This window comes from Giraffa tippelskirchi, chromosome X, assembly GCF_054371585.1.
Source record: "Giraffa tippelskirchi isolate mGirTip1 chromosome X, T2T-mGirTip1v1.2.pri, whole genome shotgun sequence".
Taxonomy (NCBI): Eukaryota; Metazoa; Chordata; class Mammalia; order Artiodactyla; family Giraffidae; genus Giraffa; species Giraffa tippelskirchi.
The window spans coordinates 31,190,577-31,334,755 of NC_137289.1; the positions used below are offsets into that span (position 1 = coordinate 31,190,577).

A 144,179-nucleotide genomic window follows, 5' to 3' on the forward strand; every position below is an offset into this window, starting at 1 on the left:
AGTTCTTTTTCACTTTCTGCCATAAGGGTGGTGTCATCTGGATGTCTGAGGTTATTGATATTTCTCCTGGCAATCTTGATTCCAGCTTGTGCTTCTTCCATCCCAGCGTTTCTCATGATGTACTCTGCATATAAGTTAAATAAGCACAGTGACAATATACAGCCTTGACGTACTCTTTTTCCTATTTGGAACCAGTCTGTTGTTCCATGACCAGTTCTAAATGTTGCTTCCTGACCTGCATACAGGTTTCTCAAGAGGCAGGTCAGGTGTTCTGGTATTCCCATCTCTGGAAGAATTTTCCACAGTTTATTGTGATCCACACAGTCATGGAATGAGATACAACTTATTTAATGGTTTATCATTTGATTTGAACATTTCAAATATTTTTAGACATGTGGATCCCTAGCTGAACTCTTTTTCTGAACCTTGCAAATAGGACAAATGTTTCAGGCAGGCCAGATTAAATATCTGCTCTATCACCCCTTTCCCTTTTCACTCCATGTTGCACATATTCCTGAGCATAGTGGGCCTCATGCTTCTGAAAATGTTTTTTTTTAAATTTACTTATTTTTTAAATGCAGTATAATTGCTTTACAGAATTTTGTTGTTTTCTGTCAAACATCAACATGAACCAGCCATAGGTATACATTTGTCCCCCCCTCTTGAACCTCCCTCCCATCTCTGTCCCCATCCCACCCCTCCAGGTTGATACAGAGCACTTGTTTGAGTTCTCCAAGTTATATAGCAAATTGCCATTGGCTATCTATTTTACATATGGTAATGTAAGTTTCCATGTTAATCTCCCCATACGTCTCACCCTCTCCTCCCACCCTCCCGTGTCCATAAGTCTGTTCTCTATGTCTGTCTCTCCATTGCTTCCCTGAAAATAAATTCATTGGTACCATCTTTCTAGATTCCATATATATGTGTTAATATATGATATTTATCTTTCTCTTTCTGACTTACTACACTCTGTGTAATAGGATCTAGGTTCGTCCACCTCATTAGAACTGACTTAAATGCATTCCTTTTTATGGCTGAGTAATATTCCATTGTATATATGTACCACAGCTTCTTTATTTATTCATCTTTTGATGGACATCTAGGTTGCTTCCATGTTCTAGCTATTGTAAAGAGTGCTGCAATGAACATTGGGGTACATGTGTCTTTTTCAATTTTGATTTCCTCAGGGTATATGCCTAGGAGTGGGATTGTTGGGTCATATGGTGGTTTTATTGCTAGTTTTTAAAGGAATCTCCATACCGTCTTCCATAGTGGCTCTATCAATTTACATTCCCACCAACAGTGCAAGAGGGTTCCCTTTTCTCCATACCCTCTCCAGCATTTATTGTTTGTAGACTTTTTAATGATGGGCATTCTAACTGGTGTGAGGCAAGATCTCATTATAGTTTTGATTTTCATTTCTCTAATAAAGAGCCTCTTGATGAAAATGAAACAGGAGAGTAAAAAATCTGGCTTAAAACTCAACATTGAAAAACCTAAGATCATGGCATCAAGTCCCATCGCTTCATGGCAAATAGATGGGGAAACAATGGAAACAGTGAGAGACTTTATTTTCTTGGGCTCCAAAATCACTGCAGATGGTGACTGCAGCCATCAAATTAAAAGACGCTTGCTCCTTGGAAGAAAAGCTATGACAAACCTAGACAGCATATTAAAAAGCAGAAACATTACTTTGCCGACAAAGGTCCGAATAGTCAAAGCTATGGTTTTTCTGGTAGTCATGTATGGATGTGAGAGTTGGACCATAAGGAAGCTGAGTGCAGAAGAATTGATGCTTTTGAACTGTGGTGTTGGGGAACTCTCATTGAGAGCCCTTGGACTGCAAGGAGATCCAATCAGTCAATCCTAAAGTAAGTAAGTCCTGAATATTCATTGGAAGGACTGAAGCTGAAGCTGAAGCTTCAATACTTTGGCCACCTTATGCAAAGAACTGACTCCTTAGAAAAGACCCTGAGGAGAAGAGGACAACAGAGGATAAGATGGTTGGATGGCATCACCAACTCGATGGGCATGAGTTTGAGCAAGTTCTGGGAGTTGGTGCTGGACAGGGAAGCCTGGCATGCTGCAGTCCATGGGGTCGCAAAGAGTCAGACACGACTGAGTGACTGAGCTGAATAATGAGTGATGTTGAGCATCTGTTCATGTGTTTGTTAGCCATCTATATGTCTTCTTTGGAGAAATGCCTGTTTAGGTCTTTTTCTCACTTTTTGATTGGATTATTTGTTTTTCTGGTATTGAATTGTATGAGCTGTTTGTATATTTGGAAATTAATCCTTTGTCAGTTGTTTCATTTGCTATTATTTTCTCCCATTCTGAGGGTTGTCTTTTCACCTTGTTTATAGTTTCCTTTGCTATGCAAAAACTTATAAGTTTAATTAGGTCCCACTTGTTTACCTTTGTTTTTATTTCCATTACTGTAGGATCTTGCTTTGATTTCTGTCATCGAGTGTTCTGCCTATGTTTTCCTCAAAGAGTTTTATAGTTGCTGGTCTTACATTTAGGTCTTTAATCCATTTTGAGTTTATCTTTGTGTATGGTGTTAGGAAATGCTCTAATTTCATTCTTTTACATGTAACTATCCAGTTTTCCCAGCACCACTTATTGAAGAGGCTATCTTTGTTCCATTGTATATTCTTGCCTCCTTTGTCAAAAATAAGGTACCCATAAGTGTGTGGGTTTATTTCTGGGCTCTATATTTTGTTCCATTTGTCTGTATCTATGTTTTTGTGCCAGTACCATACTGTTTTGATGACTGTAGCTTTGTTGTATAATCTGAAGTCAGGAAGACGTATTCTTCCAGCTCCATGCTTCTTTTTCAAGGCTTCGGCTATTTGGGGTCTTTTGTGTCTCCATATGAATTGTGAAATATGTTCTAGTTCTGTGAAAAAAGCCATTGGTATTTTGATAGGGATTGCATTGAATCTGTAGATTGCATTTGGTAGCATAGTCATTTTCACAATATTGATTTTTCCAACTCAGGAACATGGAATATCTCTTCATCTGTTCATGTCATCTTTGATTTCTATCATCAGTGTCGTATAATTTTCTGTATACAGTTCTTTTGTCTCCTTATGTAGGTTTACTCCTAGATATTTTATTCTTTTTGTTGCAATGGTGAATGGGATAGATTCCTTAATTTCTCTTTCTTATATTTCATTGTTAGTATATAGGAATGTAAGTGATTTCTGTGTATTGATTTTGTATCCTGTGACTTTGCTAAATTCACTGATTAGCTCTAGTTAATTCTGTGATACTATCTTCAGGGTTTTCTATGTATAGTATCATGTCACCTGCAATCAGTGAGGCTTTACTTCTTCTTTTCCCATCTGGATTCCTTTTATTTCTTTTTCTTCTCTGATTGGCATAACTAGGACTTCAAAACTATGTTGAATAATAGTAGTAAGAGTGGGCACCCTTGTCTTGTTCCTGATCTTAGAGGGAATGCTTTCAGTTTTTCCCCATTGAGAACATTTGCTGTGGGCTTATCATATATGGACTTTACTATGTTGAGGCAGGTTCCTTTTATGCCCATTTTTTGGAGTTTTAACCACAAATGGGTGCTGAATTTTGTCAAATGATTTTTCTGCATCTATTATACGGTTTTTATCTTTCAATTTGTTAATATGGTGTATCACATCGGTTTGCATATATTGAAGAATTCTTGCATCCCTGGAATAAATCCAACTTGATCATGGTGTATGACCTTTTTAATGTGTTATTGAATTCTGTTTGGTAGAATTTTGTTGAGAATTTTTGCATCTATGTTCATCAGTGATACTGGCCTGTAATTCTGAAAATGCCTCATTCTAATAGCCCATCTTGCTATAATACTTGGATCTAGTCCCTAGTCCAGACTGGAGTAGAAATACGAACCATCTTGCCCCCTCTACTGCACTACCCTCCCACTGGTCACTTTCTTTGCTTCCTAGGTATTTACATACAAAACTTCAATACCACCTCTTCCCCATACAAATACCCACCTGGAAGCCATCAGCTTGGTGAGGCACACCTAAGTGGAGGCCCTTTACGCCCTGCACAACTTCTTAAGAACATTTCATTTCTCTGACAACCTTCAGGTCTGAATTGTCAATATCCTATTTGATTGCTCTCCCCATGACAGACTACAGAACAGGTTCTGCTGTATTTGTTTTCATATGCAAAGATCAAAGAAGTTACAAAGAAGCTGAATGCTTTTAAGAGTGTGTCTCTGGGCATGAAAAACTAAACTGTGTTTTAAAACAGAGTTGCTAACTGTGGGAAAAAATTAATAATGGTGAGTTGTCAGAATAAGAATGACCTAATAGAAGTTCACACTGAGAAGAGAGAAGGTATAACAGCTAATCTACCAGAATTACCTGAGTAAAGGGCATCCACCTAAATGAAATTTCATGAAGAAAATACAAAGGAAATAAAATCCAATTAATCAAGAGCCTAGCATTATCAAAAAGGTAAAGATACAAATGTTTTATAGAGAAAGTACAAAAATCCAGCATGTGATTGTGTGGTATCACATTATACTATCATCACGAAAACTAAGCACCCATTGGTTTTTCTCAACCATTACACTCAGAACTGAAAAAGCACAGTTACGTCTAGTCCTGCATTTCTGTTTAAGCAAAGTAGCCCCAAGGTATCAGAGGCAGACACAGTGAAAGGTATACTATGACACTTCTGGGTTTCCCAAGAAAAGGAGGTAGGCACTGAGCAGGAATCAAAAGGGAGCTCACAGTGTTTGATGTGTTCGGGGGATGGAATTAAAGGGCAAGGACTTGGAGAGGAAATTTTAACCAACTTCCAGTGAACCTAGGTGAAAATCTAGGGTGGTTGGTACCTTGGAGAGCCAGCCTATTGACCAACTAACTCTTACAACAAATGGTTCTACATCTTTATTCCTCTCCCTGGAAGTTCTTTATGGAGGCAATGCTACAAAAGACTGTGGGACAAGATAGGAAGGAAGGAGTCAAAACTTGCTGGGCTACTTGTCCCCATCCCTCATAGCTAACCATCCCTCTCATCCTGACTCCTCTCCTTTCCCAGTCCCCATTTGAACTTCCCTCTTCTCTGTGGTTGTGGGTAACTGGTTCACTGGGGATGTGGAGGCTGTCCAGCCTAGTAACTTTTGAGGTATGTGTGTCTCTAGGAATGGGGGCAGGAAAGTGTGTGTGTGCTCAGTCATGTCAGACTCTTTGCAACCCCATGGACTGTATCCCGCCAGCCTCCTCTGTCCATGGGAGTTCCCAGGCAAGAATACTGGAGTGGGTTGCCATTTCCTTCTCCAGAGGACCTTCTGGACCCAGGAATTGAACCTGCGTCTCTTGCAAATCCTGAACTGGCAGACAGAGTCTTTACCACTGTGCCACAGGGTGGGGGTGAGAGCATATAGCCTTGCTTTGGGCTAAAACCTTTGAAGCAGAAACTCCTGAGTGGAAGGCACTAAAAGTTTGGTTACATGGAATTCTCCACTTCAATGCTGGAGTGAGGGGGTAAGACAGCTCTCCACTGGCCCAAGACTTTCTTCACTGTGGTAAGCTTGTTGTCTGCCTGATTGGAAGTATGGCTTTTGGCATGTGCAGAATTTTGAATTTCAGCAAGGTCTTAAGAGCTTCAACAATAGGATATGTAGGACGTGCAATACATTTCTGGGCAATCGAAGACAGGGTCACAGTGAAATTGGGGCAAGATGCCAAACACTAGTGGACTAACCAGAGGAGTACAATAATCCCCAAGAAATGTTCTGTCTCATAGGGAGGTGCTTACTGTTGCCAGACCTGGAACAGATTGACATGGGGCATGTGTAAAGAGTGTTCTATATAAGTGTTCTATAACTTATAATTAGTACAATAAGTGTACTATTACCCAATTCACAGACATTGGGGTCCCCCAGGGACACAGGGAAGGTGATTTAAGGGGTAGTGGACTGATTGGGAAACTAGTCTTTACAAAGCATGGAGTAGCAACGAAAAAGTGAGCACATAGTCCACAATCTTTGGACTAAATCACCAGGACTTTTACATTAGAGACACATTTTTTCCCTTTGTCAAGGAAAATGACCTTTTAATAATCCAAGAAAACATTTTTGCATCATCCTCTCTTCTAAAGCACATTGTCCCAAGATAACCGCTTATAAGTAAATCTGCAACAATGTATCCAGCATCACAGCCCTTTCCTGAAAGCAGAAATCTCATAGGCAATGGTGAGGATTCAAAACAGGATGTGAAAGCCATATGTAGACAGTCAAGACCTAGGCAAGTTAAAACAACAACTGTTAATTGTAATAATTATCCCAAATAGACAAAACAAGTCTCATCAAATTTAAGAAAACTGAAATTTTATCAAGTATCTTTTTGGATTGAAATGTTATAAAACTAGGAATCAAAAACAGGAAGAAGATTAGAAAATTTACAAATACATGGAAACTAAACAATGCACTCCTGAACACCTAATGGGTCAAAGAAATCAAAGGGAAATAAAAATAATGTATTGAAACAAATAAAAATAGAAACGACATATCATAACTTATGCAGTAAAAGCAGTTTTAAGAAGAAAGTTAAATAAGTGCCTACATTAATTTTTAAAAAAAGATCTCAAACATCCACACATTATACCTCAAGAAACTAGAAAAAAAAAAGCCCAAAGTTAGCAGAAAGATGGAAATAAATATTTGCAAATAAATGAAATAGAGAACATGAAAACAGAAAAAAGATCAATGAAACTAAAAGTTGGTTTTTTGAAAAGATATCCAAAATTGAAAAACATAGCTAAAACTAGTCATGAAAAGTAGGAGAAGATACAAAATTATAAATGAAAAGGAACCATTATAAATGATACCACACAAATACAAAGGATTTTAAGGGATAACTATGAACAATTACACACCAACAAATTGGATAACCTAGAAAAAATGGATAAATTACTGGAATCATACAACCTACCAAGACTGAATCATGAAGATATTGAAAATCTGAATAGAACAGTGACAAATAAGGAGACTGAATCAGTAATCAAAAAACTCCCAACACATAAAATTCTAAGACCAGATGGCTTCCTTGGTGAATTTTACCAAACATTTAAAGAATTAATGCCAATCCTTCTCAATTACCAAAAATTCAAAGAGGTGGGAACACTCCCAAACTTATTTTATGAGACCAGCATTACTCTGATACCAAAACCAGATAAGGACATTATAAGAAATTACAAACCAATATTCCTAATGAAGGTAGATGCAAAATTTCTCAACAAAACACTATCAAATTGAATTCCATAGCACATGATCAAGAGGGATTTACCCCTGGGATGCAAGGAAGGTTCAAAATATACAAATCAGTAAATGTCATTCACCACATTAACAGAATGAAAGATAAAATCATATGATCATCTCAACAGATGGGGAAAAAAAGAATTTGACAAAATTCAATATCCTTTCATGATAAACAAAATCTCAGCAAATTAGGTTGGAAGGCACATACTTCAACATAATAAAGGCCTCCTGCAATAAGCCCACCGCTAACATCATACTTGATGGAGAAAAATTGAAAGCTTTTCCTGTAAGAACAGAAACAAGATAAGGGTGCCCACTTTCACCACTCCTATTCAGGATTGTACTCAAGTCTCAGAGAAAGTAGGCAAGAAAAATAAAAGACATCAAAATCAGAAAGGAAGAAGTTAAATTGTTTGTTTGCAGATGACATGATCTTATATACAGAAAACCCTAAAGATCTCATTAAAAAATTTTAGAACTAATCGGTGAATTTGGTAAATTTGCAAGATATATGATCAACATACAAAAATCAGTTGCATTTCTGTACACTAAGGACAAAGTATCTGAAAAAGAAATAATGAAAATAATCTCACTTACAATGCATCAAACACAATAAAATACTTAGAAATACATTTAACCAAGGAGGTAAAAGATCTATACACCAAAACTATAAGACACTGAGGACAGAAATTGAAGAAGACATAAAGGGAAAGATATCCCCATTTCCTGTACAGAAAGAGTATTGTTCAAACGTCCATACTACCCAAAGCCAACTACACATTCAATGCAATTCCTATCAAAATTCCAATGACATCTTTTCACAGAATAGAAAAAGCAATCTAAAATTTGTGTGGAACCACAAAAGACTCCAAATACCCAAACAATCCCGAGAATGAACAACAAAACTGGAGAGATCACACTTCCTGATCTCAAACTATATTACAAAGTATAGTATTTGAAACAGCATGGAACAATGGAACAGAATCAAGAGCTCAGAAATAAGCCCATGCATAATCAGTCAACTAATATTTTACAAGGGAGCCAAGAACATTTAGTGGGAAAAGACTCTTCAATAAATGGTATTGGGTACAACTAGTTATCCACATGAGAAGAATAAAACTGGACTCCCATCTTATAGCACTCACAAAAATTCACTTGAAATGGATTAAAGACTTAAATTTAAGACCTGAAACCATAAAACTCCTGGAAGAAAACACAGGTTTCCTGTGACAAGCACCTTGACCTAGGTTTTGGCAAAAATTTTTGGGTATGACACTAAAAGTCCAGGCAGCAAATGCAAAAATAGACAAGTGAGACTACATCAAATAAAAAAGCTCATGCACAGCCAAGGAAACAACAAAATGAAAAGGCAATCTATGGAATGGGAGAAAATATTTTCAAATCATCTATCTGATAAACGGTTAATATAAGAACTCATACAATACTGTTCAAATGACTATTATCAAAAAGACAAAACAAGTGTTGGCAAAGATATTAAAGAAAAAAGAACCTTGTACACTGTTGGTGGGAATGTAACTTGGTACAGGCACTATGTAAAATTGCATAAGGTTTCCTCCAAAAAATTAAAAATAAAACTACCATATGATCCAGAAATCCCACTTCTGGATATATAGCCAAAGAAAATTAAATAACTACCTCAAATAAATATCTGTAGCTCCTTGTTCATTGCAACATTATTCACAATAGCCAAGACAGGGAAACAATCAAAGTGCCTGTGCATGAATGAATAAAGAAAATGTGTGTAAATGTATACATATATACACAATGAAACATTATAGAGTCATAAAAAAGAGGAAATCCTGAATGTTACGACAACATGGATAAACCATGAAGGCATTATGCTAAGTGAAATAAGTCAGACAGAGAAAGACAGATACTGTATGATCTCACTTACATGTGGGATCTGAAAAACAGCCAAACTCACAGAAACAGAGAGTAGAATGGTGGTTGCCAGGGGCTGCAGGGAGGAGAAACTGGGGAGATATTGTTCAAAGGATACAAACTTTCAATTATACCATGAACAAGTTCAGGGGATCTAATATTCAGTATGGTGACTATAGTTAACAATACTATATTGTATCCTTCAAAGTTGCTAAGAGAGTGGATCTTAAATATTCTCACAACCACCACCAACACAGAAAAGGTAACTTATGTAAGGTAATGGATGTGTTAACTAACTTTAACGTGGTAATCACTTTACAATATATATGACCATCAAAATGTCACACTGTGCACCTTAAATTTATACAATTTTATATACCAAACATATCTCAATAAAGATGGGGGGGACGTGGGAAGCTGACATATCAAGCCATGAAAAGACATGCAAGAACCTTAAGTCGTATTACTAAGTGAAAGAAGTCAATTTCAAAAGACTATTTATTGTATGATTCCAACTATATGACATTCTTAAAAAGGCAAAAGTATGGAGACTAAACAGATCAGTGGTTGGAAGGGGTTGGGGGAAGGAATGGATCTATATGCAGAGCACAGGGTATTTTGGGGCAGTGAAACTTCTCTATATGATAATGTAATGGCAGATACAGGTCATTATATATTTCTCAAAACCTAAACAGTGTATATCACGAGTAAACCCTAATGTAAACTATGGACTTTGAGTGATAATGAGTTTTCAATGTAGGTTAATTAATTGTAACAAATATACCACTCTAGTGTAGAATGTTGATAGTCAGGGAGGCTGTGTATGTGTGGGAGCAGGAGGTATATGAGAAATCTGTGTACCTTCTACTTAACTCTGATGTGAAGCTAAAACTGCTCTAAAAAAAAAAATCTATTAAAAAAAAATTCTTGGACTCTCATATGCCTATGTAATAATCCATGAGCTTATTCTATTTTCACTACCCTCTCTTCCTCTTCCGTATTTTTAGTTTTGCTATTTATACCTTATCAATATGTATTTCAGTTATGAATTATTTATCACCTTTATCCCAAACTTTCAGTCTTCAGACTATAATTAGATTAAATGCAAAAAAAATTAGCAATGACATGAAGCAGGTAAAGAAATAAGAAGTTCACTTTCGTATTAGAAAAAAAATTCTATCTAGTAGTATTTGTTTCTGCTAAGGAAAAGTAGAGAGTAGAGACAGCCTTGTCATAGCATGTAGTAGGAAAGGAGGGGTTCCTACTAGAAACCTTCCTCACCACAGGACCTCCATCACATCACTCAGGTCTGTCCTCTGGCCAGAGACAATATGCCATTCCTTCCCCCACTCCTTGGGTCAGTCTTATAGCTTAGGACAGGCCTTGTGTGAATTTTAACACAGGCCCTGAAGAGACAATTGTTGCCTTTACTGTACTACCCAGGTAGGGAATACTGCCATCTTTTGAGTTCAAGTCCTCTCTTCTCTGTGAAACCTTTCCTGAGATAAGTCCATACACTGTGGGACTTCCTGACACTCTGTTGCAGAGTTGAGTGAGTCAATACATAAGAGTGTAAAGATGGAAATATTTCACAGGCAATCTTTCTCTCAACTAGACTTGAGCCCTTGTCACCAGAGATAGTGACACCTGCTTCTCTGTCCCCAGCAGTATCTCATACAAGTCACTGAATGCATGTGTGCCCAGTGGTGTCCAACTCTTCGTGACTTCATGGACTGTATCCCACCAGGCCCCTCTGTCCATGGGATTCTCCAGGCAAGAAGGCTGGAGTGGGTTGCCATTTTCACTTCCAGGGGATTTTCCCAACCCAGGAATTGAACCTGAATCTCCCACACATCTCCCGCATCTCCTGCACTGCAGGCAGATTGTTTACAATTGAACCACCAGGGGAGTTTGAACATAGGTATGCAGTAAATATTTACTGGTTTCTCTGGGATGTCTGAGGAAGGCTGGTCTCTACCTTTCAGAGACCCTAGGTCATGCTCATTTACTTTGTGGCCGGTTAGTTACCTTTCTCCTATCAAATGTCCCTGGAGCTCAATAGAAAAGCAGACCTATATATCTCAAACTCAGATTAGAAGTCACAGACATCTGGACTTTCCTGGTGGCTCAGCGGTTCAGAATCCTCCTGCCAGTGCAGGGTCCACGGGTTCCACTCCTACTCCGAGAGGATTCCACATGTCAAGGAGCAATGAAGCCCACGAGCAACAACTACTGAACCTGCACTCTAGAGCCCATGCTCTGCAACAAGAAAAGCCACTGCTCACCCCAACTAGAGAAAGCCCGAGCACAGCAAAGAAGACTCAGCATGGCCAAAAAAAAAATTAAAAAAAAAGAAGATTCATGGATCATTTTCAATGGATCATTTTAAACAGCAAATAAATAAATAAATAAACAAACAAACAAAAGAAGTCAGAGCTTCTCCATTAACTAATATGACCTTAGGAAAACCAGTTAGCTACTCTGGGCCTCAACTTCCTCATCTGAAAAAAAAAAAAATGGGCTTGGACAAAAATCTCACTCCCACCTATTCTACATTCCTAGAGTGCTAAGAATGCACAACCAGACATCAAAAGAGAGGAAAGGGATTACTCAACAAATGATGCCAGAGTTTAGCCATTTACAAAAAAAGGAAAGTCAAGCAAGATCCAAACTTTATAACACATGTCAAAATAACTCCAGAGGGATAAGGGTATACAAGGTAAAATACCACAAGGAAAATAAGAAAATATATCCTTGAATAGCCTTATGATCAGATGGTAAAAGAATTTTTAAATTCAAAGAATATAAAAGTAACAGAAAAGGAAAACATTGGGAAACTTTCTACATGAAAAAAGAAAACCAATATTCTTAGAAATGTAAGCAAACAAAAGAGGCAAACGCAAAATGAGAAAACTACAACTAAAAGAACAAAGTTTTATGTCCTACCGCCAACCTGATGGCATCTTCCTCTCTCTGTCCTCCACACAGGAAAGGCAGGGCTTAAACCTGACCCAGGAACCAGAGGGAAGCTATCTAAGCTCCTGGAACTTATAACCATGTGACAGCGCCACACCAAACCAGAGGGTTGTTGCTAAAAGCCTAAGTTTAACTACCCAATAGCTGCTGCTGCTGCTGCTAAGTCGCTTCAGTCGTGTCCGACTCTGTGCGAGCCCATAGACGGAAGCCCACCAGGCTCCCCGGTCCCTGGGATTCTCCAGGCAAGAATACTGGAGTGGGTTGCCATTTCCTTCTCCAGTGCATGAAAGTGAAGTCGCTCAGTCGTGTCCGACTCCTAGTGACCCAATGGACTGCAGCCTACCAGGCCCCTCCATCCATGGGATTTTCCAGGCAAGAGTACTGGAGTGGGGTGCCATTGCCTTCTCCAATAGCAGCCACCAGTAAATTGAACAGGAGGTAGGCATGACCGAGGTTCTTACCTAATTTTGTAGATGAGAAAACGCAGGCACAGAACAGCTAAATGAGACTGCAAAGTCATAACACCTGGTAAGCGTTAAGCTAATTCTGGAATCCAGCTGGGGTTCTGCCTCAGCTGATCCATTTATGAAATGAAGACGTTGGATTAGACCCTTGGTTCTCCAAGTGCAGTGCCCAGACCAGCAGCATGAACCTCCCACGAGAAGTCCTTGGCAATGCAAATTCTCAGGTCTCCCCAGATCCAGAATCCTGATCTCTGGGGTGGGGCCCAGCAGTCTGTGGTCCCACAAGCCCTCTAGGTGCTTCCTATGTGCACCGAAGTTTGGAAAAACGCTGGATTCCAGGATGTCTAAGGTCCCTTCTAGACATTTTCCTGAATGTCTGAGCATTGACCTCCAGGCCATTTGGCACAAAATCACATTATTCTTAACCTACGACCAAAGAGTGGTATACAAAGGAAAAGTCTGATTGCAGTTTGTAATAGTGGGAATAAATGCCCCTCCCCCTTGGTGGAACTTACACCTATTGTATGTTAAAAGCTACCTATGTATGTATACCTATTGTATGTTAAAAGCTACCTGATTCAGTTGCCTGTGGCATGCTGGCACTCCTAATCCAGGCCTTCGTCCTGGGGTCTGCTTAGAGAGGGGACCAATGAGCCCCTCCTCAAAACAAGCCGAGTGGAGGAGGGGCAGGGGGCGGGGCAAGGAAGAGATGGCCTGTCAATCACCTTTTTGCAGCAAATTCTCTTAGGCTTAGAGGCCCCCAGGACCAGTAGGAGAAACGTGCTGGAGGGAACAGCAGGGGTCAACCTTCCCTGAGCCTGGCTGCTCCCCTTTGACTTGCCCTGACCTTGGTCAGATTTCAATGCCAGCTCAAGGCCAGCTGACACGGAGGGAATCTCCTAGCCTGACAGTGAGGTCCTGCCCTGTGTTGGACTTTCCATCAGACTTCCCCTGCATAGACTTTCCATCCCAGGAAGGGGCTCTGCTCCTCGGCCATCCTTGCCTAATCCTGGTCACCCAGCAGGGGTGGCTGTCGCCTAGGCCAAAGCCCAGCAGCCTCCCTGGCAGCCCCCTGGCCCCACAGCCCCCTCACCCCAGCATCCCCCTGGCGCCACACCCGCCTGGCCCCAGCAGCAGCACTGAGGTCACCTTCGCTGTTTGCTCTCACCTCTGCCCCGACTTCCCAGCCAGAGCTATTCAGTTCAGTTCAGTTCAGTCGCTCAGTCATGTCTGACTCTTTGCGACCCCATGAATCACAGCACGCCAGGCCTCCCTGTCCATCACCAACTCCCGGAGTTTACCCAAACCCATGTCCATCGAGTCGGTGATGCCATCCAACCATCTCATCCTCTGTCGTCCCCATCTCCTCCTGCCCCCAATCCTACCCAGCATTAGGGTCTTTTCCAATGAGTCAACTCTTCTCATGAGGTGGCCAAAGTATTGGAGTTTCAGCTTCAACATCAGTCCTTCCAATGAACACCCAGGATTGATCTCCTTTAGGATGGACTGGTTGGATCTCCTTGCAGTACAAGGGACTCTCAAGAGTCTTCTCCAACACCACAGTTCAAAAGCATCAATTCTGCGGCGCTCAGCTTTCTTCACTGTCCAACTCTCACATCCATACATGACCACTGGAAAAACCATAGCCTTAACTAGATGGACTTTTGTTGGCAAGGTAACGTCTCTGCTTTTAAATATGCTATCTAGGTTGGCCACAACCTTCGTTCCAAGGAGTAAGCGTCTTTTAATTTCATGGCTGCAATCACCATCAGCAGTGATTTTGGAGCCCAAAAAAATAAAGTCTGACACTGTTTCCACTGTTTCCCCATCTATTTCCAGTGAGGAGGTTTTATGTTTGATGAAAGTAACATAAAACCAGCTCCACTGGCCCAACCAGAGCTTGTGCTGTGAAGGATGGAAGGGGAGGAGGGGAAGGTGGCAGTCGTGTCCAAGGGAGGGTGGAAGACTTTAAACATTTACCTTGATTTGGGGGAGGCAGCTCTTGAAGGCCAGAGGAGGGATCCCACCTTAAGGGGCCAGAAAGAAAGACTACGGTGCTGCGGGGCTGCCCACCATCTTTCCCCACCCACACCCTCCTGGGCTCCTGTCTTAATGAGGCGATGGGGGACTCTTGAGAAACTTGGACTCACAGCTTACCAGGAGGAATATAAAGGCCCTGAGGTAGGAAAAGACCCTCAAGCTGTGCTCGGGAGGCTCTGTTTTCTCTCACAGAGGCTGTGGCATGGAGACTGGAATGTGCCACGACTGAGGGGGCCACTATGCTGTTGAGAACAGGAAGAAAGAAAGGACTGTTGAGAGGAGGTAAATTTCTCAAGTTTTCCAAGAAAGATGTGGTGAAAGAATACCCATAGAGCACCCAGAATACAGCCAGGATGCCCAACAGTTATCTGTTGTTGTTTAGTAGCTCAGTCTTGTTTGACTCTTTGTGACCCCATGGACTGTAGTCCACCGGGCTCCTCTGTCCATGGAATTCTCCAGGCAAGAATACTGGACTGGTATTCTTTTCCAGGGTATCTTCCTGACCCAGGGATCAAACAAAGCGTCCTGTATTGGCGGTGGATTCTTTAACACTGAGCCACCAGGGAAGCCCTGACATAGCCTGAGGACATGACATAAACTGATTAGAACTAACAAGGTCCAAGATGGCGGGAGATTCAACTTCCAGTGAATTTTAAGCCTCATCATGCGCTCATATTTATATCCATGTTGTTGTTATTTAGTCGATAAGTCGTGTCCAACTCTTTTGCAACACTATGGACTGTAGCTGCCAGGCTCCTCTGTCCATGGGATTTTGTAGGCAAGAGCACTGGAGTAGATTGCCATGTTCTTCTCCAGGTGATCTTCCCAACCCAGGGATAGAACCCCAGTCTCCTGCATTGGCAGGCAGGATTTTTTACTACTGAACCACCAGGGAAGCCTGGCAATTATCTAGGGCCCTCAAAAACTTTCAGTTTACAATTGCTCAAACAAAAGCTAACTTTCATAGAGAAGTTCATAATATTTTTTAAATGCTTCTATCAACCTCTATTTGATAAAAGATTCAAAATCATCAATACAATTTACGAGCTTAGAGAAAATAAGTGCAAATGCAAACAGATGTTAAGAAGGCACTTATCAAAGAAATGGAGAAGAGACAGCTCCAGGAGGTGACAAAGTCTGAAGTAAAAGCTACCCTAAAGGAATTCCTCATTTTTGGTGAATGTTTAAGAATATACAGCTGTTCAGAGACATAGTTCAGAAATGCAATTAGCCATTCTAGAGCATCTGAAACACATTAGACTCAAGTTTTCAGAGACTGATGAGACTGAGTTTCACGGAATATTTGTTTGAACTCAATCAGTATTTCTATTCATTGGATCCTGATATTGCATTCAATGAGTTCTTTCTTTGGGTCAAGCCATTGTGTGTTGATGTAACAAGTGATTCAAAACAGCATCTCCAGAAGTTAAAAACTATGCAAATATTAGTGATTGTTTATTGGTGGTCTTTAGTGGGGTTGGAAACTAATGAATGGAGAAAGGAAAAAAAGCTGATGCTACACAATTACAATTGCAGATTTTGCTGAGAACCTTATCTTCCTCAAGATTTTGTTGAAAAACACCTTAGCAAAAGAAAGTATAAATTCCTCTTCACCTCCATGGTAGTAATAATTGATGGCTTTATCATCCCACACAATCTCCATCAGCCATCCTAAACAAACCTAAAGATATTGGTGTTTCTTACAAACAGTCACAACAAGTTAAAACCAAATCATGCTCCCCAAGCTCCTTCTATTAAAAAAAAATTTGGAGCCATTTCTTTTCCTTCTCCTCTACAACTTCCATCTCTTCTTAAATATTTGAGGCTAACTCTAATGAGGAGACTTCCCTGGTGGTCCAGTAGTTAAGAATCTGCCTGCCAATGGAGGGAACATGAGTTCAATCCCTGGCACAGTAACTAAGATCTCATACGCTGTGGAGAAACAAAGCCCCTCCCTGTGCCACAACTACTGAACCCGTGTGCCCTAGAGCCCATGCTCTGCAACAAGAGAAGCCATTGCAATAAGAAGCCCACACACTGCAATGAAGAGTAGCCCCTCACTTGCAGCAACCAGAGGAAGCCTGTGAGAAGCGATGAAGACCCAGCACAGCCGAAATAAATAAATAGGTGGATAAATTTTAAAAATAATTAAATATATCTAATGAAGAGATGCCTTCCAAGAACAACGTCCATGATCTCAAGAAATATCCACCCTTTTCTAATACTTTGAAATCCTACCTTGGAGATTAATTTACTAAATAATGTCAGATCATCAAAGGCCTTCAAAAGATGATAACTTCTGTATGGATAAGCTAAAACACTGGTTCCAAAATTTTGTTGCACAGTCCACTTACCTAGGGATCTTTAAAAAAATAAATAAGCCTGGCTCCCACCCTGCCCCCCCAGACATTCTAATTGGTTTGGGGTGCAACCTCAGTATCAGCAGTTTTTAAATCTCCCCAAGTGAGAATTCCCAAAGTTTGGGAATCACTGGGATAAATCCTCAAGATTATCAGAGTTTTTTCTGTGTATTTTCTAGAATTGTCTTGCTGTGGTTTTAGTAGTCATATATAGTTAGGTTGTGCATATGTGTGTGATTTCACATTTTTTGGTAGGAATGTGGTTTTTTCATTCTTTGCAATATGATAAGCCTTATTCTTTAGCATTTATTTTTATTATCCATGTCAATAATATCATACACAGACCCCAAGATACTCGATATGCCTGAGAACAAATTATCTGTCCAAAACCAGACATCTGCAAGCCACAATAACTCTCACATAACCTGGGAAGACCAACCTGAATTTAATTTTCAGTGTCCCTGCTCCTTTTTAAAGATATAAACATCAGGGAAGACCTCTGGGATAGCATGGACTGCAATGAAGCCCTCTTTTAAGCCAGTAATCCTAAAGATCCACTCTGCTCAGAGCCTTTGGCTGCCAGGAATATTCAATTATTCTCAGATAAAAGAAAGTCAGGCAGTTACTTATGCTTTTATCTGTTCATTAGCGTTAGCCCTAATACTGGTTTGGAGAAAGACCGCTATGGGGAGTGGGGTGGTTTTAGTGTTAGCCCTAATACATAGAAGGACCGCTGTGGGAAGTGGGGTAGTGAATGAATATATCTATTATGTAATACAATGACCCTGTACTAATTCAATGTATAGAATTCTAGAATCGAGAAGGGAAAAGGATTTTAGAGCTCAGCTCTAAAACCCCAGCTCCTCCCTCTCAGCTCTGCTACTTCCAGCTGTGTGATATTGGACAAATTAATTACCTAACCTCTCTGTACCTCCGTTTCTTCATTTATAAAATAGAGATTATAGTACCTCCTTCACAGGATGGTTTGTGAGCATGTTTACATGAGGTAATATTTATATAGCACTCGGAACCGTTCCTAATGCACAAACTGGTTAGCTATCCTTATTACATCACACCCTGTAGTAAAAGCTTTATAAGCATTTATTATAAGGACCCTGCAAGGAAGTTGTTGTACCATTTCATGGATGAGGAAACAACTGAAGCTCAAAGTTAACAACATACAAGGTCATCCAGCCAGTAATGTGTGGAGTTGTGAGAGGAAGCCAAGTCTGTATGTCTGATTCCACAGCTCACATAATGTTTGAGAGCAGCAGTCTCGGTCTCTAGTATACATGTGTGTGTGTGCTGTACTAAGTCGCTCAGTCGTGTCCGACTCTTTGCGACCCATGGACTGCAGCCTGCCAGGCTCCTCTGTCCATGGGATTCTCCAGGCAAGAATACTGGAGTGGGTTGTCATTCCCTTCTCCAGGGAATCTTCCCAACCCAGGGATCAAACCCATATCTCTTATGTCTCCTGCATTGGCAGGTGAGTTCTTTACCACTAGCACCACCTGGGACGCCCCATGCATGTGCATATGTCCCAAGAAAGAGGAAAGAGTTTTCACTGAACTGAAACATCAGTGGCCCCAGAGACACTCTTTAGGGTTCCTCTACAGAGGACAACATAATACAGAAAGATCCCCCCACCACATACACACATCCTTAACTTTATCATAGGCAACTCTGGTAATGTAAGAGGACCTATCAGAGCAATGGCATCCATCAACAGGGTACTTCTCTACTCAGTAGAGCAGCAGCAAGACCCACTATGCCCATCAATGCACAAAAGAGGCTACAGAGCCTGATGGAATAAGTCTCTGCTACAAGCTGAAACTACCACACAAGCAGAGCAGTAACGATATCCAGTAAGCTGATAGATCTGTGAAAACTATAGTACTCAGAGAGAACGGCTCTACCTAATTAATCAATAGAGGGCATCAGGTACAGAATAAAAGGTATATGACACATTACGTGGGTATCTCAAACACATAGCATGTAACAGATTCTTTTCAAGCCCCCATACCCACCTCAATATAAGATACATAAGTTAGACCTTAGGGAAATGTATTTTATTCATTCATTCATTCATTCAATAAATGCTGATTTTGTGTTTTCTGTGAAGATACAAAGTACTATGGCTGCCAAGGATATAATAGTGACAAAGCTTCCAATTTTGCATAGCAAAATTATGTTATTCAAATAATTATACAAATACAGAATTGCACTTATGACAAATGCTATGCAGAGAAGGCGATGGCATGCCACTCCAGTACTCTTGCCTGGAGAATCCCATGGATGGAGGAGCCTGGTAGGCTGCAGTCCATGGGGTCACGAAGAGTCGGACACGACTGAGTGACTTCACTTTCACTTTTCACTTTTATGCATTGGAGAAGGAAATGGCAACCCACTCCAGTGTTCTTGCCTGGACAATCCCAGGGATGGCAGAGCCTGGTGGGCTGCCGTCTATGGGGTCGCACAGAGTCGGACACAACTGAAGCGACTTAGCAGCAGCAAATGCTATGACTGAGATGAAGATAGTGCTATAAACATCCATAATGGGAGAATGTTTACCCAGGCAGTGAAAATGAACAATAAAATGAGATCCAAGGGATGAATAGGCATTAATGAAACAAAAAGGGCGGGGGTACTTCCAGGTATGGGAGATAGCATACTTAAAGCCCCTGTGCCAAGATAAAGATTAATAAATACAAAGACTTGAAGACATAATACAGTATGAGGCTGAAGACTCAGATGGAGCACAACCGTACAGGCCTTGTAGGTAATTAATTATCTGTAGTAAATAATTTGATCTTTATCCCAAAATCCATGGGAAGCTTTTGCAAGCTTTTAAAAGTAGGAGAATGTCATATCATTAATATTATGAAAAAAAAATCACTCAGTCATGCCACTCCTCTGTTTTAAATCTTCCTAAGGCTTTCTATTGCTTACCAGGTGGCACTAATGGTACAGAACCTGACTGTCAATGCTGGTTAGATGTAAGAGATGCAGGTTTGGTCCCTGGGTCAGGAAGATCCCCTGGAGGAGGACATGGAAACCCATTTCAGTATTCTTGTCTGGAGAATCCCATGTACAGAGGAGCCTGTTGGGCAACAGTCCATAGGGTTGCAAAGAGTCAGACATGACTGAAGCGACAACACACACCCATGCACCTGCACGCACACATGCATGCACACACACACACACACACACACACACGTGGCTTTCAATTACACTAAGAAGAAAAACCCATGTCCTTGTACCATGATCTTCAGAGTTCTGCCCCTGGCTTCTTCCCCTACTCTCCCTTCGTTAGCTCTAGTCCAGTCACACTGGCTTACTTGCTATTCCTAGAAAATGTCAACCTTATTCCCACCTGCAAGGCATTGAACTTGCTGTTAATTCTACCTAGAATGTTCTTTCCCTAGACATTTGCATGGATCACCCTCTCTCTTAGTTCAGGTCTCTGCTTCAATGCCAACTACTTAGACAAGTCTTCTCTGCCAAGTCCATCTAAAATTTCACCCCTGACACTACTTCCTTATCTCTTTAATTTTTCTTCATGGCATTATCATGACCTAACATTTTATTAAATATTTGCTTATTGCTCACCTCTCCCAATAATATGTAACTGTATGAGTTCATGGGCTTTGTTTTGTTCACTGCTATATTACCAACACATAGAATGGTGCCTAGCACATGGTGAGTACCTGATAAATATATTTTGATTAAATGAATGAATAAATTAGTGACTGCAATAAAAAAAATGCATTGAAAGGGGGCCAGAGTAGAAGTAAGAAGTCTAGTTAGGAGACAATTATAGTATTCCAGATGGCAGTTGAAGAGAGCTTGGACTGGGATGGTAATGGAGAAAGCAATGAGAATGTATAAACTCTTAGATATTGGGGGAGGGGTAAAATTGATAAGACAATGACTGATTAGATATAGCAGGTGATAAAGGGGGGAGAATGATAAGGATGACTCCCAGGTTACATGTTAGAATCTTCTTGTATATTACTTCCCAACAAATTTCTAGCAAGCGTACTATTGAGTTGGCCAAAAAGTTCATTTGGGTTTTTCCATAAGATGTTATGGGAAAACCCAAACAAAAGTTTTGGCCCACCCAATATTTCACGTAAGCTTTGTTAAGGACCCTAAAATGGCATTTCCATTTAATAGAATCATGCCTACAGAGGCTACTACAGAGCCACCATTGAAAAACTAGATTTGATCCTGTTCTAACGGGGAAGACTGATCTAAAATGACTGTGTCACCTGGCAGGGGGCCCACATTTCCCTCCACCTTCCAACACCATCCATCATAGCTAACCATACACATTCGAAGTAAAGTACAATTGGCCCCTGGAACAAAAGCAGATCAACTAGGCCCCAGGAGAATGTCATGTTCACCCCACATTCAAACAACACAGAATCATCTCCAAAAACCACATTAGCCATTAAAAAGAAAAACGGCAAATTGAAGGAGAATTTTAAAAATTTGGGGCTTCACTCCTTAAAACTATCAAGTTGAAAGGGAGCAGAATTTGCCACTTCAAAATGCTTCTTTGGCATAAGGATTACTTGAGCTATTTTTAAGAAACAGCAGATATAGAAGAAGCTCTGAAAACCTGAGTAGGAGGTACCCTTTGGTAAGAGACCTCTGTTTGCAAGAGTGTCTCCCTCTCTGTACCAGGGAGAGGAGGATGAGGAGGATGACCAAGTCTCTAGAAACTCTCACCTATGGAGAAGTTAGAGACTTAAATCTGCATAACAACCATGCCCTTGCTTACTGTACTTTGCATGAAAACCTCCCATAACCAGCCTTGTCCACCTCCTCCCACCAAATCTTTTGTCTTTATCTAGAGGCATTTAAGGTGGTGGTTTGGGCGATTTCAGGGAATTACTCAGTTTTCCTGGGTCTTTCCCATGTATAAAGGAATAATTGTTGTTTAGTCACTAAGTCATGTCCAACTCTTTGTGACCCCATGGACTGTAGCCCACTAGGCTCCTCTGTCCATGGGATTTCCCAGGCAAGAATACTGGAGTGGGTTGTCATGCCCTCCTCCAGGGGATCTTCCCCACCCAGGGATTGAATCTGCATCTCCTGCATTGGCAGGTGGATTCTTTACCACTGAGCCACCTGAGAAGACCATACAAGAGGAATACATGTTATTAAATTTCTTTGTTTTTCTCCTGTTAATCTGTCTTTTATCATGAGGGGGGATCTCAGCCAAGAACCTTAGAAGGGTAAAGGGAAAATTATTTTTCCTCCCCAACAACACCATCAAAAAAAAATAAGCCTGAGAAACTCCCAAACCATAAGGAACCTAAAGAGATATGGTGACTAAGTATAATTGCTGTCCTGGAAGGGATCCTGGAATGGAGAAAGGATATTAGGTAAAAAATAAGAATATCTGTATTGGTGTTTTTCTTTCTGGCTTACTTCACTCTGTATAATGGGCTCCAGTTTCACCCATCTCAATATAACTGATTCAAATGTATTCTTTTTAATGGCTAAGTAATATTCCATTGTGTATATGTACCAGAGCTTCCTTATCCATTCGTCTGTTGATGGACATCTAGGTTGCTTCCAATACAGTATACTAATGCATATATATGGAATTTGAAAGATGGTAATGATAACCCTATATGCGAGACAGAATAAGAGACACAGATGCACAGAACAGTCTTATGGACTCTGAGGGAGAAGGTGAGGGTGGGACATTCTGAGAGAATAGCATTGCAACATGTATATTATCATATATGAAACAGAACACCATTCCAGGTTCGATGCATGAGACAAATGCTCAGAGCTGGGGCAATGGGATGACCCAGAGGGATGGGATGGGGAGGGAGGTTGGAGGGGGGTTCAGGATGGGGAACACATGTAAACCCATGGCTGATTCACGTCAATGTATGGCAAAAACCACTACAATATTGTAAAGTAATTAGCCCCCAACTAAAATAAATAAATTTATTTTAAAAAATAAGAATATCTGAATACAATACATTTAGGTGATACTGATGTATCAGAATCCCTTAGAAGAAATGCAGTAGCCATCATAGTCAACAAAAGAGTCTGAAATGCAGTACTTGGACGCAATCTCAAAACAACAGAATGGCCTCTATTCATTTCCAAGGCAAACCATTCAATAGCACAGTAATCCAAGTCTATGCCTCGACCAGTAATGCTGAAGAAGCAGAATTTGAATGGTTCTATGAAGACCTACAGGACATTCTAGAACTCACACCCAAAAAAGATGTTCTTCTCATCGTAGGGGACTAGAATGCAAAAGTAGGAAGTCAAGAAGTACCTGGAGTAAAAGGCAAATTTGGCCTTGGAGTACAGAATGAAGCAGGGCAAAGACTAACAGAGTTTTCCCAAGAGAACACACTGGTCATAGCAAACACACTCTTTCAACAACACAAGAGAAGGCTCTACACATGGACATCACCAGATGGTCAATATTGAAATCAGATTGATTATATTTTTTGCAGCCAGAGATGGAAAAGCTCTATCATTTCAGTCGCTCAGTCATGTCCGACTCTTTGTGACCCCATGAACGGCAGCACGCCAGGCCTCCCTGTCCATCACCAACTCCCGGAGTCCACCCAAACCCATGTCCATTGAGTCGGTGATGCCATCTAACCATCTCATCCTCTGTCATCCCCTACTCCTCCTGCCCTCAATCTTTCCCAGCATCAGGGTCTTTTCAAATGAGTCAGCTCTTTGCATCAGGTGGTCAAAGTATTGGAGTTTCAGCTTCAACATCCGTCCTTCCAATGAACACCCAGGACTGATCTCCTTTAGGATGGACTGGTTGGATATCCTTGCTGCCCAAGGGACTCTCAAGAGTCTTCTCCGACACCACAGTTCAAAAGCATTAATTCTTTGGCACTCAGCTTTCTTCATACTCCAACTCTCAAATCCATATATGACTACTGGAAAAACCATAGCCTTGACTAAATGGACCTTTGTTGGCAAAGTAATGTCTCTGCTTTTCAATATGCTGACTAGATTGGTCATAACTTTCCTTCCAAGGAGTAACTTCATGGCTGCAATCACAATCTGCAGTGATTTTGGAGCCCAAAAAAATAAAGTCAGCCACTGTTTCCACTTTTTCCCCACCTATTTGCCATGAAGTGATAGGACTGGATGCCATGATCTTAGTTTTCTGAATGTTGAGCCTTAAGCCAACTTTTTCACTCTCCTATTTCACTTTCATCAAGAGGCTCTTTAGTTCTTCTTCATTTTCTGCCACAAGGGTGGTGTCATCTGCATATCTGAGGTTATTGATATTTCTCCCAGCAATCTTGATTCCAGTTTGTGCTTCCTCCAGCCCAGCGTTTCTCATGATCTACTGTGCATATAAGTTAAATAAGCAGGATGACAATATACAGCCTTGATGTACTCCTTTCCCCATTTGAAACTAGTCTGTTGTTCCATGTCCAGTTCTAACTGTTGCTTTCTGACCTGCATACAGGTGTCTCAAGCTCTATACAGTCAGCAAAAACAAGACTGGTAGCTAACTGTGGCTCAGATCATGAACTCCTATTGCAAAATTCAGGCTTAAATTGAAGAAAGCAGGGAAAACTACTAGACCATTCAGGTATGACCTAAATCAAATCTCTTACGACTATACAGTGGAAGTGACAAATAGATTCAAGGGATTAGATCTGACAGACAGAGCGCCTGAACATCTATGGACAGAGGTTCATGACATTGTACAGGAGGCAGTGATCAAGACCATCCCCAAGAAAAAGAAATGATAAAAGGCAAAATGGTTGTCTGAGGAGGCCTTACAAGCAGCTGTGAAAAGAAGAGAAGCGAAAGGCAAAGGAGAAAAGGAAAGATATACCCATTTGAATGCAGAGTTCCAAAGAATAGCAAGGAGAGAAGAAAGCCTTCCTCAGTGATCAATGCAAAGAAATAGAGGAAAACAATAAAGTGGGAAAGACTAGAGATCTCTTTAAGAAAATTAGAGATACCAAGGGAATATTTCATGTAAAGATGGGCACAATAAGGACAGAAATGGTATGGACCTAACAAAAGCAGAAGATATTAAGAAGAGGTGGCAAGAATACACAGAACTATACAAAAAAGACCTTCATGACCCAGATAATCATGATGGTGTGATCACTCACGTAGAGCCAGACATCCTGGAATATGAAGTCAAGTAGGCCTTAGGAAGCATCACTATGAACAAAGCTAGTGAAAGTGATGGAATTCCAGTTGAGCTATTTCATATCACAAAAGATGATGCTACGAAAGTGCTACATTCAGTATGCCAGCAAATTTGGAAAACTCAGCAGTGGTCACAGGACTGAAAAAGGTCAGTTTTCATTCCGATTCCAAAGAAAGGCAATGCCAAAGAAGGCTAAAACTACTGCACAATTGCACTCATCTCACATGCTAGCAAAGTAATGCTCAAAATTCTCCAAGCCAGGCTTCAACAGTACGTGAACCATGAACTTCCAGATGTTCAAGCTGGATTTAGAAAAGGCAGAGGAACCAGAGATCAAATTGCCAACATCCACTGGATCACTGAAAAAGCAAGAGAGTTCCAGGAAAACAGCTACTTCTGCTTCATTGACTATAACAAAAACCTTTGACTGTGTGGATCACAACAAACTGTGGAAAATACTTAAAGAGATGGGAATACCAGACCACCTGACCTGCCTCCTGAGAAATCTGTATACAGGTCAAGAAGCAACAGTTAGAACTGGACATGGAACAACAGACTAGTTTAAAATGGGGAAAGGAGTGCATCAAGACTGTATATTGTCATCCTGATTATTTAACTTATATGCAGAGTACATCATGGGAAATACTGGACTGAATGAAGCACACGCTGCAATCAAGATTGCCAGGAGAAATATCAATAACCTCAGATATGCAGAGGACAGCACCCTTATGGCAGAAAACGAAGAAGAACTAAAGGGCCTCTTGATGAAAGTGAAAGAGGAGAGTGAAAATGTTGGCTTAAAGCTCAACATTCAGAAAACTAAGATCATGGCATCTGGTCCCATCACTTCATGGCAAATAGATGGGGAAACAGTGGAAACAGTGACAGAGTTTATTTTTGGGGGGCTCCAAAATCACTGCAGATAGTGACTGCAGCCATGAAATTAAAAGAAGCATGCTCCTTGGAAGAAAAGCTATGACCATCCTAGACAACATATTAAAAAGCTGAGACATTACTTTGCCAACAAAGGTCTGTCTAGTCAAAGCTATGGTTTTTCCAGTAGTCATATATGGATGTGAGAGTTGGACTTTAAAGAAAGCTAAGTGCTGAAGAGTTGATGCTTTTGAACTGTGGTGTTGGAGAAGCCTCTTGAGAGTCCCTTGGACAGCAAGGAGATCCAACCAGTCCATCCTAAAGGAAATTGGTCCTGAATATTCATTGAAAGGACTGATGCTGAAGCTGATACTTCAATTCTTTGGCCACCTGATGCAAAGAACTGACTCATTGGAAAAGACCCTGATGCTGAGAAAGATTGAAGGCGGGAGGAGAAACAGATGACAGAGGATGAGATGGTTGGATGGCATCACCAACTCAATGGAGATGAGTTTGAGTAAACTCCGGGAGTTGGTGATGGACAGGGAGGCCTGGCGTGTTGCAGTCCATGGGGTCACAAAGAATCAGACATGACTGAGCGACTGAACTGAACTGAATGTACCAGGATTGGTTAATAAGCTGTGCCCTATGTGACATACGAATGAAAGATGTTTGTAACAGGGGAAACTAGGTGTGGAGCATTTAGGAACTCTTCATACTATCTTTGCATTTTTTTCTATAAATTTAAAGCTTCTAAAATAAAAAGATGTCTAAACTACACAAATACACACACACTTACAATGCATGACCTCACTCTATTACCTTGCTCCCCATGTGTAAAAAGATCAGAATTAACTGCTTGAAGTGATTTCCTACAGGTGCTTGTTTCTAATAAACACTTGATCTTTTCAGACACAGTACTTTCAAATCCTGAAAGTGTTAAGGAGAAAGATGACCTCTCTATATTTGTAGGATTAGAAAATTACAAGTAAAAAAGAATACAAAACAATTCCTACTTATCCATCCAGAATTACTAGAATACTGAACAACAACAGGGTTAAATAAAGCTTTGTTTTGGGGAGACAGTTTGTAAGTTTGTAGTTGTTTTTCAGTCACTAAGTCATGTCCAACTCCTTGCAACCCCATGGACTGGAGCATGCTAGGTTCCTCTGTCCTTCACTATCCCCTGGAGTTTGCTCAAATTCATATCCATTGAGTCAGTGATGATATCTAACCATCTTACCCTCTGCGCCCCCTTCTCCTCCTGCCCTCAATTTTTCCCAGCATCAGGGTCTCTTCCAATGAGTCAATATTTGTTCACAATTATCACATCTGTTCTCCAGGAAATAGCCTTATCAATAAAAGAGTCATTCAGAATTCTTAGAAGTCTTTCTGTTATATTGTGACATACTTAGGTAAGCAACACAGAACAATAATTTTATTAAATTATTCCCTCATTCCCTAGACACCCTATACACACACACACACACGTGCACACACAAAATTTAATGGAAGGGGAAGATTATGCAGTAAGGGAGAAGAATTTAAAAGTTTTGAAGAAAATATCAAGGCAGCACAAATTACATAAGCACAAAATTTCAAAGCTAGACTAAATCATAAAAAATCTGGTCCCAAATGCTCAGGATGCAGACAGGAACCTAAGATCCAGAAAGATTACTGACTCACCTAGAATCACAAACCATAAATGCTTTTTCAACAACATCAGGCAGGTCACTCCCTTCAGACTCTTTAGTTTTGCTACGCACAGAGCCAATAAATTATTTACAAGGTCAACAAAAAATCTCATAGAGGTAATTTGACTTGTGTTTATGAAACAAAATAGAAACAATACTGTATATATTTAGAGTTCCAAAGAATAGCAAGGAGAGATAAGAAAGCCTTCCTCAGTGATCAATGCAAAGAAACAGAGGAAAACAATAGAGTGGGAAAGACTAGAGATCTCTTCAAGAAAATTAGAGATACCAAGGGAACATTTCATGCAAAGATGGGCTCAATATAGGACAGAAATGATAGGGACCTAACAGAAGCAGAAGATATTAAGAAGAGGTGGCAAGAATACACAGAAGAACTATACAAAAAAGATCTTCATGACCCAGATAAGCACGATAGTGTGATCACTCACCTAGAGCCAGGCATCCTGGAATTCGAATTCAAGAGGGCCTTAGGAAGCATCACTATGAACAAAGCTAGTGGAGGTGATGGAATTCCAGTTGAGCTATTTCAAGTTCTGAAAGATGATGCTGTGAAAGTGCTGCACTCAATATGCCAGGACATTTGGAAAATTCAGCAGTGGCCGTAGGACTGGAAAAGGTCTGTTTTCATTCCAATTCCAAAGAAAGGCAATGCCAAAGAATGTTCGAATTACTGCACAGTTGCACTCATCTCACATGCTAGCAAAGTAATGCTCAAAATTCTCCAAGCAAGGCTTCAACAGTACATGAACTGAGAACTTCCAGCTGTTCAAGCTGGATTTAGCAAGAGAGTTCCAGAAAAACATCTACTTCTGCTTTATTGACTATGCCAAAGCCTTTGACTGTGTGGATCACAACAAATTGTGGAAAATTCTTCAAGAGATGGGAATACCAGACCACCTGACCTGCCTCCACAGTAATCTATATGCAGGTCAAGAAGCAACAGCTAGAACCAGACATGGAACAACAGAGTGGTTCCAAATTGGGAAAGGAGTACATCAAGGCTGTATATTGTCTCCCTGCTTATTTAACTTATATGCAGTGTACATCATTGAAAATGCTGGGCTGGAGGAAGCACAAGCTGGAATCAAGATTGCTGGGAGAAATATCAATAACCTCAGATATGCAGATGACACCACCCTTATGGCAGAAAACAAAGAGGAACTGAAGATTCTCTTGATGAAAGTGAAAGAGGAGAGTGCAAAAGCTAGCTTAAAATTCAATATTCAAAAAACTAAGATCATGGCATCCAGCCCCATTGCTTCATGGCAAATACATGGTAAACAATGGAAACAGTGACAGACTTTATTTTCTTGGGCTCCAAAATCACTGAAGATGGTAACTGTAGCCATGAAATGAAAAGAAGCATGCTCCTTGGAAGAAAAGCTATGACAAACCTAGACAGCATATTAAAAAGCAGAGACATTGCTTTGCCGACAAAGGTCCATCTAGTCAAAGCTATGGTTTTCCCAGTAGTCATATATGGATGTGAGAGTTGGACCACAAAGAAAACTGAGCACCGATAGATTGATGTTTTTGAACTGTGGTGTTGGAGAAGCCTCTTGAGAGTCCCTTGGACTGCAAGGAGATCAAACCATTTAATTCTAAAGGAAATCAGTCCTGAATATTCACTGGAAGGACTGATGTTGAAGCTCCGATACTTTGGCCACCTGATGTGAAGAACTGCCTCATTGGAAAAGACTCTGATGCTGGGAAAGATTGAAGGGAGGAGGAGAAGGGGATGACAGAGGATGAGATGGCTGGATGGCATCACTGATTCGATGGACATGAATTTGAGTAAGCTCTGGGAGTTGGTGATGGACAGGGAGACCTGGCATGATGCAGTCCATTGGGCCACAAAGATTCAGACATGACTGAGTGACTGAACTGACTATGAAACAAATTAGAAATAACACTGTATATAGTAGAATGGTCCATAAAAATACCTTTTTACCCTGGTTATGACCAGCTGTGGTATTGGATTCTTTTAATAAAACCTGACTTCACCATAAGAATCAGAAACAGATGTATGAGGAAATACCAGAGTCAAGTGTTAACTCAAACTTTGCATTTTATTCTCTGGCTTGTATCTCAATACAACTGAGACAACTGAGCTTCAATTTCCTCTTTAAACAGGAACAACAATTTCGTATCTTACCCAGGGACCATGAGAATTATTAGCACTTGACACCCTCTGTCATCTTTCCCATCTGAAGAGTGATGGGATTTTCCTTAGTGTTACAAAGTCCTAAGTGTGCTAATCTGACCATCCCAGGCCACTATCTGCTCTTGTAACCGACTGACCACCCATCATTCCAGGAGTCACACATTCTTATGTCACTTGGTTGCACCTTAACATCTTTAGAAAATGTAGCAGAAAAACCTGCCAGGTGGCGGTAGTGGTAAAGAAGCCACCTGCCAATGCAGGAGATGTAAGAGACGCGGGGTTCAATCCCTGGGTCTGGAAGATCCTTTGGAGAAGGGCATGGCAACCCACTCCAGTATTCTTGCCTGGAAAATCCCATGAACAGAGGAGCCTGGCAGGCTACAGTCCATAGGGTCGCAAAGAGTTGGATACAACTGAAGTGACTTAGCATGCATGCCTAGCAGAAAGAGCAAAGGACAGACAGAAGTCAGGAAAAAGAGTTTTTCGCTCAGAGCCGCCACTGCCTTTCGTATGACGTTCAACTAGTCACTTCCTCCTTTTGTATAATGAAGGGATGGGACCTCAATCTATGTTCTCTGTGGCTCTGAGGATCCCTATGAGCCCTTCAGCTTGGACAAATGACTCTAGAACTCTATATGCAGGCAACATCAGGCAGGCTGAAAATGAAGATGACATCCGGCCTTTTGCGTCCATATCAAGTTTTCAAATCAGCTACGAAGTTCATCTCAGCATGTGGGCTTCTAGGGCCTTTTGCCACTCCCTGACCCAGACAGGGGTTGCTGAGATGACTCAAGGGGAGGAAGGTGGCAGGTCCCCTGTCAGAGACAATTAATTAACCTTGAAGTCATTATTTCTACTCCATAGTCTGTATTCCCCTGACTAGAAGAGTAGGAAAACCAATCATGACAGTGTTTCTGAAATGGAGGTTGATAATTACAAAGTAGAATTTCTCAGGAAGGTGAGAAGGGACATTGACCCTATTCATATTTATAAGCTTGATATGTCTGAATCTCATTATGTCTATTTTACAGGTAAGGAGGAAATGTACTTTCCCATTTTTCTTACCTCATCTCCTTATCCTACCCAATACACACTCTGGAGAGAATATGGAATCCCTTTCATTCTAACCTCAATACAGGTTTAGAAAGCTGCTTTCAACAAATATCCCAACTAGAGGCTCTCAGCTCACTTTCCGGAGCAAAAATGGTCAGGTCATGTGACCCTGAAGAGTAGAAGCATTTCAAAATCACCTTTAAGGGGACCAGAAAAGAATGTCAGGCTTCCCAGGTGGTGCTAGTGGTAAAGAACCCACCTGCCAATGCAGGAGATGTAAGAGACACAGGTTCAATCCCTGGGTTGGGAAGATCCCCTGGAGGAGGGCATGGCAACCCACTCCAGTATTCTTGTCTGGAGAATCTCATGGACAGAGGAGCCTGGTGGGCTACAGTTCATGGGGTCGCAGAGAGTCAAACACGACTGAAGCAACTTAGCAAAGCACAAAGAACGTGGAAACCAGATTATTAAGAGTCTCAAAGGCAGTGAACAGGTTCTAGGTCTGGGTAAGATGAAGTACACACACTCCAGGCTGCCTTTTCCACTAAATGAAGCTATCAAACCTGAACAGAAAGCATGGGACAACTATTTTGAGAAAAAGTAAAAATTAGCAGAAAGTTGGAGAAGACGACCAGTATCAAAAGTACCACTGACCCAGTGCTGAGTTTCCCATTCTTCCTTTAGTTGCCTTCTGGCCTAAAACCCAAAATCCAGAATTGAACACCAGGTCAGGACAAAGAGATCTCTGAGAAGCCCTCTAATTAGGGTTCAAAGAATGGAAAACAAGTCTCCTGACACCTGAATACAATGGAAGATATCCCCTTTTTCTACTGTTTTCTTTTTTCTTTTCTCTCTCCCCTTCTCTCTTCTGTATTCTCTCATGACCAAGCTCCCCAGGAAATTCCCTAAAGAAAGCATCAGTGGCACAAACAGTGGGGCCACAAGAACAGCTAAACATAAAGTGAAGGTCAGAGAAGCAGTAATCCCCAGAGAGTGGGGGAAAGTGAAAGCAAAAGTCGCTCAGTTGTGTCCGACTCTTTGCGACCCCACAGACGATACAGTCCATGGAATTCTCCAGGCCAGAATACCAGAGTAGGGAAAACTCCACTTTTGTTTCTCCCTGTCTTCCCATCACTTGGCCCCAGATGTGAGCAAAATTGTGAAAGTACACAGCAGAATGAGATAAGGAAGGCCAATTTTCTGGCCAGAGGACCAAAAGGAAAGTCTCAAACAACCAGAAAGTTCAGGGGATATGGCTGAAGAGGAGCTTGGCAGAATGACCTGGCCCTGGAAACCTGTTGTTTATAAACTTCTGAGCTCACTGCTAAGCTGTGCATATGTCAATCTGACGCAAAAGTGCAAAGATTTTGAGAACTGAACTCCAGGAGAGACCACTGTCCAAGGCCCATACTGGCAACTGAAAATAGATGTAATGCTGAAGCAAAGTCCACAAAAATCTGGTCAGAACTTGCAGCCCAAACCCAAATGGTTGCCTGCCAAAACAAAAGCATCAATTTCTTCATGGATTTAAACAACACAGAAAGGCTTATAATGTCCAAAGTGTGCAAGATAGAATTCAAAAGTACTTAGCTTGTGAAGAATTAGGAAAATTCTCAACTTGCATGAGAAATCTTGAAATGAATGGAATTATAGAGTATCTTGGAGGAAATGGAAAGAGAAAATAGAAATTTTAGAGCTGAAAAATACAAAAGTAAAAAAGTTCTTAAAACTCACTAGATGGACTCAATAGTACAGTGTGGTGCATAACATACATCTAAAGAAACAATGACTGAAAACCTCCAAAATTTAGCAAAGGAGATAAACCTACATATTCAAGAAGCTCAGCAAGTCATATATAAGACAAATCCAAAGATATCTATGCTTAGGTACATCAACATCAAACTGCTGAGAACTGTTCATGGTAAATCTTAAAACTGAGGAGTGTGATTTATCCAACGTTCTTTATTTTGAAAATCGTTTGGTTATTCTGTTTTCTTTGCTTTCTATATAATTTTAGAAACAGCTTGTGTGTTCCCTGGTGGTTCAAACTGTAAAGAATCTGCCTGTGATGCAGGAGACCTGGGTTCAATCCCTGGCTCAGGAAGATCCCCTGGAGAAGGGAATGGCAACTCACTCCAGTATTCTTGCCTGGGAAATTCTATAGACTGAGGAGCCTGGTGGGCTACAGTCCATGGGGTCTCAAAGACTCAGACACGACTGATTGACTAACACTTCAACCTCCACAGTATATCTGGTGTATGTATGTATGTACACACACACACACACACACACACACACACACACACACACACACACACACACACACACACACACACACACACACCCCACACACATATACTGCTAGATTTGGGTAGAACTGACAACTTAACTATGTTTAATCTTCCAATACAGGAGAATGGTTTATCTCTGCATTTATTTAGGTCTTCTTTGATTTCTTTCATCAGCAGTTTGTAGATTGCAGCACATAGACCCTATACATGTTTTATTAGATTTATATAAAAGTATTGCATTTTGGACTTATTGTAAATGGTATTATTTTTTCAATTTTGGTTTCTAATTATTCAATGCTGATATACACAAATACAATTAATTTTTGTGTATCAACATTGTATCCTGTGACCTTGCTAAATTCTGTTATTAGTCAAGAAACTTTGTTGTTGATTTGTTAAGATTTTTCTACGTAGAAAATCATGTTTGCAAATAGGGAAAATTTTATTCCCTCCTTTTTAATCTGAATGCCTTCTATATCTTTTTCTTTCTTTATTCTACTGGCTAGAACTTCCAGTACATATAGTGATGAATAGGAGTTGTGAGTGGAGAAATCCATGCTTTGTCCCCACTCTTATGAGGAAAGCATTTGATCCTTTACCATTAACTATGATGTTAGCTGTAGGGGTTTTGTAGATACCTTTTACCAACCTGAGGAAGTCCTTGTATTTCTAAGCCACTGAGAGCTTTTATCATAATGGATGATGGATTAGTTTTTTAAAGGATCAGTTGATAAGCCTACATAGATTCTCTTCTTTATACTGTAGATTCTCTAGATATGGTGGATTATATTGATCATTTTTTAAAATATTGAACCAGTCTTGCATTTCTTGAATAACTCCATTTAGTCATGCTCAATTATTCTTTTTATATTGCTAAATCCAACCTGCTAATGTTTTGTTGAGGATTTTTACATCTATGTTCATGGGGAATACTAGTTAGTAGTTTTCTTTTCTTATAACATCTATATCTAGTTTAGATATCTATTTTTGCATATTTCTTAGTTTAGGTCCCCTAAAAGCAGGGCCTGAGACAAAGACATGGGTACTAGTAATTTATTTGGGGAGTCACTTCCAGGGATCAGGATGAAGGCAATTGGAAGACTAACATAGAGAAGACCATATAGCTAATAAGTCTTAGGATATGTTTAACCTGTCTAAGAAAATGAATTGTAGTTTTAGAAATTTGGAAAATTCAGTTTTCAAATATAATTATCAATTAAATATAATTCCTATCTACTCATTTTAAAAAATTGGGGAGTGCTCTAGATAAAATATTAACAGTAGTCTGAGTTATCATAAGGTAGAAAAATGAATTTCTATATTAATCAATTTAGATTTTTCACCCCCCCACAATCCCCACATTTTGAGTGAATTAGTGATACTTTATTATAGTTCTGGCATTTTGGAGGGATGAGAAACTTCGAAATTATAATTTGAAAAAGCATATTCTTACTGTAATTGCTTTGATTTGCTTTAAGTCATGATATTAATATATTTTGAAATTTCAAACTACATGGAAAAGGTGTGAGGTTTCATACATATCAAAAGGCAGTCAAAAGTTATCATTGCTATAGTTGATTCTCCTCTCCAAAGCATACACACATACACACATGCTCTCGCTTTCATTTCTGGTCTTCCCACCAGGGCTTGCAGGAAAGTGTGCAAACACAGACAGACACACAAACAGTAACTCATAGGAAACTAAGCCCCTACTCTGTATCCACCAGCTCAGAACATTAGAACATGTAATATTCCTCCTGGAGCAAACAATCTGACTGGAGGAACAAAACTCACACAAGAAGAACTGAGGGAATACTTAAAGCAACAAGTGCCACCCAGTGGTCAATTCTTTTGGCTTGGGAACTTGTTCTAATGCAGGTGCCCTAGCCACATCTTCAAACTGCCTGACTTCAGGTTATATGACAAACCTACAGTCATCAAGACAGTATGTTACCAGCACAAAGACAGAAATATAGATCAATGGAACAAAATAGAAAGACCAGAGATAAATCCATGCACCCATGGACACCTTATGTGTGACAAAGAAGGCAAGAATATACAATGGAGAAAAGACAATCTCTTTAGCAAATGGTGCTGGGAAAACTGGTCAACCACTTGTAAAAGAATGAAACTAGAACACTTTCTAACACCATACACAAAAAAAAAACCTCAAAATGGATTAAAGATCTAAATGTAAGACCAGAAACTATAAAACTCCTAGAGGAAAACACAGGCAAAACACTCTCTGACATAAATCACAGCAGGATCCTCTATGACCCACCTCCCAGAGTAATGGAAATAAAAGCAAAAATAAATGAATGGGACCTAATTAAACTTTAAAGCTTTTGCACAACGAAGGAAACTATAAGCAAGGTGAAAAGATAGCCTTCAGAATGGGAGAAAATAATAACAAATGAAGCAACTGACAAACAATTAATCTCAAAAATACATAAGCAGCTCATGCAGCTCAATTCCAGAAAAATAAGCGACACAATCAAAAAATGGGTCAAAGAACTAAACAGACATTTCTCCAAAGAAGACATACAGATGGTTAACAAACACATGAAAGGATGCTCAACATCACTCATTGTCAGAGAAATGCAAATCAAAATGACAATGAGGTACCATCTCACGCCGGTCAGAATGGCTGCTATCCAAAAGTCTACAAACAATAAATGCTGGAGAGGCTGCAGAGAAAAGGGAACCCTCTTACACTGTTGGTGGCAATGCAAACTGGACAGCCACTATAAATTAAAAGACACTTACTCCTTGGAAGAAAAGTTATGACCAACATAGACAGCATATTAAAAAGCAGAGACATTACTTTGCCAACAAAGGTCCGTCTAGTCAAGGCTATGGTTTTTCCAGTGGTCATGTATGGATGTGAGAGTTGGACTATAAAGAAAGCTGAGCGCCAAAGAATTGATGCTTCTGAACTGTGGTGTTGGAGAAGACCCTTGAGAGTCCCTTGGACTGCAAGGAGATCCAACCAGTCCGTCCTAAAGGAAATCAGTCCTGAATAGTCACTGGAAGGACTGATGCTGAAGCTGAAACTCCAATACTTTGGCCACCTGTTGGGAAGAACTGACTCATTTGAAAAGACCCTGATGCTGGGAAAGATTGAAGGTGAGAGGAGAAGGGGAAGACAGAGGATGAGATGGTTGGATGGCATCACTGATGCAATGGACATGAGTTTGAGTAAACTCCAGGAGTTGGTGATGGACAGGGAGGCCTGGTGTGCTGCAGTCCATGGGGTCCAAAGAGTCAGACATGACTGAGCAACTGAAATGAACTGAACTGAACAACCACTATGGAGCACAGTGTGGAGATTCCTTAAAAAACTGGAAATAGAACTGCCATACAACCCAGCAATCCCACTGCTGGGCATACACACCAAAGAAAACAGAATTGAAAGAGGTATGTGTACCCCAATGTTCATCGCAGCACTGTTTACAATAGCCAGGACATGGAAGCAATCTAGATGTCCATCAACAGAAGAATGGATAAGAAAGCTGTGATACATATACACAATGGAATATTACTCAGCTATTAAAAAGGACACATTTGAATCAGTTCTAATGAGGTGGATGAAACTGGAGCCCATTATACAGAGCAAAGTATGTCAGAAAGAAATACACCAATACAGGATATTAACGCATATATATGGAATTTAGAAAGACGGTAACGATGACCCTATATGCGAGACAGCAAAAGAGACACAGATGTATAGAACAGTCTTTTGCACTCTGTGGGAGAAGGTGAGGGTGGGATGATTTGAGAGAATAGCATTGAAACATGTATATTATCATACGTGAAATAGATTGCCAGTCCAGGTACGATGCATGAGACAGGGTGCTCAGGGCTGGTGCACTGGGATGACCCTGAGGGATGGGATGGGGCAGGAGGTGGAGGGAAGGTCAGGATGGGGAACACATGTACACTCATGGCTGATTCATGTCAATGTACGGCAAAACCCACCAAAATATTATAAAGTAATTAGCCTCCAATTAAAATAAATAAATTAATTCAAAAAAATAAATAAGCCTGACAGAGAAATACAAATACCAAATGATTTCATTTAAATGTGGAATCCATAATCAGTTTTGAGTTTATTTTTGGGTATGGTGTTAGAAAGTGTTCTAGTTTCATTCTTTTACAAGTGGTTGACCAGTTTTCCCAGCACCACTTGTTAAAGAGATTGTCTTTTCTCTGTTGTATATTCTTGCCTCCTTTGTCAAAGATAAGGTGTCCATAGGTGTGTGGATTTACCTCTGGACTTTCTATTTTGTTCCATTGATCTATATTTCTGTCTTTGTGCCAGTACCATACTGTCTTGATGACTGTGGCTTTGTAGTAGAGCCTGAAGTCAGGCAGGTTGATTCCTCCAGTTCCATTCTTCTTTCTCAAGATTGCTTTGGCTATTCGAGGTTTTTTGTTTTTCCATACAAATTATGAAATTATTTGTTCTAGTTCTGTGAAAAATACCATTGGTTGCTTGATAGGGATTGCATTGAATCTATAGATTGCTTTGGGTAGTATACTCATTTTCACTATATTGATTCTTCCAATCCATGAACATGGACTATTTCTCCATCTACTTGTGTCCTCTTTGATTTCTTTCATCAGTGTTTTATAGTTTTCTATATATAGGTCTTTTGTTTCTTTAGGTAGATAACTATAAAACTCCTAGAGGAAAACATAGGCAAAACACTCTCTGACATAAATCATAGCAGGATCCTTTATGACCCACCTCCCAGAATATTGGAAATAAAAGCAAAAATTAACAAATGGGACCTAATTAAACTTAAAAGCTTTTGCACAACAAAGGAAACTATAAGCAAGGTGAAAAGACAGCCTTCAGAATGGGAGAAATTAATAGCAAATGAAGCAACTGACAAACAATTAATCTCAAAAATATACAAGCAACTCCTGCAGCTCAATTCCAGAAAAATAAACAACCCAATCAAAAAATGGGCCAAAGAACTAATAAGACATTTCTCTAAAGAAGACATACAGATGGCTAACAAACACATGAAAAGATGCTCAACATCACTCATTATTAGAGAAATGCAAATCAAAACCACAATGAGGTACCATTTCACACCAGTCAGAATGGCTGCTCTCCAAAAGTCTACAAGTAATAAACGCTGGAGAGGGTGTGGAGAAAAGGGAACCCTCTTACACTGTTGGTGGGAATGCAAACTAGTACAGCCACTATGGAGAACAGTGTGGAGATTCCTCAAAAAACTGGGAATAGAACTACCATATGACCCAGCAATCCCACTACTGGGCATACACACTGAGGAAACCAGAATTGAAAGAGACACATGTACCCCAATGTTCATCGCAGCACTGTTTACAATAGCCATGACATGGAAGCAACCTAGATGTCCATCAGCAGACAAATGGATGAGGAAGCTGTGGTACATATACACAATGGAATATTACTCAGCTATTAAAAAGAATACATTTGAATCAGTTCTAATGAGGTGGATGAAACTGGAGCCCATTATACAGAGTGAAGTAAGTCAGAAAGAAAAACACCAATACAGTATACTAATGCATATATATGGAATTTAGAAAGATGGTAACGATAACCCTATATGCAAGACAGCAAAAGAGACACAGATGCATAGAACAGTCTTTTGGACTCTGTGGGAAAAGGTGAGGGTGGGATGATCTGAGAGAATAGCATTGAAACATGTATATTATCATATGTGAAACAGATCGCCAGTCCAGGTTCGATGCATGAGACAAGTGCTCGGGGCTGGTGCACTGGGATGACCCAGAGGGATGGGATAGGGAGGGAGGTGGGAGGGGGGTTCAGGATAGGGAACACATGTACACCCATGGCTGATTCATATCAATGTATGGCCAAAACCATTACAATATTGTAAAGTAATTAGCCTCCAACTAAAATGAATAAATGAAAAAAATAAATGTGAAATCTAAAAAACCAACAAACAGAAAATAAGAACAGTCTCATAGATACAGAAAGTAAACTGGTAGTCACAAGAGTGGAGGAGGTAGGAGGATGCCAAGTGAAATAGATGCAGGGGATCAAGAGATACAAAGTTCCAGTTATTAAATAACTAAGTTATAATGATGTAATGTACAGCATAGGAAATATAGTCAATACTATTGCAATAACTTTGTATGGTGACAGATGGTTACTAGAATTATTGTGGTGATCACTTTGTAATGTACATAAATGTCAAATCACTATGTTGTACACTTGAAAACTAATATAACATTGTATATCAACTATATTTCAATTAAAAAATTAAAAGTAAATAAATAAACATAAAGGTCCTGGAACAGTGCCTAGTATATTATAGTGAAGTGAAAGTCGCTCAGTTGTGTCCAACTCTTTGCAACCCCATGGACTATACATTCTGTGGAATTCTCCAGGCCAGAACACTGGATTGGGTAGCCTTTCCCTTCTCCAGGGGATCTTTCCATCCCAGGGATCGAACCCAAGTCTCCCATATCGCAGGCAGATTCTTTACCAGCTGAGCCACCAAGGAAGCCCATAATAACTGCTCAATAAATGTTGGTGATAATGCTATTCATGCTCTTATCCATATCACACAAGACCTGAAGCTGTAACAAGCGTACTCAGGCTTTGGCATGTGGATTAATACACATCTGAAACATGCCTCCAGGGTTCAAGGTGCGGCTGGAAATAGAAGTAAAAGATGAAGGTCAGGATCCAAAAGAATAGAAACCTGAGAGATTGCTGAGGTGTCTACAGCTCATAGTGCATGGGAAGTTCGGAGCCATTTCAAAGTTTAATGTCAAGGCATACAAGACTCACACATACATCACTGTCTAGGAGGATGAAAGCAAAGGCCTCATTAATTCTCTTTTTATAAGAAAACTTGTAGTTGGACATGAGGGAGAACATCTTGACTGTGGAGACAAAACATGTCTAAACTATCAAAACAGTCTTGAAGAAGAGATGAAATAACTACTTATTTGAGTAGATTAAATGTTTACCTGCCTGGATGTAGGGACTGTGTCAGAGGATGTCTTTTAGGTTCTATCAGCCCCATGACTTCATAATTTTTATTGAGGTTCAATTGTCATAGATCATTATATTAGTTTCAGGTATACAACATAATGATTTAATATTTTACATACTGAAAAATGATGACCACCTTAAGTTTAGTTAACATCATCCATCACCATACATAGTTGCAAAAAATTTGTTTTCCTGTGATGAAGACTCTTAATATCTACTCTCTTAGCAACTTCCAGAACACAATACAGTACTCTTAAATCTGGTCACCACACTGTATGTAACATGCCCAGGATTTATTTATTTTATAACAAGAAGTTTACAATGGCTCCATTTTAATGCCCCTACTAATATTTCTACAACCAAGAAAATCTTTAAAAGAAAGAAAAAGGAAAGTAAAGAAGTTGACTCTAAAGGGGAGGATAAACAGACAGAGAAACACATGAAATTGGATGTTTTACCTCAAGTCATATGGATGCTACACAAACAGAGCTTATGAACACATTTTGGTCTGAAAGGCACACAGAAATTACAAGAAAACTGGAAAGTGTGAAGCAATGTAATCTCGGTAGCAGGAGGAAGATATTATTTTGACAAAAGAACTATTAAAAGGATCATGGGGGGAAAACACTGTTTAGTCAGAATTTTCAATGCTGAGGACAAAAGTGAAAGAACACATAAAAAAAAAAAAACCTCATCGGTGTTACACAATATTTTACTCTTAACCCACATTCTAGATCAAAGTATTTGAGCCAACCTTTTCCTTTCCTCAAAACTGTACTATATTAACATAATCTTGAATGTGACCCTAGAAGGGCAGAGGGGTTGAATGATACTATGTAAAATAGGCCATTCTCCATCAACTTCTCAAATTGCTATCACTTCAAAATAAAGAGGGAAGGATACAGGAACATTATGGGAATCAAGAGACCAGGCTGCTGTGATTCAACAGGACTTTCATTTCCTACTTCCAAAGGCTCCATTAATCTCCTAACCATCCATCTAAGTCTAAGGGATAAGGAAATGGAGAGCTTTGAATATGAATTCTCTGCCCTCACCTATTGTTCTTGGTCACAGAGGAGACAGAAATAAACACTCTCTCAGAAGACCCAAAAGAAACTCTCAGTGCCCAGAGAATAGAAGTGGGTAAAGAGGAGAGTTCATACCAGGGGAGTAATATGAATGTGGGATCTCTCTGAATCAAGGCTCTAGTGCTTGAGTGTCTGCTTTTTGTGTTGTAGGAATAGTAACATTAGACTGTGTCCTCTGCATTCCATTTGTAAAATATCTTGCCCACAGATCCCCTTGGTCTCCAAGTAATCATTTGTATGCCTGATATATTTGCTTATAAAATTCAAAATTGATGACTTACCTACAATTTATCCCTCTTACTCATGGTCAGGCTGAGCTTAATGACCACATGCTGACCTCTCAGCATTGTTTACACTAAGCATACACCAAGTGCCCAGGGCTGAACAGTTAGAGCTTTGTCCCAGGTGGCTATGCTTAAAATGGATATAAGTGGTCCAACATTCTCAAGGAAGAAAGGCAATAGTGTGGGGATTGTTCAAAGTGTGATCCCAGACAATCTGTAGGATCAGAATCTATAGGTTGGAGCCCAGGAACCTCTTTGTTATTAAGCTCCCCGGGGTGATTTTGATGCTCAGCAACATTTGGGAATCACTAGCTTTTTTCCAAACTCAACCCCACAACTAGATCTCAAGTAATCAATAAAAAAAAGTATTTCACTGCCCAGACCAGATCCTTTAAGTAAGCCTCTGTTTTCTTTCTTTAAAATAGAGGTACTAATAGTACCTACCTCTTACAGGATATGAAGGAAATTAAAAGGTGTATATGTACAAAGCTTCGCACAATGCCTACCACATGGCAAACCGTTCAGTAAATGTTAGTAATTATAATAAGAAAAAGTCCAAGCTTGTTATTGAAGCCCTCCCAATCCTTCTGTCTCTGTATTTCCTCATCTCCAACCGCTCCCCCTGCCCCACCTGACAATGTATACTCAAAACAAACAAAACCAGCTGGAGTTCCTCATACACTATTCAGGCTTCCTAGGTGGCACTAGTGGTAAAGAACCCGCCTGCCAACGCAGGAGACTTAAGAGACGCATTTTCAATCCCTGGGTTGGAAAGATTCCCTGGAGGAGGGCACAGCAAACCACTCCAGTATTCTTGCCTGGAGAATACCATGGACAGAGGAGCCTTCTGGGCTACAGTCCATGGGTTCGCAAAGAGTTGGACACTACTGAAGTGACTCAGCAGGCATGCATGCATGCATGCATACATTATGCTGCCTTGTATCTCCATTCCATTGCTTATACTCTTTCCTTGGCCTGGAAAGCCACAGAACACAGCTCCTTGACTTAGAAAGCTGATGCCTGATTCTTCAAGGCCTAAACCATTGGCTTCTTGGGGAATCTTTTCTTGAACTCCTAGGTCTCAGTTAGGAGTCTCTCCTCTTTGTTCTCTCAGTACCCTCTACCTGTTTATATGTTTGTTTACCTGTCTGTCTTCCCCACTGGAGAGCAACTTCTTTGAAGTCATGGACAGTGGAATTTTGTGGTTGTTTCTCTAGTTGTTGGTGATCATTTTAAAACATCAAAAAAAAGGACAAAAAATAATCCAATGATCATCTATCTTTTATAACATCCACAAGTAACCATTATTGACATTTTGGCTCTTTTGCTTCTAATATTTTTCTATTTATTTCCTTTAAAAATATTAGGTAGGCCAAAATGATCATTCAGGTTTTTCCATAACATGTTATAGAAAACCACAAAGAAAATTTTGACCAATACAATAATTTATGAAAACATAGTCTACTTTTCAGAAAAAAATATTATAGGTCAAGCCAAATGTTCTCTTGACCTCCACTCCCAGTGCTATTCATTCCCTGCCTTTCCAAAGGTAACCAAATATTAACATGAGTTTGATATGCATTCCCCCAGTCTTTTTATACACTTACAGATGTATCTGTATCCATATAAAATATATAGTATTGACTTGCACATCATATTTCAAATGTCATGTGACTGTGTGCATCATTCTATCATTTCCTCCTTTCATTCCAAAATGGTTTTGAAATATATTCATGTTGATGCATATATCTGGTTAATTCCTTTTAATTTCTATATAATAACCCACTATATAGATGTTCCTCATTTTATTTAACCATTCCCCTGTTGATGAACATTTAGATTGTTTCCAAGATTTTACTAGTACAAAAAGTCACAACAAATATGCTTTATTACATATCCCTTGGTGCGTATATTTGTTACTTTAAAAAGAGACCTAGGGGATTTCCTTGGTGGTCCAGTGGGTAAGACTCCACGCTCTCAGTGCAAGGGACCTGGATTCAATCCCTCATCCAGGACTAGATCCCGCATGCATGCCACAACAAAGATCCTGTGAGCCACAAGTAAGACCCAGCACAGCCAAAATGAATAAACATTAAAAAAACAGAGAGAAATACCTAGGAATTTCCCTGTTGTCTAGTAGTTAAGACTTTGCCTTCTAATGCAGGGGGTGCAGGTTTGATTCCTGGCCAGCAAGCAAAGATCCCACGTGCCTCGTGGCCAAATAAATAAATAAGCCAGAAACAACACTGTAACAAATTCAATAAAGACTTTAGAAACAGTCCACATAAAAAATTCTAAAAAGAGAGAGAGAGAGACCTAGTAGAACTGCTGGATTGTAGGGTGTGGGAATTTTTAGCTGTACCAATGTTTATGTCCAAAAGTTCTGTTCAAGAGTTGTCACTTCCCTGTATCCTTACCAACACTTGCTGTGGTCAACCTTTTTTTTACATTTTGCCAGTATTATCAAAGAAAAAGGATGTCTCATTGCTGTTTTTGACCATCTTATTTATCTCTATATCCCTGGCTACCGGCAAGTCCTTGGCACATGTTAATGGCTTGGTAAATATTTTTGATAATGTCACTTATAGGTCCTGGCTGTGGTTGCTAATACTTCAGAACACAACTAGGTGACTCCTTTTAGCAGGAACCTGAGAGAGATTCCAGTTTCCTTACCTCTAGGCAAACCACTGAGGAAAAGATAAAGGGAAAACTGGAGGTGGCATAATTTCCTTTAGAGATTTATCACTCCCTAAGATGGCATGCGGTGAATGATTCTTGACTTCTGGGTCAATAATCTTTTATAATCAGTCAGGTTGGGGTCTAGTTCCTTCCACCTGAGAGCTAAGGGCACATCTCAGAAGATAACAGAAGTGGGAAACAACATATCTGCTCCTCAGTGGCTCTGTTCCACCAGTGAGGAAGGCAAGTATGGAAGGAATGGTTTAGCTTTCCAGTGGCGTCCCTGGAGGTACATGTTGTAAATATTATGCATTCGTGAAAATACATTTCATTTTATTCCTGGGCATACATCTAGACTATGTTTACCATAAGGGCTATACAGTCCATGGAATTCTCCAGGCCAGAATACTGGAGTAGGTAGCCTTTCTCTTCTCCAGGGGATCCTCCCAACCCAGGGATTGAACCCAGGTCTCCCTCATTGCAGGTGGATTCTTTACCAGCTGAGCCACAAAGGAAGCCCATATCTTCTATAGGTAGTTGTATTCTTATGATTGACTTTTGCCCAATGGAATGTGAATCAAAGTGATATATAATATATCCATTCCTGACCCATTAAGAAACCTCTTATCCATGAGAAACCTCATGGATAAGAAACCACATATCCTCCATGTTGTTTTCTCTTTACGGCTCTCTGGAATGAAGATAAGCCCTAGGGTACCCTTGGGAATGCCATACTGAAGATAGCAGTTCCATCTTATGAAAGGAGTCTGGGTCCCTGGATTCATTACTCAGAAAAGTGATACGACGAGTAAGAATGAAAATTTATGTTTTTAAGTCACTGAGATTTCAGAGTTTATCTGTTACAGCAGCTAACATTCACTCCAACCAATATAATACTACACCTAAACTATTTGGCAAACCTTTTCAAAGACAACAATAATCCAGCATTTACCATGTCTAAGTAGGGATAGTTCAATTCTTTGAAATAAGAAGTAGAACTGGCAATGTTATCTGTTAGGATAATTGTCAGCTAGTCTTCCCTGATAGCTCAGCTGGTAAAGAATCCATGTGCAATGCAGGAGACCATGGTTTGATTCCTGGGTTGGGAAGATCTGCTAGAGAAGGGATAGGCTACCCACTCCAGTATTCTTAGGCTTCCCTTGTGGCTCAGCTGGTAAAGAATCTACCTGCAATGTGGGAGACATGGGTTCGATCCCTAGGTTGGGAAGATCCCCTGGAAAAGGGAAAGGCTACCCACTCCAGTATTCTCGCCCGGAGGATTCCATGGACTGTATAGTCCATGGAGTCGCAAAGAGTCAGACACGACTGAGCAACTTTCATTTCACTTCACAGTCTCACAAAATGGAAAAAATAAGAGCAAAGCATAAATGACATATCTACCAAAGCAAACACTGTGTAACGACCATTGAAAGCAATTTCCCAAAAGATCCCAGGGCTGAAGTAAACACTGTTGTTGTAAGAAAAAAAAATTACTAATCAGCTCTAGTGCCTAATCAAGTTATAAAATGAAAGAGGAAGACATTACTAGTAAGTCTCCATGACAACTGTTAGGCAAGAATTTAGTTTGATGATGTCCGAAATGAACAGTGCTCAAAGAGCGCTGACACTGCAGTTCTCAGCAGAAGGGCTAAAGTACCTAGAGGCTGCAACACTGCAGCTTCCAGTCTGAAGGTTGAAAACACATAGGACATGGGCAGATGCAGAAAAAACAGCCAGGAATGGGAGGCAGGGAGGAAAGAATGAAGACGTGGGAAATCTTGTGTGTACAGTTCTATATTGCCTGATTTAGGATTAAAACTCCCATATTTGCATTAAGATTTTGCTCAGTTTCTAGTGATGTGGTTTTAATTCTGGTGGTTCCTCACCTATAAAAGCTTTCTTGACAAGGCAGGATCTGTCTGATTCATCTCTGCATAGGGATGCTCTGAGTGCAGTATAGAGACAGAATAGGATCTCAAATAATGGGGATTAAATGAATGACAAGGACGAAATATTAAGCAAAATTTTGAAAAAGGTATTTTTCTAGGAGCCCCACAAGGTAGAAGGGAGGGGTTTCTCTTTTTTTAAGACTATGTTCTATCTGTAATAACTCAGTAGAACCTACATTTTCTTTTCTTTCTTCCTCCCTTTCTTCCTTTCTTTATTTGTGCCATGCAGCATGTGGGCTCTTAGTTCCCTGACCAAGGATCAAACCCTCCACCCCTGGCATTGTAAGTGAGAATTCTAAACCACTGGACTGCCAGGGAAGGCCCAAGGGAGGGGTGTTACATACCATTTGAGTCTTTGTAACAATCAAGTCTTTGATACAACAAGTAAACATTTATTTCGTAGCCCCTCTGTGCCAGTCACTGCCATAGCAAAGGAATACACAGTCCTAGCCTCAAGGCAGTGAAGCAGCAATGCAAGTCAGTTGGCTCCTAGAATACCGTGCAATCAGTACTCCCACAGCTGCAAGGCAGGGCAGGAAGCTGTGGGTACTGTGGAATGCCAGCTTGCCAAATCAGTTCAGTTCAGTTCAGTCGCTCAGTCGTGTCCGACTCTTTGCGACACGATGAGCTGCAGCATGCCAGGCCTCCCTGTCCAACACCAACTCCCGAAGCCCACCCAAACTCATGTCCATTAAGTCGGTGATGCCATCCAACCATCTCATCCTCTGTCATCCCCTTTTCCTCCTGCCCTCAATCGTTCCCAGCATCAGGGTCTTTTCAAATGAGTCAGCTCTTCGCATCAGGTGGCCAAAGTATTGGAGTTTCAGCTTCAACATCAGTCCTTTCAATGAATACACAGGACTGATCTCCTTTAGGATGGACTGGTTGGATCTCCTTGCAGTCCAAGGGACTCTCAAGAGTCTTCTCCAACACCACAGTTCAAAAGCATCAATTCTTTGGTGCTCAGCTTTCTTTATAGTCCAACTCTCACATCCATACATGACCACTGGAAAAACCATAGCCTTGACTAGATGGACCTTTGTCAGCAAATATGCTGTCTAGGTTGGTCATAACCTTCCTTCCAAGGAATAAGCGTCATTTAATTTCATGGCTGCAGTCACCATCTGCAGTGATTTTGGAGCCCCCCAAAATAAAGTCAGCCACTGTTTCCACTGTTTCCCCATCTATTTCCCATGAAGTGATGGGACCAGATGCCATGACCTTAGTTTTCTGAATGTTGAGCTTTAAGCCAACTTTTTCACTCTCCTCTTTCACTTTCATCAAGAGGCTCTTTAGTTCTTCTTCACTTTCTGCCATAAGGGTGGTGTCATCTGCATATCTGAGGTTATTGATATTTCTCCCGGCAATCTGGATTCCAGCTTATGCTTCATCCAGCCCAGCATTTCTCACGATGTGCTCTGCATATAAGATAAATAAGCAGGGTGACAATATACAGCCTTGACGTACTCCTTTTCCTATCTGGAACCAGTTTGTTGTTCCATGTCCAGTTCTAACTGTTGCTTCTTGACCTGCATACAGGTTTTTCAAGAGGCAGGTCAGGTGGTCTGGTATTCCCATCTCTTTCAGAATTTTCCAGTTTATTGTGATCCACACAGTCAAAGGCTTTGGCATAGTCAATAAAGCAGAAATAGATGTTTTTCTGGAACTCTCTTGCTTTTTCAATGATCCAGCGGATGTTGGCAATTTGATCTCTGGTTCCTCTGCCTTTTCTAAAACCAGCTTGAACATCTGGAAGTTCACGGTTCAGGTATTGCTGAAGCCTGGCTTGGAGAATTTTGAGCATTACTTTACTAGCGTGTGAGATGAGTGCAATTGTGCAGTAGTTTGAGACTCACTGAACACCCATCATGTGCCAGGTCCTATGCTGTATGCTGGAGATGGTGAAGGACAGGGAAGCCTGGTGTGCTGCAGTCCATGGGGTCACAAAGAATCGGATATGACTAAGTGATTGAACAACAACAAATTATATCTTACAGGGCTTCCCAGGTGGCACTAGTGGTAAAGGAGTCGCTTGCCAGTGCAGGAAACATAAGAAACATGGATTCGATCCCTGGGTCAGGAAGATCCCCTGGAGGAGGGCATGGCAACCCACTCTAGCTTTCTTGCCTGGAGAAATCCCATGGTCAGAGGAGCCTGGCAGCCTATGGTCCATAGGGTCACACAGAGTCAGACACGACTGAAGTGAATTAGCACACACGCACATTATATCTTACAGCCCCCAAACAGAGAAAACAAGCTCAAAAGGCCTTACTGTTTGAGTGAATGATATAGAATACCTGTTGGACCAGTCTCTGGGGACTCAATGATGCCCTCCATGGGACATAATCAGAAGACTCAGGAATTTAGAACCAGAAAGTTACAGACCCAGAATGCTTGGAGGAAACTTAGAGATCTGTAATCTATGTCAACCCCTTAATTTTACAGATTGCTCATCTGAGGAAAAGGAGACTACCCAAAGCCTAATGGGTAGTTAATGAGAGTGCTGAAACCACAATCCAGGCTCCTCAACCACTTTTGAGAACCCAAGATGCAGGTCAATGTAGGAGCAAGAGAGATCCTAAGAGAGTAAGAAATCTCCTAAGAGAAAGAAAATTGAGGACACTAAGACCCAGCTGGCCCACCCACATGTAAATCCTCCCTCCAAAACTAACCCTGGAAAATAAGTGGGTGGGATTTCATTAAAGGAACTTCCAGATTTCCTTACATTCTCCCCTCATTCCACCCCCCCGAAACAAATAACAATACTTACCTCCAGCCAGGAAGAAAACTAAGACAACTGTGTTGGATTGCTCTCTTTGAGGGCAACCTTATTTACTTTTACAAAAGCATGATGTGTAAGCAATGAGAGAGACCCTGATGGTGAAAGAAACATCCCTTCCTTTACGGGTACTCCTCCACCACCACCAATAGTTTAGACGTCAGCTAATGTACACTGATGCACCGAGGCCCCTCTAGAACATGAATTTACAAGTGCAACTCCCAAGAGTCTCTCTCACTTCAAAGGGGCTGTATCACACAATGGGATGTAAGGGGAAATGCTGATTCATCCTGTAAAACACTAGGGGAGAAGTAGAAGGCACCCTGTGGGCCACAGGAAGAACTTGACTTGGGCAAACAAAGAAGTAGAGGAATGAGGCTTGACCCGATCTTCCTCCTGTGGGTCCCGGCCACCCTTAGGAGATTGTCAGAAATGGAGAGAAAGAACTAGAAGAGAATCTCAGCCCTGAAAAATAAAAGCACAGGACCATCACATTCCCAATATGATTTTCCTCTCCCTTTCAGTCCCTGAAATAAGAAGTGACTGGGCCTGGGTACCTAAAAATATCTTTTGAAGATGGGGAACAATTACCACATCAAAATGATAAAACCCACTAAGAAACATGAACATACAGCAGTTCCACATCAAGATGATAGCTATGAAGGATTTCAGTCCATACTAACTCAAACAAGGAGCTTTCCTGCCCTTGGAGTCCTCAGATCAGGCATCTAGAGATTCTTACTCACTGACAGGCAGGGTTGATGCCCCTACTCAGCCTTGAAGCAATTGCAGAAGACAGACCACTGCCACCCTGTTTCCAATAAGAATATGGGAGTAAAATCTCTAAGGAGGGAATTAAACAGGAGGGAAGGGGGCAGGGCACAACCTTTAAAAGAGTGACATGGCCATAGGACATGACAGAGACTGGTTAGAAACAACTGGGTCCAAGGATGGCGGAAGATTCGACTTCCAGTGGACCTCGAGCCTCATTATACACTCATTGTACTACATCAGCATGCTAAATGATATACTCACCAGTGTCTAAGGCCAACCATAAAAGGTCAAAAAGTGGGCTGTGGCCCAATCCCTAGAAAGCCTCACCCCTTCCCTGAAATAATTGGAATAATCCTCCCACTCATTAGCCTATGAAATTACCCAACCTATAAAAACTAACCAGGCCACATTTCGGGGCCTCTTGCCTTCTGAGATGGCCTACACTCTGACAGTGGCATGTGTTTCTTTCTAAATAAATCTGCTGCTGCTGCTTAGTTGCTTCAATCATATCTGACTCTGTGCAACCCCATGGACTGTAGCCCGCCAGGCTCCTCTGTCCATGGGATTCTCCAGGCAAGAATACTGGAGTGGGCTGCCATGCCCTCCTCCAGGGGATCTTCTTGATCCAGAGATCGAACCCAGGTCTCCCATACTGCAGGCAGATTCTTTACCATCTGAGTCACCAGGGAAGCCCAAACAAATCTACTTCTTACCAGTCAAAAAATAAATCTGAACAGAGAGATGCTATAAAACATTACTTTGAGTCCAACAGTCTTTACTAGTCAAACTTGTTCAAAAAAGGAAAGAAACCTGCAAGCATTCCAGTTGAGCATAGCTCTTATCTCAAGACTTACACACTCAAACAGAAAGGAATAACATGCTTCTTATTGATACCCTTGTCCTATTTCCACATTCGGCCAGTATAAAACAAGGGAAAAGATGAGAGGGTAGGGAGCAATGAGAGAATAATTTGTCTCCACAAAATAATGGTCATAGAGGACCCTCCAAGACGCAATTTGCACAGATGCTTTTTTTTTTCCCTTCAAACTCACATCACACTTGGGATTCTTTTTCACCTACATGAGAAAAAATGGTTTTGAAAGTGTTGAGCTTAACTGATTTGCAGCCACACTAATTCAGACCCCAGAGACACCAATTATATATCCCATCATAGCCAGGGCCCCTGGGAAGAAGACTTTCCCCCCGAGATTTGTAGATGGGTTTCACAGTCAAGTATTATGATTAACCCAAAGTTCCTCCTTCCAGAAGGATGGAGGAACACCACAGTTCTCTCATCCTTTATGCAGGCAACTGATACTATTACACATGAGATACAGCAGCCTGGGATAGTCAGGGAGAGAGGAGCTCTGGACTCGTCAAATGAATTGATCAAATACTTTGTTTGCCTAGTTTATTTCTGCTGCTCTGCTAATAAAGCAAAAGATGAGAGGTGACATTTTCTCTTCTGCAGGCAAAGAGTTAATGGCTCTGAAGCACCCAGAGATAGGCCTCAGATAGACCAAGCGCTTATATCAGGTTGTGTATACATTTTTAGCAGCTTGGCAAGCTTAACGCACTTTCAAGTGCTTTCAAGCATATTAGCCTTGCTTCACACAAAGCATAATAAGCCTGGTTGATGGCAGAGAAATAATAATGTTGTTAATCTATGCAGCTTGGAAGTGAATCATCCACTCCAACAACCCAGATTGATTTTATGCCCTTTGGACAGTCTGACTCAGTCCTTTCCTGGAGGCTAATGGACAATCACTATCTCATTTAGGCCCCATTCACACTCCTCTTTGTTTATTCATGGACAAACAAGCCAACGGCCTCCTGTGATCCAGCCTGAAATGCTGGCCTTAAGTGATTTTGTGCCTCCACAAGAAGAGCTCAGCTATTATACAAACTCAGGGCTGCAAATACCTTCTTCCTTAAATCAGCCCTCTTTGGTAATGGCTATTATCCAGGGAAGATGGTAAGAATAAGGTCAGTGTGAACCAGGGCAAAATCCAAATGGAAAAAAAGAAACAGTTTTATTACTCTCAAAAAAACAAAAAAAAAACTCGACCTGGGCTCAAAGTGCTTTAAGGAAGCATACCAGAATTACTCTGAGAGACCTATCTGAAGAACAATTAGGAATTACTTGTAATTGATAGATCAGGTACTGCTATGTAAAGGAGGACCTTCTGAACTAAAGTATTTACTGTTTCTTAAGATAGTTTCAGGGCTTCCCAGGTGGCTCAGTGGTAAAGAATCTGCCTGCCAGTGCAGAAGATATGAGTTCAGTCCCTGGGTGGGTTGGATATTGTGGAGGAAGAAATGGCAACTCACTCCAGTCTTCTTGCCTGGAAAATCCCTATGGACAGAGAAGCCTGGCGGGCTACGGTCCGTGGGGTTGCAAAGAGTCAGACACGACTTACCAGCTGAGCATGAGCACAAAGATAGTTTAAAGTCTTAAGAGCATTAAACAGTCCTATATGAAATCAAGATGAAACTCTGCATGAAGAACTGTTTCATTAATACTGGAAAAATGGTAATCAATGTTGAAGTTGGGTGATGGGTACATGGAGGTTCATTATACTATTCTCAGGATTTTTGCACATGTTTAACAGTCTCTATAACAAAGTTCTGTTTGAATAGATTGCTGAACAAAGGTAACTTTCAGGCCAGCCCTCTGAGTTATTACAAATTTGAAATTACTGGCATTAATATTAGAGCTTTGACTCTGCTTAAAAAAATTTTTATCAAAGCTCCCAGACCCTTGAACTTCACTTTCCCAAACTCAGCCAGCCTATATTCAAGTTCAAGGGAAGGGTAATTGGGATCTGACAGAGCCATACTTGTTCTGCTTCTAGTGGAAATATCAAGGGAAGCCCAGGAGAAGGCAAAGAGAAGGTATTGGGCCAGGAGATGAAGGGCTGGTTTTGAAAGCCAAAGTCTGTTTTGATGGCATCACCTGCTGTCAGCTTCCCACTTTCAGAGGGATTTGTCATAGAGGGAAATTGTCCTATATTCTCTCTCTTGCTTTGCTTGTGCCAAGCACCATCATAAGTAGGCCACTTTCTCGTGGCCAGAATAAGCTCAGCTCGATGGAGAACCCATGGGGGACTGTGGCTTCAGTCCATTGCTTTACTCTAATGAGGGAAAGGTTTTCCAGGCTCCACAGTAGCTTGCATGCTGGGGCAATTCTTAGTCAAGCACATTTCTCATTTGCCTTTGTTCTACTGAACATCTTCATGGAGGAGCTTGGAGGGGCAGTGAGGCTTGGAAATCCTCCTATATGCAAACAGTTTCATTTTACCAAAAGAGTATTTCCAGGCAAGAAGCAATAATTCCTATAAACAAATCACACTCTCCCTAAGGCAAAATAAACTAAATTCAGGAAGGAAGATATTTTACAAAGTGAATTCCATACAAGCCATGCAGTACAGCAGGCTTTTTCAAGACTTCTGAACTGCAAAAAAAGAGAGAGAGAGAGAGAGAAAAGTTTGGCTAAACTTTCTGCTGTGGCTAGTCACTTGGAATAACTAGCACACTCACAAATCTACCTTTGTCTCCATGGAGACAGAAGGGCCTAACAACTATCTAAATATTATACTGCAAGGTATTACAGATAAGCATCAGGGGCCACAGGGAAATACTATAAAGCAAAAAGAAAAACATGACCTGCCTTCTAAAACTATAGTCCCACCATAGCACCATGGGATTCTACGATCTGGTCTTACTGAGTTTTTATTATTATTCCCACTGAATAAATCTCCTTTCCTTTAAGCAAGGAGGAATCTAAAACTGAAAGATCCAAAGTGATTGAATTGACCTTAATGTTCTTGAAGAAACTGCCTTAACAACAGCCTTAGGTATACACTGAGTTGAATTACCTTTAATAAGGTTGGCAAACTTTTGTGAGACTTATCATATGCTACTCATTCAAAAACCTACTATGTGGCAGGTACTGTGCTAGGTATTGGGAAAATGACACTTGCAACTTTTCAAAGGTCCTCTCGCAAATTTAACTACATTTGACCCCTTCGATAACATATGAATTGTCATTAGCAGTATTTTACAGATAAGGAAATTAAGAGTCTGAGAAAAGACTTGCCCAAGGTCACAAAGCAACACTGCAGTGGATCCAGAACCTGTACCCTGGTTTTCGGGCACCAAATCCCACTTTAATTTCAACTGTATAATGCTCCAACACTCAAAGGCCAGCCATAGCATTCCACAATGAGGAGTGTGTGTGTGTGTGTGTGTATTTGTGTGTGTGTGTGTGTGCATGCACATGCTCAGTCTTACCCAATTCTTTGCAACTCCATGGACCGTAAACCCCCAGGCTCCCCTGTTCATGGGATTCTCCAGGCAACAATACTGGAGTGTGTTGTCATGCTGTTCTTGAGGGGATCATCCCAACCCAGGACTGAACCAAAGGCCTCCTGCATTACAGGCAGATTCTTTACCACCATACCACCTGGGAAGCCCCCACAATGAGGAATCCTAGGATGAATTTAGTCACTTGACTCAGTATGGCCCACAAAAAGCATTCTACGAATACAAAACAGTAACTCTTACTGCTTGTTTTCAGTTCGTGAAATTTTATCAGGTTATGTACCTATGACAAATACACTCCTCTGCTCCTCTGTATGTATATTATACTTCAATAAAAGTTTTTTAAAAAACACCCTTCTCTCCTCACTGTCCTGAAAGTGTGCTTTCCTGTGTAGACTGGTCCTCAGGCTTCACAGGCCTCATGCATTCAGCCTTTATGCTCTAGGTCAAACAGGTATGGCTTTTCACTTGCAAACTCTTTTGGAGTTGTCCTTCCTAAACCACCGTCTACCACCTTAAATTTGTCTCTCTCTCTCTCATGGGGATACTGTAGGGACAGCAAATCCCTAACGCCATTGCTGCCCTTACTCTGAGCCAAAGGGGAAGAGATGCTCTGACTGGTTCCCTGTAGACTGGACCCCATGCCCATCACCCCCCCCAAAAAACTGTAGTTCCTTTTTCTAACAACCCTGTTGAGAGTCTCTCCGATTGACCAGAGGAAGCTATGCAGTCAAAACTAGCTTCTTCACACAGCACCCAACTCTGAGGGCAAAACGCTACGTGGTAATTGAATTGAACTGCAATTTATGAGGGAGAGGATAAAGGGGACCAAGCTAAGCACCCTTTGTCTTTGGGCTCCCAGACCCACTGAAGCTTGCTCACTTCCAGTAACTTACCTATACTACTACTGGCACAGGAGCTGTGCTCAGTCACTTCCCACCCTACCCGCTCTGCGATTACTCTTTCCAACTGAGCCCAGACAACCAGGGCACACAGGATTGAAACCCATTTACCATTCCTGTTTTCAGCTCTCATTTCTTCATATGATCTCATTCAACATCATAACCTTGTCAGTGTAACAAAGAGCAGACGTATCACTATCTTTCTTATATGGATAGAGAAACCAAGACTCAAAGAAGGAAGCAACAACCTCAAAAGTGCCTCGGTGATTAGGGTTTGGCACCATTTTTGTCCCTGGTACAACAGCAATAAAGTTGTCTAGAACCAGGGAAATGGCACCAAGTTTTTGTCTACAAGTAGCCAGTGGGTAGCTCATACTATTTTAGCTTTCTCTACCCTTCTGCTGGCTGGAGCAGCTGACTGGAGGGAGCACAGGGATCTAGGCCAATCCACACATTTCTTCTTAACAACCTCCCAGTGTTCCATCATTTCAGATCAGTTCAGTCGCTCAGTCGTGTCCGACTCTTTGTGACCCCATGAACCGCAGCATGCCAGGCCTCCCTGTCCATCACCAACTCCTGGAGTCCACCCAAACCCATGTCCGTTGAGTTAGTGAGGCCATCCAACCATCTTACCCTCTGTTGTCCCCTTCTCCTCCTGCCTTCAATCTTTCCCAGCATGAGGGTCTTTTCAAATGAGTCAGCTCTTCGCATGAGGTGGCCAAAGTATTGGAGTTTCAGCTTCAGCATCAGTCCTTCCAATGAAAACCCAGGACTGATTTCCTTTAGGATGGACTGGTTGGATCTCCTTGCAGTCCAAGGGACTCTCAAGAGCCTTCTCCAAAACCACAGTTCAAAAGCATCAATTCTTTGGCGCTCAGCTTTCTTTATAGTCCAACTCTCACATCCATACATGACCACTGGAAAAACCATAGCCTTGACTAGATGGACCTTTGTTGACAAAATAATATCTCTGCTTTTTAACATGTTCAATCATTAGTCAATAACAAAAAAGCAGCATGTTGAATCTGGAGATAGAAATTGGGATTAAAAATTGAAAACTGGGTGAATTCCCTGGTGGTCCACTTAAGAATCCGCCTTCCAATGTAGGGAATGTGGGTTCAATCCCTGACAGAGGACTAAGATCTCACATGCCACGGGGCAACTAAGACCATGTGCTACAACTACTGAGCCCACACACCTCAACTAAAGAAGCCCGCATGCCACAGTGAAAGATCCAGAGTGCAAAACTAAGACCTGATGCAGCCAAATAAATAAATAATTTTTAGTCCCCAACTAAAATAAATAAATTTATAAAAAAAAAAAAAAAAAAGAATTGAAAACTGGGAAAGGGCTTCTACATCACAGTAATGTAATACCTCAACTCTGAATTGCCATCAACCAAATCACTGGATGTTTGGGTCATTTCAGTAAAACAACAGGGCTGTTTTCTTGGATAGATGATTTGGTGGGTGAATATTTTTCTAGCAAGTTATTTAGCGTTACATCACAAAGATCACAGAATGAATCATAGAGACAAAAATAAACCAAATATTAAGGCTTGATTATTACATTAGAGATGAGACTACTGAGGCCCAGATGAGTTAAGTGACCTCCTAAACTGAAGCACCTACTTAGTGAAAGAACTAGGATTAAACTGTACAGTCCCTGACTCCCAACTACTGCTCTTTCCACTTCACTGGCTGAATCCACCTTGATCAAATTTATGTGTGGTCATCATGCAGATGTGGCTAAAACAGAAACCGTGAAAAAATGGCCCTATTCCTGAAAGAAAAGAATAACAGAAAAGACCAAATAACAGAAGCATTTCCCACTTCACACCTATAAATTTAGATTTAGGTCTATAACCTTAAGAAAAAGAAGTTTCCCTCATAAGCCTAGAAAGGCAGCTTAAGGAAAGAAGTCGGCCTATTAAAGGACCTAATATCCTGACAGTTATTAATCCTGACTTGACTTTGATAAATTATACAATCCCTATGCATCAGTTTCTCCATTTGCACATTCATAACTATATACCATAGTACCATAGCTCTCAAGCATCTCTGAAAGTAAGGGAACCACCATAAGGACATCTTGACTCTTAATTCCCACTACCCTCACCCCCTGCATTTACTTAGTCACTAGTTCTGTTAACTGATATCAAATATCCCTTAAATTCAAACCACTTTTCCCTCTTTAATGTTTCTGTTTTAGTTCAGACCCTCCTTATCACTTGCTTGGGTTACTCCATCAAGCTCCTGACCTCTCTCTTTGCCCTCAATCTCTCCCTACTCCAGTCCATCCTCCACATGGCCACCAAGGTAATGTCTAAAACACCCAATTCGGCTATGTCATGCTTCCATTAACTATTTCCTGAAAAAGCCCAAAACCTCTTAGTATGAGAAATAAGACTCCAGTTTATCTGGCCCTCATCTACTTCTTTAACTTTTTATTTAATTTTTATTTTATATTAGAGTATAGTTGATTTACACTGTTGTGCTGCTGCTGCTGCTAAGTCACTTCAGTCGTGTCCGACTCTGTGAGACCCCATAGACAGCAGCCCACCAGGCTCCTCTGTCCCTGGGATTCCCCAGGCAAGAACACTGGAGTGGGTTGCCATTGCCTTCTCCTGTGCTAGTTTCAGGTATACAGCAAAGTGGTTCAGTTACACACACACACACACACACACACACACACACACACACATATTCTTTTTCTGATTCTTTTCCCATATAGGTTATTACAGAGTATTGAGTAGAGTTCCCTGTGCTATACAGTAAGTCCTTGGTGATTACTTTATGTATGTGTGTATATGTTCTCAGTTGCTTCAGTTGTGTCTGACTTTTTGTGACCCTATGAACTATAGCCCACCAGGCTCCTCTATCCATGGGATTTCCCAGGCAAGAATACTGGAGTGGGTTGCCATTTCCTTCTTCAGGGAGGGGATCCCTCCAGATCCCTCCAACTCAGGGATTGAACCCACATCTCCTGAATTGGCAGATGGATTCTTTACCACTGAAGCCACCAGGGAAGCCCTGACCTACGATAAGAACGTTATTTATGGTCAACATGCAGCCTATATGGCCAATAAATAAGGCATGATTGGGCTTCCTTGATGCCCCCACTCTTTATTTGAAGCTTTTATCTAAAGATTTAGGGAATTTAGAATTGCCAGCTAGAAGAAAGAGAAGTTTGTTCTAACTATATCTTCCTTTGAGAACTGTCAATCATTTTGTGGCTATGAGGGAACGGGACTGACCATCAGTCTGTATTTCAGTCTTTCAGCAGCAACAAACCTCTCATTGTACCACTCCACCTCTAACTTTGATTTCAACTCCCTGCCATCATATCACATCTCCTAAAAGTTAGAATTTACTTTCCTTTTTCCTCTAATACCCCCCAACTTTATCCTCCACCTCTACACACACACCAAGAGCTGATTTTCATTGCATGTATTTAAGTAAACTGTCAACCCATTATGCAATTTACATGAGAAGGCTGGTAATAAAGTAGGACCTTCTCCAAGGTCATTTGTATACTCTCTGATATCTGGGAAAGTGCCGAGAGAAAAACAGGTAGATAACTCAATCTGTCATGTGGATCTAAGGAGACTGTACAAATACCTCATTTCCATAACAACATTGTACTTGGTGTCCCAACATAATGAATGAATATGCTGTGACTGAAGACTAAACAGAGGCTAACAGTAAATGCATTAATTAACGACCTGTTTACACTTCTCCTGGGAAGGATGGCCATTTGTTACAGCTGCTGTCATGCAAGAATACTGACTGGGTTTGGGTCTCCACTCTGGGAATGCAGATAAATTTGTGAGATTCTCCCACATTGTCATTTGCTGACAGGCATTAATGACACTAATGAAGGCAGAAGACCTTGATTCAAACACACAAATGATTAGAGTTGATAATATATTTGTGAACAGGGCCCTCATTAATGAATTTATTAATGATGCAGAGATGGAAGTTAAAAAGGGGTGTCTAGACATGTATTTATAGCACCTCGACCTCCTTCAATCAAAAGTAATTCTTCTATCTCTTTGATTTATCTCTTTTTTAGCTATATACCTAAGAAAGCAGAATAATCATATTCTGGTGAGAGAAATCAGAGAAAAGAGGATAGATCCAGCTCTATTCAGTTAATGACAATTATGAATGAGAAAATTTCATGAAATCAAAAGATCACTAGCTCTCATCTTAGGAACTATGTGGTGATGGATGCAAATTGGAAAGTTTATTCAGAGCAAAAGGAGCATTTAGTAATCATGCCCAAACCTAGTTGAAGTCTTGTTGCTCGATAAAAGATGAGTATATTATTACCAATTTGTCTCCCACATCATTGATTTCTTAGGTAACTACACCCTTGACCAACAGTCACATTTGAGTGCGGGAGATGGAATGTGTTGACAACATTTCTGTTAACAATTTACACTTTCATTAACTTTTATCATGATTGAATGGCCAGATCCTTCTATTTCTGAGCAAGAGAGAACAACAGAATGTCAGTGTTTGCATAGGGTCATGCCAGTTGTCATTCAGCAGTTTGCACTGGTTTGCACTGGTTCGTAGACAGATTTTATTAAAAACATTATTCAATACAGAATGCCAGAACAATTGGTTGAGGCAAACGATTCGAAAAAAACAGCTGGTTTGTCCAGTGTAGGAAGAAATTAACAAAGCCGATTGCATTACTGAATTAGCCTTTTACTAATTACTTCACTGAAGAGACCTATCACTTCAAGTGAAGTGTTCAGACCAGGGGTCCTGAGTAGGTATCATCATATTAAAACACTGAATAGCACTTCAGTTCTAGCAAGTTGCATTATCAACCTAAGAATTCCAATGATTAGACTGTAGCCGTGGCTCAGTATTCTGAGGCATGAGACAGACAAAGCAGTCTCTGCCATCTTTTAAGTGAAAACTCATTCTCTTAAAACTTTAAAAATTGTTTAATGCCACATAAGGGCCCCAGAATGAAGGCAGAGAGATTGTGTTTTTCAGAGAGTGATTACCCACCTAGGCTATTAGGCTTTTTTAGGAGTCTGTTTTAATAGGAATCTTGCTGGAATTAAGAGTAAAATGGAGCTGTAATGCACAAGAGGCCTAATACTAGCCCTGAGTTTGGTCTCATAACTGAGAGACAGATGGCTTCTTATTGCTTCTCAGACACTTTTATGTTATAAGCATGTTGATTATTTCATTCTGCTAAGAATCCATATGTTCTGTGATCACATGATCAGGCAGTTCCCCAGAGAACATGCAGGCTATGGAGAGTTTCCAGCTGCTTCTTGTTGTCTTTGTGTTACAGATCCATATCTGTGTGGATAATCACACGGATTTTTAAAATCATAATTGGGATTCTCTCCACCCAAGCTCCTGCTACCTCTGGGCTCCAAACAGTCACATAGGTTAGCAGGTAGCATCTAGGGTTCAACTACCATTTGGAGCTGGGACTCAGAACCATTTTAACAGATCACCAAAGTCACAGGGCAAAGCTAGTATTGTGAGTGAGGATATTAAGGCGCAACTCTAATTGCCAAGATGCCTGGCATCACTTCAAACAAACTGGCCCTATGTATAACAAATTTCACCATTACTAGGTAGACAGTTCGTAATGGGACAATTTGGTCCATACAGCCACACTGGATATTCACTGCAAACCAATGTTTCTTCACTTATGTATTCCTTTATTAATGCAATGAATATTTATTGAGTGTATATTATGTGCCAGTCATTATACTGGGTGCTAGGGATTCAGCAGTGAACAAGAGAAACATAGTTCCTGACTTATATTTAGTTTATTTTGTTGAGCTACACTATGTATAGCTTTAGGAATCTGCAGCCAGACAGTGTAGTGTGTAAATCCCAGCTCATCCACTTACTAGTTTTGTGACCTTGGCAAATCACTTCCCCTGTGAGTCTTAGTTTCTTCATCCCCAAAACTGTGATAAAACTAGTACCTGATTTATTGAGCTGGTATGAGAAATATAAGGGTTAATATATGCTAAAAACTTAAAATAGCATCTGTCACATGATAAGCACTATGTAACTGTCAGACATTCTAGATATCTAGAAAGTAGATAATTTTTTGTTCATTCTACTTAAGATTCATGCCTCCTGAATCTAAAGACTCATGTCATTCAACAAATCTGGAAAACTCTCAATCATTCTCTTTAAAAATTGCCTCTCCTTCCATTCTCTCTAGTTTTTCCTTTCGGAATTGATTTTAGATATCATTCGGACCTTTAATTTTTATTTATTTAAATTAGTTAATTAAAAAATTTATTGAAGTATAGTTGATTTACAATATTGTGTTCGTTTCAGATGTACAGCAAAGTAATTCAGCATATATATATATATATATATATATATGCTGAATTACTGAATATATATATAATATATATATATATCTCCAGTATATATATATAATACTATACTCAGTATTGTGTAATAACATATATATATATATATATATATTCAGATTCTTCTCCCTTATAGGTTATTACAAAATACTGAGTATAGTTTCCTGTATTATATAGTAGGTACCTGTTGGTTATCTGTTTTATATATAGCAGTGTGTAAATGTTAATCCACTGGAGAAGGAAATGGCAACACACTCCAGTATTCTTGCCTGGGAAATCCCATGGACAAGAGGAGCCTGGCGGGCTATAGTCCGTGGGATCACAAAGAGTCGGACACAACTGAGCAAGTAACACACAACATATGTTAATCCCACCCTCCTAATTTATCCCTCCTGCCTCATTTCCTAACAGAAGCAGAAGAGATTAAGAAGAGGTGACAAGAATACACAGAAGAACTATACAAGAAAGGTCTTAATGACCTGGATAACCACGATGGTGTGGTCACTCACCTAGAACCAGACATCCTAGAGTGTGAAGTTAAGTGGCCTCAGGAAGCATTGCATGCATGTGCGCTCAGTCACCTAGTCGTGTCCAGCTCTCTGTGACTCCACGGACTGTAGCCCACCAGGCTCCTCTGTCCATGGGGTTTTCCCAGCAAGAATACTGGAGTGGATTGCCATTTCCTCCTCCAAGGGATCTTTCCAACCCAGGGATTGGACCCACATCTCTTGCATTGGCAGGCAGACTCTTTGCCACTGAGCCACCATGGAAGCCCAGAAAGCATTACTATGAACAAAGGTAGTGGAAGTGATGGAATTCCAGCTGAGCTATTTAAAAATCCTAAAAGATGATGCTGTTAAAGTGCTGCACTCAATATATCAGCAAATTTGAAAAACTCAGCAGTGGCCACAGGACTGGAAAAGGTCAGTTTTCATTCCAATCCCAAAGAAGGGCAATTCAAAAGAATGTTCAAACTACCATACAATTGCACTCATTTCACATGCAAGCAAGGTTATGCTCAAAACCCTTCACTAGGCTTCAGCAATCCAGATGTACAAGCTGGGTTTCAAAGAGGCAGAGGAACCAGAGATCAAATTGACAACATTTGTTGGATCATGCAGAAAGCAAGGGAGTTCCAGAAAAAAACATCTACTCCTGCTTCATTGACTATGCTAAAGCCTTTGTGTGGATCACAAGAAACTGGAAAATTCTAAAAGAGACGAGAATACCAGACCATCTTACCTGTCTCTTGAGAAACCTGCATATGGGTCAAGAAGCAACAGTTAGAACCAAACATGGAACAACAGACTGGTTTAAAATTGGGAAAGGAATATGTCAAGGCTGTATATTGTCACCCTACTTATTTATTTAACATCTATGCAGAGTACATCATGCAAAATGCTGGACTGGATGAATCACAAGCTAGAATTAAGATTGTTGGGAGAAATATCAACAGCCTCAGATATACAGATGATACCACTTTAATGGCAGAAAATGAAGAGGAACTAAAGAGCCTCTTGAGAGTGAAAAAGCTAGCTTGGAACTCAACATCATAAAAACTAAGATCATGGCATCTGGTCCCATCACTTCATGGCAAATAAAAGAGGAAAAAATGGAAGCAGTGACAGATTTTATTTTCTTGGGCTCCAAAGTAACTTTGGACCATGACTGCAGCCATGAAATTTAAAAGACTCTTGCTCTTGGCAGGAAAGCTATGACAAACTTAAACAGCGAATTAAAAATCAGAGAAATCACTTTGCCAACAAAGGTCTGGATAGTCAAAGCTATGGTTTTTCCAGTAGTCGTGTGAGGATGTGAGAGTTGGACAATAAACAAGGCTGAGCACCAAAGAACTGATGCTTCAAATTGCAGTGCTAGAGAAGACTCTTGAGAGTCCCCTGGTCAGCAAGATCAAACCAGTCAATCCTAAAGGTAATCAACCCTGAATTGGAAGGACTGATGCTGAAGCTGAAACTCCAATACTTTGGTCATCTGATGCAAAGAGCAGACTCATTGGAAATGACTCTGATGCTGGGAAAGATTGAAGGCAAAAGGAGAAAGGAGCAGCAGAGGGTGAGATGGTTAAATAGCATCACTGAATAATGAGTTTGAGCAAACTCCAGAAGATAGGAGAGGACAGAGGAGCCTGGTATGCTACAGTCCATGGAGTCACAAAGAGTCAGACAAACCTTAGCAACTGAACAATGAACAACTACTCCCCTTTCCCCTTTGGTAACCATAAGTTTGTTCTCTAAGTCTGTGAGTCTGTTTCTGTTTTGTAAATATGTTCATTTGTACCATTTTTTTTTTAGATTACACATATTAATGATATCATATATTCATCTTTCTCTGACTTATTTAGTATGATCATCTCTAGGGCCATCCATGTTGCTGTAAATGGCATTATTTCATTTTTTTATGGCTGAGTAATAATCCATTGCATATATGTACACATCTTTGTCCATTCACCTGTCAATGGACATTCAGGTTGCTTCCATGTCTTAGATAGTATAAGTAGTGTTGCAATGAACACTGGGGTTCATGTATCATTACAAATTAAGTTTTTCTCCTGGTACATGCCCAGGAGTGGGATTGCAAGATGATATCATAGCTCTATTTTTAGTTTTTTAAGGAACCTCCATACTATTCTCCATAGTGTTTGTACGAATTTACATTCCCATCAGTATAGAAGGGTTCCCTTTTCTCCACACCCTTTCCAGAATTGGTTATTTGTAGACATTCTGATGATGGCCATTCTGACCAGTGTGAGGTTGTACCTCAGTATGGTTTTGATTTGCATTTCTCTAATAAATACCAGACCATGTTACCTGCCTCCTGAGAAACCTGTATGCAGGTCAAGAAGAAACAGTTAGAACCAGACATGGAACAACAGACTGGTTCAAAATTGGGAAAGGACTATGTCAAGGCTGTATATTGTCACCCTGCTTATTTAACATCTATGCAGAGTACATGATACGAAATGCCAGGCTGGATGAAGCACAAGCTGGAATCAAGATTGCTATGAGAAATATCAATAACCTTAGATATGCAAATGACACCACCCTTATGGCAGAAAGCAAAGAGGAACTAAAGAGTCTCTTAATGAAGATCAAAGAGGAGAGTGAAAAAACTGTCTTAAATTCAACATTCAAAAAACTAAGATCATGGCATCCAGCCCCATCACTTCACGGCAAATGGGGAAATAAGGGAAACAATGACAGGCTTTATTTTCTTGGGCTCCAAATCACTGCAGATGGTGATTGCAGCCATAAAATGAAAAGACACTTGCTCCTTGAAAGAAACGCTATAACCAACCTAGGCAGCATATTAAAAAGCAGAGACATTACTTTTCTAACAAAGTTCCATATAGTCAAAGCTATGGTTTTTCCAGTAGTCATGTATGGATGTGAGAGTTGGACGGTGAAGAACGCTGAGTGCCAAAGAATTGACGCTTTTGAACTGTGGTGTTGGAGAAGACTCTTGAGAGTCCCTTGGACTGCAAGGAAATCAAACCAGTCAATCCTAAAAGAAATCAATCCTGAATATTCATTGGAAGAACTGATGCTGAAGCTGAAGCTCCAGTACTTTGGCCACCTGATGTGAAGAGCTGACTGATTAGAAAAGGCCCTGATGCTGGGAAAGATTGAAGGCAGGAGGAGAAAAGGATGAGATTGTTGGATGGCATCACCGACTCAATGGACATGAGTTTGAGCAAGCTCCAGGAGTTGGTGATGGACAGGGAAGCCTGGCGTGCGGCAGTCATTGGGGTCACAAAGAGTCAGACATGAGTAAGCAACTAAACAACAATGAACAATAATTAGCCATGTTGAGCATCTTTTTATGTGCCTTTTAGCCATTTGTATGTCTTCTTTGGAGAGATGTCTATTTAGGTCTTCTGCTCATTTTTTTGATTGAGTTATTTGTTTGTTTGTTTGTTTGTTTTACTTTGAGCTGTATGAGCTATTTGTATATTTTAGAGATTAATCCCTTGGTCACATCACTTTCAAATGTTTTCTCCCATTTTGTAGACTGTCTCTTCATATTGTTTCTGGTTTCCTTAAATCTATCCTCCATGTCTCTTATTCTCTCTTTAAAGGTCTCATATTACTGGTTTAAACACAAGATGCTAAAATATCAAGATGTGGGGACTTTCCTGTTGGCCCAGTGGCTAAGAGTCCACACTCCTAATGCAGGGGGCCCAGATTTGATCCCTAGTCAGGGAACTAGATCCCACATGCCACAACTAAGACCTGGTATAGCCAAATAAATGAATAAAAATAAATATTAAAAAATAAAATAAAGACATACCCCCTCAGTAATTTTGATTAAAAACTCTGTCAATGTGTATTGTCATATGTGAAACAGAGCACCATTCCATGTTCGATGCATGTGACAAGGGCTCGGGGCCGGGGCAGGGGGATGATCCAGAGGGATGGGAGGGGGAGGGAGGTGGGTGGGGGGTTCGGGAAGGGGAACACATGTAAACCCATGGCTGATTCTTGTCAATGTATGGCAAAAACTATTACAATATTGTAAAGTAATTAGCCCCCAAGTAAAATAAATAAATTTATAAAAAAAAAAAAAAAAAAAAAAAAAAAAACTCTGTCAAATAAGTGAAAAAGACAATTCACTCAAATAGATTGGCTAATTTTTTTAAGTTGACGAATCATCTGAGTGAACTAATTTTTTAATGCCCTAAAGATGTCCATAAATAAAATGGACATCCAAGGATTTCCAAAGTTATTCTCAAATAAAAAATTAATTCTCATTTTGGAAGAGGACATGAAAATTGTAAGCTAAACTGAGATGCTTTTGACAATGATTACCCATCTCCCATGTTATAAGTTAGAAAAAAATTGCTAAAGCATTTATAAACAAGCTTATACTATTTTCATACACTACAAAGGGGATCAAAACAGCAATTTCCAGTTAATTATTTGCTTCAAAAATGGAGAAAAACCCCTTAAAATAGTTTATAGGTATCAAATTTTAATACAAGAGACTTCTTTTTAAAACATATTATAAGACAAGGATGCCCACTCTCACCAACTTTATTCAATATATTATTAGAAGTCCTAGTCACAGCAACTAGTCAAGAAAAACAAATGTAAGACATCCAAATTGGAAACAAAGAAGTAATATGTCACTATTTGCAGATGAAATGATAAAGTATATAGAAAACCCTAAAGACTCCACCAAAAAAAAATTGGAACTAATAAATGAATTCAGTAAAGTGGCAGGATACAAGATTAATATACAGAAATTAGTTGCATTTCAATACAGTAATAACTATCAGAAAGGTAAAAGAAAAAAACAATGAAATCTTGCCATTATGGTAATATGGATGGCCTGGATGGTATTATATGAAGTGAAATAAGTCAGACAGAGGGAAAACGAATACTATGTGATTTCATGTATATGTAAAAACTAAAAAACAAAACAAATGAATGAACAAAACAAAATAGAAACAGACTCAAATATAGAGAACAAACTGGTGTTTGCCAGAGGGGAGAAGAAAACAAAATAGACGAAGAGGATTAAGAGGACGAACTTCCAGCTATAAAATAAATAAGTCACAGGGATGTAATGTACACACAGGGAATGTAGTCAATAATACTGTAACAGCTTTGTATGCTGACAGATGGTAACTGTTCTTATTGTGGTGATCATTTCACAACATGTAAAAATAGAGAATCACTATGTCGTATACCTGAAACTAACACAATATTGTATGTAAATTATAACTCAATTTTAAAGATATTATATAAATATAAAAAGTGCTAATACAAAAAGTATTAATTGACTTCCTATAGTGTGCCCAGCACTGTATATGATAGTGAGTTTACAAGACACAAAAGACATGGCCCCTGTCATGAAGGTATATATAGGATCATTGTCAAAACACAAGGTAACCACGTGAAAGAGGAAATAACAGATGGAGAAAACTTTCATCTAGTATCTGCTATGTGCTGGGCATATTTAGATCTTATCCTCACCACACTGCTGAAAGATATGTTGTTTATTCATTCATTCATTCACCCATTCACTTAAATGATACAGGTGTGCACAAGGTCAAAGCACTAGCAGGAGAACAAGTTCAGATTCAAATTCAGGTCTGATGCCAGAGCCATTATTTCCATTATATCATACTTCCAAACAATTCATTAAATCATACAGATTAAGTAAGGAGTACTGACAAAAGGAGTACTTCCCAGGTGGCTCAGTGGTAAAGAATCTGCCTACCACTGCAGGAGATGCAGGAGATGTGGGTTCAATCCCTGGGTCGGGAAGATCCCCTGGAGAAGGGAATAGGTACCCACTCCAGTATTCTTGTCTGGAGAATCCCATGGACAGAGGAGACTGGTGGGCTACAGTCCATGGGGTCACGAAGAGTCAGACATAGCTGAGCCACTGAACACACACACGCTGACTGACAAGAGAAGCAGTACAGCATACGGTTGAAACCATGGAATTTGGAGTCAGACTGCCCTGAATTCAAATACTAGCTGTGTGACTCTGGACAAGCTACTTAACCTTCCTGAGCTTCCCTCCTCATCAGCAAAGTAGGTACATTAATAATATCTACCCGTGGTGTTGAGATGATGAAACAAATTAATATACATAAAGGATTTCACATATTGTTTCCCATAGTAACCAATGAATAGCAAGTGTTCTTAGTATAACACTGATTTTAGTTATCTTTTTAAACCTAAAATTAATCTTTCTCTTTCTGCATTCTAAAGGAGGAGGCATATTTCATACTAGTAACAGTATGTTCCCTTCTACTCACAGAGGCTGGTGGGAATGAAGAAGAAAAATATATTTCATAGCCTCTGCCAGTTCTTTTGAGCTGCTAAAGTAAGGGACTCCGGGAAAGATGGACTACTAAACACAAAAGATATTTTGGATCTGTGAAAGGACACTCTAGGCAATAAGAAGTGGAAAGCCAAATTGTTCTCAGTTAACATGGCAATATAATACTTCATTAACCCAAATCTAGAGTTGACATCTGGATAATATACATATGAAGTGTAGGGATTCAAATAAATTGGAATAAAAGGGGTAGGTAAAATGGAAGGACGTCTGTGCTACATTGCTCCATTTATCAGCATGTTTCATTCAGTTCATTTGACTGCATTAAGAGAGACCCCCTTCTTTCTTCATTGCTTCATGGACATTGCTTCCAAACCTTTCCAGGTAATGAAGACTCATGTTTCCTTCCACCAGGGAGCAGCAAGAATGGGGGTCTTCCTGCTAGAACCACATAATAACCTATTTTAAAAGAGCTAGAATAATCAGAGGGGGTTATCTGAAGGACATGGATTTGGGGGCTGGACCTGACAGGGTCAATTGGAGTCACTGTGTAGCAGTAAATTAGAAAGAAAGATTCCAGAAAGAAAGAGGGAAAGAGAAATGATGCCTTGATACATCTAGAAAATAACTATCTTGAAAAATAAAGGGCGCTAACCACCTCTTAAATACAGTTATCAATGTGGTTCCAGTCTTCTTGTTGACTCTGCACAGAAGGAAAAGGCAGCTAACGACCCAGCAGCTCTGCTTGGGACAGAGGAAAAAGGTGAGGACAGGACTGGGATAAACAGGGATATCTCTCCCCAAAGGCAATCCTAGCAAATTTCCCTCAAACCAGGTCACAAACTGGACTATATAAGGGTTATTTAACCACTGCTTTCCCCTCAGTCCAACATTCGGACTCTTACTGGTGAATTTTACTGGGTTACAGCTGAGATATAATCTCTCAACAGTAAAAAGAGGTTAGTACCTCCTGTCGCACTTACAGAATCAGTGTTAAGTTTTGCTGCTTATAACAACAAAAAATAACAACAACATTATCTTAAACAAGTAGAAGCTTTGCTGTCACGAAGAGAAGTATGGAGCAAGGCAGTACAGGACTGTTGCAGTACCTCCACAGCCATTAGGGCCCCAGGCTTGATCTAGCTAGTCCATGATACTTAGCTTCATGCTTCCTGTTCTATGATGGCTGTTCAAGCTCCAACCACAGTCCAACTTCAAGGAAGCAGGAAGGAGCACCACTTCCTAGATACCTCACACAACACTTCCACTTACATCTTGTTGGCCAAAATAACAAAATAAATAATAGCTAGCATTTCTAGAGTGTTTACTATTGTGCTAGGCACTGCTCTAAAAGCTTTACAAATATAAAATCATTTATTCATCATAGAAACCCAATACAGTAGGTACTATGATCATATCATTTTACAGATGCAGAAACTGAAGCACAGAGGAGTAAATTAGCAGTTAGTAAGAGATGAGGCATGTAGTCATGTATGGATATGAGAGCTGGACCATAAAGAAAGCTGAGGGCTGAAAAATTGATGCGTTTGAACTGTGGTATTGGAGAAGACTCGTGAGAGTCCCTTGGACTGCAAGGAGATCAAACCAGTCAATCCTAAAGGAAATCAGTTCTGACTATTGGAAGGATTGATGCTGAAGCTGAAACTCTAATACTTTGGCCACCTGATGCGAAGAACTGACTCACTGGAAAAGACCCTCATGCTGGGAAAGATTGAAGGCAGCAGGAGAAGGGGATGACAGAGGATGAGATGATTGGACAGCATCACTGACTCGATGGACATGAGTTTGAGCAAGCTCCGGGAGTTGGTGATGGACAGGGAAGCCTCATGTGCTACAGTCCTTGGGGTCACAAAGAGTCAGACACGACTGAGTGACTGAACTGACTGGCTGAAGAGATGACGTGGAGATCTAAAACCTACATAGCCTGATACCAGAATCTGTGCCTAACCACAGTGCTCCATACACTTCTAAAACAAGCTAGGCCTCACCTATGTCAAAGGAGGACTAGTAGTCTTTTAATAGGGTAGCCTCCTTTTGCAGGGGGTCATCATTATCTGCATTACCTCCACCATAGTTTGGACTCAGGTCAAATAACAGAGAGGGAAGACAGCTTCGTCCATCAACAGAAAATTGGATTAAAGATTTACTGAGCATGGCCCCACCCATCAGAACAAGACCCAGTTTCCCCCTCAGTCAGTCTCTCCCATCAGGAAGCCTCCATAAGCCTCTTATCCTTCTGCATCAGAGGGCAGAAAAAATGAAAACCACAATCACAGAAAACTAACCAATCTGATCACATGGACCACAGCCTTGTCTACCTCAATGAAACTATCAGCCATGCCATGTAGGGCCACCCAAGACAGATGGGTCATGGTGGAGAGTTCTGACAAAATGTGGCCCATTGGAGAAAAGAATGGCAAACCACTTCAGTATTCTTGCCTTGAGAACCCCATGAACAGTATGAAAAGGCAAAAAGATAGGATACTGAAAGATAAACTCCTCAGGTCAGTAGGTGCCTAATGTGCTACTGGAGATCAGCGGAGAAATAACTCCAGAAAGAATGAAGAGACGGAGCCAAAGCAAAACAAACACCCAGTTGTGGATGTGACTGGTAACGGAAGTAAAGTCCAATGCTCTAAGGAGCAATATTGCATAGGAACCTGCAATGGTAGGTCCATGAATTGGAAGTGGTCAAACAGGAGATGGCAAGAGTGAACATTGACATTTTAGAATTCAGCGAACTAAAATGGACTGGAATGGGTGCATTTAACTCAGATGATCATTACATCTACTACTGTGGGCAAGAATCCCTTAGAAGAAATGGAGTAGCCCTCATAGTCAACAAAAGAGTCCTAAATGCAGTACTTGGATACAATCTCAAAAGCGACAGAATGATGATCTCAGCTCATCTCCAAGGCAAACCATTCAATATCACAGTAATCCAAGCCTATGCCCCGACCAATAATGCTGAAGAAGCTGAAGTTGAACGATTCTATGAAGATCTACAAGACCTTTTAGAACGCACACCCAAAAAAAGATGTCCTTTTCATTATAGGGGACTGGAATGCAAAAGTAGGAAGTCAAGAAGTACCTGGAGTAACAGGCAAATTTGGCCTTGGAGTACAGAATGAAGCAGGGCAAAGGCTAACAGAGTTTTCCCAAGAGAACACAGTGGTCATAGAAAACACACTCTTTCAACAACACAAGAGAAGGCTCTACACACGGACATCACCAGATGGTCAATACCAAAATCAGATTGATTATATTCTTTGCAGCCAAAGATGGAGAAGCTCTATACAGTCAGTAAATACAAGACCAGGAGATGACTGTGGCTCAGGTCATGGACTATTTATTGACAAATTCAGGCTTAAAATGAAGAAAGTGGGGAAAAACCACTAGATCATTCAGGTATGACCTAAATCAAATCCCTTACAATTATACAGTAGAAGTGACAAATAGATTCAAGGGATTAGATCTGATAGACAGAGTGCCTGAAGAACTATGAATGGAGGTCTGTGACGCACAGGAGGCAGGGATCAAGACCATCCCCAAGAAAAAGAAATGCAAAAAGGCAAAATGGTTGTCTGAGGAGGCCTTACAAGTAGCTGTGAAAAGAAGAGAAGCGAAAGACAGAGGAGAAAAGGAAAGATATACCCATTTGAATGCAGAGTTCCAAAGAATAGCAAGGAGAGATAATAAAGCCTTCCTCAGTGATCAATGCAAAGAAATAGAACTAAACAGTAGAATGGGAAAGACTAGAGATCTCTTCAAGGAAATTAGAGGTACCAAGGGAAATTTTCATGCAAAGATGGGTACAATAAAGGACAGAAATGGTATGGACCTAACAGAAGCAGAAAATATTAAGAAGAGGTAGCAACAATACACAGAAGAACTAATCAAAAAACATCTTCACGACCCAGATAATCACGATGGTGTCACCTAGTCACCTAGAACCTGACACCCTGGAATGTGACATCAAGTGGGCTTTAGGAAGCATCACTGCAAACAAAGCTAGTGGAGGTGATGGAATTCCAGTTGAGCTATTTCAAATCTTAAAAGATGATGTTGTGAAAGTGCTGCATTCAGTATGCCAGCAAATTTGGAAAACTCAGCAGTGGCCTCAGGACCAGAAAAGGTCAGTTTTCATTCCAATCCCAAAGAAAGGTAAAGCCAAAGAATGCTCAAACTACTGCACAATTGCACTCATCTCACACACTAGCAAAGTAATGCTCAAAATTCTCCAAGCCAGGCTTCAACAGTACGTGAACCATGAACTTCCAGATGTTTAAGCTGGTTTTAGAAAAGGCAAAGGAACCAGAGATCAAATTGCCAACATCTGCTGGATTATCGCAAAAGCAAGAGAGTTCCAGAAAAACATCTATTTCTGCTTTATTGACTATGCCAAAGCCTTTGACTGTGTGGATCGCACTGTGAAAAATTCTGAAAGAGATGGGAATACCAGGCCACCTGACCTGCCTCCTGAGAAATCTGTATGCAGGTCAGGAAGCAACAGTTAGAACTGGACATGGAACAGCAGACTGGTTCCAAATCGGGATAGGAGTACGTCAAGGCTGTATATTGTGACCCTGCTCAACATTCAGAGAACTAAGATCATGGCATCTGGTCCCATCACTTCATGGCAAATAGATGGGGAAACAATGGAAACAGTGAGAGACTTTATTTTGGGGGGCTCCACAATCACTGCAGATGGTGACTTCAGCCATGAAATTAAAAGACACTTGCTCCTTGGAAGAAAAGCTATGACCAACCTAGACAGCATATTAAAAAAGCAGAGACATGACTCTGTCGACAAAGGTCCATCTAGTCAAAGCTATGGTTTTTCTAGTAGTCTTGTATGTATGTAATAGATGGACTATAAAGAAAGCTGAGCTCCGAAGAATTGGTGCTTTTGAACTGTGGTATTGGAGAAGACTCCTGAGAGTCTCTTGGACTGCAAGGAGATCCAACCAGTCCATTCTAAAGGAAATTAGTCCTGAATATTCATTGGAAGCACTGATGCTGAAGCTGAAACTCTAATACTTTGGCCACCTTATTCAAAGAACTGACTCATTTGAAAAGACCTAGAGGCTGGGAAAGATTGAAGGTAGGGGGAGAAGGGGACCACAGAGAATGAGATGGTTGGATGGCATCACTGACTCTATGGACATGAGTTTGAGTAAGCTCTGGGAGTTGGTGATGAACAGGGAAGCCTGGCGTGCCGCAGTCCATGGGGTCACTTAGAGTTGGACATGACTGAGCGACTGAACTGAACTGAACAGGGCAGCAACTGACTCAACAAAATATTGAGGAGTTTTATTAGGGAAGAAAGGGGAAAGTGGTATTTTAACACAAATAGCAGCCTCTGCCACACCTATGTCAAAGATTCAAGGTAATGTCTGTGAAAGCAGTATGAAATACAGTAAAAAGCAGTGTACATATAATGCAGGTAAAGCAAGTTGCCTTGTCAGTCTCCACAGAAATATTAGATAACCCTCTGGGAATTCTGGGACATTGTCTCCTGATTTGGGGTAGGAAAACTCTATCTGATAAACCATTGTTTTTTCTTTCCCAGTTAAGAATGTGTAAGTGAAGTGTTCTTTAATATGGGTCCCTGGGAAAATCCCATTTAAGGGGAATGTAGGCCTTTCCAAACAAAACTTCTGTCATAAGGAAACTTTCATCACCAGACTCTTCCTTAGAGTAGTGAAAGCCTATAGGCCTCAGACATAAAGCTGCTGATACAAATTGACTTCATGACAGCAGCTCAAATTTAGATACTGTATCAGTAAGGGTTCTCCAAAGAAACAGAACCAACGGGAGATATATATTTATATACACATATATGTATATATGTATACATATATTAAAAGATTTATTTTAAGGAATTGGCTCATGTGTGGAGGCTGGCAAGTCCAAAATTGATAGGGTGAAAAAACTCAGGCAGAATTTCTATCTTATAGTCTCAAGACAGAATTTTCTCCTCTCTAAGAAACCTCAGTTTTTGCTCTTAAATTTTCAACTGGTTGTTTGAGGCTCACCCACGTTATGGAGGGAAATCCCATCCCTTATATGTATCATCCTTGGGCAGATACTTAAGCTCTTTAGGGCTCTAAAATGGAATGATAATATCTTCCTCAAATAAATGTTGATAGGATTTTTTAAATATTTATTTATTTGGCTATACCAGGTCTTAGTTGCAGCATGCAGGATCTTTAGTTGTGGCATGTGAACTCCCAGTTATGGCATGCAGGATCTAGTTCCCCAACCAGGGATCGAACTTGGGCCCCCTACACTGGGAGCACAGAGTCTTAGCCAGTGGACCACCAGGGAAGTGACATTATTACATAATATGACAATATGTAATAACAATGTTTTTTTAGGTTCTACCAAAGTTAGGTATTATTTAGTACATGGTTGCTTTTGCAATCAAGGCTGTAGCTAAGTGTAATGTGATATTATTCAAGCTGGTCCCAGTGGCTAAGGAAGAATCTGTAGTTATAGTGACCAGGCTCATAAACCTTATACGAGGGGGAGCTGCCCAGGTCAGCCACTGCCTCCTGATCTGTATGGCTGGTGTGAAACATTGAGCTCAATAAACCTGTCTGGGTTGGTTGATCCTCTGACACATTTTGTTTCTATTTGAAGAAGCTGGTCAACTGAAGCAGACTGAATAAATTTCAGGAAAAAGACTACACAAAGTTAAACAGATGACTTTATGGCAGGACTTAATCAGAGTTTTACATGAATCATGAATCTCTAAAAAGGCTTTCTAGTATGCAGCATCGGGAACTTCTCCAACAGTCTTGGTAGCAGAACCACTGTTTCCATTTTGTTGAGCACCTTACATCGGGGGTCCTCAACCCTAAATCAGGAGTCCCCAGCTTAGGAACCGGGGCGCACAGCAGGAGGTGAGCAGCAGGCAAGTTAGCGAAGCTTTATGGGTATTTACAGTCACTCCCCATCACCTGAATTACCGCTTGAGCTCCACCTCCCGTCAGATCAGCGGAGGCATTAGATTCTCATCGGAGTGAGAATCCTAACCCTAAAGTCAAGGCAGAATATCCTGAGATTGCCACAAAATATAAATAAAGTGCACAGTAAATGTAATGCAGATGAATCATCCCCAAACCATCTCCATTCCATCCCACACATACCCCCACCACTGCCCCAGTCTGTAGAAAAACTGTCTTCCACGAAACTGGTCCCTGGTGCCAAAAAGGGTGTGGGCCACTGCCTTACATATCATCGTTTGAGAAACTGCTTCACAGAGATCCACAGTACCAGGCTACTTTTAAAATCACTATTTATTAGAATGTCCAACTATTTCTACTGAATGCTTGTCCTTAAACCTGAGAGATGGTAGGAAATACCCAGAATGCCTCATTAGAGAGCTTCACAAAGTGCTACATGATCTTTCTCTAACTCAATTTAAAATGCCAGCTACAACTGTACTAGACTCGACATTAAAGCTGAAATGTTTCAGTTAAAAATTTAACACACAAATGGAAATTCAAGAATCAGGAAGGAACTAAAAGGCTTCTTGGCAAAAGGCACCTTCTAGAATGAATGACCTAATGTTTCCCCTCAGCGTGGAATGGGCCGAGTCATGGAGCTTTTCTGGAAACAAGCCCTGAATACACACGTTGTGTAACTTTCTACAGTCTGCTTAATGGCAGCCAAATAATCAGAGGAGGAGAGTGTTCCCCTGGCCATTTTAGAGGAGGTGCAGAATTAACCTTTTCTTTTCAAATTCTTTTGCACATTTACACACTACCCTTGATTCCTGGGTTGGGAAGATTCCCTGGAGGAGGGCATGGCAACTCACTCCTGTATTCTTTTTTTTTTTTTCTTTTAAATAAATTAATTTATTTTAGTTGGGGGCTAATTACTTTACAATATTGTAGTAGTTTTTGCCATACATTGACATGAATCAGCCATGGGTTTACATGTGTTCCCCTTCCTGGACCCCCCTCCCACCTCCCTCCTCATCCCATCCCTCTGGGTCATCCCATTGCCCCAGCCCTGAGCATTTGTCTCATGCATCGAACCTTGCCTGGAGAATCCACATGCACAGAGGAGCCTGGCGGGCTACAGTCCATTGGGTCACAGAGTCAGACATGACTGAGAGACTAAGCACACTTGGATAGGTAATCTCACTTCTACCCAGCACTCTAGTGCCATATCTTTCTCATGTATTGGGTTGGCCAAAAAGTTCAATCAGGTTTTTCTATAACATCTTACAGAAAAGCCTGAATGTACTTTTTGGCCAACCCAATAGACCTGAGCAAACACCATGAGGGGGTGACCGAGACCACCGAGACAGCCAAGCCTGCAGGCACACTGGTACTGGCAGTACCTTGCAAGCAAACATTTGTCAGTCCACCAACATTCATAGCAGGCTCTGGTCATCCCAACAGATCCACGGGAACTACAACAATCAGAGTTCTCTTATCTGATCATTCTGCTCTTCATTTGGTCAAAGGGTATAATGGTTGCCCTCGCTCCTTCTAGTCCAGTGGCTCAAACTTGAGCCTGCCTCAGACTCCTCTTAAGGACTTGATGCATGCAGATCTCTGGGTCCCATCCCCAAAGCCTCAGAGTCAGTGTCTCCATGGCATTCATATCAGCACAGAAATTGGCTTCTCCCCATCCTGATGTAGATGGTCTGTGGCTCCCACCTCAAGATATTGTCGTCTTGGACACCTCAGTCAACCACCACCAAATAAAAACTGGTGCCTATCCAACTTAGACCCAACACGTGAGCTTTCTTCAGGTGTGGAAAGCTAAAGAAGGTTTGTAACACAATTCACCCGCAGGTTCACTTTCTAATAGAGATACAATTGTTCTATTGGGAAAATGTATTATTAACTCATTAATTTAGCAAGAAAATAAAAATATTTAGTTTAAACCTTACTTTTAATTATAAGCAAATCATTACTTAGCAAAAGCAAAAACTAAAAGAATTAGAAGGGCTTCCCTGGTGGCTCAGACAGTAAACAATCTGCCTGCAATGCAGGAGACTTAGGTTCAATCCATGGGTCGTAAAGCTCCCCTGGAGGAGAAAATAGCTACCTACTCCAGTATTCTTGCCTGGAGAATTCCATAGACAGAGGTGGGCAACAGTGCAGTGGGTTGCAAAGAGTTGGACACAGTATTGTTTAGCCGCTAAGTCATGTCAGACTCTGCGACTCCGTGGACTATATGTAGCCTACCAGGCTCCTCTGTTCATGGGATTCTCCAGGCAAGGATACTGGAGTGGGTTGCCATGCCCTTCTCCAGAGGATCTTCCTGACCCAGGGATCGAACCTCCATCTCCTGCATTGCAGGCAGATTCTTTACCACTGAGCCACCAGAGAAGCCCACCAAGCAAGTGCCTTTGCCTTTATTGAAATGCTGTAATAAACTTTATTTACCTAAAGACTTTCTTTTTTCCTTCTTTTCCCTTCTTTATTTCAGAAGAGACATCTTCAGAAAGGCCACTCTCTTTCTTAGTTACTTCTGTACTGTTCTGGAATCTTTTCAGGGTACTCAGCCCTGCCACTTGAGCCTGAAAACTGGAGTCATTCATTCCTTATTTTATTCAGTAAATGTTCACTGAGCATCAACAGCACATCTGATGCATCTCTAGGCAGTAGAGGTAGTGATTGAGAAAGACGATGCCTCACCCATGTGGAGCTTCCATTCTAGTGGGAGAGACAGAAAAGTAACAGAGCAATGACAAAATACAGAAAGCAGTGCAGGGTGCAACAGGGTCACATACAAGGTGCACCAAACTCAGACTTGAAGGCGGGGATAGATACTCAGGTGGCGCTAGTGGTAAAGAACCTGCCTGCCAATGCTGGAGACATAGGAAAGACAGGTTCGGTCCCTGGGTTGGGAAGATCCCCTGAAGTAGGGCATGGCAACCCACTCCAGTATTCTTGCCTGAAGAATCCCATGTACAGAGGAGCCTGGCAGGCTACAGTCCACAGGGTCACAAACAGTCCGACCCAACCGAAGCAATTTAGCATGCATGCATAGATAGTCAAGCTTTCCCAAAGAAAATGTCACCCAAAATGAATCCCAAAAGATGAAATAAAGCTGACAGAATGGCAGAAAGGACACAGTGGTTTTAAGGAACTGAAATAATTTCAGTATACCTGGAGCATAGCATGGGCTTGGTGGGGTGGGACTGCCAATGGGAAGGGAAGGCAAAGGACAATACTAAAGAGATAGACATTACTTCCTTAATACCTTCTCTTTCTGTGTGAGCTATCTTACCTTATAGCTTTGTTCCATCATCATCAGCTTAGTAAATGGAAAAACATAAACTGAAATAGGAAAACACAATTTGGGGTGATGACTGAGTTCACAAAGATGCCCCAGGGGCCCTGTCTGTGCTGCCTCTCTCCTCCCTTCCTTTGGTGAACTACTCCTCCTCCCATCTAGCTCTAGGCACGTGACCCAAATTGTAGCTGCCACTCTTTTCACATGGTTCAGTATCCTCGGCCATAGTAACTGGCTGAGAACTGAACTTGGCTTGCTCCAAAACTGGCCATGGATAGGTCGCATACTCCTGGCCATGGGGATTAGTCTGGGATTAAGCACAAACTCAAGACAAATCCATCAGAGCTCCTCCCCAAGTCTTGCTGGACTGGAGCTAGCAAGGCAGCATCTGTTCCTCTCTGGTCCATGAGCTGTGAGCATGTGAGCTGAGAGCTAACACTGCCATGTCCTCTGCCACAGAGGGAATCCTGCTTTCAGGATGGAAAGAACTTAAGAATGGAGCTAACACAGAGAGAAAGGAGAGACAAGAAGGCACAAGAATCCTGACAGCTTTTCAGCTTCTAGTTTCCTTCCCCAAAGGCCAACACCGAGGCTGCCCTAGTTCCTGTCCTTCCCAAGACCTAACTATTCAGCATTTTCTCCCAACATCTGAGCCACCAGGTACCCCTCGTAAGTAACTTCAGCCCATTCTACCTGGGTCTCCATCACATGCTTGTATGCACTCTATTTGCCATGTTCTTCTAAACTGCTTTTCTCGAAGTGGGTATGGAACAGCCATGAATATGTAGATGATTTCCAACTTGCTCAAGGCTTTCTCCATTTCTTCACCTCATTTCTTTACATCTTTACTCACTTTCTCTCTTTGGAAGGCTTAGAAACCAGCAACCAAAAGAGAATCAGGTTTCACACAGGATTGAAAAGGCCTCCTCACATCTGCCCTCCTGGGAAAAACCATTGCTCCATGGGACCAATTAGCTACTTAAGGGTGAAGGAGAAAATGAGTCAAGTAGACCTTTTCTGAGAAGCTCTCCACACACCCTCTAGCCCCTGGCTTAAGTCACCTGAGTCACTTAGAACTCTGCCTAACTGGGTGTCCAAGCTAGGGAGGAAAGGAAGTCACCGAGCACAGGACACAACAGAGTTGGCCAACAGAGTTGACTCATACTCAACACGGCAAAAATAGAACTCTCCGTCCTCCCCTAAACTAACTCCTTGACACAGCTCCCTTATTCCTTGCCTTATCATTCTCCTAGTCACCCAGATCTGATCATTAATTTCTGTCTCTCTACCTACCCTGTAGTCAGTGAGATACTGATTCTCACCATTTTTCTTCTTTGAAATATCATTTATAGTCATTCTTTCCTCACCATTCTAACTGCCTGAATCAGGATCCATCACCTCCCGCTTGTGCCATGTGCTCAGTCATGTCTGACCCTTTGTGACCCCATGGACCATAGCCCACCAGGCTCCTCTGTCCATGGAATTTTCCAGGCAAGAATACTGGAGTGGGTTGCCATGTCCTCTGCTCAACCAATCTCATATGGTTTCTCTGACATCACCTCCTCTCCCCAAGCCTGAGCCAAAAGGACCAAGGACAGGTCCCTTGTCCAAGGGTTGCCAATCCATACTCTGGCCAGTGACCTGAGACAGAGCCTGGTACAAACACATGCACTAGAATGATCAGATTCTCTAAGAAATTTGGCCTAATAAGAATTTTTGCAGTAGCATGTGACCCTAACAATGTTGACCTCTAACTTTTCTCCATGGGCCATGCCATTGCTTCAGTCTCTTCAGTTGTGTCAGACTCTTTGCAACCCTATGAACTGTAGGGTCCTCAGTCCATGGGATTCTCCATGCAAGAATACTGGAATGGGTTGCCATACCCTCCTCTAGGATATCTTCCCAGTCCAGGGATCAAACCTGCGTCTCTTATGTGTCCTGCATTGGCAGGCGGGTTGTTTACCACTAGTGCCACCTGAGAAGACCCAAATTTTCTCCACATTCCTTTTCAAAGGATTATGCAATTGTATGAGAGGAAAATCTTTGGATATTTAAAAAAAAAATAAAAATCATTTGGCCTAAAAATACTAGAGGGAGAAGGAGAGAGGGAGGTGTGGGGAAGAGAAAGAAACAGGAGAGAGAGAAAGGAGGGGGCAGGAAAGGAGAAGAGAAAAGGGGGAGGGAGAGGAGAGAGAAACAGAAGGTGAGGCTGAAAGGATGTGTGGAAAGAAGGCATGAGAACAGACTTTTGGACTCAATGGGAAAAGGAGAGGGTGGGATGATTTGAGAGAATAGCATTGAAACATGTATATTACCATACGCAAAATAGAGGACTAGTGTGAGTTCGATGCAAGAAGCAGGGCACCCAAAGCCAGTGCTCTGTGACAACCTAGAAGGACAGGGTGGGGAGGGAGCTGGGAGGGTGTGTTCAGGATTGGGGGGGGGTACATATATACCTATGGCCAATCTATGTTGATGTATGGCAAAAACTATCACAATATTATAAATTAATTATTCTCCAATTAAACTAAATAGATAAATAAAGAAGGCATGAGGACAAGTCAGAACTTTAAGGGGAGAAGTAGAAAGCTGGAGTCTTGGTGGGCTAGCTACACAAATGAAAACTGTAAGGAAGCCGAGGTGAGGAGTGTGATAGAACTGGGAGCTTTAGAAAGGATGAACTGAGCAGATGGGGGAAAGCAGGCAGTCAGGAGTGAGGGGGGATTAGGGCTGAGTGATATTCCTAGTACAACACTCGAATGAAAAGTCCCAGATCCTGCTGCTGAGGTCACTGAAGCTGCCGTGGATCCAACTACAGTTCCCATGAGGTCCCACTGCACTCTGCTTCCAGATCTTTCAGTCTCCTAAAAGTCTCTCTCTCCTTTGTAATTCTTTAACAATGTCCCCACCTCTTAATTCAGGTCATTTTTAAAGAGTCTCTATCCCTTGCAAACAAAAGAAGCTAATGAGCAGAGTTCAGATGAAATCCTGTCTGGCTTCTGAGAAGCTCATTATGTGGCCCCACACATGCATATCCAGCCGTCCAGTCCCACAACTCCTCAAGCAGGACCCTCTCCTGGGTTGATCCCTGGTCAGGGAACAAAGATCGTGTATGCCACGCAGAGCCAACTGAAAAAAAAAAACAACCCATGCACCCTGCAGTAGAAGCCCAGAGTCTTAACCTCTGGACCACCAGGGAAGTCCCTATTTCATGTTTTTTAATCTCCCCAACATGTTCTTGAACTCATGAGGAGGAAGAAGAGATTTTGTATTGTTTTGAAGTGGCCCACTGGATTGGGAACATGGCAGATATTCACAAGTATCTGTTGATGGAAAGGCATCTACACAGAGCACTAGTATCTCAAGAGGCACATGGCAGAGCCTCATTTCTACACTTAGAGGCCCTGTGCTGAGTGTGGCCATTGAGATAACGTCCAAAGACAGGGGCTCAGCTCAAGGTGAGGCTGGCCTCAGACCCAAGGGCCTCGTGAGAGGACCACCCTTTTCATTTCCTCCAAGAAGAGAGAGAACAGCAAAGGCCTGAGCCCTGGAAATGTCAACTAACAGCTTGATATCATGAGATCCCCCTATCTATTCTAGGGAAAGCATAAAATCCTAACCCTATGTTCCTTTGGGAACAAGCACCTCAAAACACAGGCCAGGGAAATGCCGATCTTTTCCTCTTTTCATCCTCGAGCTTTCCCCAGCCCCCACACTAGAGAAATGCTCTGCTCCCTTCCCCAAGGGACAGTGGCCTTTCCAGGCTAAACCCAAGTCACCTTTGAAAAAGGTCACCATTCCACGTGGGACTTGGCAATACCAAGAAACGCTGAACAGTCTTCTTAGAACTTGTCTCCATTACAGCATTTCAATACCAGAGGAGAGTGTGGTTCCACCCAGTGCCATTTCCAAAATTGACAAAGGACCCGTACATCAGCAGTGGCTATTTTGACACTCCATCATGAGTCATAAAATCTCTATTCAACACCCACTCCCAGAGCTGAAGGCATTATTTATTCCAAGGGTTCCATAAGAGGTCTCTACTAAGCGCAGGATAATCTGCTTCTGAAAACCATAGTTAAGAAAAGGGCAGGTTTCTTGTCATCCTCAGAAACTGAAATACAAAAAATAAATCTGACTAAGAACATGTGGGTGGGAAGGTACATGAGAAGAGGATTTAAGAAAAACTTCTCCCATGTTACCCACTCAGGAGCTATTGCTGAGCTGTGCCTCTATTTCTTGGTTTCCTGTTTTTGCTTATAGCAGATAAAAACTTGATGGCAGTGATCTTAATCTTCTCTGTCAGCTTTCCAAGCTCATGAGGGTGAGGGGAGGGTAGAAATTGCTCCTGTCCTCAGGCAGGAAGGGCTTCCCAGGTGGCTCAGCTGGTAAAGAATCTGCCTGCAATGTGGGAGACCTGGGTTTGATCCTTGGGTTGGGAAGATCCCCTCAAAAAAGGAACAGCTACCCACTCCAGTATTCTGGCCTGGAGAATTCCATGGACTGTATAGTCCATGGGGTTGCAAAGAGTCAGACATGACTAAGTGACTTTCACTTTCAGGCAGGAAACTAAGGTTCAAGAAAAGGGGCTACAGCAGAAGATGGAAAATGTGGGTGACCCCCAAGGCTGCTATGGACACATCTAGAACCACCTCCTGATCTGGGACAGGAGCAGCATGTGAGCAAGGAGTCTAGATGGACGTAGAGATGTGGACATCATCAATCTGGAAAATACACATGAGAGATGTTAACAGATCTAAAGGGAACCTTTACCTAGCTAGACCAGGGTTTGAAATTCCAACATCAGAAGCTCAGTTGGTTCATTCATTCATTCCTGTATTTGTTGCCCTTTCCCCAGGAGTCTTCTTTAAAAAGGTAAATATCCACAGGAGGGATCATATACAACCACTAACATTGTAGTATGAATTAATCTGTCAAATTCTTTCACTAGATGTATATATAGAGAAGAGGGAATAGGGAAGGGAGGGGTAAGAAAGAGAGAGAGAGAAAGAGAGTGAGATGGAGGGAAGGAAAAAAAAGTCATCCTTTCTTGTCTCCTAAAAGTGTATTCACAATCATCACTGCCAACTGCTGAACATCAGAATGGATATCAGAGACTGAAAGCCTCATTTCAGTTTCCTCTGTGTCTGGGCAAGGGACCTGCCAGTTACGTGAGTCTTTATTTGTTTGGAGGGATGTTGATGAAAGGAAGTCCATTTGAGACATCCTCACAGTGTTACCTCCTCCCCTTTCAAAACCCACCACCACAGCCCTTTGTGAAGACTGAGACACTATGGCTTTATTTATATTCTGCCTAGAACACTGAGTCCCAGCTCATTGCCTCAATACTAGCTCTTCCCTCTGCCTAAAATGCTATTCTTCCTGAAATTTACATAAATCCTAAATCCCCTTCTCAGATAGGCCTTTTCTATCTAACATGTGTCTACTCTAGCACATTGCCAATTTATTTTCTTTGTAACACTTCTCAGTACCTGATTTCATCTGATTTATTTTTGTTTACTTGTTTAATGTTTTCTTCCCTCCATACCACCAATTAGAATTTCTTGAGAATTTCCAATAGCATCTGTTTCATTCACATATGGGCCTAGAACAGTACCTGGTCCATAGAAAACATTCAGCAAATATTTGTTGAATAGGTAAATTGATGGATAGATGAATAATGAGTCACTACTCTCAACCCCTACCATAAATGAATATCCCCAAAATTGGTTTGAAATAATTTTCTCAGTGTATGAAAAGATGTTCCACATCATATGTCATTGGAGAGATTCAAATGAAAATAACAAGATACCACTCCACACCTATTAGAATGGGCTAAATCTGAAACACTGTTTATAGTAGCTTTATTCTTAATAGCCTAAACCTGAAGTCCTTCAGTAGGTGAATGGATAAATAAACTGTGGTACATCCAGACAAAAGGAACGCTATTCAGGGCCAAAAATAAATGAGCTACCAAGCCACTAAAAGACATGGAGGAAACTTAAATGCATATTACTAAGTGAAAGAGGCCAATCTGAAAAGACTGCATACTATATGACTCCAACTACGTGACATTCTGTAAAAGACAAAACTATGGAGACAGTAAAATGATCAGTGGTTTCCAGGGGTAAGGGGGAGACAAGGAGAGAAGGATGAATAGGTAGAGCACAGAAGAGTTTTAGGGCAGTGCTCAGCTGGTAAAGAATCCACCTGCAATGCGGGAGACCTGGGTTTGATCCCTGGGTTGGGAAGATCCCCTGGGGAAGGGAATGGCTACCCACTCCAGTATTCTTGACTGGAGAATTTCATGGACACAGGAGCCTGTTGGGCTACAGTTCATGGCGTTGCAAAGCTGGGGCTCCAAGGCTGGGCAAAACAGTCTGGAACCACAAGAACATGTGTGACAAAGGGTAGGGAAAGGCCTCTGGTCCAAAGCCATATATGGGGCTTCCCTGGTGGTCTAGTGGTTAAGAGTCCACCTGGCAATGCAGGGGACACCAGTTCAACCCCTAGTTTGAGAAGATCCACGTGCTGTGGAGCAAGTAAGCCCCTGCACCACAACTACTGAGTCTGTGCTCTAGAGCCTGGGAGTTGCAACTACTGAAGCACAGGCTCTAGAGCCTGTGCTCCACAATAAGAGAAACCACCGCAAGGAGAAGCCCCTGCACCAAAACAGAGAGTAGTCCCCACTTGCTGCAACTAGAAAGAGCCTGTGTGCAGCAACAAAGGTCCAGCACAGCCAAAAACAACTAACTAAATTAATAAATAAAATTTTAAAGAGCGATGTATATGCTCAGAATCCTGAAGACCTACAGAAAGCAACTGTTCAGGACAAAGCAAGCAAGAGAGCAAACTGGAGGGGCCAGGCTTGAGGAGACCTGGATTCAGAGGCCAATTCCTGCCCTGTTTAGGAAGTTTCTTAGATGTTTCTTATGATGAAAGAAACTTGGCTGAGGAAGTAAGGAAGTGAATCTGCCTAACTTGAGTAGGGAGCATAATGATCAGGATGAAAAATAAGAACAAGAGCTAATTGTATAGATAGTTTCATTGGCAATTACCTAAACTCTGAATTGAGAGAAAGAGGTGTGTGTGTGTGTGTGTGTGTGTGTGTGTGTCTCAGTTGTGGTGGGGATGGAACTTCAGAAGTTTTCTATATGCAGAAACCAAAGCTACTATCAACAAACATGTGACTGGGCTCCAGGGGAGGCACCCCTGCACCATGCCAGGGAGGGGCTCTGCCACAGCTCCCTGGTGGCCTTGCGTATATCCACCCACACAGGTCACGCAGGCGAAGTGTGGAAGTGCAGCCTGAGTCCTGTCCGATGCTTTGTGATCCTCCTGAGACATAAGACAATGGGAGGAGGCCGTGTATGGAGTTGCTCCGAGTCCATCTCCCAATGATCTACCTTCCCCCTCACCCTCCACCCCCCACCCCCACCCCTCCTGCCCTGGAGGTTCTCATGAGACAGTTTCTCTTTGCTTCTGGAGTCCTAATGAGGTATGCGGTTTTCTGCCTTGTCTTCTCAGAATATTTAACTGCTTTAATATATATATATATATATATATATATATAATTTAACTGCTTTAATATATAAACACAAATTTATAAAATATAAACGTTATAAAAATATAAAATACAATTTCTAATATAAATTTATATAAATATTTATTATGCAGAATATAGAACTACTTTGTGGCGGCCTACATAGGGCTTCTCAGCAATGAAGTGCCCCACTACTCGTGTTGCGGTCATCTGGCCCATGTCATTCCTTTTAGTGTGAGGGACCACAACTACAAAAAGGTGGCTCTTTCAGCTTCTTCTTGTTTTTACTGTCTACATAAGTACTCAACTTTCTAAATCCAAAAGTGCCTCACTGTATCCTTACCAGTCAAACCAGTCAGGTCTTGGCCTTGGCCTTGCCTTGTATTGTATGTGTGAGATTGACAGACCTCTGCTGCTGCTGCTGCTGCTGCTGCTAAGTCGCTTCAGTCGTGTCCGACTCTGTGTGACCCCATAGACGGCAGCCCACCAGGCTCCCCCGTCCCTGGGATTCTGCAGGCAAGAACACTGGAGTGGGTTGCCATTTCCTTCTCCAGTGCATGAAAGGGAAAAGTGAAAGTGAAGTCGCTCAGTCGTGTCCGACTCTGTGTGACCCCATAGACGGCAGCCCACCAGGCTCCCCCGTCCCTGGGATTTTTCAGGCAAGAGTACTGGAGTGGGGTGCCATTGCCTTCTCCGTGACAGACCTCAGACAGGAAAAAAAGGCAAGCTTCTTATCTATACTATGATGTTTGTGGGGAAAGATTTCCCTGCTGGATAGTTTGGGTGAAAACATTCAAATACATGTCAATCCCCTCTGAAGAAACCCTGATGTGGTCCAAACCCACTGCTGAGACTTTACTCAGCCAGGCCCCTGCTGACATACATGTACTTTGAAGCTACTGGCCATTTGCTACAGGGGGACAGGGCGTCCCTGCAATGCAGACTCATGGCATCCACAGCCACTATACTTAGAGAATCACAACAGTTCATTTTGCAGCAAGCCTCCACTCATCTCAGTCCAATGGGGACACAGCCATTTGTGAAGACTTCTAGGAAAGGTCTATTGCCTCTTCTATCAACCAGTGCAATCCCTGATCTACCAGGACACTGTTACTTAAGTCTTACATGGTTCTCATCCTGTGGTGGTGACCTCTGTTCCCATAAAGGCAGAGAGGCTAGTGTGTATAGCACAGTCCTTGACCTCCAGGAACTTATACTCTAAGAAGAAAGCCAAACTGAGCCACAAAAACAAGCACTTAGGTATATAATATACAGTGCTATGTAATAAAAAGGTTCAAGCCAAGGGTTATAAAGGTGGAGGAGGGAAGGCAAATTCGCTTCAAATTTGCAGATTAAGTATGGCATTCTGGAGGATGTGGCATTTCAGCCGGGCCTAGAAAAAAAACAGATAAAATTTCAATAAGCACAGAAGGGATAATAATTGGGCAAATAGGAAAAACTAAAGACCCTAGAATATAGATAATTCTGGAAAGAAAAGAGAATGTTTTAATTTAATTCTTTTCTTTAGAGTGATTGGAGATGACCTTTGCATCTAGAAAATATGGACAGGATACTACAAGCAGAAACCAAGAACAAGGAAAAGCATACTAATTTAAAATATAATTGCCAAAACAAGAAGCAATGGACAGTGAGTAGATGTAAAAGAGCAAAAGTAAGGATAACCCAGTCATTAGACATACTGAGCAGCTGAAGGGCGAAGAGAGAATAGAGAGCAGGCAGATAATTAGGAGAATAGTCAGAAACTACAAAATGAACAGCAGCAGCTATGGCTCCCCTAACTCCAACAAAGTGCTAGTTGCTTTCCTTACAGACTTTACCTCATTTAATCCTCACAAAACACAGCAAGGTAAGTTCTGTTATTAAGAAACCGAAGCTCAGAGAAATAAAGGAACTGCCCTCGTGTCAGACAAGTAGCGAGTAGCTGAGCTATGTCTGACCCCAAAACTATTGCTCTCAGCTCCCTCATTGGCAGGAAGGCAGCAGGGAGGGGACAAGGTTGAAGGTGCCAGACCGGAAGCGGATGTGTTTAGGAAAAGATCCTTCAGAAGCTGGGGCGGGGCGGGGGGGGGGGGGCGGCAAGGTCTCAGGCATAAGTGGGGAAGTGGCAAAGTGATGAAATAGGGCAGAGGGTAAGGGGGCTTTTCTTCCTCCAGGACTCTGAACACCACTGAGGAGACCCAGGGAGGCTGAGACGCAGTGAAGTGGGAGCTGAGAGGCAGCAGATCCAAGAGGACCTTGAAACCCACACCAGGCCTGCCTCCAAGAGCAAGCTGCTTGTGCCTGATGACTCATTCCCCAGGACACGGCCAGCTCCTGGCCAGCAGCCACGCAGGGTGCTGCAGCAGGGCACTGTTCCACACCACGAGGCGCTGTCACATCCAGTCCCCTCCACTGGTCTCCAGGAAGTGTGGCCACACACGAAAGCCACGTTTGACTTTGTGTCACTAAAACATTTCTTCCTGTTGGCCAACTGGAGGGCAAAAGGGATCAAGGTAAACCAAGGAAGGGATGTGGCCATTCCAAATTACTCCACAAAATGTTTTCTAAATGTGTCTGAGCTGGCCTCCTATAAAGGGCAAGAGTGGCACAAGAAACTGAAACTCTACCCTTGAAAATTGTTCAAGAGGGGTAGCCCCGAAAATCTGAATTCCAAAACCCCAGAGCAGGTGGCCTTCTCAAAGAGCTGAGTTGATTTCATCACTAGCTTTAGTCTGAATTCGCCACAGATTTCCTCTGTAATCCAGGATGTGATAAGAAACCAACATAACAGGAATTCATCTTCCCCCAAGGAAAGGTAAGCATCTCTGAGCTCAACAGAGACAACTGGAACCTAATTACATTGCCTCTTCAAGCCTTCCGGTAAAAATGTAAAATGAAAGAGGACTGAAAGAGGCTGTTTAGCACAGCTATAATGTGACCACGTTTTCTTTTAAAAATGACACACCAAGTAGCTGCCATTTTTAGAAAATGATCTGAAATCAGAGCAAGTGTCACTGTAGCAAAAAACAAATAAATAAAGACCCTCATTCAAGGGCTTTTGGAACCTGGGTCCCCAAGAACAGTATTTCCTTGTTAGATTTGATTAATTTTACACAAAGGTAGGCCAAGAAGGCTGATCTGGAAAAAGAAAAGCAAACCTTTGTGAAGAAAAACAAGTATGTGGCCTTTGGGGAGCTAAGCACATGTTTAATTTTGTGTTTTAAACTTCTCAGCAGACTGCAGATCTATAAAGGGAATCGCTGAAAGTGAAGATAACGGGCGACTTACCCAGAGCATCAGGCTGTTTTCCGCAAGACGGGGCGAGAAGTGAGAAAGCAAAATCTTTGCTTCAGTTACACAAACTCCCCTTCCTTTGCAGAGAAACTTGATAGCTGAAATGGAGCCAGACGCTAATGCGGGAGACGCTGCCAATATCTCTGTGCTTGTCCAACACTGACATCTAGTGGTCAAGTCTGAATTTTTTTTTTCCAGAAAAGGATCCATTGGAAGCACCAAGTAGGTAAATCTCCTCTATACTTTTTATTGTGAAAGATGCTTCTTCTTTTTCTTTTTGGAAAATATCAAACTATAATTTAATTATTCTTTTGTAAAACATAGTTATTCAATTTATATTTTTAGTTTAAAAAAGTTATAAGGGTTGTTATTTTCATTAAATAAGACCTGGCAATTGCGTGAAAAAAGCACAGAATCTCTAATCTGAATTTGCTAGGTATCATAATTCCCTCTCACATTCATAAAGCACTAATCAGTTTCCAAGGCATTACCAGTTATATTATCTTGTTAGCTATTCAACAACTCTGAGATGAGGGAGTCAGGATCATCTGATCTTGCAGAAAAGGACACAAAGGCCCAAAAAATCTAATACATCCAAGGTAATAGAGCAAGTCAGAGGGGATGGTAGTTCTAGAATCAAAGTTTTCCAATTTCTAGGCCAGGACTCATCATTAAGGCATCATTTCCTTTGCAGAAAGAAAGAAATTACGCTCAGCTGATGAGGGAAAAGGCAAATGGGGACACACAAACATACACACTCTTCCTTTTGCTCTGCACCATTAAAGCCCTGACATTAACTAATGAGCAGAGAGGAAAGCCACTGTGGATGATAGCCACACTGCATTTTAGTCCACCGAGAAAGACTTGGCTAAAGCTAATGGACCCACTGGGCATTATTAGCCTTCCCCTCCGGCCTACCAGAATCAGCCACCACAATGAAGTGCAGGGGCTGGTGTTTACAAACACCCTGGACTGTCACCCAAAGAGCCTGAGAGTTGGTTACGTTATGGCCAGATTAAGCACCTTCCCCCAAGCAGCTGCATTCTGATGATGCTAGCAAGCTTCCTAATTATCATCTGAACTAGAGGTATATAGGGAACCTCAAGACAAGCAAGGCACACTTGAGGGTAGGGTGAATGGATTAGAAATGTATACATTTCTTTCCTCTATAGGCAACTTACCAAAGGCTTCAGAATTTTAAACAGAGACTTCTGTTTTTAAACAGGATCACTAGCTGGAACTCTAAGAAAGCGAGATCAAACCATGAAGGTTTGAACACCAGTGAGCACTTCATAAATGTTGTCTGGAATAAAGATATTCCAGGAGATTCTCAAAGAGGTGTGGAGCATTCGCCTTTGAGGCCTGCGGCCAAACTTGGATTGTTACCACTTTGCTAGGAAGTGAAGCCTGTGGTGAGAATGAGACTAGAAGTAAGAGAGACCAGTCAACCAGACAAAGGGGAGGAGGTCAACCTCAAGGTTCAGATCTCTCTGCCCCAAAGCAGCTCCATCTCTAGAAAACCAAGGTGTGAAATCTTACCATTAATATCCCTTTAAAATGGCAAATTAAAAGGCAGTGACACAGCTTGCTATATCAATGCTCCTTTCCCATTCTATGGATCCTGTCCCAACTTGGTGATCTAACCTCTTAATAACAATAGTAACAACAATAGTAACAACTAACACTAATACAGTAAGCACTATTCTAAGGGTTTTTTGTATATTAACTCATTAATCCTCACAACAACCCCATGAGGTAGTTGCTAGGATCCCCACTCTACAGAAGGGTAAGCTGAGGCACCGGAGTAACTTAATTGAGATTCCATATCTTTTAAGTGGTGGGACTAGAAATTAAACCCAGGTCTGTCCAATTGCAGGGTCCATTCCCTTAACCTCTGTATCAGTAGTTTCCAAAGTGTGGTCCCCAGCCTTGTCTCTCCACACCTGCCCCCGACCAGACCTAGTGAAACAAAAACTGGGGTGAGGGCCCAGCCCCCTGGACTTTAACAAGCCACACAGGTGATTCTGATACACATGATAGCTTGAGAAGTACTGCTCTATATGATACCACCTGTCGCTAAAAGTTGGTTGCAGGTGTAGATCATCAGCTCAAAAACAACACTCTGCCCAGTCAGGATGCAGCTTGATTTCCTGCCATTTGATGTCTTCTGATGAAACTGGAGTATGAGAACATGATTTAGTTTGATTGTGGGCTTGGATTAATCTTGAATGCTTTGGTATCACTCCTTACTCCTTGCAAAATTCCAAGGCACAATTCAGTAACAGATCCATTTTTTAGATGCAGAAATCAAAGGCATTCAAGTCATTGGATAATTGACAAAACCACTCATTGAGTCCATCCTCCTTCCTCCAAAAATGTACACACAACCAACTTGAGGCCAGCAAGTAAGTATCTCTTTATTTTTTTTATTTTTTGATTTTTCAAAGGGTGAGTATCTCTTTAAAAAGAAAGAAAGAGACTTCCCTAGTGGTTCAGTGGTTAAGACTTTGCCTTCCAATAAAGGGGGTGCAGGTTTGATCCCTGGTTGGGGAGCTAAGATCCCACATGTCTCGTGGCAAAAAAAAACCAAAAAGTGAAACAGAAGCAATACTGCAACAAAATTCAATAAAGACTTTCAGAAAGAATTGTTGTTGTTTTTCAGTTACTAAGTTATGTCTGATTCTTTGTGACCCCATGCACTGCAGCACACCAGGCTTCCCTGTCCTTCACCATCTCCCGGAGTTTGCTCAAACTCGTGTCCATTGAGTCGGTGATAGCATGCAACCATCTCATTCTCTGTCACCTCCTTCTCCTCCTGCCCTCAATATTTCCCAGCATCAGGGCTCTTCACATCAGGTGGCCAAAGTATTGGAGCTTCAGCTTCAGCATCAGTCCCTCTAACAAATATTCAGGATTGATTTCCTTTACAATTGATTGATTTGATCTCCTTGCAGTCTAAGGGACTCTCAAGAGTCTTCTCCAGCACCACAGTTCAAAAGCATCAATTCTTCTGTGCTCAGCCTTCTTTATGGTCCAACTGTCACACCATACACGACTACTGGAAAAACCACAGCTTTGACTATACGGACCTTTGTCAGCAAAGTGATGTCTCTACTTTTTAATATGCTGTCAAGGTTTGTCATAGCTTTAGTGAAATAAACTTTTCCAAGGTCCCCTAAGTAGCAAGTGACAGATACTAGCTGGGTTCTAAACCCAGAAAATCTGCTGCCAGAGCCGCCCATGCATAACACCATGCTTGCTGCCTCTCTTTGGGAAATTCCTTCTATTTCACTTTTATTTTCCCCTCCTCGTCTCTACACACATTAGCTCCCCACCCCCACCCCCGGAAGTCCAACAGTAGAGTAACTGTATAACCCAACTGTATTGTCAAATCCATTGTATAATGCAATGTCTCCCAAACTTACTTGATCAGGGAACCCTTTTTAGTCTACCATCTACTAAATTTGCCTGGCACAACTGGTCTTAGAACTACATCTTGGGAAAACCTAGTTTGGTCAGGAAGATAACTGTCTCACCCAATCTTTAAGCCATTGTGAGAAAGTAGATGGACCAATGGGGGAAAAAAGTGTGTGTGTGTGTGTGTGTGTGTGTGTGTGTGTGTGTGTGTGTGTATGTATACCTGTGTGCATGTGTACTGTAGAACATAGATAAGCATTTACTCTTGTTGCTGGTGGTGGTGTCATTCTTGACATGCACCTAACGCCTTTACCACATCTTTGGTTAACCTTGAAGGGCAAGACAGACAGATGATCTTGAGGGAAAGAAGCTTGTTTTACTTGGAGTACTAGATACAACTTGTGTCACTGACAGCAAAGGCATGATGCCACCATCTCAGCCCTTTCCACAGCCAGCACTTTGTAAGAGGGAAGCAGAGCCATACCACCCACTCCAGGACATGTGGTTTGCCATCTCCATGCACACTGGTAATGATGGGCGGCTTCCCCTTCACTGCCCCTGCCTCCCCCAGCCCCTCACCTAGAAGCTCCGGAGTGCTTACCACCTTCATCCAAATAGCCAGATGGAGATGTAGAGTCACATACAGCAACCTATATTTCAAATGTCTGTGCTCCCAGGAATTCTGCTTGATGGCATGGAGTAGTGAGCTTTTTGGGCATGGGAGCAGGAGGAGGGAGGATTCTATCTTTGACGATTAGCACCTCACACAGGGGAACAGAAGTAGGAAGGGCTCCAGATTACAGGGTAAACTGTTATCAATCTGACTTTTGGTGTCAGGTTGCTAATCTGAAATTCCCCAAATCATATCAAGCTACAGGTAAAAAAAAAAAAAAGAAAAAACAATTGTCATAAACAGCATTTCTCTGATTTTCACACAAACCCATTGTTATGATACCACCACTATTTCTCAGTGGTTGTCTCAGGTCTATTCATAAAGAACCCTTCTCAGCCTTATGGACTTCTTAGACCTTCACCACCTACAGAAGCCACATCCCAGGCACCTCATCACTGCTATCAGTGCTCACCATGAATGATAAGGGTATTAATGCTTGTACCAAGGATACCACTTACCCCTGTTCCCAAAGCCTCCAGAGCTACATTAAGCCACTGATGCTGCCTTGCACTACACTTTTTTTTTTTTTTTGCTGCACTACATCGCATGTGAAATCTTATTAATAGTTCCCTGACCAGGTATTGAACCCAGGCCTCCTGTATTGGAAGTACAGAGTCTTAACCACTGGACCACCAGGGAAGTCCCTACCCTGCACTACTCTTAAAACAAAATGGTCTTCTGTGCTGCCCCTGGTGTCACTGATGTACCACAGCCCTCTAAGTGCCAAAGCTGAGTTCTGTTCCCTGGAAACCCCATGTGCCAGAGTTGGCTATGTTCTGAGCCAATGCTTAATTAGGTCACCATAAAAGCTGTGCTGCCTTATCTCCCTTCCAATGTCTCACAGAGGTCTTTAGAGAAACTGCTTTATTTTTTCCTGCTTTTATCTTCTTTGGGGGCTTCCCAGGTGGCTCAGCAGTAAAGAATGCACCTGCAGTGCAGGAGACAGAGGTTTGATCCTTGGATTGAGAAGATTCCCCTGGAGAAGGAAATGGCAACCCACTTCAGTATTCTTGCCTGGGAAATTCCATATACAGAGGAACCTGGAAAGCTACAGTCCATGGGGTCACAAAAGAGTCAGACATCACTTAGCAACTAAGAAACAACAATCTTGTTTTTATTTTCACAATCCCTTAACCCTGTGTCTATTTAGATACAAATCCTTAGGGAACTAGACCAATGGGTAAATCTGAGTGGCAGGCAATAAATTATACTCAGATTTTCCCAAGCTCTCCAACAACTAAGGCACTATTACTGTACCTAGCACGTGAACATGACTCTCAGAAGTCTCCTTGGTAACCCATGGAGCCATGGGATGGAGGCTCTTTACAGCATGTCCAAAGAGATCTGAATCCTGGGAGAGAAATCCAGCCTAGGCTCTCTGTAGTTTCACTTCTACAAGAGATTTTATTCCCAGCACATCTTTCTTTCAAACCAACCCAAACGACCATGGGATTGAACTAGGCAGAAGATGACCAGAATTCAAATTCCAGTTCTATTAGTTATCAGTCATGTGAGTCCTGGGCAGGCCACTTAACCTCCGCCTGCTATGATAATAATAACTTTCCTGACTATCCCCAGGCTTTCCCATTCGAGAAATACATATTGAGCTTCTTTCTAAAAGATAGAAGACACAGTGCCAGGCCTGTTGCAGATGTAAAGAATAGTCACCGATTTTGCTAGGTATCAGCATGCAAACTAACAATATTTTTGAGAAAATATTAGTTGAGCTCTTATTATTTGTCCTGCACTTTACATGTGATCTCATTCCCCACAATAGCCCTATAAGATGAGCATGATTAAGCCCATTTTATAAATGAGTATAACAGAAGCTCAGGGGAGATCATAAATTTATTCAAGCCACGCATCTAGTATGTGGTGGAACTGGGATTCTTCCACCAGTCCATCCTGCCTCATGTATATAGGCAGCTATAACACAAGGTAGAAAGCGATTCATCTCATAAGGCATAGATGAAGTGCCACAAAATCAAATGAGATGCATATGAAAGTGTTTTATAAACAGTCAAGCTGACACAATTGTAAGGTGTTCCTGTTATTATCATTAGGGTAAGTGCTCTATAAAACATGCTAGCTGTAAAGTTCCATCTGTAAATAGGAGTTAACCAAGCCTTACAGAGGTGTAAAAGAAAGGAGTATTTAATTTCAGCTGCAACAGATCATTGGAAGGCAACTGGTGCCTCAAATTCAATCACTATTCTAAACAGCCCCGCATCTGTATATGGGCATGGGTAATCCATATGAACAGATCAGGAGCCTCCAGAGCTCAATGGTAGCACCCAAGCAGAATGAAAATGAATCCAGCACACTGCCGTATGCTGGATGGAACTCTCAAGAGGACATATTGGGATGGGTTATTAAGATCACTTGGTGAAGCGGGACCTTGTTCAGGATGTGTGGACCACCGTGGCCACTATGGGCAAGACCGTGTACCCCAGCAGGGTGTAAGGAGCTTGTTTTTGAATGAGGACTGACGCAGAGGCTCTTTGCTGTGAGTTCAAGGTGTAATAATCATAGCTCATATATATTGAGCACCTCCTATGTGCCAAGCATTGAGCTAAGGACAGAGTACATCTTGAGTTATCATATTGTGATGAAGCCAACTCTATTTTGCCTTTTTCTACTGTTCATGGGGTTCTCAAGGCAAGAATACTGAAGTGGTTTGCCATTCCTCCTCCAGGAGGAGAGAGGAAGAGAAGGGGACAACAGAGGATGAGATGGTTGGATGGCATCACTGACTCAATGGACATGAGTTTGAGCAGACTCCAGGAGACAGTGAAGGACAAGGAAGCCTGGTGTGCTGCAATGCATGGGGTCACAAAGAGTTGGACACAACTTAGCGACTGCACAACAACAACCCTATTTATCTGATTAAGAACACGTGTTTTGAAGTTATACAAGCCACTGTTTATTTTACATTGGATAAGTTAATTCAGCTTTCTGAGACCCAGTTTCCTAATCTGTAAAATAGAGATCATAATGCCTACCTCAGAGAGTTGTCATGAGAATTAAGTCAATGAATTTAATAATAAGGCAGTTAATACTATACCCATGGCTTCCCTGGTGGTCCAGTGGTTGAAAATCCACCTTGCAATGCAGGGGACACTGGATCGATCCCTGGACAGGGAGGATCCAACATGCCACAGAGCAACTAAGCCCATGGGGACAACTACTGAGCCTGAGAGCACCTAGAGCCCATGCTCTGCAACAAGAGAAGCCACTGCAACGAGAAGCCCACACATCACAACTAGAGAGTAGGCCGCACTCACCACAAATAGAGAAAGCCCGCACACAGCAATAAAGACCCAGGACAGCCAAAAATAATTTAAAATAAATAAAATTTTTAAAGTAAACAAAAAATACTATACCCAGCACATAGGAAATGTTCAATAACTGATAATATTGTTGTCATATTTTTCTACTGAAAGTTCAGCATGGATCATTCTTTTGACTTCTAGGAAATAGTACTAGAAAGTCCATTCTAGGCATAACAAGTTACCCTAAAATTTAGAAGCTTAGAATAACACATTTATTATCTCGCTGTTTTTGTGGGTCAAGAATCCAAGCATGGCTAAACAGGGTCTTCTGCTCCAGTGTTTCTCACAGGCTATAATCAAGATATTGACCATGGCTGGGGTAGCATCTCAAGGCTTGACTGAGGGAGGATCACTTCCAAGCTCATTCATGTGCTTGTTGGCAGGACTCAGGTCTTCACAGGCTGTCAGCAGGAGTTTCCTCACTTGCTATTGGCTGGAAGCCATGCTTGGTTCCTTGCCAAACAGATTTCTCCAACATGGCATCTTGTTTTGGCAAAGCCAGCAAGAGAGAGAGACAGCTAGCAAGATGGAAGTCACAGTCTTGTAACCTAGTCACAGAAGTGATACCCCACCATTTTGGCTGTATGCTATTCCTTAGAAGTAAGTCACTGGATCCAGCTCAAAGAGGATTACGCAAGGGCAGGAATACCAGGAGCTGGGGGTCACTGAGAGCCACCTTAGATGTTGTCTTCCACACTGAGAAAAGTAATAAACACAAGAGTCAAAGAGAAACTCTTAAAATTCTTTGGTATACAAAATTAAGATTCAGAGTGAACTGTGAAAATAACTATAGGCTATTAAGGGAACAATTAATAAGGAAAGATATTACTAGGTTCTTTGGAGGTTTTGTTTCCCTAAATGATAATAAAAGAATTGGGGTTTTGTTTGTTTATTTGTTTTCTGATGAATGTGTAGCTTATTCATTTCATAATAAGATTTTCACAGGGAACTGTATACAAAACCCTGTAATAACCTATAATGGAAAAGAATCTGAAAAAGAGTGTTTGTGTGTGTGTGTGTGTGTGTTTGTGTGGAGAGAGAGAGAGAGAGAGAGCTTCCCTGGTGGCTCAGATGATAAAGAATCTGCCTGCAATGCAGGAGATACAAGTTTGATTCCTGGGTCAGGAAGATCCCCTGGAGAAGGAAATGGCAACCCACTCCAGTATTCTTGCCTGGAAAACTCCATGAACAGAGGAGCTTGGCAGGCTACAAAACACTGGGTTGCAAAGAGTCAGACACGACTGAGTAACTAACACACACGCACACACATATATACATACACACATATACATATATATGTACAACTGAATCACTTTGCTGTATACCTGAAACTAACACAACATTGTAAATCAACTATACTTCAATTTTTAAATATATTAAAAAATAAAGAAGATTCTAATCATGATCATACCCATTTTACAGATGAGGAAACTGTGGCTCAGAGAGAGCTTACACTGGGTCCTTAAAGAGTAAAGTTGTATTGGAATCCAAGTCTGTTCAACTCCAAAATCTCTTTTTCTGCTATATCTAGTTGCCCCCCCCATATTTAGCAAATTAGTGTGATTTGTTCCAATTTAGTGTTCATGTTTTAGTTTTGTTCAACATCTTACTTTTTACTATATACTTTTTACTATGGGCTTCCCTGGTGGCTCAGTTGGTAAAGAATCCGCTTGCAATGCAGGAGACCCAGGTTCAATCTCTGGGTGGGGAAAATCCCCAGGACAAGGAAATGGCAACTCACTCCAGAATTCTTGCCTGGAAAATCCCATGGACAGAGGAGCCTGGCGGGCTACAATCCCTGAAGTCGCACAGAGTCAGACAAAAATTAGCAACTAAACCACCACCACCATATATATACCCTACCTTTACCTCCCACACTCATAATCCTTGTTATAAACTTTTTCCTCTCCCAAACTGATAGTTTTTGTTTAGAAATTTAACACCAATTCTTTATAGCTTAGAGCAAAACATTTTTTTAAATAAATAGATGATTTTTTTGTGTGTTCCTGTGGTTCTCAGGTGCTAGGTGATATTTTGTTAATTCTTTTCTGAAAGTAAAAATACTAGTCAGGATTTCTATTTTCTACCATTCTGGACCACACCAACAATCTTTGCCAGTTTGTAGGAAACTAGATTTTCAGTATAATTCAAAAATTTGTACACGCTAAGAGTGCAGAGCACCTTGGTACTGAAAAGCAAAAGTGGAGAACAAAGGGATTTATCATGGGGGTAACCCACACTGCATTACCAGGATTTTTTTTAAAGCAAACAAAGCAAATTTTGCAAGCATACCTACAGCCATCATTGACTGAAAAGCCAGTGTATATACACAAGGAACTAAGCTCATTAGCTACTGAGCAGGATACAGCCCTCTATAAAACATAGGAGATTCCTATGTCTCAGGGAGCAGAGCTGTTCAGCCTGTACCCAAGTGAGCATTAGTTCCTCCAAGAAGACATTTCCAGATGGAGTCACTTCCTATCCAGATTAACTGCTTGAAACTACAGGATGAATTCTTTACATCACCAGGTTTTTCATGGGTATATAAAACATCATATCCATCCCGTCCTCACCTGTGTTTGGATCTTGGCGATGGTGTTATTCGCCAAGGCAGGATTTCTCAGTTAGACTGGAGGCATCAGTATGTATCACATGCTTCCACTTATCTTTGAAGGGTATATATGGAGCATTATAGCTCAGATTATTTCTGGAAGGGAACGCAAAAAAACATAACATTTGCCTCTAGAGAGGGGAGGGTTGAGAACTGTGGAACTAGGGTAGGTAGGAGAGGAAGACTCACTTTTCACTGTATGATCTTTTGTATAATTTGAACTTGTTACTATATTTATGTATTACTGTTTTGCCTAAAATACTTCAAATAATTTTTAAAGATTCAAGAAACAAATCAGGAGTTCTTAACTAGGCATGAAATCAGAAGTTCTTATAGAGCTTTTGGCAAAAAAACATGTAGAGGCAGTTTAACCTTAATAGGTGGGACTGGGACTCTGGAGGCAGATTACATGGGTTTGAATATCTCCACCACTGGGCAAGACATGGGGGAAATAATTTGACCTCTCTAAGCCTCAGTTTCGGAGAAGGCAATGGCACCCCACTCCAGTACTCTTGCCTGGAAAATCCCATGGATGGAGGAGCCTTGGTAGGCTACAGTCCATGGGGTCGCTAAGAGTCGTACACGACTGAGCAACTTCACTTTCACTTTTCCCTTTCATGCACTGGAGAAGGAAATGGCAACCCACTCCAGTATTCTTGCCTGGAGAATCCCAGGGATGGCGGAGCCTGGTGGGCTGCCGTCTATGGGGTCGCACAGAGTCGGACACGACTGAAGTGACTTAGCAGCAGCAGCAGCAGCAAGCCTCAGTTTCCTCCTCTGTAAATGGTGACTCTGTGGTAAAACCTGCTTTTCTGAGAACTAGGATGAAAGGAGGAGACTTTAGCAAGAGGTGGTCCTTCCTGGGACTTGACTCAATGGGTAAAGCAAGGGAAAAGGTGGTTCTGATCCATCATCCCACATTTCCATGTTGGGTCTATGGATCTGAAATTAACAAATGATAATAATGAGACCTGTTTCACTGAAGCCTCATTTGCTTTCTACAGTAGTCTCTATTGCCTTTCAGTTCAGTTCACTTCAGTTCAGTCGCTCAGTCGTGTCTGACTCTTTGCGACCCCATGAACCGCAGCAAGCCAGGCCTCCCTGTCCATCACCAACTCCCGGAGTCCACCCAAACCCATGTCCATTGAGTCAGTGATGCCATCCAACCATCTCATTCTCTGTCGTCCCCTTCTCCTCCTGCCCTCAATCTTTCCCAGCATCAGAGTCTTTTCCAATGAGTCAGCTCTTCACATCAGGTGGCCAAAGTATTGGAGTTTCAGCTTCAACATCAGTCCTTCCAATAAACACCCAGGACTTTTACTTTGCTTCAAATTGGACCACTGTCTTTCTAGTCTTACGAGCACATTGGTGGTGATGAAAAATTGTAGAACACTATTTGCCATTAATTCCTTGAGTATTAGAAGGCATGCTTGGTTATCTGATGTTAGAGCAGAAGAAAGGAGTGGAATGAATTGAGAATTGGGCAAACCTCCACACAGCTGGCCAGAAAAGTCCTAAGTACCATGCTGCCCCTTCTACCCTTCTCCTGCATCCATGCTCCAAATCCAGGGTGCCAAAGCTAATCCATCTGCATTGGATTCTCAATGAGGTTCCACTCCCTGCATCAGTTTCACAGCATCATCTTTTAGAATTTAAAATAGCTCAGCTGCAATTCTATCAACTCCACTAGCTTTGTTCATAGTGATGCTTCCTAAGGCACACTTGACTTCACATTCCAGGATGTCAGGTTCTAGGTGAGTGATCACACCATCGTGGTCATCTGGGTCATGAGGATCTTTTTTGTTTAGCATTTCTGTGTATTCTTACCACGTCTTCTTAATATCTTCTGCTTCTGTTAGGTTCATACCACTGCTGTCCTTTATTGTGTCCATCTTTGCATGAAATGTTCCCTTGGTATCTCTAATTTTTCTTGAAGAGATCTCTAGTCTTTCCCATTCTACTGTTTTCCTCTATTTCTTTGCATTGATCACTGAGGAAGGCTTTCTTATCTCTCCTAGCTATTCTTTGGAACTCTGAATTCAGATGGGTATACCTTTCCTTTTCTCCTTTGCCTTTCACTTCTCTTCTTTTCTCAGCTGTTTGTAAGGCCTCCTCAGACAACCATTTTGCCTTTTTGCATTTCTTTTTATTGGGAATGGTCTTGATCACCACATCCTATACAATATTACAAACCTCCATCCATAGTTCTTCAGGCACTCTGTCTGTCAAATCTAATCCCTTCAATCTATTTGTCACTTCCACTGTATAATCATAAGGAATTTCATTTAAGTCATACCTGAATAGTCTAGTGGTTTTCCCTTTCTTCAATTTAAGTCTGAATTTGGCAATCAGGAGTTCATGATCCGAGCCACAGTCAGCTCCTAGTCTTGTTTTTGCTGACTGTATAGAGCTCCTCCATCTTTGGCTGCAAAGAATATAATCAATCTGGTTTCAGTATTGACCATCTGGTGATGTCCATGTGTAGAGTCGAAGAAGGTGTTTGCTATGACCAGTGCATTCTCTTGGCAAAATTCTGTTAGCCTTTGCCCTGCTTCATTTCATATTCCAAGGCCAATCTTGCCTGTTACTCCAGGTATCTCTTGACTTCCCACTTTTGCATTCCAGTCCCCTATAATGAAAAGGACATATTTTTTGGGTGTGAGTTCTAGGTCTTCACAGAACCGTTCAACTTCAGCTTCTTCAGAATTACTGGTCGGGCAGAGACTTGGATTACTGTGATACTGAATGGTTTGCCTTGGAAACAGAGATCATTCTATCATTTTTGAGACTGCACCCAAGTACTGCATTTCAGATTCTCTTGTTAACTATAAGGGCTACTCCATTTCTTCTAAGGGATTCTTCCCCACAATAGCAGGTATAATGGTCATCTGAGTTAAATTCACACATTTCAGTCCATTTTAGTTGGCTGATTCCTAAAATGTCAATGTTCACTCTTGCCATCTCCTGTTTGACCACTTCCAATTGACCTTGATTCATGAACCTAACATTCCAGGTTCCTATGCAGTATTGTTCTTTACAGCACCAGCCTTCACTTCCATCACCAGTCACATCCACAATTGGGCATTGTTTCCACTTAGGCTCCATCTCTTCATTCTTTCTGGAGTTATTTCTCCACTCTTCTCCAGTAGCATATTAGGTACATACTGACCTGGGGAGTTCATCTTTCAGTGTAATATCTTTTTGCCTTTTCATACTGTTCTTGGGGTTCTCATATCCCTAGGTCCCTCCTTCCAATCTGAGTCAGAATCTCCAAAGAGTAGAAACAGAGCTTGTAATTATTATCGCTAATAGCTATTGAGCATTTGCTTGTGTGCCAGACACTATGCTAAGCGGTTTACATGTATTATCTCATTTAACATGTATTATCTCATTTAATCCTCACAACCTTCATAAGAGTTCAATACTACTATTATAACCATTTACAAAGGTCCATGACTATTTTCAGGGGCTTCCCAGGTGGTGCTAGTGGTAAAGAACCCACCTACCAGCGCAGGAGACATAAGAGATGCAGGTTCGATCCCTGGATTAAGAAGATCCCCTGGAGTAGGAAATGTCAACCCACTCCAGTATTCTTACCTGGAGAATCCCATGGAAAAAAGAGCCTAGTGGCCTACAATCCATAGCATTGCAAAGAGTTGGACACGACTGAAGCAACTTAGTGCACACACACACACAACCATTTTCACTATGTTCCTTGTTAAGCATCTATCTTCAATATCCTCCCTTTATCCAGTTGAAAACAAATGCTCTTTTGTATGGCCCAAACTGCTGGGATTTTTTTTCCCCTAATCACACCCATTTTGTGATACTGCTTCCTTGGTGGAAATTACAGCCTTTTCTCAGTCCAAGATGCAATATCCAAGCACACAGACCTGCATGCCCTACATTGTTTCCCTATCTTGCTCAATGTCCTGTAGAACTCACAGTGAGGCTGCTTGGAACATTAGACCTGAAAAGAAATTCTCCCTTTTCACTGGCAAAGTATTTAATACGGGAAAGGCAGAGGCCGTGAGACTCTTGAAGGCAAAGGGGTCTTCTTGGTTTTACAGTAGCAATACACATCACCTTCCTCAACTGGTTATTTATAATAAGAAGAACAGGTAACATTTATTGAACACCTTATTATGTTCAGAGGGCTTCCTAGGTGGCTCAGTGATAAAGAATCTGCCTGCCAATGCATGAGATGCAGATTCAATCCCTGGGTTGGGAAGATCCCCTGGAGAAGGGAATGGCAACCCACTCCAGTATTCCTGCCTGGGAAACCACACAGACAGAGGAGCCTGGCGGGCTACAGTCCATGGGGTCGCAAAGAGTCAGACACAACTGAGCATGAGGCTTCCCTTCCCTATAATCTTGTAAGACAAGTATTATTATTATCCCCCCATTTCATGGTTGAAAAGACTGAGGCCAGAAAGGCAAAATGATTTGCCAGTGATGACTTAGCTGTTCGTTTATGGAACAGGAATAGAATTCAGTTCTATCCAACTCCAAAATTGACATATTTAACCACTCAGTCTCTAATGCCAAGACCAAAAGAAGAGATATGATTGGACTTGTCTAAAATTGTGTATGTGAGGGTTTGGGAGATTTTCTGTGTATTTGTATATAAAAAGGAAGAAGATTTTATTTTCCAGTCTATTTGGTCTCAGGAAGCAAATGCTGTGAATTAGTAGCATTAGTAGATTTCTGGCCTGGCCAACTGATATGTGTCAAAATAAAAAATCAATATGTTAGATCTACTGTCTTTTTATCAAATAATATAAAGAAGTAATTTCTCCCTTTAAAGTAAGCGTCTGAAGAGATTACCCAGCACCCAGTTCCTTCTAAGGGGTGGAATCCCACTCTTGGTATCATCTCTAAAGCCCACATTTCTGCCTTGGTAGGGTAGATAGCCAGATCTTTTAGCCCCAGTAATGAAATAGACATCAGTAATTCTGACATTCTCTGCTCTGCTCAGATATCCTTCAGTCCTTTCTCCTTCTTTTCACTAGATACCTTGAAAATGTTCCCCCAAATACATTTCAGTTCCCCCAAACACAAAGCCTTCTTCCCAAACACCCATGATCAAATTGCTATCAGTGACCAAAAAAAAAACCCAACCTCACAGATAGATGATTTTATTTGTAAAACAGAAATGCAGACACAGACATGGAGCACAAATGTATGGACACCAAGAAGGAGAAGGGGAATAGGATGATCTGGGAGGTTGGGATTGACATGTATATACTATTATGTGTAAAATAGATAACTAATGAGAACCTACTTATAGCTTAGGGAACTCTACTCAATACTCTGTGGTGACCTAAATGGGAAAGAAATCCAAAAAATTAGGGGATACACACACACACACACACACACACACACACACACACACACAGCTGATTCACTTTACTGTATAGTAGAAACGAACACAACATTGTAAAACAACTATACTCCAATAAAAATTAATTTTTAAAAAACCTTGATCAGTACATGTTACTACTTTTTGAGGGAAATACAGGTAACTAAAATCGGTTCCCTTACAGCCAACAACTCTGTTCATAGTGGGGAACCATATATGGCCTCTCTGAGAGAGAGGAAAGAGGTAAACAGAATTCTCAGAAGCACAGAAATACTTCCCTCTCAAGCTACTCTCCCTCACATGACTGAGCTGTCAGGGCTAGAAGCAGAGGCAGAAGGTGGGCTACGTATGAAGAAACTAGCTTTCCCATCAGAGTTAAGCAAAGGGGAATTCGTGCCCAGTGCAACCAGATACTCAAGTGCTCTCTCCATTTTGCTCTCTCACTCTGCAATTTTTCTTCTATTTTTAGACATTTTCTGTGTGGCTCTAACACACACAGGCTCACACACACATCCTGCTCCATAGCTTCTCTGTCTCTGGCTCCACTCTGTCAATATGACTTCCAGTTTGCCAGTGCAACTACAAAGAAATACCATAGATATGATCTACATTTGCATACAGATCAGAAACTGCTCCATTTTTTGTACATATAATCACAGACACACACACACATACCCCAACACCTACATCTCCTTTAGGGATATCTCCCTTTTCACAAAAGGATGCTCCTGAAAATTCAGCAAATATGAAAATTTTTATAGGTGAAAGTCAATTTTAACTCTAATTTTAATGACTTTCTTAAGTCATTTTCATGCTTACAAGCTTTTATTACAGTAAATAAAATTTTCATTGATAGTGGGCACAAAAAAACAAATAAAACATGGATGAAATGCTTTGCAAACTGTAAAACATTACCAAATACTAGTTATCATCATAATTCACTAAGCATGTAGGAGTGATAATGGGTACAATTTTAAAGGCTTTGCTGTAAGCCAGTATTACAATATGATTAATCCTTCCTTAATGTAAACATTTATACAAATGGATTAGAATACATTGAATACAATGTTAGTCTCATTACATTGGAGCAAATCTACTTACATTAGACTGTGATTGCTCTTCATTTCTATTATATCCAAATTGGATTATAATTTTTTTTAAACAAAGATGGGTATGGCATTAAAAGACAAAGCACTGAATGAAAAGGGGTTTTAATTTCTTCTCTATTATCAACTGACTGTTTTCCATTGCTCCAAGTTCCTCATATGTATTTTTTTAAGTGGTCATAATACCATCCTGCCTATTTAATAATATATGTGAAGACAAGACTTCCCATATAAAGCATAAGGCAGTGTACTAGGCAGAATTCTGAAATGACCCCCTGGTATGCATATATCTTCTCTCAGTTACTCACACACAAACCTAGGTGCTGCTTAAAGAGATTTTGCAGATATAATTACAGTTCCAAATCAGTTGATTCTAAAATGAGGGGATTATCTGAGTGGACCTGACCTATGACATGAGCCTTTAAATCTGAGATTTGATTTCTTTCATCAGTGTCTTATAATTTTCTGTATACAGCTCCTTTGTCTCCTTAGGTAGGTTTATTTCTAGATATTTTATTCTTTCTGTTGCAATGGTAAATAGGATTGATTCTTTAAATTCTCTTTCTGATTTTTCATTGTTAGTGCATAGGAACGCAAGTGATTTCTGTGTATTAATTTTGTATCCTGTGGCTTTACTAAATTCACTGATTAGCTTTAGTAATTTTGTGATAGTATCTTTAGGTTTTCTATGTATAGTAGCATGTCATCTACAAACAGTTTTACATCTTCTTTTCCAATCTGGATTCCTTTTATTTCTTTTTCTTCTCTGATTGCTGTTGCTAGGACTTTCAAAACTATGTTGAATAACAGTGGTAAGAGTGGGCACTCTTGTCTTGTTCCTGATCTTACAGGGAAGAAATCAAAGATGACATAAACAGATGGAGATATAGTACATGCTCCTGGGTTGAAAGAATCAATATTGTGAAAATGATTATCCTACCAAATGCAATCTACAGATTCAATGCAATCCCTATCAAATTACCAATGGCATTTTTCACAGATCTAGAACAAAAAATTTCACAGTTCGTATGGTAACGATACGAATAGCCAAAGCAATCTTCAGAAAGAAGAATGGAGCTGGAGGAATCAACCTTCCTGATTTCAGACTATACTACAAAGTTACAGTCATCAAGACAGTATGGTACTGGCACAAAAACAGATATATAGACCAATGGAACAAGATAGAAAGCCCAGAGATAAACTCACGTACCTACGGGCACCTTATCTTTGACAAAGAAGGCAAGAATGTACAATGGGGAAAAGATTGTCTCTTCAATAATTAGTGCTTGGAGAACTGGACAGCTACATGTAAAAGAATGAAATTAGAACACTTCCTGACACCATACACAAAGATAAACTCAAAATGGATTAAAAACCTAAGTATAAGACCAGAAGGTATAAAACTCTTAGAGGGAAACATAGGCAGAACACTATGACATAAATCACAGCAAGTTCCTCTATTACCCACCTCCAGAGGAATGGAAATAAAAACAAAAATAAACAAAAAATAAACAAGTGGGACCTAATTAAACTTAAAAGCTTTTGCATAGCAAAGGAAAATATAAACAAGGAAACTATAAACAAGACAACCCTCGGAATGGTAGATAATATGAGCAAATGAAACAACTGACAAAGGATTAATTTCCAAAATATACAAGCAGCTCATACAACTCAATACCAGAAAAACAAACAACCCAGCCTAAAAGTGGGCAAAAGACCTAAACAGACACTTCTCCAAAGAAGATTTACAGATGGCTAATAAACACATGAAAAGATGCTCAACATTGCTCATTATAAGAGAAATACAAATCAAAACTACAGTGAGATATCACCTCACACTGATCAGAATGGCCATCATCAAAAAAAAAAAAAATCCACAAACAATAAATGCTGGAGAGAGCGTAAAGAAAAGGAAAACCTCTTGTACTGTTGGTGAGAATGTAAACTGATACAGCCACTATGGAAGACAGTATGAAGATTCCTTAAAAAGCTAGAAATAAAATTACTATATGACCCAGCAATCCCACTACTACGGATATACCTTAAAGAAAGCAAAATTGAAAAAGACACATGTAACCCAATGTTCTTTGCAGCACTATTTACAAAAGCTAGGACATGGAAGGAACCTAGATGTCCATCAACAGATAAATGGGTAAGGAAGCTGTGGTACATATATACAATAGAATAATACTCAGCCATAAAAAGGAATGCATTTGAGTCAGTTCTAATGAGGTGGATCAACCTAGAGCCTATTATACAGAGTGAAGTAAGTCAGAAAGAGAAAGATAAATATCATATATTAATGCATATGTATGTAATCTAGAAAGATGGTACTAACGAACCTGTTTGCAGAGCAATGGAGATGCAGACATAAAGAACAGACTTATGGACATGGGCTCGGCGGGGAGGAAGTAGAGGGTGGGATGAATGGATAAAGTAGAAGGGAAGCATATACACTACTATATGTAAAACAGATAGCCAGTGGGAATTTGCTGTATGACTCAGGGAACTCAAACTGGGGATCTGTAACAACCTAGAGGGTAGGAAGGGGTGGGAGGTGGGAGGGAGGTTCATGAGGGAGGACATACGTATACCTATGGCTGATTCATGCTGATGTATGGCAGAAACCAACACAATATTGTAAAGCAATTATCCTTCAATTAAAAATAAATAAAATTTTAAAAACTTTTTAAAAAAAAATCTGAGATTTTAAATACAAGACGGACTTGATGTGTGATTGCTGGCTATTCTACCACTCACCCAACTCACTTCTCCTCTTCGGGTGTGATTCTTTTTGTCATGTGACCAAATGGCAGATTCTTTCTTTGTGAAAGCAGGATGATATTGACATATTAACCATAATGGTTCCCATCCCCATTTCCTGTTATTCTTTTACTTTTCTCATCCCTTCCATCCATACTAGAGAACTCCCTGGGCCACTGAGAGGATGAATCAGATGAGAAGCACAAGAATTATATGCTAATAGGAATCCCTATGCCCTACCAGCCTGAGCCAATTTCTTGGGGATAACCACAGAACCCAACAGATAGATTTGGGGGGCTCAAAAGTAAACAGGATCCTGTGTGCCACGGCTAAGACCCTAAGACCTGGCACAGCCAGATAAATAAATATTTAAAAAAAAAAAGTAAAAAGGGCCTGTGCCTAACTTCCTGGGTGGATCCCAGAGAAGTGGCAAGCCCTGCAGAGTTAATCCTTACCAACATGTAAAAGGGGCAGTGTGATGGTTGTGTGATTAATCTACACAAAGGTGCTTGAGACAGCCTTGTGGGACTTCTCCAGAGAGGTGTGAAGTGCAAGCAGATGTTTCCTATGTATCCAGAAGTAGCTGAGAGAGAGCTGAAGTTGGAGGGACTTAGCCGTCAGGACAAGAAAAATTCAACAGTGGATGGATACCACAGTGGAAAGAAGAAACACCTCAAACACAGATGTCATCTACAGCTGGAGGCAGGGAGGGAGTTGGTACTCTAAATTCACTAAGGAAACCCTGAACTGACTGAGATTGCTCAAAGATAAAAAGACTGAAATTAAGTTTCTGCCCACTGGCTCAATGGAAGCTGAAAACAAATAGAGAAAAATATGTTCTATTTCTAGCACATGTAAGTAATATTAACTTGTAACCAAGCAGGATCCTATGGGGCCTTCCAAGAACAGACCCCTCCCCATCTCCTCTGCTTTACCTCCTCTCTGAAGTACCTAGACAATAGTATTTGATGCACATTTCCTGAGTTGTTTTACAGATGCTAAAACCTCCACCAAAGGGAAGAAATTAACTACCTGATGATCACAAGCACATACACCCCAGGCCTACCAAATGGAGCCTGAGGTTTGATGGTGTTACCCCTGTGACAGAGCCCTGTTACCGCACCATCAGCCAATCAGAGAACTGTGCACAAGCTGATCACAAACCCTGCAACTCCCCTTCCTCACTTGGCATTTTAAAATGCTCCCCTGAAACCGTGGGGGCATTCTGGTGTTTTGAGAAGTCGTTGCCCTGAACTCCCTGAAATAAACTTTGCACTTTCCTTCTCCACAACCTGGTGTCAGTAGATTGGCTTTACTGCACATGGGCAAGCAGACCCAAGTTCAGTAACCGACTGAGATTCATATCTACTATATTTGCTTCTGGTCGAGGCTCTTCATAAAGGAAGGAATTTGATGGCCCCAGTCTACATGCAAGACTGTGGGGTCACAAACCAGTGAGGATATTGTTGTGCCTGAAGGGTCAGGTACTCATCCCAGGTCCAATAAGGAAAAGTGAGTATGAAGTTCATTAGTAAAGGTTGCTGCTGCTGCTAAGTCGCTTCAGTCATGTCTGACTCTGTGCAACCGCATAGACAGCAGCCCACCAGGCTCCCCTGTCCCTGGGATTCTCCAGGCAAGAACACTGGAGTGGGTTGCCATTGCCTTCTCCAATGCATGAAAGTGAAAAGTGAAGTTGCTCAGTTCTGTCCGACTCTTAGTGACCCCATGGACTGCAGCCTACCAGGCTCCTCCGTCCATGGGATTTTCCAGGCAAGAGTACTGGAGTGGGGTGCCACTGCCTTCTCTGAGTAAAGGTTGGATGACTATAAAAGAACTCTCCTATAGATAAATAGGTTTGAAAGATGGTAACGATAACCCTATATGTGAGACAGAATAAGAGACACAGATGCATAGAACAGTCTTATGGACTCTGAAGGAGAAGGTGAGGGTGGGACGTTCTGGGACAATAGCATTGAAACATGTATATTATCATATGTGAAACAGAACACCATTCCAGGTTCGATGCATGAGACAAATGCTCAGAGCTGGGGCAATGGGATGACCCAGAGGGATGGGATGGGGAGGGAGGTGGGAGGGGGGTTCAGGATGGAGAACACATGTAAACCCATGGCTGATTCATGTCAATGTATGGCAAAAACTACTATAATATTGTAAAGTAATTAGCCCCCAACTAAAATAAATAAATTTATTAAAAAAAGAAAAGAAAAGAAAAGACAAATAGGAGGGATCTGATTGTCAGGGGCTTCCCTGATGGCTCAGTGGTAAAGAATCTGCCTGTAATACAGGAGACCCAGGTTGGGGTCTCCTGGGTGGGGAAGATCCCCTGGAGAAGAGAATGGCAACCCACTCCAGGATTTTTGCCTAGGAAATCCCATGGAAAGAGCAGCCTGGAGGGCTACAGTCCATGGAGTCACAAAGAGTCAGACACGACTAAGAGACTAAACCACCACCACCATCTGAGTGGTAAAATACGGTATAAAACTTCTAGAACTACATGAAGCAGAAAGAGCAATCAATTTTTAAGTAAAATTGAAAATAAAATAAAATTAAAAAAAAAGAAATCTTTGTGGCTTAACATAAAATGGTTTAATGATTTGTTTCAATGCTGAGAAATAAACATGAGTGACACGGATTGTAGGGTCTCATATAGATTGTGGGGTAGGGTGAGAGGAGGGCTCTGCTCCAGGCAGTTATTCAGATATGTGGGCTCTTTCCACTATGTGGCATCTTTTAGGGCCACTAAGTCCTCTGCCAGCTCCTATTCATCCAGCAGGCGGATTTTGAAGAGACAGTGAATGGACGAATACAAGGGATGTTTCAGTGGGCCAGGCTAGAAGTGGCACTCATCATTTAAGGACACATTTAAGTGGTGACAACTGTAACACAGTCCAATCTAGAGCAGGAGGGCAGGGAAGGGCATGTGGTACTACGCTTAGGAAGAAGAGGAGATGCAGACATCAATGAGCCCTGGGCACTAACCAGGCCATGAGGATGGATGAAGGGCCAAACCAAGGGGTGGTAGTAACTCTCCTTTCTCTCATTCCAAAAGGCTGTGTACAATGTTTTTCACTAAGTAGGTGCTTAAAGAGCAAAATCTATGGTAATAAGAATGTCCCTGAAAGAGTATCTGTTTTTAGAGTAGACGTTGCCAAGATAGATAAGTAACACTCTGGAGAAGACAGGAACAAGTGAAGTGCCTCATGCTAAAAGCTGCCTGACTGAAGGTTTCAGACTAAAGCAAAACGTGTGAGCAAGTCACTTGGAAAGCTGTAATTACAGACCCTGATTACAGCCATAATAAGCCACAAAGCTTGGAATTTTATCCTGTGTCAAAGCCTCCAGGTATGGAGCATTCTTGAATCTCATTTTTATCCTAAACAAAATGTGAAGAGACAACCACCAACAAGCCAGCCGAAAAAGTCAGAGTCCCCTGGATGAATTTTCACATTTTGCTCTTAAGGGAACACAGACCAGAGCACTCAGAAAGAACCATGGACATGTAAACCCCAACTTTCCAGAGTGCAAAATATTGACGAACCATATCTACAGTACGAATTCTGGTGTTTTCTTTTGTAAATTAAATCTCACTTTAAAAAACAAAACAATTTCCAGAAAACTATGAAAGTGTTACCAAAGCCAAGCTCACTCTGCTCACCGCATGACAGGCCAGTAAGTCGGGAAAACAGGTGTTGAAGCAAGGAATAGGGAGTGTATTTGGAAAGCCAGCAGATCAAAAAGATGGCAGATTAGTGTCTCAAAATAACCATCTTATGGGGTTCTGGATGCCAGTTGTTTTTTTTTATAGAACACAGAGAAGGAGGAGGTGAGGAAGTAAAGTAAAAAAGCAAATAAAGTAAAAAAGTAAAGTAACCTTGCAAATAACTCCTGGAATAGCCAGTCTGGGGTGGTAGGGATACTATGTTAATTTCTTCTTTTTTGCAGCCATTTCACAGATGGACAAGGTCAGAATATTACCCTGAACAAAGGCACTTCAGTTTAACATTCAGACAGAGGGGTAGGGGTCCCTGAAGTAGACCATTATGTATGGACAGTATCCTTTTAGTGAACAAAAGCAGCGAGAAGCAAAGGTTAAGGTAAAAGAAACAAATCCAACACCATAGTCAGATTTTGTTCTTCTCTGTAACAAAAATATTTAAGGTGTGTATGTATTCAAGTTACAAGTCAGGGAATTTGTGCAATTGTTACTTTTTTTTTCCCATTTGCCATGGGTTTTTAAAAGCTTAAGGTTACTCTAGGAATGGAGAAAAATATTAGGAATACTAATTTGTAGCTTAAAAAGATTATTTTTTAAATGTACAGAGATCTTCTTCCTTAAGGCTTTTAAGATTCTAATCTGAAAATCAGCTGTAACAGTTGCATTTTCATGGTTACAGGTATATATGGTCAGCCTGCGGTTAGCCAGAAATCCATTCTGTGAGCATTTTGTTTAAAAGAAGCTTTCCTAGAAATAATTATTAAATGAATAAATAATGAAATTGAACCAACTTGACTGCACATGACCCTGGCTGATCTATAGATCTAAATGTCTTCTGAAGCACGAATTGCCTGACATTTTATCTTTGGATGAATATTGCTGCCAATCAGTCACTTACCCTTTCAAATGTTGCATTCGTTTCCCCACAGGAAACTCGCTGAACCCCAAAATGCTAAGAGAAAACTAGGAGGATCTATATTCACAGGCTTTTAGGGGGTGTGTGAGGGTCCCCATGGAGGTTTTCTTCATGTTAAATGACTTCAGACAAATCCTGCTTGTCACTCAGACCAAGTTCATCTAAGACAAGAGGCTAGTCTCCTGATGAGGAAAAGTATTCTCTTTCTCAGGGAGTGACCTTGTCTAATTTGAAGGTCACAGTTTACCTCCTTCCTCTCTGTTAGAGTACTTGCTCAACGACTGAGATAAGTTATCTTTATTAGCTTAAGAGCAGATGTTGTTTAGAGCTCACAGAACAAGTTCTCCACAATAATGTCCCTACTGAGCATTCTGAAAATTCTCTCTCTTCTTCCATATAAACCTTTTACTCATTAAAAATCTATATTGATTTGACCTAAACTGTAATGGAGTACACACTGTTGCTCTTTTGGAAGAAGGATTTATTGAGCAAATAAACAGTAGGTTTATTACATAAGTAAGTTGGATGTGGGTTTTCATGAGCTCCAGTCTAGAAAGCACTTTCAACACACATTTCATTTTACCCTTATAATCATCCTTTGAAACAGGTTTTATTATCCCTATTTTACAGACAAGGATACTGGGGCTCAGAAAGGGAAGGTGACTTGCTACAGGTTTCACAGATTGGGTTGTAAATAAGGACACAGACATCATTGTCATCAACATCAACAACATTATTATTATAAATTAACAGCATTTAGTATATACTGACCAGTGATTATATAACAGGTATTTTATGAACTGTTTCACATGCATTACCGAATTTAATTTATATAGTCAGTCTGTAGATTAGGTATTATTATCTTTCCCATTTTACAGATGAAAACCAAGGTCTCGGAGAAATAGAGCAACTTGCCTGAGACCATATAGCTAATAAGTCTTAGGATATGTTTAACCTGTCTAAGAAAATGAACTGTATTTTAGAAATTTGGAAAATTCAGTTTTGAAACATAATTATCAATTAAATATAATTCTTATCTACTCATTTTAAAAAATTGGGGAGTGCTCTAGATGAAATATTAACAGTAGTCTGAGTTATCATAAGGTAGAAAAATGAATTTCTATATCAATCAATTTAGATTTTTCACCCCCCCCACAGCCCCCACATTTTGAGTGAATTAGTGGTACTTTATTATAGTTCTGGCATTTTGGAGGGATGAGAAACTTCGAAATTATAATTTGAAAAAGCATATTCTTATTGTAATTGCTTTGATTTGCTTTAAGTCATGATATTAATATATTTTGAAATTTCAAACTACATGGAAAAGGTGTGAGGTTTCATACATATCAAAAGGCAGTCAAAAGTTATCATTGCTATAGTTGATTCTCCTCTCCAATGCATACACACATACATACACACTCTCTCTTTCATTTCTGGTCTTCCCACCAGGGCTTGCAGGAAAGTGTGCAAACACACAGACAGACACACAAATAGTAACTCATAGCAAACTAAGCCCCTACTCTGTATCCACCAGCTCAGAACAGTAGAACATGTAATATTCCTCCTGGAGCAAACAATCTGACTGGAGGAACAAAACTCACACAAGAAGAACTGAGGGAATACTTAAAGCAACAAGTGCCACCCAATGGTCAATTCTTTTGGCTGTTCATCAGGATCATCTTGGGAACTTGTTATAATACAGGTACCCTAGCCACATCTTCAGAGATCTGTCTGCTCCAGGGAGTCTGGCTAGTGGAGAAATGGAATATTTCCTGCCCTATCAGTAAATTAAGGATGTCATAGTCACCATAGATTGCAGCCACCACAGATGGTGGGTTGGTGAGCCCTGAGGGAACCCAGGAAGGAAAGATCCCTGTCATCTAGCAGCCAACAGACTGCAGCCATTCCCTATGGTGAGCCCCAAGGAAATTCAGGATGTGAAAACACAGGATACTGCCTCCAGATAGCAGAGATGCATATCAAAGGGATGATGTCAGTGAGCCCAAACTCTTGCATCTTCCCATACATGAAAAAGTGCTAAATTCCTTAACTTGGGATATCTAATTTTCTTTAATTAACAATCATCTTTTGATGTTCAGACTATCTGCTCTTTGTTGTAAAAATCCTACATATTCTGGCTCCCCACCTTGCCTCCTCAGAGCAGTTCTCTCCGAGGAGAGAGTTCTCTCCGAGGGTTACTTGAGATGCTGCCTCCCAGATATAAAGTCCTAAAATTTTCAGTAGAATAAAACATAACTCAACTTTTAGGTTGTGAATAATTTTTAGTCAACACCAAGTATAGCTCAAATTCAGTTTGAGAAAGGCTTATTAATGCTGTGGACAGAACCTGAGAATATGGTTTTGTTAGGTAGTTGGAATAGGGAAACAGAGTCCAAGATGATGGTCAGAGGAAGCAGCAGCCAGGAAAAAAAAAAGGATGCAACGGACCAGAGTAAGACCCTCAGGTGGAAAAACACACCCCCTTCCCTGATTGGTCCTGGGCATAACCAATCAGACAAATGCTGGTACAATCCCCTATTTTGCATAGGGACCTACTGGAGGGAGGAAACAAAGGGATATAAAAGAGGAAAGCCAAACCGGGACAGGGCCACTCTTTCATGGATTTGTCCACTCTCATGCCTGGAGAGTGTACTGCTTGCCCCTCGCCCAATAAATCTTACCTGTTTGAGCTGAACACTGGTCTATCATTTCAATTCTTTGCTACAATGAGACAAGAACCAAAGAAGAAGAACCGACCTGATGGTTTCTTAATGTCTTGTTTTCAAAACAGGGCCAAATGGCAAACAAGGTCACAAGTCAATACAGAGGGCATATTCACCCAATTGGCAGAAGAAACAAATCTGGGAGGACTAGTGACAGAAACTAACCGTAATAATCTGTCTGGGATCCTATGAACAATTGGTCAAGCAGAATGCCTTGAGTGCCACCACGTGCCTCACGCTCCTGCAGTAGAAAATAATACCCATGCCTACTTGCACATGTGCACAAAAGGACAGTCATCCTCACACCACACACAGATAGGTATTCTGCTGCCAAGGCGAGTCCCTAGTGTCTGTGACACAGTAGAGAATTGTTTGCCACTCTGCCTGGCCACATGGCAGCAAGCCCCTTCTGCTCGCAAACCTCCAAAATCCTATATGGACCTCGCATGTAAAATCCCTGAGGCTGTCAGGCCTCCAGAGGATCCTGCTATGCACATGGGAGAAGATAGGAGACCAGATGTGCTGGTCACAGAGACAGCCTCCTCCTGCCTCAAAGAAGGACTTACTGCCTAGCTCCCAGGAATGAAGTTAGCAGACAACCTCCTCAGCTACAGACAGTGGCCTCACCTGAGATCACATCCATCCAGGGATTACCTGCATCCAATGACTGCGTGAGGCAGTGGTGTAAAACTGCCAAACCATTGCAGACCTACACAGGACAGCTCTGATGGACAGTCCTTGCTCCAGAACTTCCCCATCAGATTGACCAACACTTTGACTGGCTTATCTCGCAATTCAACTTCTGCCTTGGCCCAATCCTGCTTCTCTCCTTTCACTTCATGGGTATTAAGTCCCTAATAAATAGCTTGTACCTCAAACTCTGTTTCAGCATCTGCTTCTAGAGAATCCACCCTGTGACACCAGATCAGACCAGTTCAGTGTCAAGGCCAAGTGTACTTGGAAGAGAAAAAGGCAAGGGACTTCTGGGGCCCTTGGTTAGGGCTACCAACACCTTGATTGTCTCCAAGAGGCAGAAATTTGCTTCTCTATGGCACTAAGAACTATGTACCTAGGTTTGCCCAGGTCCCTGGTACTGATGACAGAAAAGCAGAGGGAGGAGGCCTTGTCCCTGGGGAGAAATAGCCATCAATATAGAGGAATAGTTAAATGCATTAGAATACACCATTACCCAGGTGATGCTAGTGGTAAAGAACCTGCCTGCCAATGCAGGAAACATAACAGACACAGGTTCGATCTCTGGGTTGTGAAGATCCCCTGGAGGAGGGCATGGCAACCCACAATATTCTTGCCTAGAGAATCCCATGGACAGATGAGCCTGGCAGGCGGTCCATAGGGTCACAAAGAGTTGGACACGACTGAAGCAACTATGCATGCACATATAAAATGTCTACTTTGTGGATTCTCCATAAAAACAGTTATAGAGTACTGGCTAAATGCATTAGAATAATCCACAGCCCTTAAAAAAGAAAGAGGTAAAAGCATATTTTCTGACATGAGAGAGTGTCCAAAATACATTGTTATCTGAATTTTAAAAACCAAGTTTTAGAACAGCTTTTGTAATATGATGCCATTTTAAAGTTAACACAGTGTAGTCCCATTTTGAATAAATTTAGCTTATAAGAAACTGAAATATTTTGATATAAAAATATTTCAGCCCCAGTTTATGTACAACATTTGAAATTATGCACATCTCCCCAAATTAATGTGTCATCAACAATCACAGAATTTCAAAACTGGAAGTCCAGATGAATTGTAAGCATATTTACACTGATGCCACATGGTGGCGCCACTTTAGCTGATATTTCTGGCCTTCCTTTGTCAAGACTTGTCTCAAATTATTCTAATTTCTGAATTATGCTGGGCCCTGGGGAACACACTCCTTGCATAAAACACAGATGCCCTGAATACTGGTAGGCAGAACATTCTGGGGACTATATACCAATCTTAACTGGGGTTATCTCTGGAAAGTGGAAATGGGAAGGATGGGCATTATCTGTCTGTGTTATATACTTTTAATTTTATTATTTTTATATTCAGTAAAAAAGGATGTATAACAAGAAACCATTTCTGATGAAAATAAATACTTTCTTTGGATTCTTAAGTAAAACCCCAAGTGTATTTCAAATGCCAGGCAGATGGCAGATGGCACACAGGAGGCAGAGCAGGAGGCCTGTCATCCTCTGGCCAGGCATCTGGTGCTCCATATGAAGAGTCAAAGCCAGAGGAATGTGAATGCTTCAGTCCCACTGGCCCTAGCGATGTCTCTGCCTTGCCCTGGCTTTCCTCCCAGGCTCCCTCAGCACAACAGCCTCTAGCCCAGAGCCTCTGCACAACATAACCTTGCTCTTGTCCCAGTTCTGAGTATGGAACTTCCATCAGCCTCAGAGGGAACACCTGGAGAGGAAAACTCCTGCCAGAATTGACCAAAAAACCCAGTGGAGTTCTAAGTCACTGTGCCACTCTGACCCTCAGAGGATGGTTCAGGGGTTAGGCTGCCCGAAATAATAGTAGCACTCTCATTTGAGAGCTTACTTTGTACAGGTATCACAGACTAAGTATTGTATATACGTGATCTCATTTAATCCTCAGTTCAGTCGCTCAGTCGTGTCCAATTCTTTGTGACCCCATGGATTTAATCCTCATAGCTACCCTAAGGTGGGTACAATTATTACCCCATTTTACAGATGTAGAAACTGAGGCAGACCAGAAAAGTTAAAGACACTTACTCAAGGTTGTACAATAAATGACAGATGTGAGTCCAGGTCTATCTGACTGAGGTGCCAGTGCTCAAGGTTTGCGGCTATTGCTTCTCTGTCCACTTGAGCCCAGAAGCAAAGCAGAACTGAATGCTCAATAGCTTGCCTAAATTTCAATGGATGAATATTATTCTATGGCTTAGAACTTCTAAACCCAAATCACTATTATAAATTTCTGAGCTAGAGATAGACCAGATACCTGGAGTTACTGCCACTCCATAAGTTCACTCATTCATGCATTTATTCAAATCTCTACCTCTCTATGGGCCACTTTGTTTTCTGGTCACATTTTAGGTCAAGGATGAGTCCAAGGCCAGAGCTCCAGGCCCTCCTTTAGTAGATCTTTGGCAATATTTACACCTCAGAGAGTGAAAAGCATGTCATAAGAGATCATCTGTAGTTAGGAGGTAGAGCTGAAAGACCAGAAATAGGAGTCAAAGAAGGAACCCTGACACTGACAGTGCTAGGAAACTGAGTATGCAATTACCCTTGAACTCTGAACCAAAGGCCTGCTATGTATAAAGCACATGGCATAACAGAACATAGTACTATGAGATTTTCAGCCCATGTGTATGTCGATGCCCCAGACAGCAAGGGGGCGTGCATTTCCCTTGCTCTTCCTAAGTTCTCTGATTTGCTAGAGCAAGAGCCCTTTGAGGACAGGAACCAGTATATCATCCCCAGTCTCCAGCACAGGGCCTGGCATAACACTAGGGCTCAATGAATATTGGCTGAACCAATTTCTATTCATTCTATCACAAGGAAGCCCTTGATTTTGTTTTCTGCTTGGGTTTATTGTTGTCCATTCAGGAAAGTTTTGGGATATATTTGCTACATGCTCGAGACAGAGGGGAATTCTAAAGAAACTGACACCACTGTCTGTGTTCTGAAGGGGCTTACATCCATATTGCAAGATGAACCACAGGTATACAACACAGTTGCATAAAAATATTGGGAAGTACCAGCCATCCTCAGCTCCCAAATGCAAGTCTTAGGACTAATTCATCCATTCAGAGAGTGCTATTATGGGCTTCCCTTGTGGCTCAGCTGGTAAAGAATCCACCTGCAATGTGGGAGACCTGGGTTCAATCCCTGGGTTGGGAATATCCCCTGAAGAAGGGAACGGCTACTCACTCCAGTATTCTGGCCTGGAGAATTCCATGGACTGTACAGTCCATGGGGTCGCAAAGAGTCGGACATGACTGAGCGACTTTTGCTTTCTTTCTTTTATTATGGCTGCCCAGTTCTCAGGACTGTAAGCAATTCAGGATTATTCAAAGATATAACACAGAAATTAGAAACTGGTGCATCTGAGTTAAACCCCATGCATGTCATTTAACTCGGCAGCCCCCAATCTTTTCAGCATCAGGAACCAGTTTCATGAAAGACAATTTTTCACAGGCTGGGGCAGAGGGATAGTTTGGGGATGATTCAAGTACATTACATCTACTGTGCACTTTATTTCTGTAATTATTGCAGCAGCTCCACCTCAGATCATCAGGCATTAGATCCCAGAGGTTGGGGACCCCTGATTTAACTAACTCTGGTTTAACTAACCTGATTTAACTACCATCGCTGGTTAGATGGTAGTTAAATCAAGTTAGTTTCTCCTACTTAACCCTCAATGTACCAGGAAAAAGTTATAACCACTTACCATCTAGATCCAACAGACTTTTTTATGGTTTTATATTTTAAGTCATTTTACAAATAATTAACAGAAGTAAGGATAAAGGGGTAATGAAAAACAATTTTATTAGCAAGCTTAATAGGAATTTAAGCAGATAAATTGAATTTTTATTCCATATTTTCCAGATTTTAAAGGTATCTACCCCAAATGGGCAACATACTTTTAATGTTGCTCAACAACTGTCATGTACAAACCTGGAACATATCATCTTGTAAATAACGATTCCAGATTTCAAACATATCTCTAAGAACTTCTGCTTTGTCATTGCTTCTGGTTCTTCTTCATACATGTAAAATGTCAAAATGTTATACTTTTGAAAACTTGATGGCTCATAATTTTGCTGAAGAGAGGATGGCCACCCGTACTCCACAATAGCAAAATATTTTCACTTTTAGAATCCTAAATACTGATTAGAATGACTGATTCAATGACGTTTTATTTTTCATTTCCACATCACCTTTTTCCATCCATTCACCTTTGAATATACATCTGCTTTCAGCCTGTCTCTACTTATGAATTATATCAAGTAACTTTCCATGCAGAAATATTATAAAGGAATAGTGTCATGTGTCCTTTTGCAAAACAGGGTAGTCCACATCCATGTAACAAAATATTTCCTGATGAAGTCCTTCCTACTGAATGAGTAGCTGGATACGAATATCGTGTTTCCTTTTTGTCCTTGGAAATACACTGCTACCTCAAAGATGCTTGAGTTTGAAAAACTGTATCTAAGATATCCAGGATATCGACATCTGTTGACTCAGTCTGAGATTTCACTAATATGATCAATTCCGCCATCACCATTAGTCTAGAGTGCTGCTGTCTCTTTGGATTCATTTTCTGATTTATCTAATAATTGGGAAACATCATCCTCTGTCAATTTTCTCTTAGAAGAAAATTAAAACTTCTGAATTTTCAACTGTGTTTCATGAAAGCCTTTAAAAACCCACAAAGATGTGTTTTCAGACTTCTTGATACACTTTTTAAGGAAGATGCATGATTTTGGGCAGTTTCAGTAAAAAACTGAAAGTGGTATAAAGGTGATGATTTATTCCAGAATTGCATTAGCCCTCTGGGCTATTCCAGAATTGTACTATTTTCTTATTGTTTTATAGTTTTCACCATAGTTGAGAATAATTGATGAGTAATAATGAAATAATTCCTGAGACATTGAAATAGCAAAGTGTTTCAAGATGTGGATCTTCCTCAACTTATGACAGGGCTGCTGCTGCCATTTAGTCATCTCTAAGTCATGTCCGACTCTTTGTGACCCCACGGAGCATAACCCACCAGGCTCCTCTGTCCATGGGATTTCCAAGGCAAGAATACTGGAGTGGGTTGCCATGCCCTCCTCCAGGGGATGTGTCTGACCCAGTGATCAAACCTGCATCTCCTGCACTGCAGGCATCTCCTCACTACTATACCACTGAGCCACCTGAGAAGCCCTATGATGGGGTTACATCCTGATAAACACATCATAAGTAGAAAATATTAAGTAAAAAATGCACTAACACACCTACCCTACAAAAAACCATAGCTTAGCGTAGCCTACCTTAAAAGTGCTCAGAACAATTATATGAGCTGACAGTTGAGCAAAATCATCTAACACAAAGCCTATTTTATAATAAAGTGTGGAATAGCTCATGTAATTTATTGAATATGGTACTGAAAGTAAGAAGCAGACTGTCTGTGTGGGCACAGAGGGGTTGTAAGTGTCTTGTTTGTTGTCCCTCATGATCGAGTGGCTGACTAGGAGCCGTGGCCCACTGTGCTACCCAGCATCACGAGAGTATCTACAGCATATCGTTAACCCAGGAAAAGATAAAAATTTGAAGTAGGGTTTATACTGAATGCATATTGCTTTCACACCATCATCATAAAGTCTAACCATCGTAAGTCACAGATTGTCTATATAAGAAAAATAAGATCAGTAAGATACCATAATGTATTTTAACTTTATTAAAGGGTTCAAAGGACTCATATGGTAATTTCAAGACAGAATAAGTTGTATTCTGTACTTAAAAAACATGTTCGATGCATGAGACAAGGGCTCAGGGCCGGGGCAATGGGATGGCCCAGAGGGATGGGATGGGGAGGGAGGTGGGTGGGGGGTCCAGGAAGGGGAACACATGTAAACCCATGGCTGATTCATGTCAATGTATGGCAAAAACTATTACAATATTGTAAAGTAATTAGCGCCCAACTAAAATAAATAAATTTATTAATAAATAAATAAATAAATAAAATATGTACATAGTAGATATATTAAAGAATAAACATATTTTGTATGGGAAAAAAAAACAACAATAATCCTTACAACTAGTTAGAAGTGTGCAAAATAGACACTTAAAGAAAATAAAATTGGGTCCAATAAACTCTGATGATATACCAAGGGTTAAATCTTCCAAAGGTTCCCAGCTGCCTTCAGGGTAAAGTACTTGACAAAAAGGATCCTTCTAATCTGACTCATGCTTACCATTCTAGCTGCATCACTGGACTCTCTCCACTCCATTGCAAAACCTTGCATTCCATGCTCCAGTTCTGTCAGACTGGAGTTGTTTCACAACAACTCATACTATTTCCTCTGCTTATAATGCCTCCCCTCCCCCATCTGCTTGGTGAACTTTCATTCTTAACTCAGCTAACACCTCCTCCAAGAAGCCTTCCTGGATCCCTTCCTCAGCTCAGCTTCCCTGAACTAGCTGCACTCGGCAGCACCTTCAGCTTACCCTGCTCATCATGTGCTAATATACTCCTTTGTCTGTCTTCCTTCCAGCCAGTGTATTTTTGTAAGTCAAGAATTGTTGCTAATTCATACCCGTAAATTCAGCATCTGGGCACTCAGTAAATGTTTACTGAATGAACAAGTGAATACTCTAGCAGGTATGGGACAGAAGGTTTCTATTGGAGTACCCTGGGAAATAAGACTTGAAAAGGAGAGTAGGACCAAACTATGGAGGACTTTGAGTAAGGATCCTTACCTTTATTAGAGTATCCTATAGTTTAATAGACCTTCAAACACTGATCTCATTTAATCTTCCAACAATCCTATAAAGTTGGCAGAGCAGATAGATGAGGAAGTGGATTCTCTGATTCATCAAGTATTATTAATTAGCTTAAGGACATACTGCTAATTAGAAACTGAGATGTTCTGGCCCTTGGTTCAATGCTCTATTACACCAGAGTAACTCCAGGCTGAGGCATTTGGGTTTTAAACTGTAGTGTGGACACTGAGAGAGCCACGGGGATCAGTGAATAGGGGAGCTGCTAGATAAACTTGATGTTTTCAGATTCTGTAACTAGGAGACAGGTATGATTATTCTATACTAAGAATAAAATCGTGGTATAGTAACAATATTTGCAAACTAAAGGACAAATGCCAAGTCTGCAAATTAATCTGATCAATCTACCCTCTAAAACTCACCTTCCAGAGTAGAAAGGAGGTTCAAGGCAGCTTAAAGTACATCTTTATGTGGTATCTTGGATCTGCTTCAAAATAATCTGTGGCTGGATGATGTATAAATGAAGTAAGATTGGCCCTGAGTTCATCATTGTTGAGCTGAGTGATCAGTACGTGGGGATTTACGATATGGTTTAATCTATTTTTGCATATTTCTTACTTTAGGTCCCCTAAAAGCAGGGCCTGAGACAAAGACATGGGTACTAGTAATTTATTTGGGAAGTCACTTCCAGAGATCAGGATGAAGGCAATTGGAAGACTAACATAGAGAAGGTAGAAAATCCAATAAAAGAATGTTATTGAGATCACCACTGTGAGTAGTAGGGGCTCAAATTCTCCAGAACAAGCTGAGATACATACAAAATGCCTCCCAAAATTGACTGCCTAAAGTATGGGGGGGAAACACATTCATTCATCTCACCTCACTGGTTGTGGGTTACCCAGAGTATGGGAAAAGGTCCTGAGGCAGAAAGTAGAAGGACAAGTTGTTGTTGTTTAGTGGATAAGTCATGTCCAACTCTTTTGTGACTCCATGGACTGTAGCCTGCCAGGCTCCTCTGTCCATGGGACTATCCTGGCAAGAATACTGGAGTGGGTTGCCATTTCCTTCTCCAGGGAATCTTCCCAACCCAGGGATTGAAACCACATCTCCTGCATTGGCAGGTGGAATCTTTACCACTGTGCCACCTGGGAAGCCCAAGAAGAACATGTTAGAGGGATGATACTGTTACTGTGAGTTGAGTTGATGGACACAAAACTGTCCATCAGAGCTGTGGCTAAAATCTGGGATGAACCAAAGATATGCTATGGGAGTGTCATCTGCTACAGTACATGTTTGATATTTTCCATAACAAATTAAACAAAAAATAAAGTATAGGCTGTACACTCTGCAGTCCCACAGATCTGTCTCTTGTTTCAACAACGTTTGGTTGAAACAGACCCAGGGATGCCCCTTGCTCCAGCCTCCGACCACCCTCCAACCTTTTTACCAGTCACAGCCTTCGAAATCAGCCACTCAGCTATCCTCAATCACTGGGACCAGCCAACACTATTTTTTGAGCTTAACTCCTTATCACCAATCAACCATGAGCTCCCATATTCCTTAGAATTATTCCACCAAGGCGAAGGCTGCTGTCAACGGACTGATCAACATGCATCTACGGGCCTCTGACACCTACCTCTCTCTGGGCTTCTACTTCCACCATAAGGTGGTTGTGGAGGTTGTGGGCTATTTCTGTGAATTGGCCAAGAAGAATACAAAACCAGCAGAGCGGCCAAGCCCTCTTCTAGAACGTTCAGAAGCCATCTCAAGATGAGTAGGATAAAACCAAAGATGCTAAGGAAGCCTCCATTCTCATGGGGAAGAATCTGAGCCAGGCCCTTTTGGGCCTTTGGGCCTGTGTGCCCTGGGTTCTGCCTGTGCAGACTCCCACTGCTGTGACTTCCAGGAGGAGCAGCTGAAACTCATCAAGAAGATGGCAACCACCTGACCAACCTTCGCAGGTTGGCTGGTTCCCCGATTGGGCTGGGCAAATATCTCTTTAAAATGCTCACTCTCAAGCATGACTAGGAGCCCAGCGGCCCTTGAGGAGACCCCCTGATGTCAGGGCTTCTGCATCAAGTTTGTCTTTGAGCTGCTAGGCAGCTTTTTACCCATGCTGGAGCCCTCTCCCAAGTCTTGGACCAAATGGAAACAATAAAGCTTTTTGCAGCTAAATATATAAATTAAGTATATTTTCTTCCATCTTTATTCCATTCCAGAATGGTAGTCAGGGGGAAGAATGCCTTCCTCAAGTTGGCCTTAGCTTTGACTACAAGAGCATGAAGGTCTCTGGGGCTTTGGGAATGCCAAGATCAGTTCTTTAGGACTGAGCTATAAAAAGATACAAATGCATTGTGATTGTGCTGAGAAGTGAGATTACTGCATCTGAGTAAGACTGAGAGAGCAATTGAATGGATGGAGTCTTTTTTTTCCCCCCTTGAACTCACCCAGGGATCTGTAGCTGATGTAATTTACAAAGGATGCTTCCACTGACATCTCTTTTGTCTGCATTCTTGGCAAGGTTTCCTGAGCACTGCACACCCGTAATAGCCCCAGCTGCTTCACACAGCTTGAGACTGAGGGACCTGCCAGTCTACTGCACCAGCTCTTGAGTTCCAGGAATCTTCCTAAAGGATGGACACAGTAGATGGCCACCCTTATGGTACAATTGAACTTACCATGCAAGGACTCCTAAGGGCTCACTCAGCCAAGCAGGCACTGGGTGCCTAAGACTCACACGAGCCCTGGACTGTGGAACTGATGATTTCATCAACCCAGAATGACTCTTTAATAAGTGTCTCATTCCCCCAGCCTTAAAAAGGATCTCAGGAATATCAAACCTAGCCTTTCACCTGGAATAGAGAATGGCTCGGTGGTAAGGAAACTGGCAATGCAGAAGATACAGGAGATGCAGGTTCAATCCCTGGGTCAGGAAGATCCCCTGGAGGAGAGCATGGCAACCCACTCTAGTATTCTTGCCTGGAGAATTCCATGGACAGAGGAGCCTGGTGGGCTACAGTCCATGGGGTCGCAAAGAGTCAGACAGGACTGAGCGACTAAGCACAGAGAAGGGGATGGAGTCAAGTGTCCCAAACAGGACTCTGGAATAGGATTCTGGCAACAGAAAGGAGCCAAAATTGGTTTGGGCTGGATATTGCCCAGTAAAGTAGAAAGAGCACTGGCTTGGAACTAAAAGGTCCAAATTCTTATTCTTTCTGGTCTATTTAGGGATGGGATAATACAAGGTACAGTCTTACTGGCCTCAGTTTTCCATTCTGTCAGATGGGGCTAATTATCTCTGCCTTGCCCAACACACAGGATTTTGTGAATATTTAATCAGTCACATTATAAACATAAAAGTACTTGTATTCCATAAATTTTTTGCCTTTTCATACTGTTCGTAGGGTTCTCAAGGCAAGAATACTGAAGTGGTTTGCCATTCCCTTCTCCAGTGGACCACGTTTTGTCAGAACTCTCCATCATGACCCGTCTGTCTTGGGTGGCCCTACATAGCATGTCTCATAGTTTCATTGAGTTAGACAAGGCTGTGGTCCATGTGATCAGATTGGTTTTCTGTGATTGAGCTTTTCAGCCTGTCTGCCCTCTGATGGAGAAGGATAAGAGGCTTATGGAAGCTTCCTGATGGGAGAGACTGACTGAGGGGGAGACTGGGTCTTGTTCTGATGGGCGGGGCCATGCTCAGTAAATCTTTAAAGGGTGGGGCTGTTATTTGACCTGAGGCCAAACTATGGTGGAGGTAATGAAGATAATGGAGACCTCCTTCAAAAGGTGCCATGAACGCACTGCTACTTTCAGTGCTCCCAGCCCTACAGCAGGCCACCGCTGACCCACACCTCTGCCAGAGACTCCTGGACACTCACAGGCAAGTCTGGGTCAGTCTCTTGTGGCGTCACTGCTCCTTTCTCCTGGGTCCTGGTGCACACATGGTTCTGTTTGTGCCCTCCAAGAGTCTGTCTCCCCAGTCCTGTGTAAGTTCTGGTGGCTCTGTGGTGGGTTAATGGCGACCTCCTCCAAGAGGGCTTATGCCATATCCAAGTCTACTGCACCCAGAGCCCCTGCCCCTCCAGCAGTCCACTGCTGACCTATACCTCCTCAGGAGATACCCAAACACAGTTCTGTCTCAGTCTCTGTGGGGTCTCTGGGTCCTGATGCACACAAGGTATGTTTGAGCCCTGTGAGCATAATTGGCGGGTATGGGGTTTGATTCTAAATACAATTTCGCCCCTCCTTCTGTCTTTCTGGGGCTTCTCCTCTGCCCTTGGACATGGGGTATCTCCTCACAGTTGCTCCAGTGCCACACAGCTCAAGGCACTTCAATATTCTTGCCTTGAGACCCCCATGAACAGTATGAAAATGCAAAAACATAGGACACTGAAAGATGAACTCCCCATGTCAGTAAGTGCCCAGTATGCTACTGGAGATTAGTGGAGAACTAACTCCACAAAAAATGAAGAGACGGAGCTAAAGCAAAAACAAAACCCAGTTGTGGACGTAACTGGTAATGGAAGTAAAGTCAATGCTGTAAAGAGCAATGTTGCATAGGAACCTGGAATGTTAGGTCCATGAATCAAGGCAAATTGGAAGTGGTCAAACAGGAGACAGCAAGAGTGAAGATCAACATTTTAGCAATCAGTGAACTAAGATGGACTGGAATGGGTGGATTTAACTCAAATGACCATTACATCTACTACTGTGGGCAAGAATCCTGAGAAGAAAGGGAGTAGCTATCATACTCAACAGGAGAGTCCAAAATCCAGTACTTGGATGCAATCTCAAAAAGGGACAGAATGATCTCTGTTCATTTCCAAGGCAAACCATTGAATATCACAGTAATCCAATCCGACCAATAATGCTGAAGAAGCTGAAGTTGACGGGTCTATGAAGACCTACAAGACCTTCTAGAACTAACACCCAAAAAAGATGTCCTTTTCATTACAGGGGACTGGAATGTAAAAGTAGGAAATCAACAAATACCTAGAGTAACAGGCAAATATGGCCTTGCAGTACAGAATGAAGCAGGACAAAGGCTAACAGAGTTTTGCCAAAAGAACGCACTGGTCATAGCAAACACCCTCTTCCAAAAACACAAGAGAAGACTCTACACATGGACATCACCAGATGCTGCTGCTGCTGCTGCTAAGTCACTTCAGTCGTGTTCGACTCTGTGCAGCCCACCAGGCTCCCCTGTCCCTGGGATTCTCCAGGCAAGAACACCGGAGTGGGTTGTCATTTCCTTCTCCAATGCATGAAAGTGAAAAGTGAAAGTGGAGTTGCTCAGTCGTATCCGACTCTTAGCGACCCCATGGACTGCAGCCTACCAGGCCCCTCCATCCATGGGATTTTCCAGGCAAGAGTACTGGAGTGGGGTGCCATTGCCTTCTCCACATCACCAGATGGTCAATACCGAAATCAGATTGATTATATTCTTTGCAGCCAAAGATGGAGAAACTCTATATAGTCCAGCAAAAACAAGACCAGGAGATGACTGTGGCTCAGATCATGAATTTCTGATTGCCAAATCCAGACTTAAATTGAAGAAAGGGAAAACCACTAGACCATTCAGCTATGACCTAAATCAAATCCCTTACAAACTACACAGTGGAAGTGACAAATAGATTCAAGGGATTAGATCTGATAGACAGAGTGCCTGAAGAATTATGGATGGAGGTTTGTGACATTGTATAGGAGGCAGGGATCAAGACCATCTCCAAGAAAAAGAAATGCAAAAAGGCAAAATGGTTGTCTGAGGAGGCCTTACAAACAGCTATGAAAAGAAGAGAAATGAAAGAGAAAGGAAAAAAGGAAAGATATGCCCATTTGAATGCAGAGTTCCAAAGAATAGCAAGGAGAGATAAGAAAGCCTTCCTCAGTGATCAATGCAAAGAAATAGAAGAAAACAATAGAATGGGAAAGACTAGAGATCTCTTCAAGAAAATTAGAGATACCAAGGGAATATTTCAAGGAAAGATGGGCACAATAAAGGACAGAAATGGTATGGACCTAACAGAGCAGAAGATATTAAGAAGAGGTGGCAACGATACACAGAAGGACTAATCAAAAAAGATCTTCACGACCCAGATAATCATGATGGTGTGATCAGTCACCTAGAACCTGACGTCCTGGAATGCAATGTCAAGTGGGCCTTAGGAAGCATCACTACGAACAGCTAGTGGAGGTGATGGAATTCCAGTTGAGCTATTCCAAATCCTAAAAGATGATGCTCTGAAAGTGCTGCACTCAATATGCCAGCAAATTAGGAAAATTCAGCAGTGGCCACAGGACTGGAAAAGGTCAGTTTTCATTCCAATCCCAAAGAAAGGCAATGCCAAAGAATGTTCGAAGTACTGCACAATTGAACTCATCTCACACGCTAGCAAAGTAATGCTCAAAATTCTCCAAGCCAGGCTTCATCAGTACGTGAACCATGAAATTCCAGATGTTCAAGAAGGATTTAGAAAAGGCAGAGGAACCAGAGATCAAATTGCCAACATCCATTGGATCATTGAAAAAGCAAGAGAGTTCCAAAAAAACACCTACTTCTGCTCTATTGACTACGCCAACAGCTTTGACTGTGTGGATCACAACAAACTGTGGAAAATTCTTCAAGAGATGGGAATGCCAGACCATCTAACCTGCCTCCTGAGAATTCTGTATGTAGGTCAGGATGTAACAGTTAGAACTGGACATGGAACAACAGAAGGGTTCCAAATCAAGAAAGGAATACGTCAACGCTGTGTATTGTCACCCTGCTTATTTAACTTATATGCAGAGTACATCATGAGAAATACTGGACTGGCTGAAGCACAAGCTGGAATCAAGATTGCAGGGAGAAATATCAATAACCTCAGATATGCAGATGACACCACCATTATGGCAGAAAGTGAAGAAGAAATAAAGAACCTCTTGATGAAACTGAAAGAGGAAAGTGAAAAAGTTGGCTTAAAACTCAACATTCAGAAAACTAAGATCTTGGCATCTGGTCCCATCACCTCATGGCAAATAGATGGAGAAACAGTGGAAACAGTGCCTGACTTTATTTTTTTGGGCTCCCACATCACCGCAGATGGTGACTGCAGCCATGAAATTAAGAGACCCTTGCTCCTTGGAAGAAAAGCTATGACCAACCTAGACAGCTTATTAAAAAGCAGATATATGACTTTGCTAACAAAGGTCTACCTATTCAAAGCTATGGTTTTTCCAGTAGTCATGTATGGATGTGAGAGTTGGACCATTAAGAAAGCTGAGCGCCAAAGAATTGATGCTTTTGAATTGTGGTGTTGGAGAAAACTCTTGAGAGTCCCTTGGACAGCAAGGAGATCCAACCAGTCCATCCTAAAGAGATCAGTCCTGAATATTCATTGGAAGGACTGATGTTGAAGTTGAAACACCAATACTTTGGCTATCTGATGCAAAGAGCTGACTCATTTAAAAAGACCCTGATGCTGGAAAAGATTGAAGGCAAGACGAGAAGGGGACAACAGAGGATAAGATGGTTGGATGGTATCACCAACTCAATGGAGATGAGTTTGAGTAAACTCTGGGAGTTGGTGATGGACAGGGAGGCCTGGTGTGCTGCAGTCCACAGGGTCTCGAAGAGTCAGACACAACTGAGTGACTGAACTGGACTGATTCCATAAATTGGGGCTTCCCAGGTGGCTAAGTGGTAAAGAATCCACCTGCTAATGCAGGAGCCACAGATTCAATCCCTGGGTTGGGAAGATCCCCTGGAGAAGGAAATAGCAACCCACTCCAGTATTCTTGCCTGCGAAATCCCATGGACAGAGGAGCCTGGCGGGCTATAGTCCATGGCGTCACAAAGAGTCAGATACAACCTAGTGACTAAACAACAACATTTCATAAATAACTCTACACACAAAGAATAATTATTAAATTGATAATGTTAGCAAATATGTACTCCATACAAGGTCTGATTTGTTTGTTTTATTGTGTTTGTGTCTTAAAACTGTCTAAACTTAGCTCAAATGCATGAAGAGGAAGAGTGATTTTCATTGCTCTCATTCAAGACTCAGGACTCTGAATTCAGTATAATAGAAGAAAATGAGGGGCAAGTAATAGCTGGGGATTCCTTTCATCTGAATCATTCCCTCAAAGATGGGCACCAATAATGATAATGTTAATAACTAATACTTAACAAGCAATAATTATATCAGGCTCTGTTCTATGTGCATTAAATATATTAATCCTTTTAATCCTCACAAAAAATCTGTAAGGCAGGTACTATTATTAGCTCTATTTTACAGATGAAGAAACATAGGAACAAATTGATTATGTTTTTCACCCAAGATCACACAGCTAGTAAGCAACAGAGGTGGGATTTGAGCACAGTTTAATTCTGGGGCCTATAATCTTAATCTCCACCCTCTACTAAACGTGAATACATGTGTGCTAAGTCACTTCAGTCATGTCCACCTCTTTGCAACCCTTCGCACTATAGCCCACCAGGCTCCTCTAATCCATGGGATTCTCCAGGCAAGAATACTGGAGCAGGTTGCCATGCCCTCTTCCAGGTGATCTTCCCAACCCCAGGATCAAACCTGCATCTCTTATGTCTCCTGCATTGAGAGGTGGGTTCTTTACCACTAGCATCACCTGGGAAGCCCACCCTCTACTATACCTACTGAAAACTCCTCATCTTCCCCTTACCCCCTATTCTACCCTCAGTTCAGTTCAGTCGCTCAGTCGTGTCCAACTCTTCGGGACCCCATGGACCACAGCATGCCAGGCCTCCCTGTCCATCACCAACTCCCAGAGTTTACTCAAACTCATTTCCATTGATTCGGTGATGCCATCCAACCATCTCATCCTCTGTCATCCCCTTCTCCTCCTGCCCTCAATCCTTCCCAGCATCAGGGTCTTTTCAAATGAGTCAGCTCTTTGCATCAGGTGGCCAAAGTATTGGTGTTTCAGCTTCAACATCAGTCCTTCCAATGAACACTCAGGACTGACCTCCTTTAGGATGGACTGGTTGGATCCCCTTACAGTCCAAGGGACTCTCAAGAGTCTTCTCCAACACCACAATTCAAAAGCATCAATTCTTTGGTGCTCAGCTTTCTTTATAAGTCCAACTCTCTCATCCATACATGACTACTGGAAAAACCATAGCCTTGACGAGACAGACCTTTACTGGTAAAGTAATGTCTCTGCTTTTAAATATGCTATCTAGGTTGGTCGCAAATTTCCTTCCAAGGAGTGAGTGTCTTTTAATTTCATGGCTGCAGTCACCATCTGCAGTGATTTGGGAGCCCAAAAAAATAAAGTCAGGCACTGTTTCCACTTTTTCCCCATCTATTTGCCATGAGGTGATGGGACCAGATGCCATGATCTTAGTTTTCTGAATGTTGAGCTTTAAGCCAACTTTTTCACTCTCCTCTTTCACTTTCATCAAGAGGCTCTTTAGTTCTTCTTCACTTTCTGCCCTCACTAGTTCCACCCTCACTAGTTATTAATTGATCCTGGAATCAGTATCATCGAATCATCTTTTTTTTTTTTTTTAGCCACATGGGGTCTTAGTTGCCACACACAGGACCTTTGTTGCAGTGCACAAGCACAGGTTCCTCTCTAGTTGTGGCCCATGGGCTCCAGAGCACTAGTGTTATAGTTGCAGCACTAAAGCTAAACCCCATGACATGTGGGATCTTACTTCCCTGACAAGGGATCAAACGCACATAACCTGCACTGGAAGGTAGATTCTTAACTGCTGGACCACCAGGGAAGTCCATGAATCACTTCTTAAATTTAGCTAACAACAGCAAGACATTGCCTCCGAGGACCTGCTTCTATGGTTAGGTATCATCTGGTACATCAGTTCAGTTGCTCAGTCGTGTCCGACTCTTTGCGACCCCATGGACTGCAGCATGCCAGGCTTCCCTGTCCACCACCAACTCCCAGAGCTTGCTCAAACTCATCCATTGAATCAGTAATGCCATTCAACCATCTCATCCTCTGTCATCCCCTTCTCCTCCTGCCTTTAATCTTTCCCAGCATCAGGGTCTTTTCTGATGAGTCGGTTCTTTGCATCGGTAGCCAAAGTATTGGAGCTTCAGCTTCAACATCAGTTCTTCCAATGAATGTGAAGTCGCTCAGTCATGTCCAACTCTTTGCGACCCCATGGACTGTAGCCTACCAGGTTCCTCCATCTATGGGATTTTCCAGGCAAGAATACTGGGGTGGGTTGCCATTTCCTTCTCCAGGAGATCTTCCCAACCCAGGGATTGAACCTAGGTCTCCCGCATTGTAGGCAGATGCTTTACTGTCTGAGCCACCAGGGAATATTCAGGACTAATTTCCTTTAGGATTGACTGGTTTGATCTCCTTGCTGTCCAAGGGACTCTCAAGAGTCTTCTCCAACACCATAGTTCAAAATCATCAGTTCTTCGGTGTTCAACTTTCTTTGTAGTCCAACTCTCACATCCATACATGACTACTGGAAAAACCAGAGCCTTGACTAGATGGACCTTTGTTGACAAAGTAATGTCTCTGCTTTTTAATATGCTGTCTACATTGGTCATAGCTTTTCTTCCGAGGAGCAAGCATCTTTTAATTTCATGACTCCAGTCACCATCTGCAATGATTTTGGAACCCAAGAAGATAAAGTCTCTCACTGTTTCCATTGTTTCCCCATCTATTTGCCATAAAGTGATGGGACCAGATGCCATGATCTTTATTTTTTGATTGTTGAGTTTTAAGCCAGCTTTTTCACTCTCCTCTTTCACTTTCATCAAAAGGCTCTTTAGTTCTTCTTCACTTTCTGCCATAAGAGTGGTATCATCTGCATACCTGAAGTTATTGATGTTTCTCCTGGCAATCTTGATTCCAGCTTGTGCTTCATCCAGCCTGGCATTTCGCATGATGTACTCTGCATAGATGTTAAATAACCAGGGTGACAATATACAGCCTTGACATACTCCTTTCCCAATTTGGAACCAGTCATTGCTCCATGTCTGATTCTAACTGTTGCTTCTTGACCTGTATACAGATTTCTCAGGAGACACATAAGGTGGGCTGGCACTCCCATCTCTTGAAGAATTTTCCACAGTTTGTTATTACCCACACAGTCAAAGGCTTCGACATAGTCAATAAAGCAGAAGTAGATGTTTTTCTATGATTATCTGGTATATAAGCAGAACTTATTACATGTTTGGCAACTGAGGGACAGAGTGGAAAGTGGGAATGGCATGAGAGAGAGAAGGTGCCTGGACTTGTACCACGAGGATGGATTTGTTTGTTAAGTGTATTGTGATCTCACCATGGAAAACAGAGTCAGCTGCTAGAGCTTGAGCCCTGCCTGGTTCTGGGTCCCTGTAGCTCCCCTCTCCTTCCAAATAGATAATTTGCCCCCATCAGTAGTCTAAGCCCCACTTAGGTTCTAACTCTCATGCACACTAGTGGCAGGAAGTCCAAAGGGGCTTCTCAGAGTGCTCAGGACTTCACCATCAAATCCCATTGGTCCACTCAAGATCTTGGGTCCCAGCACTTCTTTAGGCTTCTGCCTTGCCCCTTAATTTAAGTCCCCACTTGCTGCCCACTTCTGGGAATGGGTTGCTTCACTGAAACCCAGGCCCTCCAAACATGTGAGGGCCTTTTCAGTAATAAAATTTTAAATAATAAAAATAACAAAAAACCAAATAATGACAGGCAGCTCCTTCTCAACCTTCAGTCACTTCCCATTCAGGTCAGTATAAAGCCAGATTCTTTGCCATGGCCTGTAAAGCCCTCATGGTCTGCCCCCCTACCTTTTTGATGTCTCCTCCTGGGCTCACCCTCCCCTACTCCTCTGCAGCCACACTGCATTCATGCTGGTTTGCCAACACTCCAGGCATATTCTTGATCTGGAGCTTTGTACTTGCTAGGCCCTGCTAATGGAACACGATTCCCATGGATTCCTTATGATTTGCAAGGGAAACCACACTAAGCATACAGTAGAGAGGGGCTTTCCCAGGTGGCTCAATGGGTAAAGAACCTGCCTGAAATTCAGGAGACGCCAGAGATATGGGTTTGATCCCTGGGTCAGGAAGATCCCCTGGAAGAGGTCACAGCAACCCACTCCAGTATTCTTGCCTGGAGAATCCCATGGACAGAGGAGCCTGGCGGGCTACAGTCCATGGGGTCACAAAGAGTCGGACATGAATGAAGTGACTGAACACAGCATAGCACAGCACACTCAGTAGAGAAATGGATAACACCTGGTCAAAGTGATCGGGGTTAGCACTACCAATGAAAGACAGATGGCTACATGTGCTTCGTAATGCCTCAGAAAGGACCCAGCATCTCTCATTAGTCTTCTAACTAAGGGTACAGCACCCGAGTGTAAACATGAGGAAATGTCACACAAACCCCAAATGAGGAATGTTCTATTTTTCAAAAGAGACTTTATTCTCCAAAACTGTCAGTGTCATAAAAGACAAAGGTTCTGGAAATATTTCAGATTAAAAGAAGTTAAAGAGATATGACAACAAAAAACAGTAACTGACTCTAGATTGGATCCTGTACTGAAGGGGCAAACAATGCTGTGAAAACACTATTTAATCAGCTAAAAAATTGGCATACAATTAGTGGGTTAAATAAAATGTTATATCTGTATTAAATTTTCTGAACTTCATAATTATACTGTGGTTTTGTAAGAAAATATTCTTACTCTTAGGAAGTATCCACTAAAGTATTAAGAGGCCATGATCATGACAATATATATAACTTACTCTCATAGGGTTCAGGGCCCCATTAGGAAAAAGGGAAGTTAAGACACAGAATGAGAGAAAATATTTAAATATATAAACCTGACTGAGGACATTTATCCAAAGTATAAAAAGAATAAGAAAAAATTCAATTAAGACATGGACAAAATATTTGAAAAGACACTTCACAAAAGAAGAAACATGAATGGCCAACAAGTGCATGAAAAGATTCTCAACAAAGAAAGGCAATTAAAACCACAATGAGATATCACTCCATATCCACTAGAACAGCTAAAATTCAGAAGGCTGACAATACCAAGTGTTAGCAAGTGATGCTCTCATATGTTGCTAGTGGGAATGTGAAAAGATATAACCTCTTTAGAAAACTGTTTCGAAGTTTCTTACAAAGTTAAATATACCATTATCCTATGAACCCAGAATTTCATCCATAGGTAATGCATTAATATTTCTGTGGGGCATAATAATTTACTACAAACAGTGACTGAAAACAACACAAATTTATAATCTCACATTTCTCATGATTCAGGAGTCCAAATATGGTTTAACTAGTTCCTCTCTTCAGGGTCTCACAGAGTTGCAATCAAAGTGTCAACCAGGGTGGCAGTCTCATCTGAGGTTTAGAGTCCTCTCCCAAGATTATGTGGCTGTCTACAGAATTCATGTCTTTTGTAGTTGCATAGACTGCCTCTAGACACTCTCTTTTAAGGGCTCACCTGATTACATCAGGCCCACCCAGGATAATATCCATTTGGTTAACTGAAAGCTAACCAAAGACCTTAATTACATCTGAAAAAATCCCTTCACCTTTGCCATATAATGTGATCAAATCATAGCTGTGATCTCCCCTCATATTCACAGGTCTCACCCACATTCAATGGAGGGAATTATACAGGACATGTAGACCACAGAGCAGGAGTCCTGAGGGCCATCTTAGAATTCTGCCTACCACAGGTTCTTACCTAAGAGAAATGTTATACCTTCTGATATTGTACCACAGTTCCTGAATGTTCTCTTCTAGTAGTAGTAGTATTAATACCAGTAGTTGTAGTAATTATTCTCTCTTTGCATTTCAGTTTGGTAAGTTTCTATTGACCTGTCTTCACAGTCACTGATTCTTTCCTCAGCAATGTCAACTTTGCCAACAAACCCATTGAAAGCATTCTTCATTTGTTACTATTTTTAACTTCTAACATTTTCTTTTGACTCATATAAATCTTCATCTTTCTGCTTGTATTACCTCTCTGTTCCTGCATGCTATCTATTTTTTCCACTAGAGCCCTTCATATATCAATCACAGTTATTTTAAATTCTCTGTCTGATGATTCTAATACCTGTGTCATATCTGATTCTGATGGTTGCTTTGTCTCTTCAGACTTTTTTTCTTGCCTTTTGGCATACTTTATAATTTTTTTGTTGACCACTAGACATGTTGTGTCAATAGAAACTAAAGTAAACAGATTATTAGTGGGCTTCAAATTCCTCTAGCATCCTTGCTTTTGTTGCCTTTTGATCTTAGTCTTCCCCAAGTACAACTCCTTCCAGAATGTCTGTGTCTCACAACTCTTTTAGCTGTAACCAACAGTTAATATACTGTAGACTACTTGGTGTGGTAATAGTTTGTAGGAGAAGAGAGCATTCTATAATCTCCTGATTAAGTTTCAGTCTTTAATGAGCCTGCATCTCTAGGCTATGGCCTTTACAAGTATTTCTGTCCCTCCTCCAGAGGCATAGCTATCCTTCCATCTTGTCCCCAACTCTCTCCACTAGCTGTAGCATTCCCAGTCTATTTCATTGAAACCCTGTCCCTTCTTGACTATTTTGTTCTTTATGGTTTTGTCTTTTTTAATGTAGAAATTTTTACTCATTTATTAATTTTAAAATCTTTATTGAATTAGTTACAACATTGCTTCTGTTTTATGTTTTGATATTTTGGCCCTGAAGCATGTGGGATCTAAGCTCCCCTGACCAGGGATCAAATCCACAACCCCTGTATTGGAAGGCGAAGTCTTAACCACTGGACCACCAGGGAAGTCCCACCTTTTTTTGATAGGATTGCTGGAGGTAGCTGGAATGGGGGTAGCAAGCAATCTCCTTCTCCCAGGTGGGATAAAATTTCAGTATCACTCAATGGTAGATGTTTTTCCCTAAAGAGGAAGCCTTTGTCATGGAACAGGCTTCAGGTATGTGTTCCAATGGCTCCTGCTCCCCTTCCCCAGCCAAGGCCAAGAAGGCATCTTTCTCAGATCCTCACTCTGAGAGCCTGGTGGTGTTCCTAGAAGAAAATGCTGTAGGTGTGTGGGGGTTCCACTTTGATTGTGGCCCCCAGGAGCTTCTCACTATAGTGCTACGCCACATACAACCTCTAATGTGTGAGTGTATATGCTAAGTTGCTTCAGTCGTGTCTGACTCTTTGTGACCCTATGGACTGTAGCCCGCCAGGCGCCTCTGTCCATGGGATTCTCCAGGCAAGAATACTGGAGTGAGTTGTCATTTTCCTCCTCCAGAGGATCTTCCCGACCCAGGGATCGAACCTGCGTCTCCTATGTCTCCTGCGCTGGCAGACAGGTTCTTTACCAGTAACACCACCTGGGAAGCCCTATAACCTCTAATAATTTGTCCAAATTACTAGCCAAGTAAATGATCCTATAGAGTCCAGTGACTTCTGCAAATCTTGAATGTTGTAACTCTCTGTATGTACCTATCTCTGCAGATTTGGGGATGGCAGTTTGCTTTCTGACCTGATCCAAGAAAAGTCACTAATTTTCAGTTTGTCTAGTTTTGCCTTGTTGTAAGCATGGGAGTGATCACTTCCAATCTCTTTACATGTCAGAGCTGAAACTGAAAGTCACTTCCCTAAGAGAATGAAAACACATGTCTGCACAAACAGCTGGACACAAATAGTCACAGAGCTTTATTCATAACAACCAGAAACTAAAAAAAATCCTCCATCAACAAGTGAATGAATTAAAAATGTGATATATCCCTACAAAGAAATACTACTTAGCAATAAAAAGAATGAACTACTGATCCATGCAACAGTATGGGTGAATCTCAAACTGCTGAGTGAAGGAAGACATACAAAATATTACTACATAATGCACAATTCCTTTTATATAAAAGTCTAGAAGGAGACTTCCCTGGTGGTCCAATGGTTAAGAATCTGCTTGCCGATACAGGGGACATGGGTTCAACCCCTGGTCTGGGAAGATCCCACATGCCGCAGAGCAACTAAGCCTGTGCACCACAACCACTCTAGCCCTGCGTTCTAGAGCCCACATGCCACATCTACTGAAGCCTGAGGGTCTAAGAGCCCGTGTTCTGTAACAAGAGAAGCCAGCACAATGAGAAGCCCAGCACGGCAACCAGAGAGCAGCCCTTGCTCACCACAACTAGAGGAAAAAGCCCATGCAGCAACGAAGATCCACCACAGTCAAAAATAAATGAACATTATTTTTAAAAAGTCTAGGAGATGAAAACTAATCTGGAGCAACAGAAAGATCAGTGGTTGCCTGAGGCTGGGCAGGGGACAAAGATTGACAGCAAAAGGGAAGGAGGAAGCTTTTAGAGGTGATGGGTATGTTCTATATCGTGGTCATGGTGTTGGTTTCATAAGTATATTCATATGTCAAAACTTATTGAACTGCACTCTTTCAATGGGTGTAGTTTATTGTATGTAAAGTGTTACTAAATAAAGTTGATTTTCTAAGTGCTATTTTTGGTATTAGGTAGGCAGGGGTTTTCATCTCAGCTGTACTACTTATCAGCTGTGTGACCATGAGCAAGCCACTGGACCTCTCTGCATCTCAGTTTCCTCATTAGTAAAAGTCAATCACACTTCATACATTTTTCTTGAATATTAGATGTAATGACTCATATGAAGCATCTAGTATAATTTCTGACACATAGTGAGTTTTAATAAGTACAAGAGGATGAAGACAGCTTTGATGACAAAGTTTAACTTTGAAACAGTTTTTAGGTAGTCCCTATGTCACATTGCCAGGCAGCACAGCAAAATCCCTGCCCTCTGCAGCTCCTATGGTCACTCCCTGTGGCCTCTGTGTTTTCCTCTCTCCTAGAACTTCGCATACTGTATAGCAAGTGTTAGTTTCCTTTGCCAGTATCTATCAGCATTTATATTCTCCTAATATATACTGCTTCAAAGCTTATCTGGTTTTACCATCACAAGCACAGAAATCGAAACTGTAATCAGAAATCTTCCAACAAACAAAAGCCCAGGACCAGAGGGTTTCACAGCTGAATTCTACCAAAAATTTAGAGAAGAGCTAACACCTATCCTACTCAAACTCTTCCAGAAAATTGCAGAGGAAGGTAAACTTCCAAACTCATTCTATGAGGCCACCATCACCCTAAATACCAAAACCAGACAAAGATGCCACAAAAAAAGAAAACTACAGGCCAATATCACTGATGAACATAGATGCAAAAATCCTCAACAAAATTCTAGCAAACAGAATCCAACATGTTTAAAAGATCATACATCATGACCAAGTGGGCTTTATCCCAGGGATGCAAGGATTCTTCAATATCCGCAAATCAATCAATGTGATACACCACATTAACAAATTGAAAGATAAAAAACATATGATTATCTCAATAGATGCAGAGAAAGCCTTTGACAAAATTCAACATCCATTTATGATAAAAACCCTCCAGAAAGCAGGCATAGAAGGAACATACTGCAACATAATAAAAGCCATATATAATAAACCCACAGCAAACATTATCCTCAATGGTGAAAAATTGAAAGCATTTCCCCTAAAGTCAAGAACAAGACAAGGATGCCCACTCTCACCACTACTATTCAACATAGTTTTGGAAGTTTTAACCACAGCAATCAGAGAAGAAAAAGAAATAAAAGGAATCCAGATTGGAAAAGAAGAAGTAAAATTCTCACTGTTTGCAGATGACATGATCCTCTACATAGAAAACCCTAAAGTCTCCACCAGAAATCCATGGGGTCACAAAGAGTTGGACACAACTGAGCGACTGAACTGAATTGAATTGAGAAAGTAAAAAGGTTGACTGTTGAAATAAACAGTAGTTAGCAAGAGAGTCAAGAAAACCTCTTAAAACAGAGAGAAAGAGGGAGGTGAAAAATGTGGGGGAAGAAATTAAAAAAGACAGATAGAGGGGGTCAATTCAAGAGGCCCACCATCTAACTCATAAGAATTTTAGAAAGATAGAATAGAAAAAATAGAAGAAACTTCCCCTGAACTGAAAAGACACATGACTTTTCAGACTGAAAGGGCCACCTGGATGAATGAATAACAGTGCATCAAAAAAAATACCCATGTGCAATCTCAGAACATCAGTGATAAATGCTTCCAGGAGGAACAAACGGGTCACAAATAAGGAAGAATTTGCTGTAGCATTTGCATGGGCTATGCTGGATGCTAGAAATCATCAGAACAAGGCTTACTAAGACTTGAGGAAAAATCATTTTGAACACAGAAATTAGTATCAAGATATTACTCAAGAGTGAAGACAAAGGAAAGTCATTCTTGACATTCAAGGACTCAAAAGTTTTTTCTACATACCCTTTCTGAAGAGGTTACCTAAGCCCACACTCCAGCCTGACAAGGGTCAAAACCAAGAAAGAGGAAAGAGTGAACAATAACTACAGGTGGATTCCAGTGAAAAGAAATGCCATGATGGCCACTGTGCAGCAGGGCCAGAGACCTGTCAGGCAAAATCTGACTAGTAAGTATACTCTAAGAAGAAAGCCTCTAAGAGGAAAAGCACTGAAAAAGTAAGGAACCAGATAAGATTATACATGTGGTGAATGTGTGTTCTCTTTCAAACTAGAAAAAAAACAAAGGCAATCAGAAAGTCCAGGGGAATCAAAGATACACAAAACATGTACAAGTTAGTCATGAATTGTGAAAAAAAGAAAAAAAAATGAAATGTGGCCTGATTTTGAATAATTTATGGTGTGTAAGGAGAATCCATTTGACATTTCTGGTAAGAAAATTTTACTTTCACTGGCCTAAGTGGTGTTGTTTTCTTGAACCAACAAACAATAAAACATAATCAGAAAAAAAATTTTAAAAAAGAAAATTACTAGAGCTAATCAATGAATATAGTAAAGTTGCAGGATATAAAATTAACACACAGAAATCACTTGCATTCTTATACACTAACAATGAGAAAACCGAAAGAGAAATTAAGGAAACAATCCCATTCACCATTGCAATGGAAAGAATAAAATACTTAGGAATAATCTACCTCAGGAAACAAAAGACCTATATATAGAAACCTATAAAACAGTGATGAAAGAAATCAAAGAGGACACAAATAGATGGAGAAATATACCGTGTTCATGGATTGGAAGAATCAATATAGTGAAAATGAGTATACTACCCAAAGCAATCTATACATTCAATGCAATCCCTATGAAGCTACCAGAGGCATTTTTCAGAGAACTAGAACAAATAATTTCACAGTTTGTATGGATATACAAAAAAACCTCGAAGAGCCAAAGCAATCTTGAGAAAGAAGAATGGAACTGGAGGAATCAACCTGCCTGACTTCAGGCTCTACTACAAACCTACAGTCATCAAGACAGTATGGTACTGGCACAAAGACAGAAACATAGATCAATGGAACAAAATAGAAAGCCCAGAGATAAATCCACGCACCTTTGGAAACCTTATCTTTGACAAAGGAGGCAAGAATATACAATGTAGAAAAGACAATCTCTTTAACAAGTGGTGCTGGGAAAACTGGTCAACCACTTGTAAAAGAATGAAACTCGAACACTTTCTAACACCATACACAAAAATAAACTCAAAATGGATTAAAGATCTAAATGTAAGACCAGAAAATATAAAACTCCTAGAGGAAAACATAGGCAAAACACTCTCTTACATAAATCATAGCAGGATCCTCTATGACCCACCTCTCAGAGTAATGGAAATAAAAGCAAAAATAAACAAATGGGACCTAATTAAACTTAAAAGCTTTTGCACAAGGAAGGAAACTATAAGCAAGGTGAAAAGACAGCCTTCAGAATGGGAGAAAATAATAGCAAATGAAGCAACGGACAATTAATCTCAAAAATATACAAGCAACTCCTGCAGCTCAATTCCAGAAAAATAAGCAACCCAATCAAAAAATGGGCCAAAGAACTAAACAGACGTTTCTCCAAAGAAGACATACAGATGGTTAACAAACACATGAAAAGATGCTCAACATCACTCATTATCAGAGAAATGCAAATCAAAACCACAATGAGGTACCATCTCATGCCGGTCAGAATGGCTTCCATCAAAAAGTCTACAAACAATAAATGTTGGAGAGGGTGCAGAGAAAAAAGAACCCTCTTACACTGTTGGTGGGAATGCAAACTAATACAGCCACTATGGAGAACAGTGTGGAGATTCCTTAAAAAACTGGAAATAGAACTGCCATACGACCCAGCAGTCCCAATGCCGGGTAGACACACCGAGGAAACCAGAATTGAAAGAGACATGTGTACGTACCACAATGTTCATCGCAGGACTGTTTAAAATAGCCAGGACATGGAAGCAACCTAGATGTCCATCAGCAGACAAATGGATAAGAAAGCTGTGGTACATATATACAATGGAATATTACTCAGCTATTAAAAAGAATGCATTTGAATCAGTTCTAATGAGGTAGATGAAACTGGAGCCTATTATACAGAGTAAAGTAAGTCAGAAATAAAAACCCAATACAGTATATTAACACATATATATGGAACTTAGAAAGATGGTAGTGATGACCCTATATGCGAGACAGCAAAAGAGACACAGATGTAAAGAACAGACTTTTGAACTCTGTGGGAGAAGGCGAGGGTGGGATGATTTGAGAGAATAGCATTGAAACATGTATATTATCATATGTGAAATAGATCGCCAGTCCAGGTTCGATGCATGAGAC

General features: G+C 41.2%; 1 long non-coding RNA gene, 1 other non-coding gene and 1 pseudogene across 2 annotated transcripts; 2 read left to right on the top strand and 1 right to left on the bottom strand.

Annotated features, from left to right (window-relative positions):
• The first annotated feature begins 31,383 nt into the window (after positions 1–31,383).
• LOC145536197 (uncharacterized) lies at positions 31,384–110,914 on the top strand. The gene is made up of 3 exons (XR_014075697.1): positions 31,384–33,136; positions 63,793–63,997; positions 110,527–110,914. It is a non-coding gene; the product is annotated as an uncharacterized LOC145536197 (long non-coding RNA).
• TRNAG-UCC (transfer RNA glycine (anticodon UCC)) lies at positions 94,074–94,146 on the bottom strand. Its single transcript has one exon. It is a non-coding gene; the product is annotated as a tRNA-Gly (tRNA).
• Positions 110,915–125,065: 14,151 nt separating the features above from the next.
• LOC145535814 (ferritin light chain pseudogene) lies at positions 125,066–125,550 on the top strand (annotated as a pseudogene).
• The last annotated feature ends 18,629 nt before the right edge of the window (positions 125,551–144,179 follow it).